We start from the raw sequence: 144179 nt of genomic DNA, 5'->3' as shown, positions 1-144179 counted from the left end.
GACCATCTGGAGAAGGTTCGACAGGTCATCGTTTTTCATCAGAAAATTTATTTTTTTGACTGTAGAAAAATTGACTCAAAATGTCATTTGGATTGTGCCTCATGTTGAATAACTTCGTTTTAAAGCCTCAATGTGACCAAAATTGCCATTTTTGCAGGCTTTTTCTCCTACTCAGAAGCTTCTATTTCGACCAATTTCAGGCATTAAAATGACTCTAAACGCACTTATTTTTGTTCCAAAAGTGATAATTCACATGCAATAGTCATTCACAGTCAAAAAATTTAAAATGAAACAATTACCATTTCTGACCATCTGGAGAAGGTTCTACAGGTCATCGTTTTTCATCAGAAAATTTATTTTTTTGACTGTAGAAAAATTGACTCAAAATGTCATTTGGATTGTGCCTCATGTTGAATAACTACTTTTTAAAGCCTCAATGTGACCAAAATTGCCATTTTTACAGACTTTTTACTCCTACTCAGAAGGTTCTATTTCGACCAATTTCAGGCATTAAAATGACTTTAAACACACTTATTTTAGTTCCAAAAGTGATAATTCACATGCAAAAGTCATTTACAGTCAAAAAATTCAACATTAAAAAATTACCATTTCTGACAATCTGGAGAAAGTTCAACAGGTCACGGGTCATCGTTTTTCATCAGAAAATTTATTTTTTGGACTGTAGAAAAATTGACTCAAAATGTCATTTGGATTGTGCTTCATGTTGAATAACTACTTTTTAAAGCCTCAATGTGAACAAAATTGCCATTTTTACAGACTTTTTCTCCTACTCAGAAGCTTCTATTTTGACCAATATCAGGCATTAAAATGACTCTAAACACACTTATTTTAGTTCCAAAGGTGATAATTCACATGCAATATTCATTTACAGTCAAAAAACTGCAACATTAAAAAATTACCATTTCTGACAATCTGGAGAAAGTTCGACAGGTTACGGGTCATCGATTTTCATCAGAAAATTGATTTTTTTGGACTGTAGAAAAATTGACTCAAAATGTCATTTGGATTGTGCCTCATGTTGAATAACTACTTTTTAAAGCCTCAATGTGAACAAAATTGCCATTTTTACAGACTTTTTCTCCTACTCAGAAGCTTCTATTTCGACCAATTTCAGGCATTAAAATGACTCTAAACACACTTATTTTAGTTCCAAAAGTGATAATTCACATGCAATAGTAATTTACAGTAAAAAAATTCAACATTCAAAAATTACCATTTCTGACAATCTGGAGAAAGTTCGACAGGTCACGGGTCATCGTTTTTCATCAGAAAATTGATTTTTTGGACTGTAGAAAAATTGACTTAAAATGTCATTTGGATTGTGCCTCATGTTGAATAACTATTTTTTAAAGCCTCAATGTGAACAAAATTGCCATTTTTACAGACTTTTTCTCCTACTCAGAAGCTTCTATTTCTACCAATTTCAGGCATTAAAATGACTCTAAACACACTTATTTTTGTTCCAAAACTGATAATTCACAGGCAATAGCCATTTACAGTCAAAAAATTAAAAATTAAAAAATTACCATTTCTGACCATCTGGAGAAGGTTCGACAGGAAACGGGTCATCGTTTTTCATCAGAAAATTGATTTTTGGGACCGTAGAAAAATTGACTCAAAAAGTCATTTGGATTGTGCCTCATGTTGAATAACTACTTTTTAAAGCCTCAATGTGACCAAATTGCCATTTTTACAGACTTTTTCTCCTACTCAGAAGCTTCTATTTCAACCAATTTCAGACATTAAAATGACTCTAAACACACTTATTTTTGTTCCAAAAGTGATAATTCACATGCAATAGTCATTTACAGTCAAAAAAATAAAAAATACAAAATTACCATTTCTGACCATCTGGAGAAGGTTCGACAGGTCATCGTTTTTCATCAGAAAATTAATTTTTTTGACTGTAGAAAAATTGACTCAAAATGTCATTTGGATTGTGCCTCATGTTGAATAACTACTTTTTAAAGCCTCAATGTGACCAAAATTGCCATTTTTACAGACTTTTTCTCCTACTCAAAAGCTTCTATTTCGACCAATTTCAGGCATTAAAATGACTCTAAACACACTTATTTTTGTTCCAAAAGTGATAATTCACATGCAACAGTCATTTACAGTCAAAAAATTAAAAATTAAAAAATTAACATTTCTGACCATCTGGAGAAGGTTCGACAGGTCCCGGGTCATCGTTTTTCATCAGAAAATTGATTTTTTTGACTGTAGAAAAATTGATTCAAAATGTCACTTGGATTGTGCCTCATGTTGAATAACTACTTTTTAAAGCCTCGATGTGACCAAAATTGCCATTTTTACAGACTTTTTCTCCTACTCAGAAGCTTCTATTTCGACCAATTTCATGCATTAAAATGACTTTCAACACACTTATTTTTGTTCCAAAAGTGATAATTCACATGCAATATTCATTTACAGTCAAAAAATTAAAAATTAAAAAAATACCATTTCTGACCATCTGGAGAAAGTTCAACAGGTCCCGGGTCATCGTTTTTCATCAGAAAATTGATTTTTTTGACTGTAGAAAAATTGATTCAAAATGTCACTTGGATTGTGCCTCATGTTGAATAACTACTTTTTAAAGCCTCAATGTGACCAAAATTGCAATTTTCACAGACTTTTTCTCCTACTCAGAAGTTTCTATTTTGACCAATTTCAGGCTAAAATGACTTTAAACACACTTATTTTTGTTCCAAACGTGATAATTCACATGCAATAGTCATTTACAGTCAAAAAATTAAACATTAAAAAACCTACCATTTCTGAACATCTGGAGAAGGTTCGACAGGTCACGGGTCATCGTTTTTCATCAGAAAATTGATTTTTTGGACTGTAGAAAAATTGATTCAAAATTTCATTTGGATTGTGACTCATGTTAAATAACTACTTTTTAAAGCCTCAATGTGACCAAAATTGCCATTTTTGCAGACTTTTTCTCCTACTCAGAAGCTTCTATTTCGACCAATTTCAGGCATTAAAATGACTCTAAACGCACTTATTTTTGTTCCAAAAGTGATAATTCACATGCAATAGTCATTCACAGTCAAAAAATTTAAAATGAAACAATTACCATTTCTGACCATCTGGAGAAGGTTCTACAGGTCATCGTTTTTCATCAGAAAATTTATTTTTTTGACTGTAGAAAAATTGACTCAAAATGTCATTTGGATTGTGCCTCATGTTGAATAACTACTTTTTAAAGCCTCAATGTGACCAAAATTGCCATTTTTACAGACTTTTTACTCCTACTCAGAAGGTTCTATTTCGACCAATTTCAGGCATTAAAATGACTTTAAACACACTTATTTTAGTTCCAAAAGTGATAATTCACATGCAAAAGTGATTTACAGTCAAAAAATTCAACATTAAAAAATTACCATTTCTGACAATCTGGAGAAAGTTCAACAGGTCACGGGTCATCGTTTTTCATCAGAAAATTTATTTTTTGGACTGTAGAAAAATTGACTCAAAATGTCATTTGGATTGTGCCTCATGTTGAATAACTTCGTTTTAAAGCCTCAATGTGACCAAAATTGCCATTTTTGCAGGCTTTTTCTCCTACTCAGAAGCTTCTATTTCGACCAATTTCAGGCATTAAAATGACTCTAAACGCACTTATTTTTGTTCCAAAAGTGATAATTCACATGCAATAGTCATTCACAGTCAAAAAATTTAAAATGAAACAATTACCATTTCTGACCATCTGGAGAAGGTTCTACAGGTCATCGTTTTTCATCAGAAAATTTATTTTTTTGACTAGAAAAATTGACTCAAAATGTCATTTGGATTGTGCCTCATGTTGAATAACTACTTTTTAAAGCCTCAATGTGACCAAAATTGCCATTTTTACAGACTTTTTACTCCTACTCAGAAGGTTCTATTTCGACCAATTTCAGGCATTAAAATGACTTTAAACACACTTATTTTAGTTCCAAAAGTGATAATTCACATGCAAAAGTCATTTACAGTCAAAAAATTCAACATTAAAAAATTACCATTTCTGACAATCTGGAGAAAGTTCAACAGGTCACGGGTCATCGTTTTTCATCAGAAAATTTATTTTTTGGACTGTAGAAAAATTGACTCAAAATGTCATTTGGATTGTGCTTCATGTTGAATAACTACTTTTTAAAGCCTCAATGTGAACAAAATTGCCATTTTTACAGACTTTTTCTCCTACTCAGAAGCTTCTATTTTGACCAATATCAGGCATTAAAATGACTCTAAACACACTTATTTTAGTTCCAAAGGTGATAATTCACATGCAATATTCATTTACAGTCAAAAAACTGCAACATTAAAAAATTACCATTTCTGACAATCTGGAGAAAGTTCGACAGGTTACGGGTCATCGATTTTCATCAGAAAATTGATTTTTTTGGACTGTAGAAAAATTGACTCAAAATGTCATTTGGATTGTGCCTCATGTTGAATAACTACTTTTTAAAGCCTCAATGTGAACAAAATTGCCATTTTTACAGACTTTTTCTCCTACTCAGAAGCTTCTATTTCGACCAATTTCAGGCATTAAAATGACTCTAAACACACTTATTTTAGTTCCAAAAGTGATAATTCACATGCAATAGTAATTTACAGTAAAAAAATTCAACATTCAAAAATTACCATTTCTGACAATCTGGAGAAAGTTCGACAGGTCACGGGTCATCGTTTTTCATCAGAAAATTGATTTTTTGGACTGTAGAAAAATTGACTTAAAATGTCATTTGGATTGTGCCTCATGTTGAATAACTATTTTTTAAAGCCTCAATGTGAACAAAATTGCCATTTTTACAGACTTTTTCTCCTACTCAGAAGCTTCTATTTCTACCAATTTCAGGCATTAAAATGACTCTAAACACACTTATTTTTGTTCCAAAACTGATAATTCACAGGCAATAGCCATTTACAGTCAAAAAATTAAAAATTAAAAAATTACCATTTCTGACCATCTGGAGAAGGTTCGACAGGAAACGGGTCATCGTTTTTCATCAGAAAATTGATTTTTGGGACCGTAGAAAAATTGACTCAAAAAGTCATTTGGATTGTGCCTCATGTTGAATAACTACTTTTTAAAGCCTCAATGTGACCAAATTGCCATTTTTACAGACTTTTTCTCCTACTCAGAAGCTTCTATTTCAACCAATTTCAGACATTAAAATGACTCTAAACACACTTATTTTTGTTCCAAAAGTGATAATTCACATGCAATAGTCATTTACAGTCAAAAAAATAAAAAATACAAAATTACCATTTCTGACCACCTGGAGAAGGTTCGACAGGTCATCGTTTTTCATCAGAAAATTAATTTTTTTGACTGTAGAAAAATTGACTCAAAATGTCATTTGGATTGTGCCTCATGTTGAATAACTACTTTTTAAAGCCTCAATGTGACCAAAATTGCCATTTTTACAGACTTTTTCTCCTACTCAAAAGCTTCTATTTCGACCAATTTCAGGCATTAAAATGACTCTAAACACACTTATTTTTGTTCCAAAAGTGATAATTCACATGCAACAGTCATTTACAGTCAAAAAATTAAAAATTAAAAAATTAACATTTCTGACCATCTGGAGAAGGTTCGACAGGTCCCGGGTCATCGTTTTTCATCAGAAAATTGATTTTTTTGACTGTAGAAAAATTGATTCAAAATGTCACTTGGATTGTGCCTCATGTTGAATAACTACTTTTTAAAGCCTCGATGTGACCAAAATTGCCATTTTTACAGACTTTTTCTCCTACTCAGAAGCTTCTATTTCGACCAATTTCATGCATTAAAATGACTTTCAACACACTTATTTTTGTTCCAAAAGTGATAATTCACATGCAATATTCATTTACAGTCAAAAAATTAAAAATTAAAAAAATACCATTTCTGACCATCTGGAGAAAGTTCAACAGGTCCCGGGTCATCGTTTTTCATCAGAAAATTGATTTTTTTGACTGTAGAAAAATTGATTCAAAATGTCACTTGGATTGTGCCTCATGTTGAATAACTACTTTTTAAAGCCTCAATGTGACCAAAATTGCAATTTTCACAGACTTTTTCTCCTACTCAGAAGTTTCTATTTTGACCAATTTCAGGCTAAAATGACTTTAAACACACTTATTTTTGTTCCAAACGTGATAATTCACATGCAATAGTCATTTACAGTCAAAAAATTAAACATTAAAAAACCTACCATTTCTGAACATCTGGAGAAGGTTCGACAGGTCACGGGTCATCGTTTTTCATCAGAAAATTGATTTTTTGGACTGTAGAAAAATTGATTCAAAATTTCATTTGGATTGTGACTCATGTTAAATAACTACTTTTTAAAGCCTCAATGTGACCAAAATTGCCATTTTTGCAGACTTTTTCTCCTACTCAGAAGCTTCTATTTCGACCAATTTCAGGCATTAAAATGACTCTAAACGCACTTATTTTTGTTCCAAAAGTGATAATTCACATGCAATAGTCATTCACAGTCAAAAAATTTAAAATGAAACAATTACCATTTCTGACCATCTGGAGAAGGTTCTACAGGTCATCGTTTTTCATCAGAAAATTTATTTTTTTGACTGTAGAAAAATTGACTCAAAATGTCATTTGGATTGTGCCTCATGTTGAATAACTACTTTTTAAAGCCTCAATGTGACCAAAATTGCCATTTTTACAGACTTTTTACTCCTACTCAGAAGGTTCTATTTCGACCAATTTCAGGCATTAAAATGACTTTAAACACACCTATTTTAGTTCCAAAAGTGATAATTCACATGCAAAAGTGATTTACAGTCAAAAAATTCAACATTAAAAAATTACCATTTCTGACAATCTGGAGAAAGTTCAACAGGTCACGGGTCATCGTTTTTCATCAGAAAATTTATTTTTTGGACTGTAGAAAAATTGACTCAAAATGTCATTTGGATTGTGCTTCATGTTGAATAACTACTTTTTAAAGCCTCAATGTGAACAAAATTGCCATTTTTACAGACTTTTTCTCCTACTCAGAAGCTTCTATTTTGACCAATATCAGGCATTAAAATGACTCTAAACACACTTATTTTAGTTCCAAAGGTGATAATTCACATGCAATATTCATTTACAGTCAAAAAACTGCAACATTAAAAAATTACCATTTCTGACAATCTGGAGAAAGTTCGACAGGTTACGGGTCATCGATTTTCATCAGAAAATTGATTTTTTTGGACTGTAGAAAAATTGACTCAAAATGTCATTTGGATTGTGCCTCATGTTGAATAACTACTTTTTAAAGCCTCAATGTGAACAAAATTGCCATTTTTACAGACTTTTTCTCCTACTCAGAAGCTTCTATTTCGACCAATTTCAGGCATTAAAATGACTCTAAACACACTTATTTTAGTTCCAAAAGTGATAATTCACATGCAATAGTAATTTACAGTAAAAAAATTCAACATTCAAAAATTACCATTTCTGACAATCTGGAGAAAGTTCGACAGGTCACGGGTCATCGTTTTTCATCAGAAAATAGATTTTTTGGACTGTAGAAAAATTGACTTAAAATGTCATTTGGATTGTGCCTCATGTTGAATAACTATTTTTTAAAGCCTCAATGTGAACAAAATTGCCATTTTTACAGACTTTTTCTCCTACTCAGAAGCTTCTATTTCTACCAATTTCAGGCATTAAAATGACTCTAAACACACTTATTTTTGTTCCAAAACTGATAATTCACAGGCAATAGCCATTTACAGTCAAAAAATTAAAAATTAAAAAATTACCATTTCTGACCATCTGGAGAAGGTTCGACAGGAAACGGGTCATCGTTTTTCATCAGAAAATTGATTTTTGGGACCGTAGAAAAATTGACTCAAAAAGTCATTTGGATTGTGCCTCATGTTGAATAACTACTTTTTAAAGCCTCAATGTGACCAAATTGCCATTTTTACAGACTTTTTCTCCTACTCAGAAGCTTCTATTTCAACCAATTTCAGACATTAAAATGACTCTAAACACACTTATTTTTGTTCCAAAAGTGATAATTCACATGCAATAGTCATTTACAGTCAAAAAAATAAAAAATACAAAATTACCATTTCTGACCATCTGGAGAAGGTTCGACAGGTCATCGTTTTTCATCAGAAAATTAATTTTTTTGACTGTAGAAAAATTGACTCAAAATGTCATTTGGATTGTGCCTCATGTTGAATAACTACTTTTTAAAGCCTCAATGTGACCAAAATTGCCATTTTTGCAGGCTTTTTCTCCTACTCAGAAGCTTCTATTTCGACCAATTTCAGGCATTAAAATGACTCTAAACGCACTTATTTTTGTTCCAAAAGTGATAATTCACATGCAATAGTCATTCACAGTCAAAAAATTTTAAATGAAACAATTACCATTTCTGACCATCTGGAGAAGGTTCGACAGGTCATCGTTTTTCATCAGAAAATTTATTTTTTTGACTGTAGAAAAATTGACTCAAAATGTCATTTGGATTGTGCCTCATGTTGAATAACTACTTTTTAAAGCCTCAATGTGACCAAAATTGCCATTTTTACAGACTTTTTACTCCTACTCAGAAGATTCTATTTCGACCAATTTCAGGCATTAAAATGACTCTAAACACACTTATTTTAGTTCCAAAGGTGATAATTCACATGCAATATTCATTTACAGTCAAAAAACTGCAACATTAAAAAATTACCATTTCTGACAATCTGGAGAAAGTTCGACAGGTTACGGGTCATCGTTTTTCATCAGAAAATTGATTTTTTGGACTGTAGAAAAATTGACTCAAAATGTCATTTGGATTGTGCCTCATGTTGAATAACTACTTTTTAAAGCCTCAATGTGAACAAAATTGCCATTTTTACAGACTTTTTCTCCTACTCAGAAGCTTCTATTTCGACCAATTTCAGGCATTAAAATGACTCTAAACACACTTATTTTAGTTCCAAAAGTGATAATTCACATGCAATAGTAATTTACAGTAAAAAAATTCAACATTAAAAAATTACCATTTCTGACAATCTGGAGAAAGTTCGACAGGTCACGGGTCATCGTTTTTCATAGGAAAATTGATTTTTTGGACTGTAGAAAAATTGACTTAAAATGTCATTTGGATTGTGCCTCATGTTGAATAACTATTTTTTAAAGCCTCAATGTGAACAAAATTGCCATTTTTACAGACTTTTTCTCCTACTCAGAAGCTTCTATTTCTACCAATTTCAGGCATTAAAATGACTCTAAACACACTTATTTTTGTTCCAAAAGTGATAATTCACAGGCAATAGTCATTTACAGTCAAAAAATTAAAAATTAAAAAATTACCATTTCTGACCATCTGGACAAGGTTCGACAGGAAACGGGTCATCGTTTTTTCATCAGAAAATTGATTTTTGGGACCGTAGAAAAATTGACTCAAAAAGTCATTTGGATTGTGCCTCATGTTGAATAACTACTTTTTAAAGCCTCAATGTGACCAAATTGCCATTTTTACAGACTTTTTCTCCTACTCATAAGCTTCTATTTTGTCCAATTTCAGGCATTAAAATGACTTTAAACACACTTATTTTTATTCCAAAAGTGATAATTCACATGCAATAGTCATTTACAGTCAAAAAATTAAAAATTAAAAAAATACCAATTCTGACCATCTGGAGAAAGTTCAACAGGTCCCGGGTCATCGTTTTTCATCAGAAAATTTATTTTTTTGACTGTAGAAAAATTGATTCAAAATGTCACTTGGATTGTGCCTCATGTTGAATATCTACTTTTTAAAGCCTCAATGTGACCAAAATTGCCATTTTTGCAGACTTTTTCTCCCACTCAGAAGCTTCTATTGCGACCAATTTCAGCCATTAAAATGACTCTAAACACACTTATTTTTGTTCCAAAAGTGATAATTCACATGCAATAGTCATTTACAGTCAAAAACATTAAACATTCAAAAATTACCATTTCTGACCATCTGGAGAAAGTTCGACAGGTCCCGGGTCATCGTTTTTCATCAGAAAATTGATTTTTTTGACTGTAGAAAAATTGATTCAAAATGTCACTTGGATTGTGCCTCATGTTGAATAACTACTTTTTAAAGCCTCAATGTGACCAAAATTGCCATTTTTACAGACTTTTCCTCCTACTCAGAAGCTTCTATTTCGACCAATTTCAGGCATTAAAATGACTTTAAACACACTTATTTTTGTTCCAAAAGTGATAATTCACATGCAACAGTCATTTACAGTCAAAAAATTAAAAATTAAAAAATTAACATTTCTGACCATCTGGAGAAGGTTCGACAGGTCCCGGGTCATTGTTTTTCATCAGAAAATTGATTTTTTTGACTGTAGAAAAATTGATTCAAAATGTCACTTGGATTGTGCCTCATGTTGAATAACTACTTTTTAAAGCCTCGATGTGACCAAAATTGCCATTTTTACAGACTTTTTCTCCTACTCAGAAGCTTCTATTTCGACCAATTTCATGCATTAAAATGACTTTAAACACACTTATTTTTGTTCCAAAAGTGATAATTCACATGCAATATTCATTTACAGTCAAAAAATTAAAAATTAAAAAAATACCATTTCTGACCATCTGGAGAAAGTTCAACAGGTCCCGGGTCATCGTTTTTCATCAGAAAATTGATTTTTTTGACTGTAGAAAAATTGATTCAAAATGTCACTTGGATTGTGCCTCATGTTGAATAACTACTTTTTAAAGCCTCAATGTGACCAAAATTGCCATTTTTACAGACTTTTTCGCCTACTCAGAAGCTTCTATTTCAACCAATTTCAGGCATTAAAACGACTCTAAACACACTTATTTTAGTTCCAAAAGTGATAATTCACATACAATAGTCATTTAAAGTCAAAAAACTTAAACATTAAAAAATTACCATTTCTGACCATCTGGAGAAGGTTCGACAGGTCCCAGGTCATCGTTTTTCATCAGAAAATTGATTTTTTTGACTGTAGAAAAATTGATTCAAAATGTCACGTGGATTGTGCCTCATGTTGAATAACTACTTTTTAAAGCCTCAATGTGACCAAAATTGCAATTTTTACAGACTTTTTCTCCTACTCAGAAGTTTCTATTTTGACCAATTTCAGGCTAAAATGACTTTAAACACACTTATTTTTGTTCCAAACGTGATAATTCACATGCAATAGTCATTTACAGTCAAAAAATTAAACATTAAAAAACCTACCATTTCTGAACATCTGGAGAAGGTTCGACAGGTCCCAGGTCATCGTTTTTCATCAGAAAATTGATTTTTTGGACTGTAGAAAAATTGATTCAAAATTTCATTTGGATTGTGACTCATGTTAAATAACTACTTTTTAAAGCCTCAATGTGACCAAAATTGCCATTTTTGCAGACTTTTTCTCCTACTCAGAAGCTTCTATTTCAACCAATTTCAGACATTAAAATGACTCTAAACACACTTATTTTTGTTCCAAAAGTGATAATTCACATGCAATAGTCATTTACAGTCAAAAAAATAAAAAATACAAAATTACCATTTCTGACCATCTGGAGAAGGTTCGACAGGTCATCGTTTTTCATCAGAAAATTTATTTTTTTGACTGTAGAAAAATTGACTCAAAATGTCATTTGGATTGTGCCTCATGTTGAAGAACTTCGTTTTAAAGCCTCAATGTGACAAAAATTGCCATTTTTGCAGGCTTTTTCTCCTACTCAGAAGCTTCTATTTCGACCAATTTCAGGCATTAAAATGACTCTAAACGCAATTATTTTTGTTCCAAAAGTGATAATTCACATGCAATAGTCATTCACAGTCAAAAAATTTAAAATGAAACAATTACCATTTCTGACCATCTGGAGAAGGTTCTACAGGTCATCGTTTTTCATCAGAAAATTTATTTTTTTGACTGTAGAAAAATTGACTCAAAATGTCATTTGGATTGTGCCTCATGTTGAATAACTACTTTTTAAAGCCTCAATGTGACCAAAATTGCCATTTTTACAGACTTTTTACTCCTACTCAGAAGGTTCTAGTTCGACCAATTTCAGGCATTAAAATGACTTTAAACACACTTATTTTAGTTCCAAAAGTGATAATTCACATGCAAAAGTCATTTACAGTCAAAAAATTCAACATTAAAAAATTACCATTTCTGACAATCTGGAGAAAGTTCAACAGGTCACGGGTCATCGTTTTTCATCAGAAAATTTATTTTTTGGACTGTAGAAAAATTGACTCAAAATGTCATTTGGATTGTGCTTCATGTTGAATAACTACTTTTTAAAGCCTCAATGTGAACAAAATTGCCATTTTTACAGACTTTTTCTCCTACTCAGAAGCTTCTATTTTGACCAATATCAGGCATTAAAATGACTCTAAACACACTTATTTTAGTTGAAAAGGTGATAATTCACATGCAATATTCATTTACAGTCAAAAAACTGCAACATTAAAAAATTACCATTTCTGACAATCTGGAGAAAGTTCGACAGATTACGGGTCATCGATTTTCATCAGAAAATTGATTTTTTTGGACTGTAGAAAAATTGACTCAAAATGTCATTTGGATTGTGCCTCATGTTGAATAACTACTTTTTAAAGCCTCAATGTGAACAAAATTGCCATTTTTACAGACTTTTTCTCCTACTCAGAAGCTTCTATTTCGACCAATTTCAGGCATTAAAATGACTCTAAACACACTTATTTTAGTTCCAAAAGTGATAATTCACATGCAATAGTAATTTACAGAAAAAAATTCAACATTCAAAAATTACCATTTCTGACAATCTGGAGAAAGTTCGACAGGTCACGGGTCATCGTTTTTCATCAGAAAATTGATTTTTTGGACTGTAGAAAAATTGACTTAAAATGTCATTTGGATTGTGCCTCATGTTGAATAACTATTTTTTAAAGCCTCAATGTGAACAAAATTGCCATTTTTACAGACTTTTTCTCCTACTCAGAAGCTTCTATTTCTACCAATTTCAGGCATTAAAATGACTCTAAACACACTTATTTTTGTTCCAAAAGTGATAATTCACAGGCAATAGCCATTTACAGTCAAAAAATTAAAAATTAAAAAATTACCATTTCTGACCATCTGGAGAAGGTTCAACAGGAAACGGGTCATCGTTTTTCATCAGAAAATTGATTTTTGGGACCGTAGAAAAATTGACTCAAAAAGTCATTTGGATTGTGCCTCATGTTGAATAACTACTTTTTAAAGCCTCAATGTGACCAAATTGCCATTTTTACAGACTTTTTCTCCTACTCAGAAGCTTCTATTTCGACCAATTTCAGGCATTAAAATGACTCTAAACGCACTTATTTTTGTTCCAAAAGTGATAATTCACATGCAATAGTCATTCACAGTCAAAAAATTTAAAATGAAACAATTACCATTTCTGACCATCTGGAGAAGGTTCGACAGGTCATCGTTTTTCATCAGAAAATTTATTTTTTTGACTGTAGAAAAATTGACTCAAAATGTCATTTGGATTGTGCCTCATGTTGAATAACTACTTTTTAAAGCCTCAATGTGACCAAAATTGCCATTTTTACAGACTTTTTACTCCTACTCAGAAGATTCTATTTCGACCAATTTCAGGCATTAAAATGACTTTAAACACACTTATTTTAGTTCCAAAAGTGATAATTCACATGCAAAAGTCATTTACAGTCAACAAATTCAACATTAAAAAATTACCATATCTGACAATCTGGAGAAAGTTCAACAGGTCACGGGTCATCGTTTTTCATCAGAAAATTGATTTTTTGGACTGTAGAAAAATTGACTCAAAATGTCATTTGGATTGTGCTTCATGTTGAATAACTACTTTTTAAAGCCTCAATGTGACCAAAATTGCCATTTTTACAGACTTTTTCTACTACTCAGAAGCTTCTATTTCGACCAATATCAGGCATTAAAATGACTCTAAACACACTTATTTTAGTTCCAAAGGTGATAATTCACATGCAATATTCATTTACAGTCAAAAAACTGCAACATTAAAAAATTACCATTTCTGACAATCTGGAGAAAGTTCGACAGGTTACGGGTCATCGTTTTTCATCAGAAAATTGATTTTTTGGACTGTAGAAAAATTGACTCAAAATGTCATTTGGATTGTGCCTCATGTTGAATAACTACTTTTTAAAGCCTCAATGTGAACAAAATTGCCATTTTTACAGACTTTTTCTCCTACTCAGAAGCTTCTATTTCGACCAATTTCAGGCATTAAAATGACTCTAAACACACTTATTTTAGTTCCAAAAGTGATAATTCACATGCAATAGTAATTTACAGTAAAAAAATTCAACATTAAAAAATTACTATTTCTGACAATCTGGAGAAAGTTCGACAGGTCACGGGTCATCGTTTTTCATAGGAAAATAGATTTTTTGGACTGTAGAAAAATTGACTTAAAATGTCATTTGGATTGTGCCTCATGCTGAATAACTATTTTTTAAAGCCTCAATGTGAACAAAATTGCCATTTTTACAGACTTTTTCTCCTACTCAGAAGCTTCTATTTCTACCAATTTCAGGCATTAAAATGACTCTAAACACACTTATTTTTGTTCCAAAAGTGATAATTCACAGGCAATAGTCATTTACAGTCAAAAAATTAAAAATTAAAAAATTACCATTTCTGACCATCTGGACAAGGTTCGACAGGAAACGGGTCATCGTTTTTTCATCAGAAAATTGATTTTTGGGACCGTAGAAAAATTGACTCAAAAAGTCATTTGGATTGTGCCTCATGTTGAATAACTACTTTTTAAAGCCTCAATGTGACCAAATTGCCATTTTTACAGACTTTTTCTCCTACTCATAAGCTTCTATTTTGTCCAATTTCAGGCATTAAAATGACTTTAAACACACTTATTTGTATTCCAAAAGTGATAATTCACATGCAATAGTCATTTACAGTCAAAAAATTAAAAATTAAAAAAATACCAATTCTGACCATCTGGAGAAAGTTCAACAGGTCCCGGGTCATCGTTTTTCATCAGAAAATTTATTTTTTTGACTGTAGAAAAGTTGATCCAAAATGTCACTTGGATTGTGCCTCATGTTGAATATCTACTTTTTAAAGCCTCAATGTGACCAAAATTGCCATTTTTGCAGACTTTTTCTCCCACTCAGAAGCTTCTATTGCGACCAATTTCAGCCATTAAAATGACTCTAAACACACTTATTTTTGTTCCAAAAGTGATAATTCACATGCAATAGTCATTTACAGTCAAAAACATTAAACATTCAAAAATTACCATTTCTGACCATCTGGAGAAAGTTCGACAGGTCCCGGGTCATCGTTTTTCATCAGAAAATTGATTTTTTTGACTGTAGAAAAATTGATTCAAAATGTCACTTGGATTGTGCCTCATGTTGAATAACTACTTTTTAAAGCCTCAATGTGACCAAAATTGCCATTTTTACAGACTTTTCCTCCTACTCAGAAGCTTCTATTTCGACCAATTTCAGGCATTAAAATTACTTTAAACACACTTATTTTTGTTCCAAAAGTGATAATTCACATGCAAGTCATTTACAGTCAAAAAATTAAAAATTAAAAAATTAACATTTCTGACCATCTGGAGAAGGTTCGACAGGTCCCGGGTCATCGTTTTTCATCAGAAAATTGATTTTTTTGACTGTAGAAAAATTGATTCAAAATGTCACTTGGATTGTGCCTCATGTTGAATAACTACTTTTTAGAGCCTCAATGTGACCAAAATTGCCATTTTTACAGACTTTTTCTCCTACTCAGAAGCTTCTATTTGGACCAATTTCAGGCATTAAAATGACTCTAAACACACGTATTTTTGTTCCAAAAGTGATAATTCACATGCAATAATCATTTACAGTCAAAAAATTAAACTCAGAAAAATTACCATTTCTGACAATCTGGAGAAGGTTCGACAGGTCCCGGGTCATCGTTTTTCATCAGAAAATTGATTTTTTTGACTGTAGAAAAATTGATTCAAAATGTCACTTGGATTGTGCCTCATGTTGAATAACTACTTTTTAAAGACTCAATGTGACCAAAATTGCCATTTTTACAGACTTTTTCTCCTACTCAGAAGCTTCTATTTCAGGCATTAAAATGACTTTAAACACACTTATTTGTGTTCCAAAAGTGATAATTCACATGCAATAGTCATTTACAGTCAAAAAATCAAAAATAAAAAAAAATAAAAATTCTGACAATGCGGAGACAGTTCAACAGGTCCCGGGTCATCGTTTTTCATCAGAAAATTGATTTTTTGGACTGTAGAAAAATTGATTCAAAATTTCACTTGGATTGTGCCTCAAGTGAATAACTACTTTTTAAAGACTCAATGTGACCAAAATTGCCATTTTTACAGACTTTTTCTCCTACTCAAGCTTCTATTTCAGGCATTAAAATGACTCTAAACACACCTATTTTTGTTCCAAAAGTGATAATTCACATGCAATAGTCATTTACAGTCAAAAAATAAACAATTACAAAATGTACATTTCTGACCATCTGGAGAAGGTTCGACAGGTCCCGGGTCATCGTTTTTCATTAGAAAATTGATTTTTTTGACTGTAGAAAAATTGATTCAAAATGTCACTTGGATTGTGCCTCATGTTAATTAACTACTTTTTAAAGCCTCAATGTGACCAAAATTGCCATTTTTACAGACTTTTTCTCCTACTCAGAGGCTTCTATTTTGACCAATTTCTGGCATTAAGATGACTCTAAACACACTTATTTTTGTTCCAAAAGTGATAATTCACATGCAATAGTCATTTACAGTCAAAAAATTAAAAATTAAAAAATTACCATTTCTGACCATCTGGAGAAGGTTCGACAGGTCCCGGGTCATCGTTTTTCATCAGAAAATTGATTTTTTTGACTGTAGAAAAATTGATTCAAAATGTCATTTGGATTGTGCCTCATGTTGAATAACTACTTTTTAAAGCCTCAATGTGACCAAAATTGCCATTTTTACAGACTTTTTCTCCTACTCAGAAGCTTCTATTTCGACCAATTTCATGCATTAAAATGACTTTAAACACACTTATTTTTGTTCCAAAAGTGATAATTGACATGCAATAATCATTTACAATAAAAAAATTAAACTTAAAATAATGACCATTTCTGACCATCTGGAGAAAGTTCAACAGGTCCCGGGTCATCGTTTTTCATCAGAAAATTGATTTTTTTGACTGTAGAAAAATTGATTCAAAATGTCACTTGGATTGTGCCTCATGTTGAATAACTACTTTTTAAAGCCTCAATGTGACCAAAATTGCCATTTTTACAGACATTTTCTCCTACTCAGAAGCTTCTATTTCGACCTTTTTCAGGCATTAAAATGACTCTAAACACACTTATTTTAGTTCCAAGAGTTCTAATTCACATGCAATAGTCATTTACAGTCCAAAAATTTAACTTTAAAAAATTACCATTTTTGACCATCTGGAAAAAGTTCGACAGGTCACGGGTCATTGTTTTTCATCAGAAAATTGATTTTTTTGACTGTAAAAAACTTGATTCAAAATGTCACTTGGATTGTGCCTCATGTTGAATAACTACTTTTTAAAGCCTCAATGTGACCAAAATTGCCATTTTTACAGACTTTTTCTCCTACTAAGAAGCTTCTATTTCGACCAATTTCAGGCATTAAAATGACTTTAAACACACTTATTTTTGTTCCAAAAGTGATAATTCACATGCAATAGTCATTTACAGTCAAAAAATAAAAATTTAAAAATTAACATTTCTGACCATCTGGAGAAGGTTCGACAGGTCCCGGGTCATCGTTTTTCATCAGAAAATTGATTTTTTTGACTGTAGAAAAATTGATTCAAAATGTCACTTGGATTGTGCCTCATGTTGAATAACTACTTTTTAAATCCTCAATGTGACCAAAATTGCCATTTTTACAGACTTTTTCTGCTACTCAGAGGCTTCTATTTTGACCAATTTCTGGCATTAAAATGACTCTAAACACACTCATTTTTGTTCCAAAAGTGATAATTCACATGCAATAGTCATTTACAGTCAAAAAACTTAAACTTAAAAGAAATACCATTTCTGACCATCTGGAGAAAATTCAACAGGTCCCGGGTCATCGTTTTTCATCAGAAAATTGATTTTTTTGACTGTATAAAAATTGATTCAAAATGTCACTTAGATTGTGCCTCATGTTGAATAACTACTTATTAAAGCCTCAATGTGACCAAAATTGCCATTTTTACAGACTTTTTCTCCTACTCAGAGGCTTCTATTTTGACCAATTTCTGGCATTAAAATGACTCTAAACACACTTATTTTTGTTCCAAAAGTGATAATTCACATGCAATAATCATTTACAATAAAAAAATTAAACTTAAAATAATTACCATTTCTGACCATCTGGAGAAAGTTCGACAGGTCCCGGGTCATCGTTTTTCATCAGGAAATTGATTTTTTTGACTGTAGAAAAATTGATTCAAAATGTCACTTGGATTGTGCCTCATGTTGAATAACTACTTTGTAAAGCCTCAATGTGACTAAAATTGCCATTTTTACAGACTTTTCCTCCTACTCAGAAGCTTCTATTTCTACCAATTTCAGGCATTTAAATGACTCTAAACACACTTATTTTTGTTCCAAAACTGATAATTCACAGGCAATAGCCATTTACAGTCAAAAAATTAAAAATTAAAAAATTACCATTTCTGACCATCTGGAGAAGGTTCGACAGGAAACGGGTCATCGTTTTTCATCAGAAAATTGATTTTTGGGACCGTAGAAAAATTGACTCAAAAAGTCATTTGGATTGTGCCTCATGTTGAATAACTACTTTTTAAAGCCTCAATGAGACCAAATTGCCATTTTTACAGACTTTTTCTCCTACTCAGAAGCTTCTATTTCAACCAATTTCAGACATTAAAATGACTCTAAACACACTTATTTTTGTTCCAAAAGTGATAATTCACATGCAATAGTCATTTACAGTCAAAAAATATAAAAAATACAAAATTACCATTTCTGACCATCTGGAGAAGGTTCGACAGGTCATCGTTTTTCATCAGAAAATTTATTTTTTTGACTGTAGAAAAATTGACTCAAAATGTCATTTGGATTGTGCCTCATGTTGAATAACTACTTTTTAAAGCCTCAATGTGACCAAAATTGCCATTTTTGCAGGCTTTTTCTCCTACTCAGAAGCTTCTATTTCGACCAATTTCAGGCATTAAAATGACTCTAAACGCACTTATTTTTGTTCCAAAAGTGATAATTCACATGCAATAGTCATTCACAGTCAAAAAATTTAAAATGAAACAATTACCATTTCTGACCATCTGGAGAAGGTTCGACAGGTCATCGTTTTTCATCAGAAAATTTATTTTTTTGACTGTAGAAAAATTGACTCAAAATGTCATTTGGATTGTGCCTCATGTTGAATAACTACTTTTTAAAGCCTCAATGTGACCAAAATTGTCATTTTTACAGACTTTTTACTCCTACTCAGAAGATTCTATTTCGACCAATTTCAGGCATTAAAATGACTTTAAACACACTTATTTTAGTCCCAAAAGTGATAATTCACATGCAAAAGTTATTTACAGTCAACAAATTCAACATTAAAAAATTACCATATCTGACAATCTGGAGAAAGTTCAACAGGTCAAGGGTCATCGTTTTTCATCAGAAAATTGATTTTTTGGACTGTAGAAAAATTGACTCAAAATGTCATTTGGATTGTGCTTCATGTTGAATAACTACTTTTTAAAGCCTCAATGTGACCAAAATTGCCATTTTTACAGACTTTTTCTACTACTCAGAAGCTTCTATTTTGACCAATATCAGGCATTAAAATGACTCTAAACACACTTATTTTAGTTCCAAAGGTGATAATTCACATGCAATATTCATTTACAGTCAAAAAACTGCAACATTAAAAAATTACCATTTCTGACAATCTGGAGAAAGTTCGACAGGTTACGGGTCATCGATTTTCATCAGAAAATTGATTTTTTTGGACTGTAGAAAAATTGACTCAAAATGTCATTTGGATTGTGCCTCATGTTGAATAACTACTTTTTAAAGCCTCAATGTGAACAAAATTGCCATTTTTACAGACTTTTTCTCCTACTCAGAAGCTTCTATTTCGACCAATTTCAGGCATTAAAATGACTCTAAACACACTTATTTTAGTTCCAAAAGTGATAATTCACATGCAATAGTAATTTACAGTAAAAAAATTCAACATTCAAAAATTACCATTTCTGACAATCTGGAGAAAGTTCGACAGGTCACGGGTCATCGTTTTTCATCAGAAAATTGATTTTTTGGACTGTAGAAAAATTTACTTAAAATGTCATTTGGATTGTGCCTCATGTTGAATAACTATTTTTTAAAGCCTCAATGTGAACAAAATTGCCATTTTTACAGACTTTTTCTCCTACTCAGAAGCTTCTATTTCTACCAATTTCAGGCATTAAAATGACTCTAAACACACTTATTTTTGTTCCAAAAGTGATAATTCACAGGCAATAGCCATTTACAGTCAAAAAATTAAAAATTAAAAAATTACCATTTCTGACCATCTGGAGAAGGTTCGACAGGAAACGGGTCATCGTTTTTCATCAGAAAATTGATTTTTGGGACCGTAGAAAAATTGACTCAAAAAGTCATTTGGATTGTGCCTCATGTTGAATAACTACTTTTTAAAGCCTCAATGTGACCAAATTGCCATTTTTACAGACTTTTTCTCCTACTCAGAAGCTTCTATTTCGACCAATTTCAGGCATTAAAATGACTCTAAACGCACTTATTTTTGTTCCAAAAGTGATAATTCACATGCAATAGTCATTCACAGTCAAAAAATTTAAAATGAAACAATTACCATTTCTGACCATCTGGAGAAGGTTCAACAGGTCATCGTTTTTCATCAGAAAATTTATTTTTTTGACTGTAGAAAAATTGACTCAAAATGTCATTTGGATTGTGCCTCATGTTGAATAACTACTTTTTAAAGCCTCAATGTGACCAAAATTGCCATTTTTACAGACTTTTTACTCCTACTCAGAAGATTCTATTTCGACCAATTTCAGGCATTAAAATGACTTTAAACACACTTATTTTAGTTCCAAAAGTGATAATTCACATGCAAAAGTCATTTACAGTCAACAAATTCAACATTAAAAAATTACCATATCTGACAATCTGGAGAAAGTTCAACAGGTCACGGGTCATCGTTTTTCATCAGAAAATTGATTTTTTGGACTGTAGAAAAATTGACTCAAAATGTCATTTGGATTGTGCTTCATGTTGAATAACTACTTTTTAAAGCCTCAATGTGACCAAAATTGCCATTTTTACAGACTTTTTCTACTACTCAGAAGCTTCTATTTTGACCAATATCAGGCATTAAAATGACTCTAAACACACTTATTTTAGTTCCAAAGGTGATAATTCACATGCAATATTCATTTACAGTCAAAAAACTGCAACATTAAAAAATTACCATTTCTGACAATCTGGAGAAAGTTCGACAGGTTACGGGTCATCGTTTTTCATCAGAAAATTGATTTTTTGTACTGAAGAAAAATTGACTCAAAATGTCATTTGGATTGTGCCTCATGTTGAATAACTACTTTTTAAAGCCTCAATGTGAACAAAATTGCCATTTTTACAGACTTTTTCTCCTACTCAGAAGCTTCTATTTCGACCAATTTCAGGCATTAAAATGACTCTAAACACACTTATTTTAGTTCCAAAAGTGATAATTCACATGCAATAGTAATTTACAGTAAAAAAATTCAACATTAAAAAATTACCATTTCTGACAATCTGGAGAAAGTTCGACAGGTCACGGGTCATCGTTTTTCATAGGAAAATAGATTTTTTGGACTGTAGAAAAATTGACTTAAAATGTCATTTGGATTGTGCCTCATGCTGAATAACTATTTTTTAAAGCCTCAATGTGAACAAAATTGCCATTTTTACAGACTTTTTCTCCTACTCAGAAGCTTCTATTTCTACCAATGTCAGGCATTAAAATGACTCTAAACACACTTATTTTTGTTCCAAAAGTGATAATTCACAGGCAATAGTCATTTACAGTCAAAAAATTAAAAATTAAAAAATTACCATTTCTGACCATCTGGACAAGGTTCGACAGGAAACGGGTCATCGTTTTTTCATCAGAAAATTGATTTTTGGGACCGTAGAAAAATTGACTCAAAAAGTCATTTGGATTGTGCCTCATGTTGAATAACTACTTTTTAAAGCCTCAATGTGACCAAATTGCCATTTTTACAGACTTTTTCTCCTACTCATAAGCTTCTATTTTGTCCAATTTCAGGCATTAAAATGACTTTAAACACACTTATTTTTATTCCAAAAGTGATAATTCACATGCAATAGTCATTTACAGTCAAAAAATTAAAAATTAAAAAAATACCAATTCTGACCATCTGGAGAAAGTTCAACAGGTCCCGGGTCATCGTTTTTCATCAGAAAATTTATTTTTTTGACTGTAGAAAAGTTGATTCAAAATGTCACTTGGATTGTGCCTCATGTTGAATATCTACTTTTTAAAGCCTCAATGTGACCAAAATTGCCATTTTTGCAGACTTTTTCTCCCACTCAGAAGCTTCTATTGCGACCAATTTCAGCCATTAAAATGACTCTAAACACACTTATTTTTGTTCCAAAAGTGATAATTCACATGCAATAGTCATTTACAGTCAAAAACATTAAACATTCAAAAATTACCATTTCTGACCATCTGGAGAAAGTTCGACAGGTCCCGGGTCATCGTTTTTCATCAGAAAATTGATTTTTTTGACTGTAGAAAAATTGATTCAAAATGTCACTTGGATTGTGCCTCATGTTGAATAACTACTTTTTAAAGCCTCAATGTGACCAAAATTGCCATTTTTACAGACTTTTCCTCCTACTCAGAAGCTTCTATTTCGACCAATTTCAGGCATTAAAATTACTTTAAACACACTTATTTTTGTTCCAAAAGTGATAATTCACATGCAACAGTCATTTACAGTCAAAAAATTAAAAATTAAAAAATTAACATTTCTGACCATCTGGAGAAGGTTCGACAGGTCCCGGGTCATCGTTTTTCATCAGAAAATTGATTTTTTTGACTGTAGAAAAATTGATTCAAAATGTCACTTGGATTGTGCCTCATGTTGAATAACTACTTTTTAGAGCCTCAATGTGACCAAAATTGCCATTTTTACAGACTTTTTCTCCTACTCAGAAGCTTCTATTTGGACCAATTTCAGGCATTAAAATGAGTCTAAACACACGTATTTTTGTTCCAAAAGTGATAATTCACATGCAATAATCATTTACAGTCAAAAAATTAAACTCAGAAAAATTACCATTTCTGACAATCTGGAGAAGGTTCGACAGGTCCCGGGTCATCGTTTTTCATCAGAAAATTGATTTTTTTGACTGTAGAAAAATTGATTCAAAATGTCACTTGGATTGTGCCTCATGTTGAATAACTACTTTTTAAAGACTCAATGTGACCAAAATTGCCATTTTTACAGACTTTTTCTCCTACTCAGAAGCTTCTATTTCAGGCATTAAAATGACTTTAAACACACTTATTTGTGTTCCAAAAGTGATAATTCACATGCAATAGTCATTTACAGTCAAAAAATCAAAAATAATAAAAAAAAAAAATTCTGACAATGCGGAGACAGTTCAACAGGTCCCGGGTCATCGTTTTTCATCAGAAAATTGATTTTTTGGACTGTAGAAAAATTGATTCAAAATTTCACTTGGATTGTGCCTCAAGTGAATAACTACTTTTTAAAGACTCAATGTGACCAAAATTGCCATTTTTACAGACTTTTTCTCCTACTCAGAAGCTTCTATTTCAGGCATTAAAATGACTCTAAACACACCTATTTTTGTTCCAAAAGTGATAATTCACATGCAATAGTCATTTACAGTCAAAAAATAAACAATTACAAAATGTACATTTCTGACCATCTGGAGAAGGTTCGACAGGTCCCGGGTCATCGTTTTTCATTAGAAAATTGATTTTTTTGACTGTAGAAAAATTGATTCAAAATGTCACTTGGATTGTGCCTCATGTTGAATAACTACTTTTTAAAGCCTCAATGTGACCAAAATTGCCATTTTTACAGACTTTTTCTCCTACTCAGAGGCTTCTATTTTGACCAATTTCTGGCATTAAGATGACTCTAAACACACTTATTTTTGTTCCAAAAGTGATAATTCACATGCAATAGTCATTTACAGTCAAAAAATTAAAAATTAAAAAATTACCATTTCTGACCATCTGGAGAAGGTTCGACAGGTCCCGGGTCATCGTTTTTCATCAGAAAATTGATTTTTTTGACTGTAGAAAAATTGATTCAAAATGTCATTTGGATTGTGCCTCATGTTGAATAACTACTTTTTAAAGCCTCAATGTGACCAAAATTGCCATTTTTACAGACTTTTTCTCCTACTCAGAAGCTTCTATTTCGACCAATTTCATGCATTAAAATGACTTTAAACACACTTATTTTTGTTCCAAAAGTGATAATTGACATGCAATAATCATTTACAATAAAAAAATTAAATTTAAAATAATGACCATTTCTGACCATCTGGAGAAAGTTCAACAGGTCCCGGGTCATCGTTTTTCATCAGAAAATTGATTTTTTTGACTGTAGAAAAATTGATTCAAAATGTCACTTGGATTGTGCCGCATGTTGAATAACTACTTTTTAAAGCCTCAATGTGACCAAAATTGCCATTTTTACAGACTTTTTCGCCTACTCAGAAGCTTCTATTTCAATCAATTTCAGGCATTAAAACGACTCTAAACACACTTATTTTAGTTCCAAAAGTGATAATTCACTTACAATAGTCATTTACAGTCAAAAAACGTAAACATTAAAAAATTACCATTTCTGACCATCTGGAGAAGGTTCGACAGGTCACGGGTCATCGTTTTTCATCAGAAATTTTTTTTTTGCCTGTAGAAAAATTGATTCAAAATGTCACTTGGATTGTGCCTCATGTTGAATAACTACTTTTTAAAGCCTCAATGTGACCAAAATTGCCATTTTTACAGACTTTTCTCCTACTCAGAAGCTTCTATTTCGACCAATTTCAGGCATTAAAATGACTCTAAACACACTTATTTTTGTTCCAAAAGTGATAATTCACATGCAATAGTCATTTACAGTCCAAAAATTAAACATTAAAAATTACCATTTCTGACCATCTGGAGAAAGTTCAACAGGTCCCGGGTCATTGTTTTTCATCAGAAAATTGATTTTTTTGACTGTAAAAAACTTGATTCAAAATGTCACTTGGATTGTGCCTCATGTTGAATAACTACTTTTTAAAGCCTCAATGTGACCAAAATTGCCATTTTTACAGACTTTTTCTCCTACTAAGAAGCTTCTATTTCGACTAATTTCAGGCATTAAAATGACTTTAAACACACTTATTTTTGTTCCAAAAGTGATAATTCACATGCAATAGTCATTTACAGTCAAAAAATAAAAATTTAAAAATTAACATTTCTGACCATCTGGAGAAGGTTCGACAGGTCCCGGGTCATCGTTTTTCATCAGAAAATTGATTTTTTTGACTGTAGAAAAATTGATTCAAAATGTCACTTGGATTGTGCCTCATGTTGAATAACTACTTTTTAAATCCTCAATGTGACCAAAATTGCCATTTTTACAGACTTTTTCTCCTACTCGGAGGCTTCTATTTTGACCAATTTCTGGCATTAAAATGACTCTAAACACACTCATTTTTGTTCCAAAAGTGATAATTCACATGCAATAGTCATTTACAGTCAAAAAACTTAAACTTAAAAGAAATACCATTTCTGACCATCTGGAGAAAGTTCAACAGGTCCCGGGTCATCGTTTTTCATCAGAAAATTGATTTTTTTGACTGTATAAAAATTGATTCAAAATGTCACTTAGATTGTGCCTCATGTTGAATAACTACTTATTAAAGCCTCAATGTGACCAAAATTGCCATTTTTACAGACTTTTTCTCCTACTCAGAGGCTTCTATTTTGACCAATTTCTGGCATTAAAATGACTCTAAACACACTTATTTTTGTTCCAAAAGTGATAATTCACATGCAATAATCATTTACAATAAAAAAATTAAACTTAAAATAATTACCATTTCTGACCATCTGGAGAAAGTTCGACAGGTCCCGGGTCATCGTTTTTCATCAGGAAATTGATTTTTTTGACTGTAGAAAAATTGATTCAAAATGTCACTTGGATTGTGCCTCATGTTGAATAACTACTTTGTAAAGCCTCAATGTGACTAAAATTGCCATTTTTACAGACTTTTCCTCCTACTCAGAAGCTTCTATTTCGACCAATTTCAGGCATTAAAATGACTTTAAACACACTTATTTTTGTTCCAAAAGTGATAATTCACATGCAACAGTCATTTACAGTCAAAAAATTAAAAATTTAAAAATTAACATTTCTGACCATCTGGAGAAGGTTCGACAGGTCCCGGGTCATCGTTTTTCATCAGAAAATTGATTTTTTTGACTGTAGAAAAATTGATTCAAAATGTCACTTGGATTGTGCCTCATGTTGAATAACTACTTTTTAGAGCCTCAATGTGACCAAAATTGCCATTTTTACAGACTTTTTCTCCTACTCAGAAGCTTCTATTTCTACCAATTTCAGGCATTAAAATGACTCTAAACACACTTATTTTTGTTCCAAAAGTGATAATTCACAGGCAATAGTCATTTACAGTCAAAAAATTAAAAATTAAAAAATTACCATTTCTGACCATCTGGACAAGGTTCGACAGGAAACGGGTCATCGTTTTTTCATCAGAAAATTGATTTTTGGGACCGTAGAAAAATTGACTCAAAAAGTCATTTGGATTGTGCCTCATGTTGAATAACTACTTTTTAAAGCCTCAATGTGACCAAATTGCCATTTTTACAGACTTTTTCTCCTACTCATAAGCTTCTATTTTGTCCAATTTCAGGCATTAAAATGACTTTAAACACACTTATTTTTATTCCAAAAGTGATAATTCACATGCAATAGTCATTTACAGTCAAAAAATTAAAAATTAAAAAAATACCAATTCTGACCATCTGGAGAAAGTTCAACAGGTCCCGGGTCATCGTTTTTCATCAGAAAATTTATTTTTTTGACTGTAGAAAAATTGATTCAAAATGTCACTTGGATTGTGCCTCATGTTGAATATCTACTTTTTAAAGCCTCAATGTGACCAAAATTGCCATTTTTGCAGACTTTTTCTCCCACTCAGAAGCTTCTATTGCGACCAATTTCAGCCATTAAAATGACTCTAAACACACTTATTTTTGTTCCAAAAGTGATAATTCACATGCAATAGTCATTTACAGTCAAAAACATTAAACATTCAAAAATTACCATTTCTGACCATCTGGAGAAAGTTCGACAGGTCCCGGGTCATCGTTTTTCATCAGAAAATTGATTTTTTTGACTGTAGAAAAATTGATTCAAAATGTCACTTGGATTGTGCCTCATGTTGAATAACTACTTTTTAAAGCCTCAATGTGACCAAAATTGCCATTTTTACAGACTTTTCCTCCTACTCAGAAGCTTCTATTTCGACCAATTTCAGGCATTAAAATGACTTTAAACACACTTATTTTTGTTCCAAAAGTGATAATTCACATGCAACAGTCATTTACAGTCAAAAAATTAAAAATTAAAAAATTAACATTTCTGACCATCTGGAGAAGGTTCGACAGGTCCCGGGTCATCGTTTTTCATCAGAAAATTGATTTTTTTGACTGTAGAAAAATTGATTCAAAATGTCACTTGGATTGTGCCTCATGTTGAATAACTACTTTTTAAAGCCTCGATATGACCAAAATTGCCATTTTTACAGACTTTTTCTCCTACTCATAAGCTTCTATTTTGTCCAATTTCAGGCATTAAAATGACTTTAAACACACTTATTTTTATTCCAAAAGTGATAATTCACATGCAATAGTCATTTACAGTCAAAAAATTAAAAATTAAAAAAATACCAATTCTGACCATCTGGAGAAAGTTCAACAGGTCCCGGGTCATCGTTTTTCATCAGAAAATTTATTTTTTTGACTGTAGAAAAATTGATTCAAAATGTCACTTGGATTGTGCCTCATGTTCAATATCTACTTTTTAAAGCCTCAATGTGACCAAAATTGCCATTTTTGCAGACTTTTTCTCCCACTCAGAAGCTTCTATTGCGACCAATTTCAGCCATTAAAATGACTCTAAACACACTTATTTTTGTTCCAAAAGTGATAATTCACATGCAATAGTCATTTACAGTCAAAAACATTAAACATTCAAAAATTACCATTTCTGACCATCTGGAGAAAGTTCGACAGGTCCCGGGTCATCGTTTTTCATCAGAAAATTGATTTTTTTGACTGTAGAAAAATTGATTCAAAATGTCACTTGGATTGTGCCTCATGTTGAATAACTACTTTTTAAAGCCTCAATGTGACCAAAATTGCCATTTTTACAGACTTTTCCTCCTACTCAGAAGCTTCTATTTCGACCAATTTCAGGCATTAAAATGACTTTAAACACACTTATTTTTGTTCCAAAAGTGATAATTCACATGCAACAGTCATTTACAGTCAAAAAATTAAAAATTAAAAAATTAACATTTCTGACCATCTGGAGAAGGTTCGACAGGTCCCGGGTCATCGTTTTTCATCAGAAAATTGATTTTTTTGACTGTAGAAAAATTGATTCAAAATGTCACTTGGATTGTGCCTCATGTTGAATAACTACTTTTTAAAGCCTCGATATGACCAAAATTGCCATTTTTACAGACTTTTTCTCCTACTCAGAAGCTTCTATTTCGACCAATTTCATGCATTAAAATGACTTTCAACACACTTATTTTTGTTCCAAAAGTGATAATTCACATGCAATATTCATTTACAGTCAAAAAATTAAAAATTAAAAAAATACCATTTCTGACCATCTGGAGAAAGTTCAACAGGTCCCGGGTCATCGTTTTTCATCAGAAAATTGATTTTTTTGACTGTAGAAAAATTGATTCAAAATGTCACTTGGATTGTGCCTCATGTTGAATAACTACTTTTTAAAGCCTCAATGTGACCAAAATTGCCATTTTTACAGACTTTTTCGCCACTCAGAAGCTTCTATTTCAACCAATTTCAGGCATTAAAACGACTCTAAACACACTTATTTTAGTTCCAAAAGTGATAATTCACATACAATAGTCATTTAAAGTCACAAAACTTAAACATTAAAAAATTACCATTTCTGACCATCTGGAGAAGGTTCGACAGGTCCCAGGTCATCGTTTTTCATCAGAAAATTGATTTTTTTGACTGTAGAAAAATTGATTCAAAATGTCACGTGGATTGTGCCTCATGTTGAATAACTACTTTTTAAAGCCTCAATGTGACCAAAATTGCAATTTTTACAGACTTTTTCTCCTACTCAGAAGTTTCTATTTTGACCAATTTCAGGCTAAAATGACTTTAAACACACTTATTTTTGTTCCAAACGTGATAATTCACATGCAATAGTCATTTACAGTCAAAAAATTAAACATTAAAAAACCTACCATTTCTGAACATCTGGAGAAGGTTCGACAGGTCACGGGTCATCGTTTTTCATCAGAAAATTGATTTTTTGGACTGTAGAAAAATTGATTCAAAATTTCATTTGGATTGTGACTCATGTTAAATAACTACTTTTTAAAGCCTCAATGTGACCAAAATTGCCATTTTTGCAGACTTTTTCTCCTACTCAGAAGCTTCTATTTCAACCAATTTCAGACATTAAAATGACTCTAAACACACTTATTTTTGTTCCAAAAGTGATAATTCACATGCAATAGTCATTTACAGTCAAAAAAATAAAAAATACAAAATTACCATTTCTGACCATCTGGAGAAGGTTCGACAGGTCATCGTTTTTCATCAGAAAATTTATTTTTTTGACTGTAGAAAAATTGACTCAAAATGTCATTTGGATTGTGCCTCATGTTGAATAACTTCGTTTTAAAGCCTCAATGTGACCAAAATTGCCATTTTTGCAGGCTTTTTCTCCTACTCAGAAGCTTCTATTTCGACCAATTTCAGGCATTAAAATGACTCTAAACGCAATTATTTTTGTTCCAAAAGTGATAATTCACATGCAATAGTCATTCACAGTCAAAAAATTTTAAATGAAACAATTACCATTTCTGACCATCTGGAGAAGGTTCTACAGGTCATCGTTTTTCATCAGAAAATTTATTTTTTTGACTGTAGAAAAATTGACTCAAAATGTCATTTGGATTGTGCCTCATGTTGAATAACTACTTTTTAAAGCCTCAATGTGACCAAAATTGCCATTTTTACAGACTTTTTACTCCTACTCAGAAGGTTCTATTTCGACCAATTTCAGGCATTAAAATGACTTTAAACACACTTATTTTAGTTCCAAAAGTGATAATTCACATGCAAAAGTCATTTACAGTCAAAAAATTCAACATTAAAAAATTACCATTTCTGACAATCTGGAGAAAGTTCAACAGGTCACGGGTCATCGTTTTTCATCAGAAAATTTATTTTTTGGACTGTAGAAAAATTGACTCAAAATGTCATTTGGATTGTGCTTCATGTTGAATAACTACTTTTTAAAGCCTCAATGTGAACAAAATTGCCATTTTTACAGACTTTTTCTCCTACTCAGAAGCTTCTATTTTGACCAATATCAGGCATTAAAATGACTCTAAACACACTTATTTTAGTTCCAAAGGTGATAATTCACATGCAATATTCATTTACAGTCAAAAAACTGCAACATTAAAAAATTACCATTTCTGACAATCTGGAGAAAGTTCGACAGGTTACGGGTCATCGATTTTCATCAGAAAATTGATTTTTTTGGACTGTAGAAAAATTGACTCAAAATGTCATTTGGATTGTGCCTCATGTTGAATAACTACTTTTTAAAGCCTCAATGTGAACAAAATTGCCATTTTTACAGACTTTTTCTCCTACTCAGAAGCTTCTATTTCGACCAATTTCAGGCATTAAAATGACTCTAAACACACTTATTTTAGTTCCAAAAGTGATAATTCACATGTGTTGGAAACGCCCACTCCCACACTAGAAGGGGTGGTGGTGGACTCCCCGAACACACTGTGGTAGCTTGGCTCGAGTGGTCAGGAAACAGGCGCAGTGCTAAGCATACAATATACCCATACAATAACCATGCGTGCATCCGTTCCAAAAACGACTCTACACCGTAAAAATTATGAAAATATTCTTTCTTTATCTTTTTCTCTTAGTTGCTGATTGGAAAAATAAATAGGTCAATCACAATATACAAGTTTCAATTAGTGCAGGTCAAATAAATATTGGCTGTTTGATGAAATAAATAGGGGTGATCATAAATAACAGGGCATAAATACAAGTGCAATATATACAGACAATTAAATACTTTGAGGCAATAAATACTGTACCAATAAATATTGTACACCATCAAGTCCTGTGGACCTATAAATATAGTGCAGCAATAAATAGGTAAAAATTCAATAAATACCGTACCCCCAATAAATAATTAAAAGTATACAGCAACACTCATGTAATCAGATGACACTTCAATTCTTAAGGGCTGATTTGGCCCAGGCACAGCTTGTAGGGTGGTGGAAGGCTTGAGGGGGGCTACTCCCTGGCTGGGACAAGGCTGAGGCCTAAACTGAGGTAGATCAAAGGGGGGAATACCAGTGCCCTGGCTTTCTCTCTCCACACAACCTCTCTAGGTTAGTCCCAGTTCACCCCAGGCACAGTCAGGTTGGTTTCAGCACCTCCCTAGCCCCTTAGAGCAGTCTCTCAGGTCTCCACAGGGCCTTAGGCGCCCTCTACTCCACTTACTGCCCTTTTTCTGATGTTCCGACGCCGCTGGAGTCATGTCGACGCCGTGAGGCGGTTCCGGTTCGGTCTCGGCGGCCTCGGCACAATGTCAGTTCTTTGACGACGCCGGTAGGCGGTTCCGGTCCGATGTCGGTGGCCTCGGTTCGATCTCGACCTCCGATTCGACGGCGTCGGGCAGTCTCTTCACGATGTCGACTTCGGGCGGCTCCGGTCCGATGGCGCTCTCGGCTCCGATGACGTCAGCCGGCCTGGCCTCGATGTCGACTTCCGGCGACTCCGGGGTGCGATCCTCACCCCCGACCTCCGGTGCTCCTCCACACAGGTTCCGGGCGACTCCGGAGTGCGATCCTCACTCCCGACCTCCGGTGCTCCTCTACCTCGGTCTCCGACGACTCCGGAGGGCGGACTTCACTCCTCTGATGACGCCGCTCGCTCGACCTCGGTTCACTTCCTCCTCGACCTCTGGTATTCCTCACGACCTCCGTCGGCGCCCTCTCACGACCTCAGGCGGCTCCGGGTACGACGTCTGCTACTTCAGTCAGCGCCGCTTCTCCACCTCGGGCTCCAGGTCTTCAGGCTACTCGACGCCGGACTCCAGGGAAACCAGTTTCCAGGTCAGGATCTTGCTGCTTTCTGCTTCTAAGGCCTGTTCCTGCTGTTCAGGTCCTTAGGATGAGTTTTTCTGTCTTCTTCCCACACAGGGCTATAGGCTGGGATCCATCAGTAGGGACAAGTATCAAGGGTGGGTTTATGGACCCCACTCCAGGCACAAGTTTCCACCCCTGCTGCTTCACTCCTTCCTCCTTCACTGTTGTGCTCCTCTCTCTTCACCAGTCAGGTGCCAACTGCCAGCTCCAACTGCCAACTGCCTCTCTTATCCTCCCAACATTCTAAACGGTCTCCAACTGTCACAGAGTTCTGGAATCTCCTGGAATGTTCTGGAAGGTGCTGGTAGGTTCCAGTGGATGCTGGTGATGTCACAGGTGGCCACCATTTTGTGCTCCAGGCCCTCAGACAGAAGTTTCAGGGGTAGCTAAAATGGCTCCCTGAATCTGCAGCAACACTAAAAAACTCTGGTGGTTCCCAAAAAGGAAAAATTCAAACTGGGTTTGAGGCAAAAGTGGGACAAAATAAATAATGATGAGGAGGGACCACCCAAAGGGCTGACAGGTCTAACACGCGTCCCCCCCAGCTGAAAGTGGGGAGAGCTACCCAACCCCTTGGGAGTTCTCATCACTAAGGCGGAAATACCTTGAGAGACCGTCTGCATTGGCGTGGTCCACTCCAGGCCGATGTTCCACCTGAAAGTCCATCCCCTGTAGGGAAATAGACCACCTCAACAACTTGGGATTCTCCCCCTTCATCTGCATCAGCCAGCGAAGGGGTCTGTGGTCGGTCTGAACCAGGAAGTGCGAGCCAAACAGGTATGGCCGCAACTTCTTCAGAGCCCATACCACTGCAAAGGCTTCACGCTCTATTGCACTCCACTTCTGTTCCCTGGGAAGTAGTCTCCGGGATAGGAAGACCACGGGTTGATCCAGACCCTCTTCGTTGAGTTGCGATAACACTGCCCCAATGCCATGTTCTGATGCATCTGTCTGGACAATGAACTTCTTGGAAAAGTCTGGGGCCCTTAAGACCGGGGCCTCGCACATGGCTTTCTTCAATTTCTCAAAGGCTTGCTGACAAGCCTCCGTCCAGACTACCCGTCGAGGTTGTTTCTTGGACGTGAGCTCTGTGAGAGGGGCTACGATGGTACCGTACCCCTTCACGAAGCGGCGATAGTATCCCGTGAGGCCCAAAAATGCTCGGACCTCAGTCTGTGTCTTGGGGGGTTCCCAGACCATGATGGCCTCGATCTTCGCCTGGAGGGGTTGCACCGTTCCCCTACCCACCAAGTGTCCAAGGTACACTACCGACCCCTGCCCGATCTGGCACTTGCTGGCCTTGATCGTCAATCCAGCTTGTCTCAGGGCCTGGAGAACAGCTTGCAGGTGACGCAAGTGATCCTCCCAGCTGCTACTGAAGACGGCTATGTCATCCAGATAAGCAGCAGAGAAACTCTCCATCCCGGTGAGGATCTGGTTTACCAGGCGCTGAAACGTGGCAGGTGCGTTCTTGAGCCCAAAGGGCATCACACAGAACTGGTAGTGGCCATTGGGCGTGGAGAAGGCTGACCTTTCCCTTGCTCCATCAGTCAAAGAGATCTGCCAGTACCCAGAGGTAAGGTCAAAGGTACTTAGATATTGGGCAGCTCCCAGCCGGTCAATTAATTCATCCGCCCTAGGGATCGGATGTGCATCAGTCTTTGTCACTGAATTCAGTCCCCGGTAGTCCACACAGAACCTCAGTTCTGGTTGGGCACCCGGTGGTGCAGCTTTCGGTACTAACACCACCGGACTGGACCAGGGGCTGCTAGAAGGTTCAATCACTCCTAGCTCCAGCATCTTAGTGACTTCACTATGAATGCTGGCCTTCACCTTGTCTGACATCCGGTAGATCTTGGACTTCACAGGTGGGCTGTCTCCTGTGTCCACGTCATGGACGCACAGGTGAGTCCTACCCGGGACAAGGGAGAACAACGAAGAGTACTGCCCCAGGACCTGGCGACAGTCCTCCTGCTGTTCAGGAGTTAGAGATGGGGAGAGAATCACTCCCTCCACCGACCCATCCTTTTCCTGAGACGCAAACAGATCAGGGAGAGGCTCGCTTTCCACGTCCTCTCCTCCGTCAGTCACCATCATCAAGATGACTTCGGGCCTCTCGTGGTGGGGTTTGAGGCGGTTGGCATGCAGCACCCGCAGGGGCTGACGAGGGGTCTTCAGGTCCACCAAGTAGGTAGCCTTACCCTTCTTCTCCAACACCTCAAAGGGTCCTGACCAGCGATCCTGAAGGGCACTAAGCTCTCCTGGTTCGATCACCCACACCTTCTGGCCAGGCTCCAACTCCACCGGGTGAGCGTTGTGGTCATACCACGCCTTCATCACTGCTTGGCTGGCTTCCAAGTTGTCAGAAGCTTGCTTCCACAACTTAGCCATTTGACTCCGGAAGGCCAGCATGTAGCTCACCACATCCTGGGGGAGCTTTCTGGGAGTTCTTTCCCATCCGTCTCTCACCAGGTTAAGAGGTCCACGTACAGGGTGCCCATACAGAAGCTCGAAGGGGCTGAAGCCCACTCCCTTCTGTGGCACTTCCCTGTATGAAAAAAGTAAACAGGGTAGGAGGACGTCCCATTTCCTCCGCAGGCTTTCAGGCAGACTTCTGATCATGCCTTTCAAGGTTTTATTAAACCTCTCCACCAGACCATTGGTCTGGGGGTGGTAAGGAGTCGTGAACCGGTAGGTCACTCCACACTCCTTCCACATTGCCCGCATATACGCTGACATGAAGTTGGTCCCCCTGTCGGACACAACTTCCTTGGGAAAACCCACTCGGGTAAAGATTCCCATCAGGGCCCTTGCCACAACAGGTGCTGTTATGGTCCTCAGAGGTATTGCCTCTGGGTACCGTGTGGCATGATCCACCAGAACCAGGATAAACCTGTGACCAGCTGTAGTCGGTGGATCTAATGGACCCACAATGTCGATGCCCACCCTTTCAAAGGGGGTGCTAACGACAGGAAGTGGTTCCAGGGGAGCTTTCAGCTTCACCCCTGTTTTCCCACTGGCTTGGCAAGACACACATGTCCGGCAGTAGGTATCGGACGTCACTTTCATCTGAGGCCAATAAAAGTGTGGGACAAGACGGGCGAAGGTCTTGTCTTGCCCCAGGTGTCCTGCCAATGGTATCTCGTGAGCCAACTCCAAAAGGAAGGCTCGATAACGTTGAGGAACTACCAAGGCTCGTGACGATCCATGTAGGGGTGCCTTGGGTTCACTGTAGAGGAGGCCATCCTCCCAGTAAACACTGTAGTTCCCTTCAACGTTCCCTGCTGCCTGGGCTTCGGCCTGTCGCCTCAGCCCCTCAAGGGTAGGGCACTCCCTCTGGCCCTGGCAGAATTCCTCCCTGGACGGGCCTCCCTCCACGTGCCACTCGGCCGGGATGGGTAGGTCCTCCAGGTTGGTAACGTCCCCCTCCGCAGACTCCTGGCCCACCACCTCCGGTGGCCTATCCGTCCTACGGGGTGGAGACGCCGAGGCAGGCTCCTCCTGTCCTCGGTTCTTCCCTTGACTGGCAGCTGGCTGGGCCTTTGTTCCAGGCTCCAGCCGGAATGAACTCCCTCTTCGGGTAGTCGCGGACCTTGTGCTAACACAGGCCCAGTCAGGTGTACCCAGCATCTCGGTGTGAGTCCGGTATTCCACCTCCTTCCAAGCGTTGTGCTCCATGTCATTCCCCAGCAGACAATCGACTGGCACGGCAGGGCTTACGGCAACTCGAAGTGAACCTGCAACCCCCCCCCATTCAAAGGGAACCTCGGCCACGGGATAGTGACCTGTTCTGCCGTCAGCCATCGCGGCTGGGTGGAGTACATCGGGAACTACCTGCTCTGGAGACACCAGCTGGCTACGCACCATAGTCATACTGGCTCCTGTGTCTCTCAGAGCCTCCCCTCTTTGGCCGTTGATGGTGATCCACTGCCCATACTTTGCGGTATTTGCGGGCACCTGGATCTTAGGAACCATCTCCCGTTCTCCCAGGGACACTAAAGTGACACCCGCCCACTCCCTTCCCTTAGTTAAGGGCATCTCCTCCCCGAGCACTACACTAGCTACTCCGGGGGGCTTTCCTCCAGTGGGAGGGGGTGATCGTTTCTGACACTTCGGATCTCCTTTATAGTGTCCAACGCCACCGCACTCGTAGCAATGGACAACCCTTGGCTGCTGACTCTGGCCAGGATTAGGGTTTCTGGGTGGGTTAGCCTTAGAGGTGAATCCTGTTCCCTTCCCTTGGAAGTTATTTTGGGGGCCTTCGGAGAACTCCTTTTTCTTTTCCCCTCCCTCTTTCTTCTGGGGGGCGCCCTGTCCGGCCTTTTGAGTATCCCCTCCAGTCCCCCTTGTGGACACCCGGGTACTGGCCCAAATGTCCGCCTCCTCAGCAAGCTTCCGGGGGCTGGTCAGCTTGCTATCCACCAGGTGTTGCCGCAGTTCAGGGAAACATTTCTCGAGTAGGTGTTCCTTCAGTACTAGGTCAAACAGCTCCTCGTAGTTCCTTACTTCACTGCCCTGAATCCAACCTTCCAGTGCCTTCTTTGCATAGTCCAGGAAGTCCACCCAATTCTGTGTGCCCAGTTTGTGACTACCCCTGAACTTCTGTCTGTACTTTTCAGGTGTTAGTCCAAACTTTCTGATGAGCGCCAGTTTCATGGTGGGGTAGTGGGTCTGCTCATCCTCTTCGAGGGCCAATAAAGCATCCCTACCAGCTGGAGGCATGTACTTATACAATCCCCCTCCCCAGTACTTCACTGGAACCCCATGGGCCCTCAACGAGACCTCATAGGCTGCTAGCCACTTGGCGATGTCGTCACCCGCCCCATAGCTAGCTACTATGTCCTTTGGCAGGTAAGGTTTGGGTTCCCTGGTGGACTCTTGGATTTGGCTGCCACCATTAGGAACAGTTGGTGCTCCAATTCTTAGGATCTGAAGCTCTATCTCTTTCAGTCTTATCTCATGAGCCATCCTCTCTTTCTCCGTCTCATGAGCCAACCTCTGTTCCTCCTTCTCCTTCTCCAGCTTTGCTAAATCCCATGTGAGCTGTCTTTTCTCTCTCCGATCTGCTAACTCCACGCTGGATAAGCCCCCGCTAGAGACAGTGCTGCCCTTCCTTGAAAGTGTCCTGGGCCCTGCTGACAGGTTCCCCACCTCAGGTTGGTACATCTCAGCCCCCTCGGGGTCAGGCTCTCCATCCCTGTCTTCCTCCTCAGCCTTGCTTTCTCGGCGTGCCTCCCCCCAAGCCCTTAAGCTGGTTTGGAGTGCACCCTTCTTTGCTCCTGGGGGACAGTACACCCCCTCCCGCTGGCAAAACTCCCTGAGTTGGGCCACAGTGTACGTTTCTAGATTTTCTAGTACAAACTCCATCTTGCCCACTCAGGTTAGAGGACAGGTTTTGTGCAGTAACAATGCAGGGTGGTACCTTTAGTAATACCTCCTCCCACCACCAGAGTAAATTTGGAAAAAACAAAAACCCACAATTAGGAAGGCCGCTGTGAGAAAACTCCCGGTGTAGGCCTATGGACTACCCACAGTTATTGTTGAGTATATGTAGGCACAGCTCTATCCCACCACTGAACACCAATTTATGTTGGAAACGCCCACTCCCACACTAGAAGGGGTGGTGGTGGACTCCCCGAACACACTGTGGTAGCTTGGCTCGAGTGGTCAGGAAACAGGCGCAGTGCTAAGCATACAATATACCCATACAATAACCATGCGTGCATCCGTTCCAAAAACGACTCTACACCGTAAAAATTATGAAAATATTCTTTCTTTATCTTTTTCTCTTAGTTGCTGATTGGAAAAATAAATAGGTCAATCACAATATACAAGTTTCAATTAGTGCAGGTCAAATAAATATTGGCTGTTTGATGAAATAAATAGGGGTGATCATAAATAACAGGGCATAAATACAAGTGCAATATATACAGACAATTAAATACTTTGAGGCAATAAATACTGTACCAATAAATATTGTACACCATCAAGTCCTGTGGACCTATAAATATAGTGCAGCAATAAATAGGTAAAAATTCAATAAATACCGTACCCCCAATAAATAATTAAAAGTATACAGCAACACTCATGTAATCAGATGACACTTCAATTCTTAAGGGCTGATTTGGCCCAGGCACAGCTTGTAGGGTGGTGGAAGGCTTGAGGGGGGCTACTCCCTGGCTGGGACAAGGCTGAGGCCTAAACTGAGGTAGATCAAAGGGGGGAATACCAGTGCCCTGGCTTTCTCTCTCCACACAACCTCTCTAGGTTAGTCCCAGTTCACCCCAGGCACAGTCAGGTTGGTTTCAGCACCTCCCTAGCCCCTTAGAGCAGTCTCTCAGGTCTCCACAGGGCCTTAGGCGCCCTCTACTCCACTTACTGCCCTTTTTCTGATGTTCCGACGCCGCTGGAGTCGTGTCGACGCCGTGAGGCGGTTCCGGTTCGGTCTCGGCGGCCTCGGCACAATGTCAGTTCTTTGACGACGCCGGTAGGCGGTTCCGGTCCGATGTCGGTGGCCTCGGTTCGATCTCGACCTCCGATTCGACGGCGTCGGGCAGTCTCTTCACGATGTCGACTTCGGGCGGCTCCGGTCCGATGGCGCTCTCGGCTCCGATGACGTCAGCCGGCCTGGCCTCGATGTCGACTTCCGGCGACTCCGGGGTGCGATCCTCACCCCCGACCTCCGGTGCTCCTCCACACAGGTTCCGGGCGACTCCGGAGTGCGATCCTCACTCCCGACCTCCGGTGCTCCTCTACCTCGGTCTCCGACGACTCCGGAGGGCGGACTTCACTCCTCTGATGACGCCGCTCGCTCGACCTCGGTTCACTTCCTCCTCGACCTCTGGTATTCCTCACGACCTCCGTCGGCGCCCTCTCACGACCTCAGGCGGCTCCGGGTACGACGTCTGCTACTTCAGTCAGCGCCGCTTCTCCACCTCGGGCTCCAGGTCTTCAGGCTACTCGACGCCGGACTCCAGGGAAACCAGTTTCCAGGTCAGGATCTTGCTGCTTTCTGCTTCTAAGGCCTGTTCCTGCTGTTCAGGTCCTTAGGATGAGTTTTTCTGTCTTCTTCTCACACAGGGCTATAGGCTGGGATCCATCAGTAGGGACAAGTATCAAGGGTGGGTTTATGGACCCCACTCCAGGCACAAGTTTCCACCCCTGCTGCTTCACTCCTTCCTCCTTCACTGTTGTGCTCCTCTCTCTTCACCAGTCAGGTGCCAACTGCCAGCTCCAACTGCCAACTGCCTCTCTTATCCTCCCAACATTCTAAACGGTCTCCAACTGTCACAGAGTTCTGGAATCTCCTGGAATGTTCTGGAAGGTGCTGGTAGGTTCCAGTGGATGCTGGTGATGTCACAGGTGGCCACCATTTTGTGCTCCAGGCCCTCAGACAGAAGTTTCAGGGGTAGCTAAAATGGCTCCCTGAATCTGCAGCAACACTAAAAAACTCTGGTGGTTCCCAAAAAGGAAAAATTCAAACTGGGTTTGAGGCAAAAGTGGGACAAAATAAATAATGATGAGGAGGGACCACCCAAAGGGCTGACAGGTCTAACAACATGCAATAGTAATTTACAGTAAAAAAATTCAACATTCAAAAATTACCATTTCTGACAATCTGGAGAAAGTTCGACAGGTCACGGGTCATCGTTTTTCATCAGAAAATTGATTTTTTGGACTGTAGAAAAATTGACTTAAAATGTCATTTGGATTGTGCCTCATGTTGAATAACTATTTTTTAAAGCCTCAATGTGAACAAAATTGCCATTTTTACAGACTTTTTCTCCTACTCAGAAGCTTCTATTTCTACCAATTTCAGGCATTAAAATGACTCTAAACACACTTATTTTTGTTCCAAAAGTGATAATTCACAGGCAATAGCCATTTACAGTCAAAAAATTAAAAATTAAAAAATTACCATTTCTGACCATCTGGAGAAGGTTCGACAGGAAACGGGTCATCGTTTTTCATCAGAAAATTGATTTTTGGGACCGTAGAAAAATTGACTCAAAAAGTCATTTGGATTGTGCCTCATGTTGAATAACTACTTTTTAAAGCCTCAATGTGACCAAATTGCCATTTTTACAGACTTTTTCTCCTACTCAGAAGCTTCTATTTCAACCAATTTCAGACATTAAAATGACTCTAAACACACTTATTTTTGTTCCAAAAGTGATAATTCACATGCAATAGTCATTTACAGTCAAAAAAATAAAAAATACAAAATTACCATTTCTGACCATCTGGAGAAGGTTCCACAGGTCATCGTTTTTCATCAGAAAATTTATTTTTTTGACTGTAGAAAAATTGACTCAAAATGTCATTTGGATTGTGCCTCATGTTGAATAACTACTTTTTAAAGCCTCAATGTGACCAAAATTGCCATTTTTGCAGGCTTTTTCTCCTACTCAGAAGCTTCTATTTCGACCAATTTCAGGCATTAAAATGACTCTAAACGCAATTATTTTTGTTCCAAAAGTGATAATTCACATGCAATAGTCATTCACAGTCAAAAAATTTTAAATGAAACAATTACCATTTCTGACCATCTGGAGAAGGTTCTACAGGTCATCGTTTTTCATCAGAAAATTTATTTTTTTGACTGTAGAAAAATTGACTCAAAATGTCATTTGGATTGTGCCTCATGTTGAATAACTACTTTTTAAAGCCTCAATGTGACCAAAATTGCCATTTTTACAGACTTTTTACTCCTACTCAGAAGGTTCTATTTCGACCAATTTCAGGCATTAAAATGACTTTAAACACACTTATTTTAGTTCCAAAAGTGATAATTCACATGCAAAAGTCATTTACAGTCAAAAAATTCAACATTAAAAAATTACCATTTCTGACAATCTGGAGAAAGTTCAACAGGTCACGGGTCATCGTTTTTCATCAGAAAATTTATTTTTTGGACTGTAGAAAAATTGACTCAAAATGTCATTTGGATTGTGCTTCATGTTGAATAACTACTTTTTAAAGCCTCAATGTGAACAAAATTGCCATTTTTACAGACTTTTTCTCCTACTCAGAAGCTTCTATTTTGACCAATATCAGGCATTAAAATGACTCTAAACACACTTATTTTAGTTCCAAAGGTGATAATTCACATGCAATATTCATTTACAGTCAAAAAACTGCAACATTAAAAAATTACCATTTCTGACAATCTGGAGAAAGTTCGACAGGTTACGGGTCATCGATTTTCATCAGAAAATTGATTTTTTTGGACTGTAGAAAAATTGACTCAAAATGTCATTTGGATTGTGCCTCATGTTGAATAACTACTTTTTAAAGCCTCAATGTGAACAAAATTGCCATTTTTACATACTTTTTCTCCTACTCAGAAGCTTCTATTTCGACCAATTTCAGGCATTAAAATGACTTTAAACACACTTATTTTAGTTCCAAAAGTGATAATTCACATGCAAAAGTCATTTACAGTCAACAAATTCAACATTAAAAAATTACCATATCTGACAATCTGGAGAAAGTTCGACAGGTCACGGGTCATCGTTTTTCATCAGAAAATTGATTTTTTGGACTGTAGAAAAATTGACTTAAAATGTCATTTGGATTGTGCCTCATGTTGAATAACTATTTTTTAAAGCCTCAATGTGACCAAAATTGCCATTTTTACAGACTTTTTCTACTACTCAGAAGCTTCTATTTTGACCAATATCAGGCATTAAAATAACTCTAAACACACTTATTTTTGTTCCAAAAGTGATAATTCACAGGCAATAGCCATTTACAGTCAAAAAATTAAAAATTAAAAAATTACCATTTCTGACCATCTGGAGAAGGTTCGACAGGAAACGGGTCATCGTTTTTCATCAGAAAATTGATTTTTGGGACCGTAGAAAAATTGACTCAAAAAGTCATTTGGATTGTGCCTCATGTTGAATAACTACTTTTTAAAGCCTCAATGTGACCAAATTGCCATTTTTACAGACTTTTTCTCCTACTCAGAAGCTTCTATTTCAACCAATTTCAGACATTAAAATGACTCTAAACACACTTATTTTTGTTCCAAAAGTGATAATTCACATGCAATAGTCATTTACAGTCAAAAAAATAAAAAATACAAAATTACCATTTCTGACCATCTGGAGAAGGTTCGACAGGTCATCGTTTTTCATCAGAAAATTTATTTTTTTGACTGTAGAAAAATTGACTCAAAATGTCATTTGGATTGTGCCTCATGTTGAATAACTACTTTTTAAAGCCTCAATGTGACCAAAATTGCCATTTTTGCAGGCTTTTTCTCCTACTCAGAGGCTTCTATTTCGACCAATTTCAGGCATTAAAATGACTCTAAACGCACTTATTTTTGTTCCAAAAGTGATAATTCACATGCAATAGTCATTCACAGTCAAAAAATTTAAAATGAAACAATTACCATTTCTGACCATCTGGAGAAGGTTCGACAGGTCATCGTTTTTCATCAGAAAATTTATTTTTTTGACTGTAGAAAAATTGACTCAAAATGTCATTTGGATTGTGCCTCATGTTGAATAACTACTTTTTAAAGCCTCAATGTGACCAAAATTGCCATTTTTACAGACTTTTTACTCCTACTCAGAAGATTCTATTTCGACCAATTTCAGGCATTAAAATGACTTTAAACACACTTATTTTAGATCCAAAAGTGATAATTCACATGCAAAAGTCATTTACAGTCAACAAATTCAACATTAAAAAATTACCATTTCTGACAATCTGGAGAAAGTTCAACAGGTCACGGGTCATCGTTTTTCATCAGAAAATTGATTTTTTGGACTGTAGAAAAATTGACTCAAAATGTAATTTGGATTGTGCTTCATGTTGAATAACTACTTTTTAAAGCCTCAATGTGACCAAAATTGCCATTTTTACAGACTTTTTCTACTACTCAGAAGCTTCTATTTTGACCAATATCAGGCATTAAAATGACTCTAAACACACTTATTTTAGTTCCAAAGGTGATAATTCACATGCAATATTCATTTACAGTCAAAAAACTGCAACATTAAAAAATTACCATTTCTGACAATCTGGAGAAAGTTCGACAGGTTACGGGTCATCGTTTTTCATCAGAAAATTGATTTTTTGGACTGTAGAAAAATTGACTCAAAATGTCATTTGGATTGTGCCTCATGTTGAATAACTACTTTTTAAAGCCTCAATGTGAACAAAATTGCCATTTTTACAGACTTTTTCTCCTACTCAGAAGCTTCTATTTCGACCAATTTCAGGCATTAAAATGACTCTAAACACACTTATTTTAGTTCCAAAAGTGATAATTCACATGCAATAGTAATTTACAGTAAAAAAATTCAACATTAAAAAATTACCATTTCTGACAATCTGGAGAAAGTTCGACAGGTCACGGGTCATCGTTTTTCATAGGAAAATTGATTTTTTGGACTGTAGAAAAATTGACTTAAAATGTCATTTGGATTGTGCCTCATGTTGAATAACTATTTTTTAAAGCCTCAATGTGAACAAAATTGCCATTTTTACAGACTTTTTCTCCTACTCAGAAGCTTCTATTTCTACCAATTTCAGGCATTAAAATGACTCTAAACACACTTATTTTTGTTCCAAAAGTGATAATTCACAGGCAATAGTCATTTACAGTCAAAAAATTAAAAATTAAAAAATTACCATTTCTGACCATCTGGACAAGGTTCGACAGGAAACGGGTCATCGTTTTTTCATCAGAAAATTGATTTTTGGGACCGTAGAAAAATTGACTCAAAAAGTCATTTGGATTGTGCCTCATGTTGAATAACTACTTTTTAAAGCCTCAATGTGACCAAATTGCCATTTTTACAGACTTTTTCTCCTACTCATAAGCTTCTATTTTGTCCAATTTCAGGCATTAAAATGACTTTAAACACACTTATTTTTATTCCAAAAGTGATAATTCACATGCAATAGTCATTTACAGTCAAAAAATTAAAAATTAAAAAAATACCAATTCTGACCATCTGGAGAAAGTTCAACAGGTCCCGGGTCATCGTTTTTCATCAGAAAATTTATTTTTTTGACTGTAGAAAAATTGATTCAAAATGTCACTTGGATTGTGCCTCATGTTGAATATCTACTTTTTAAAGCCTCAATGTGACCAAAATTGCCATTTTTGCAGACTTTTTCTCCCACTCAGAAGCTTCTATTGCGACCAATTTCAGCCATTAAAATGACTCTAAACACACTTATTTTTGTTCCAAAAGTGATAATTCACATGCAATAGTCATTTACAGTCAAAAACATTAAACATTCAAAAATTACCATTTCTGACCATCTGGAGAAAGTTCGACAGGTCCCGGGTCATCGTTTTTCATCAGAAAATTGATTTTTTTGACTGTAGAAAAATTGATTCAAAATGTCACTTGGATTGTGCCTCATGTTGAATAACTACTTTTTAAAGCCTCGATATGACCAAAATTGCCATTTTTACAGACTTTTTCTCCTACTCAGAAGCTTCTATTTCGACCAATTTCATGCATTAAAATGACTTTCAACACACTTATTTTTGTTCCTAAAGTGATAATTCACATGCAATATTCATTTACAGTCAAAAAATTAAAAATTAAAAAAATACCATTTCTGACCATCTGGAGAAAGTTCAACAGGTCCCGGGTCATCGTTTTTCATCAGAAAATTGATTTTTTTGACTGTAGAAAAATTGATTCAAAATGTCACTTGGATTGTGCCTCATGTTGAATAACTACTTTTTAAAGCCTCAATGTGACCAAAATTGCCATTTTTACAGACTTTTTCGCCTACTCAGAAGCTTCTATTTCAACCAATTTCAGGCATTAAAACGACTCTAAACACACTTATTTTAGTTCCAAAAGTGATAATTCACATACAATAGTCATTTAAAGTCAAAAAACTTAAACATTAAAAAATTACCATTTCTGACCATCTGGAGAAGGTTCGACAGGTCCCAGGTCATCGTTTTTCATCAGAAAATTGATTTTTTTGACTGTAGAAAAATTGATTCAAAATGTCACGTGGATTGTGCCTCATGTTGAATAACTACTTTTTAAAGCCTCAATGTGACCAAAATTGCAATTTTTACAGACTTTTTCTCCTACTCAGAAGTTTCTATTTTGACCAATTTCAGGCTAAAATGACTTTAAACACACTTATTTTTGTTCCAAACGTGATAATTCACATGCAATAGTCATTTACAGTCAAAAAATTAAACATTAAAAAACCTACCATTTCTGAACATCTGGAGAAGGTTCGACAGGTCACGGGTCATCGTTTTTCATCAGAAAATTGATTTTTTGGACTGTAGAAAAATTGATTCAAAATTTCATTTGGATTGTGACTCATGTTAAATAACTACTTTTTAAAGCCTCAATGTGACCAAAATTGCCATTTTTGCAGACTTTTTCTCCTACTCAGAAGCTTCTATTTCAACCAATTTCAGACATTAAAATGACTCTAAACACACTTATTTTTGTTCCAAAAGTGATAATTCACATGCAATAGTCATTTACAGTCAAAAAAATAAAAAATACAAAATTACCATTTCTGACCATCTGGAGAAGGTTCGACAGGTCATCGTTTTTCATCAGAAAATTTATTTTTTTGACTGTAGAAAAATTGACTCAAAATGTCATTTGGATTGTGCCTCATGTTGAATAACTTCGTTTTAAAGCCTCAATGTGACCAAAATTGCCATTTTTGCAGGCTTTTTCTCCTACTCAGAAGCTTCTATTTCGACCAATTTCAGGCATTAAAATGACTCTAAACGCAATTATTTTTGTTCCAAAAGTGATAATTCACATGCAATAGTCATTCACAGTCAAAATTTTTTAAATGAAACAATTACCATTTCTGACCATCTGGAGAAGGTTCTACAGGTCATCGTTTTTCATCAGAAAATTTATTTTTTTGACTGTAGAAAAATTGACTCAAAATGTCATTTGGATTGTGCCTCATGTTGAATAACTACTTTTTAAAGCCTCAATGTGACCAAAATTGCCATTTTTACAGACTTTTTACTCCTACTCAGAAGGTTCTATTTCGACCAATTTCAGGCATTAAAATGACTTTAAACACACTTATTTTAGTTCCAAAAGTGATAATTCACATGCAAAAGTCATTTACAGTCAAAAAATTCAACATTAAAAAATTACCATTTCTGACAATCTGGAGAAAGTTCAACAGGTCACGGGTCATCGTTTTTCATCAGAAAATTTATTTTTTGGACTGTAGAAAAATTGACTCAAAATGTCATTTGGATTGTGCTTCATGTTGAATAACTACTTTTTAAAGCCTCAATGTGAACAAAATTGCCATTTTTACAGACTTTTTCTCCTACTCAGAAGCTTCTATTTTGACCAATATCAGGCATTAAAATGACTCTAAACACACTTATTTTAGTTCCAAAGGTGATAATTCACATGCAATATTCATTTACAGTCAAAAAACTGCAACATTAAAAAATTACCATTTCTGACAATCTGGAGAAAGTTCGACAGGTTACGGGTCATCGATTTTCATCAGAAAATTGATTTTTTTGGACTGTAGAAAAATTGACTCAAAATGTCATTTGGATTGTGCCTCATGTTGAATAACTACTTTTTAAAGCCTCAATGTGAACAAAATTGCCATTTTTACAGACTTTTTCTCCTACTCAGAAGCTTCTATTTCGACCAATTTCAGGCATTAAAATGACTCTAAACACACTTATTTTAGTTCCAAAAGTGATAATTCACATGCAATAGTAATTTACAGTAAAAAAATTCAACATTCAAAAATTACCATTTCTGACAATCTGGAGAAAGTTCGACAGGTCACGGGTCATCGTTTTTCATCAGAAAATTGATTTTTTGGACTGTAGAAAAATTGACTTAAAATGTCATTTGGATTGTGCCTCATGTTGAATAACTATTTTTTAAAGCCTCAATGTGAACAAAATTGCCATTTTTACAGACTTTTTCTCCTACTCAGAAGCTTCTATTTCTACCAATTTCAGGCATTAAAATGACTCTAAACACACTTATTTTTGTTCCAAAAGTGATAATTCACAGGCAATAGCCATTTACAGTCAAAAAATTAAAAATTAAAAAATTACCATTTCTGACCATCTGGAGAAGGTTCGACAGGAAACGGGTCATCGTTTTTCATCAGAAAATTGATTTTTGGGACCGTAGAAAAATTGACTCAAAAAGTCATTTGGATTGTGCCTCATGTTGAATAACTACTTTTTAAAGCCTCAATGTGACCAAATTGCCATTTTTACAGACTTTTTCTCCTACTCACAAGCTTCTATTTCAACCAATTTCAGACATTAAAATGACTCTAAACACACTTATTTTTATTCCAAAAGTGATAATTCACATGCAATAGTCATTTACAGTCAAAAAAATAAAAAATACAAAATTACCATTTCTGACCATCTGGAGAAGGTTCGACAGGTCATCGTTTTTCATCAGAAAATTTATTTTTTTGACTGTAGAAAAATTGACTCAAAATGTCATTTGGATTGTGCCTCATGTTGAATAACTACTTTTTAAAGCCTCAATGTGACCAAAATTGCCATTTTTGCAGGCTTTTTCTCCTACTCAGAAGCTTCTATTTCGACCAATTTCAGGCATTAAAATGACTCTAAACGCAATTATTTTTGTTCCAAAAGTGATAATTCACATGCAATAGTCATTCACAGTCAAAAAATTTTAAATGAAACAATTACCATTTCTGACCATCTGGAGAAGGTTCTACAGGTCATCGTTTTTCATCAGAAAATTTATTTTTTTGACTGTAGAAAAATTGACTCAAAATGTCATTTGGATTGTGCCTCATGTTGAATAACTACTTTTTAAAGCCTCAATGTGACCAAAATTGCCATTTTTACAGACTTTTTACTCCTACTCAGAAGGTTCTATTTCGACCAATTTCAGGCATTAAAATGACTTTAAACACACTTATTTTAGTTCCAAAAGTGATAATTCACATGCAAAAGTCATTTACAGTCAAAAAATTCAACATTAAAAAATTACCATTTCTGACAATCTGGAGAAAGTTCAACAGGTCACGGGTCATCGTTTTTCATCAGAAAATTTATTTTTTGGACTGTAGAAAAATTGACTCAAAATGTCATTTGGATTGTGCTTCATGTTGAATAACTACTTTTTAAAGCCTCAATGTGAACAAAATTGCCATTTTTACAGACTTTTTCTCCTACTCAGAAGCTTCTATTTTGACCAATATCAGGCATTAAAATGACTCTAAACACACTTATTTTAGTTCCAAAGGTGATAATTCACATGCAATATTCATTTACAGTCAAAAAACTGCAACATTAAAAAATTACCATTTCTGACAATCTGGAGAAAGTTCGACAGGTTACGGGTCATCGATTTTCATCAGAAAATTGATTTTTTTGGACTGTAGAAAAATTGACTCAAAATGTCATTTGGATTGTGCCTCATGTTGAATAACTACTTTTTAAAGCCTCAATGTGAACAAAATTGCCATTTTTACAGACTTTTTCTCCTACTCAGAAGCTTCTATTTCGACCAATTTCAGGCATTAAAATGACTCTAAACACACTTATTTTAGTTCCAAAAGTGATAATTCACATGCAATAGTAATTTACAGTAAAAAAATTCAACATTCAAAAATTACCATTTCTGACAATCTGGAGAAAGTTCGACAGGTCACGGGTCATCGTTTTTCATCAGAAAATTGATTTTTTGGACTGTAGAAAAATTGACTTAAAATGTCATTTGGATTGTGCCTCATGTTGAATAACTATTTTTTAAAGCCTCAATGTGAACAAAATTGCCATTTTTACAGACTTTTTCTCCTACTCAGAAGCTTCTATTTCTACCAATTTCAGGCATTAAAATGACTCTAAACACACTTATTTTTGTTCCAAAAGTGATAATTCACAGGCAATAGCCATTTACAGTCAAAAAATTAAAAATTAAAAAATTACCATTTCTGACCATCTGGAGAAGGTTCGACAGGAAACGGGTCATCGTTTTTCATCAGAAAATTGATTTTTGGGACCGTAGAAAAATTGACTCAAAAAGTCATTTGGATTGTGCCTCATGTTGAATAACTACTTTTTAAAGCCTCAATGTGACCAAATTGCCATTTTTACAGACTTTTTCTCCTACTCAGAAGCTTCTATTTCAACCAATTTCAGACATTAAAATGACTCTAAACACACTTATTTTTGTTCCAAAAGTGATAATTCACATGCAATAGTCATTTACAGTCAAAAAAATAAAAAATACAAAATTACCATTTCTGACCATCTGGAGAAGGTTCGACAGGTCATCGTTTTTCATCAGAAAATTTATTTTTTTGACTGTAGAAAAATTGACTCAAAATGTCATTTGGATTGTGCCTCATGTTGAATAACTACTTTTTAAAGCCTCAATGTGACCAAAATTGCCATTTTTGCAGGCTTTTTCTCCTACTCAGAAGCTTCTATTTCGACCAATTTCAGGCATTAAAATGACTCTAAACGCACTTATTTTTGTTCCAAAAGTGATAATTCACATGCAATAGTCATTCACAGTCAAAAAATTTAAAATGAAACAATTACCATTTCTGACCATCTGGAGAAGGTTCGACAGGTCATCGTTTTTCATCAGAAAATTTATTTTTTTGACTGTAGAAAAATTGACTCAAAATGTCATTTGGATTGTGCCTCATGTTGAATAACTACTTTTTAAAGCCTCAATGTGACCAAAATTGCCATTTTTACAGACTTTTTACTCCTACTCAGAAGATTCTATTTCGACCAATTTCAGGCATTAAAATGACTTTAAACACACTTATTTTAGTTCCAAAAGTGATAATTCACATGCAAAAGTCATTTACAGTCAACAAATTCAACATTAAAAAATTACCATATCTGACAATCTGGAGAAAGTTCAACAGGTCACGGGTCATCGTTTTTCATCAGAAAATTGATTTTTTGGACTGTAGAAAAATTGACTCAAAATGTCATTTGGATTGTGCTTCATGTTGAATAACTACTTTTTAAAGCCTCAATGTGACCAAAATTGCCATTTTTACAGACTTTTTCTACTACTCAGAAGCTTCTATTTTGACCAATATCAGGCATTAAAATGACTCTAAACACACTTATTTTAGTTCCAAAGGTGATAATTCACATGCAATATTCATTTACAGTCAAAAAACTGCAACATTAAAAAATTACCATTTCTGACAATCTGGAGAAAGTTCGACAGGTTGCGGGTCATCGTTTTTCATCAGAAAATTGATTTTTTGGACTGTAGAAAAATTGACTCAAAATGTCATTTGGATTGTGCCTCATGTTGAATAACTACTTTTTAAAGCCTCAATGTGAACAAAATTGCCATTTTTACAGACTTTTTCTCCTAATCAGAAGCTTCTATTTCGACCAATTTCAGGCATTAAAATGACTCTAAACACACTTATTTTAGTTCCAAAAGTGATAATTCACATGCAATAGTAATTTACAGTAAAAAAATTCAACATTAAAAAATTACCATTTCTGACAATCTGGAGAAAGTTCGACAGGTCCCGGGTCATCGTTTTTCATCAGAAAATTTATTTTTTTGACTGTAGAAAAATTGATTCAAAATGTCACTTGGATTGTGCCTCATGTTGAATATCTACTTTTTAAAGCCTCAATGTGACCAAAATTGCCATTTTTGCAGACTTTTTCTCCCACTCAGAAGCTTCTATTGCGACCAATTTCAGCCATTAAAATGACTCTAAACACACTTATTTTTGTTCCAAAAGTGATAATTCACATGCAATAGTCATTTACAGTCAAAAACATTAAACATTAAAAAACCTACCATTTCTGAACATCTGGAGAAGGTTCGACAGGTCACGGGTCATCGTTTTTCATCAGAAAATTGATTTTTTTGACTGTAGAAAAATTGATTCAAAATGTCACTTGGATTGTGCTTCATGTTGAATAACTACTTTTTAAAGCCTCAATGTGACCAAAATTGCTATTTTTACAGACTTTTTCTCCTACTCAGAAGCTTCTATTTCGACCAATTCCAGGCATTAAAATGACTTTAAACACACTTATTTTTCCTCCAAAAGCGATAATTCACATGCAATAATCATTTACAGTCAAAAAATTAAACTTAAAAGAAATACCATTTCTGACCATCTGGAGAAAGTTCAACAGGTCCCGGGTCATCGATTTTCATCAGAAAATTGATTTTTTTGACTGTATAAAAATTGATTCAAAATGTCACATAGATTGTGCCTCATGTTGAATAACTACTTATTAAAGCCTCAATGTGACCAAAATTGCCATTTTTACAGACTTTTTCTCCTACTCAGAGGCTTCTATTTTGACCAATTTCTGGCATTAAAATGACTCTAAACACACTTATTTTTGTTCCAAAAGTGATAATTCACATGCAATAGTCATTTACAGTCAAAAAATAAAAAAATAAAAAATTTACATTTCTGACCATCTGCAGAAGGTTCGACAGGTCCCGGGTCATCGTTTTTCATCAGAAAATTGATTTTTTTGACTGTAGAAAAATTGATTCAAAATGTCACTTGGATTGTGCCTCATGTTGAATAACTACTTTTTAAAGCCTCAATGTGACCAAAATTGCCATTTTTACAGACTTTTTCTCCTTCTCAGAAGCTTCTATTTCGACCAATTTCAGGCATTAAAATGACTTTAAACACACTTATTTTTGTTCCAAAAGTGATAATTCACATGCAATAGTCATTTACAGTCAAAAAATTAAAAATTAAAAAATTAACATTTCTGACCATCTGGAGAAGGTTCGACAGGTCCCGGGTCATCGTTTTTCATCAGAAAATTGATTTTTTTGACTGTAGAAAAATTGATTCAAAATTTCACTTGGATTGTGCCTCATAGTGAATAACTACTTTTTAAAGACTCAATGTGACCAAAATTGCCATTTTTACAGACTTTTTCTCCTACTCAGAAGCTTCTATTTCAGGCATTAAAATGACTCTAAACACACCTATTTTTGTTCCAAAAGTGATAATTCACATGCAATAGTCATTTACAGTCAAAAAATAAACAATTAAAAAATTTACATTTCTGACCATCTGGAGAAGGTTCGACAGGTCCCGGGTCATCGTTTTTCATCAGAAAATTGATTTTTTGGACTGTAGAAAAATTGATTCAAAATGTCACTTGGATTGTGCCTCATGTTGAATAACTACTTTTTAAAGCCTCAATGTGACCAAAATTGCCATTTTTACAGACTTTTTCTCCTACTCAGAAGCTTCTATTTCGACCAATTTCAGGCATTAAAATGACTTTAAACACACTTATTTTTGTTCCAAAAGTGATAATTCACATGCAATAGTCATTTACAGTCAAAAAATTTAAACATTCAAACATTACCATTTCTGACCATCTGGAGAAGGTTCGACAGGTTGCGGGTCATCGTTTTTCATCAGAAAATTGATTTTTTGGACTGTAGAAAAATTGATTCAAAATGTCACTTGGATTGTGCCTCATGTTGAATAACTACTTTTTAAAGCCTCAATGTGACCAAAATTGCCATTTTTACAGACTTTTTCGCCTACTCAGAAGCTTCTATTACAACCAATTTCAGGCATTAAAACGACTCTAAACACACTTATTTTAGTTCCAAAAGTGATAATTCACATACAATAGTCATTTAAAGTCAAAAAACTTAAACATTAAAAAATTTCCATTTCTGACCATCTGGAGAAGGTTCGACGGGTCCCGGGTCATCGTTTTTCATCAGAAAATTGATTTTTTTGACTGTAGAAAAATTGATTCAAAATGTCACTTGGATTGTGCCTCATGTTGAATAACTACTTTTTAAAGCCTCAATGTGACCAAAATTGCAATTTTTACAGACTTTTTCTCCTACTCAGAAGCTTCTATTTCGACCAATTTCAGGCATTAAAATGACTTTAAACACACTTATTTGTGTTCCAAAAGTGATAATTCACATGCAATAGTCATTTACAGCCAAAAAATAAAAAATAAAAAAAAAGAACATTTCTGACCATCTGGAGAAAGTTCAACAGGTCCTGGGTCATCGTTTTTCATCAGAAAATTGATTTTTTGGACTGTAGAAAAATTGATTCAAAATGTCACTTGGATTGTGCCTCATGTTGAATAACTACTTTTTAAAGACTCAATGTGACCAAAATTGCCATTTTTACAGACTTTTTCTCCTACTCAGAAGCTTCTATTTCAGGCATTAAAATGACTCTAAACACACTTATTTTTGTTCCAAAAGTGATAATTCACAGGCAATAGTCATTTACAGTCAAAAAATTAAAAATTAAAAAATTACCATTTCTGACCATCTGGACAAGGTTCGACAGGAAACGGGTCATCGTTTTTTCATCAGAAAATTGATTTTTGGGACCGTAGAAAAATTGACTCAAAAAGTCATTTGGATTGTGCCTCATGTTGAATAACTACTTTTTAAAGCCTCAATGTGACCAAATTGCCATTTTTACAGACTTTTTCTCCTACTCATAAGCTTCTATTTTGTCCAATTTCAGGCATTAAAATGACTTTAAACACACTTATTTTTATTCCAAAAGTGATAATTCACATGCAATAGTCATTTACAGTCAAAAAATTAAAAATTAAAAAAATACCAATTCTGACCATCTGGAGAAAGTTCAACAGGTCCCGGGTCATCGTTTTTCATCAGAAAATTTATTTTTTTGACTGTAGAAAAGTTGATTCAAAATGTCACTTGGATTGTGCCTCATGTTGAATATCTACTTTTTAAAGCCTCAATGTGACCAAAATTGCCATTTTTGCAGACTTTTTCTCCCACTCAGAAGCTTCTATTGCGACCAATTTCAGCCATTAAAATGACTCTAAACACACTTATTTTTGTTCCAAAAGTGATAATTCACATGCAATAGTCATTTACAGTCAAAAACATTAAACATTCAAAAATTACCATTTCTGACCATCTGGAGAAAGTTCGACAGGTCCCGGGTCATCGTTTTTCATCAGAAAATTGATTTTTTTGACTGTAGAAAAATTGATTCAAAATGTCACTTGGATTGTGCCTCATGTTGAATAACTACTTTTTAAAGCCTCAATGTGACCAAAATTGCCATTTTTACAGACTTTTCCTCCTACTCAGAAGCTTCTATTTCGACCAATTTCAGGCATTAAAATTACTTTAAACACACTTATTTTTGTTCCAAAAGTGATAATTCACATGCAACAGTCATTTACAGTCAAAAAATTAAAAATTAAAAAATTAACATTTCTGACCATCTGGAGAAGGTTCGACAGGTCCCGGGTCATCGTTTTTCATCAGAAAATTGATTTTTTTGACTGTAGAAAAATTGATTCAAAATGTCACTTGGATTGTGCCTCATGTTGAATAACTACTTTTTAGAGCCTCAATGTGACCAAAATTGCCATTTTTACAGACTTTTTCTCCTACTCAGAAGCTTCTATTTGGACCAATTTCAGGCATTAAAATGACTCTAAACACACGTATTTTTGTTCCAAAAGTGATAATTCACATGCAATAATCATTTACAGTCAAAAAATTAAACTCAGAAAAATTACCATTTCTGACAATCTGGAGAAGGTTCGACAGGTCCCGGGTCATCGTTTTTCATCAGAAAATTGATTTTTTTGACTGTAGAAAAATTGATTCAAAATGTCACTTGGATTGTGCCTCATGTTGAATAACTACTTTTTAAAGACTCAATGTGACCAAAATTGCCATTTTTACAGACTTTTTCTCCTACTCAGAAGCTTCTATTTCAGGCATTAAAATGACTTTAAACACACCTATTTTTGTTCCAAAAGTGATAATTCACATGCAATAGTCATTTACAGTCAAAAAATAAACAATTACAAAATGTACATTTCTGACCATCTGGAGAAGGTTCGACAGGTCCCGGGTCATCGTTTTTCATTAGAAAATTGATTTTTTTGACTGTAGAAAAATTGATTCAAAATTTCACTTGGATTGTGCCTCAAGTGAATAACTACTTTTTAAAGACTCAATGTGACCAAAATTGCCATTTTTACAGACTTTTTCTCCTACTCAGAAGCTTCTATTTCAGGCATTAAAATGACTCTAAACACACCTATTTTTGTTCCAAAAGTGATAATTCACATGCAATAGTCATTTACAGTCAAAAAATAAAAAATTAAAAAATGTACATTTCTGACCATCTGGAGAAGGTTCGACAGGTCCCGGGTCATCGTTTTTCATTAGAAAATTGATTTTTTTGACTGTAGAAAAATTGATTCAAAATGTCACTTGGATTGTGCCTCATGTTGAATAACTACTTTTTAAAGCCTCAATGTGACCAAAATTGCCATTTTTACAGACTTTTTCTCCTACTCAGAGGCTTCTATTTTGACCAATTTCTGGCATTAAGATGACTCTAAACACACTTATTTTTGTTCCAAAAGTGATAATTCACATGCAATAGTCATTTACAGTCAAAAAATTAAAAATTAAAAAATTACCATTTCTGACCATCTGGAGAAGGTTCGACAGGTCCCGGGTCATCGTTTTTCATCAGAAAATTGATTTTTTTGACTGTAGAAAAATTGATTCAAAATGTCATTTGGATTGTGCCTCATGTTGAATAACTACTTTTTAAAGCCTCAATGTGACCAAAATTGCCATTTTTACAGACTTTTTCTCCTACTCAGAAGCTTCTATTTCGACCAATTTCATGCATTAAAATGACTTTAAACACACTTTTTTTTGTTCCAAAAGTGATAATTGACATGCAATAATCATTTACAATAAAAAAATTAAACTTAAAATAATGACCATTTCTGACCATCTGGAGAAAGTTCAACAGGTCCCGGGTCATCGTTTTTCATCAGAAAATTGATTTTTTTGACTGTAGAAAAATTGATTCAAAATGTCACTTGGATTGTGCCGCATGTTGAATAACTACTTTTTAAAGCCTCAATGTGACCAAAATTGCCATTTTTACAGACTTTTTCGCCTACTCAGAAGCTTCTATTTCAATCAATTTCAGGCATTAAAACGACTCTAAACACACTTATTTTAGTTCCAAAAGTGATAATTCACTCACAATAGTCATTTACAGTCAAAAAACGTAAACATTAAAAAATTACCATTTCTGACCATCTGGAGAAGGTTCGACAGGTCACGGGTCATCGTTTTTCATCAGAAATTTTTTTTTTGACTGTAGAAAAATTGATTCAAAATGTCACTTGGATTGTGCCTCATGTTGAATAACTACTTTTTAAAGCCTCAATGTGACCAAAATTGCCATTTTTACAGACTTTTCTCCTACTCAGAAGCTTCTATTTCGACCAATTTCAGGCATTAAAATGACTCTAAACACACTTATTTTTGTTCCAAAAGTGATAATTCACATGCAATAGTCATTTACAGTCCAAAAATTAAACATTAAAAATTACCATTTCTGACCATTTGGAGAAAGTTCAACAGGTCCCGGGTCATTGTTTTTCATCAGAAAATTGATTTTTTTGACTGTAAAAAACTTGATTCAAAATGTCACTTGGATTGTGCCTCATGTTGAATAACTACTTTTTAAAGCCTCAATGTGACCAAAATTGCCATTTTAACAGACTTTTTCTCCTACTAAGAAGCTTCTATTTCGACCAATTTCAGGCATTAAAATGACTTTAAACACACTTATTTTTGTTCCAAAAGTGATAATTCACATGCAATAGTCATTTACAGTCAAAAAATAAAAATTTAAAAATTAACATTTCTGACCATCTGGAGAAGGTTCGACAGGTCCCGGGTCATCGTTTTTCATCAGAAAATTGATTTTTTTGACTGTAGAAAAATTGATTCAAAATGTCACTTGGATTGTGCCTCATGTTGAATAACTACTTTTTAAATCCTCAATGTGACCAAAATTGCCATTTTTACAGACTTTTTCTCCTACTCAGAGGCTTCTATTTTGACCAATTTCTGGCATTAAAATGACTCTAAACACACTCATTTTTGTTCCAAAAGTGATAATTCACATGCAATAGTCATTTACAGTCAAAAAACTTAAACTTAAAAGAAATACCATTTCTGACCATCTGGAGAAAGTTCAACAGGTCCCGGGTCATCGTTTTTCATCAGAAAATTGATTTTTTTGACTGTATAAAAATTGATTCAAAATGTCACTTAGATTGTGCCTCATGTTGAATAACTACTTATTAAAGCCTCAATGTGACCAAAATTGCCATTTTTACAGACTTTTTCTCCTACTCAGAGGCTTCTATTTTGACCAATTTCTGGCATTAAAATGACTCTAAACACACTTATTTTTGTTCCAAAAGTGATAATTCACATGCAATAATCATTTACAATAAAAAAATTAAACTTAAAATAATTACCATTTCTGACCATCTGGAGAAAGTTCGACAGGTCCCGGGTCATCGTTTTTCATCAGGAAATTGATTTTTTTGACTGTAGAAAAATTGATTCAAAATGTCACTTGGATTGTGCCTCATGTTGAATAACTACTTTGTAAAGCCTCAATGTGACTAAAATTGCCATTTTTACAGACTTTTCCTCCTACTCAGAAGCTTCTATTTCGACCAATTTCAGGCATTAAAATGACTTTAAACACACTTATTTTTGTTCCAAAAGTGATAATTCACATGCAACAGTCATTTACAGTCAAAAAATTAAAAATTTAAAAATTAACATTTCTGACCATCTGGAGAAGGTTCGACAGGTCCCGGGTCATCGTTTTTCATCAGAAAATTGATTTTTTTGACTGTAGAAAAATTGATTCAAAATGTCACTTGGATTGTGCCTCATGTTGAATAACTACTTTTTAGAGCCTCAATGTGACCAAAATTGCCATTTTTACAGACTTTTTCTCCTACTCAGAAGCTTCTATTTCTACCAATTTCAGGCATTTAAATGACTCTAAACACACTTATTTTTGTTCCAATACTGATAATTCACAGGCAATAGCCATTTACAGTCAAAAAATTAAAAATTAAAAAATTACCATTTCTGACCATCTGGAGAAGGTTCGACAGGAAACGGGTCATCGTTTTTCATCAGAAAATTGATTTTTGGGACCGTAGAAAAATTGACTCAAAAAGTCATTTGGATTGTGCCTCATGTTGAATAACTACTTTTTAAAGCCTCAATGTGACCAAATTGCCATTTTTACAGACTTTTTCTCCTACTCAGAAGCTTCTATTTCAACCAATTTCAGACATTAAAATGACTCTAAACACACTTATTTTTGTTCCAAAAGTGATAATTCACATGCAATAGTCATTTACAGTCAAAAAAATAAAAAATACAAAATTACCATTTCTGACCATCTGGAGAAGGTTCGACAGGTCATCGTTTTTCATCAGAAAATTTATTTTTTTGACTGTAGAAAAATTGACTCAAAATGTCATTTGGATTGTGCCTCATGTTGAATAACTACTTTTTAAAGCCTCAATGTGACCAAAATTGCCATTTTTGCAGGCTTTTTCTCCTACTCAGAAGCTTCTATTTCGACCAATTTCAGGCATTAAAATGACTCTAAACGCACTTATTTTTGTTCCAAAAGTGATAATTCACATGCAATAGTCATTCACAGTCAAAAAATTTAAAATGAAACAATTACCATTTCTGACCATCTGGAGAAGGTTCGACAGGTCATCGTTTTTCATCAGAAAATTTATTTTTTTGACTGTAGAAAAATTGACTCAAAATGTCATTTGGATTGTGCCTCATGTTGAATAACTACTTTTTAAAGCCTCAATGTGACCAAAATTGCCATTTTTACAGACTTTTTACTCCTACTCAGAAGATTCTATTTCGACCAATTTCAGGCATTAAAATGACTTTAAACACACTTATTTTAGATCCAAAAGTGATAATTCACATGCAAAAGTCATTTACAGTCAACAAATTCAACATTAAAAAATTACCATTTCTGACAATCTGGAGAAAGTTCAACAGGTCACGGGTCATCGTTTTTCATCAGAAAATTGATTTTTTGGACTGTAGAAAAATTGACTCAAAATGTAATTTGGATTGTGCTTCATGTTGAATAACTACTTTTTAAAGCCTCAATGTGACCAAAATTGCCATTTTTACAGACTTTTTCTACTACTCAGAAGCTTCTATTTTGACCAATATCAGGCATTAAAATGACTCTAAACACACTTATTTTAGTTCCAAAGGTGATAATTCACATGCAATATTCATTTACAGTCAAAAAACTGCAACATTAAAAAATTACCATTTCTGACAATCTGGAGAAAGTTCGACAGGTTACGGGTCATCGTTTTTCATCAGAAAATTGATTTTTTGGACTGTAGAAAAATTGACTCAAAATGTCATTTGGATTGTGCCTCATGTTGAATAACTACTTTTTAAAGCCTCAATGTGAACAAAATTGCCATTTTTACAGACTTTTTCTCCTACTCAGAAGCTTCTATTTCGACCAATTTCAGGCATTAAAATGACTCTAAACACACTTATTTTAGTTCCAAAAGTGATAATTCACATGCAATAGTAATTTACAGTAAAAAAATTCAACATTAAAAAATTACCATTTCTGACAATCTGGAGAAAGTTCGACAGGTCACGGGTCATTTTTTTTCATAGGAAAATTGATTTTTTGGACTGTAGAAAAATTGACTTAAAATGTCATTTGGATTGTGCCTCATGTTGAATAACTATTTTTTAAAGCCTCAATGTGAACAAAATTGCCATTTTTACAGACTTTTTCTCCTACTCAGAAGCTTCTATTTCTACCAATTTCAGGCATTAAAATGACTCTAAACACACTTATTTTTGTTCCAAAAGTGATAATTCACAGGCAATAGTCATTTACAGTCAAAAAATTAAAAATTAAAAAATTACCATTTCTGACCATCTGGACAAGGTTCGACAGGAAACGGGTCATCGTTTTTTCATCAGAAAATTGATTTTTGGGACCGTAGAAAAATTGACTCAAAAAGTCATTTGGATTGTGCCTCATGTTGAATAACTACTTTTTAAAGCCTCAATGTGACCAAATTGCCATTTTTACAGACTTTTTCTCCTACTCATAAGCTTCTATTTTGTCCAATTTCAGGCATTAAAATGACTTTAAACACACTTATTTTTATTCCAAAAGTGATAATTCACGTGCAATAGTCATTTACAGTCAAAAAATTAAAAATTAAAAAAATACCAATTCTGACCATCTGGAGAAAGTTCAACAGGTCCCGGGTCATCGTTTTTCATCAGAAAATTTATTTTTTTGACTGTAGAAAAATTGATTCAAAATGTCACTTGGATTGTGCCTCATGTTGAATATCTACTTTTTAAAGCCTCAATGTGACCAAAATTGCCATTTTTGCAGACTTTTTCTCCCACTCAGAAGCTTCTATTGCGACCAATTTCAGCCATTAAAATGACTCTAAACACACTTATTTTTGTTCCAAAAGTGATAATTCACATGCAATAGTCATTTACAGTCAAAAACATTAAACATTCAAAAATTACCATTTCTGACCATCTGGAGAAAGTTCGACAGGTCCCGGGTCATCGTTTTTCATCAGAAAATTGATTTTTTTGACTGTAGAAAAATTGATTCAAAATGTCACTTGGATTGTGCCTCATGTTGAATAACTACTTTTTAAAGCCTCAATGTGACCAAAATTGCCATTTTTACAGACTTTTCCTCCTACTCAGAAGCTTCTATTTCGACCAATTTCAGGCATTAAAATGACTTTAAACACACTTATTTTTGTTCCAAAAGTGATAATTCACATGCAACAGTCATTTACAGTCAAAAAATTAAAAATTAAAAAATTAACATTTCTGACCATCTGGAGAAGGTTCGACAGGTCCCGGGTCATCGTTTTTCATCAGAAAATTGATTTTTTTGACTGTAGAAAAATTGATTCAAAATGTCACTTGGATTGTGCCTCATGTTGAATAACTACTTTTTAAAGCCTCGATATGACCAAAATTGCCATTTTTACAGACTTTTTCTCCTACTCAGAAGCTTCTATTTCGACCAATTTCATGCATTAAAATGACTTTCAACACACTTATTTTTGTTCCAAAAGTGATAATTCACATGCAATATTCATTTACAGTCAAAAAATTAAAAATTAAAAAAATACCATTTCTGACCATCTGGAGAAAGTTCAACAGGTCCCGGGTCATCGTTTTTCATCAGAAAATTGATTTTTTTGACTGTAGAAAAATTGATTCAAAATGTCACTTGGATTGTGCCTCATGTTGAATAACTACTTTTTAAAGCCTCAATGTGACCAAAATTGCCATTTTTACAGACTTTTTCGCCTACTCAGAAGCTTCTATTTCAACCAATTTCAGGCATTAAAACGACTCTAAACACACTTATTTTAGTTCCAAAAGTGATAATTCACATACAATAGTCATTTAAAGTCAAAAAACTTAAACATTAAAAAATTACCATTTCTGACCATCTGGAGAAGGTTCGACAGGTCCCAGGTCATCGTTTTTCATCAGAAAATTGATTTTTTTGACTGTAGAAAAATGGATTCAAAATGTCACGTGGATTGTGCCTCATGTTGAATAACTACTTTTTAAAGCCTCAATGTGACCAAAATTGCAATTTTTACAGACTTTTTCTCCTACTCAGAAGTTTCTATTTTTACCAATTTCAGGCTAAAATGACTTTAAACACACTTATTTTTGTTCCAAACGTGATAATTCACATGCAATAGTCATTTACAGTCCAAAAATTAAACATTAAAAATTACCATTTCTGACCATTTGGAGAAAGTTCAACAGGTCCCGGGTCATTGTTTTTCATCAGAAAATTGATTTTTTTGACTGTAGAAAAATTGATTCAAAATGTCACTTGGATTGTGCCTCATGTTGAATAACTACTTTTTAAATCCTCAATGTGACCAAAATTGCCATTTTTACAGACTTTTTCTCCTACTAAGAAGCTTCTATTTCGACCAATTTCAGGCATTAAAATGACTTTAAACACACTTATTTTTGTTCCAAAAGTGATAATTCACATGCAATAGTCATTTACAGTCAAAAAATAAAAATTTAAAAATTAACATTTCTGACCATCTGGAGAAGGTTCGACAGGTCCCGGGTCATCGTTTTTCATCAGAAAATTGATTTTTTTGACTGTAGAAAAATTGATTCAAAATGTCACTTGGATTGTGCCTCATGTTGAATAACTACTTTTTAAATCCTCAATGTGACCAAAATTGCCATTTTTACAGACTTTTTCTCCTACTCAGAGGCTTCTATTTTGACCAATTTCTGGCATTAAAATGACTCTAAACACACTCATTTTTGTTCCAAAAGTGATAATTCACATGCAATAGTCATTTACAGTCAAAAAACTTAAACTTAAAAGAAATACCATTTCTGACCATCTGGAGAAAGTTCAACAGGTCCCGGGTCATCGTTTTTCATCAGAAAATTGATTTTTTTGACTGTATAAAAATTGATTCAAAATGTCACTTAGATTGTGCCTCATGTTGAATAACTACTTATTAAAGCCTCAATGTGACCAAAATTGCCATTTTTACAGACTTTTTCTCCTACTCAGAGGCTTCTATTTTGACTAATTTCTGGCATTAAAATGACTCTAAACACACTTATTTTTGTTCCAAAAGTGATAATTCACATGCAATAATCATTTACAATAAAAAAATTAAACTTAAAATAATTACCATTTCTGACCATCTGGAGAAAGTTCGACAGGTCCCGGGTCATCGTTTTTCATCAGGAAATTGATTTTTTTGACTGTAGAAAAATTGATTCAAAATGTCACTTGGATTGTGCCTCATGTTGAATAACTACTTTGTAAAGCCTCAATGTGACTAAAATTGCCATTTTTACAGACTTTTCCTCCTACTCAGAAGCTTCTATTTCGACCAATTTCAGGCATTAAAATGACTTTAAACACACTTATTTTTGTTCCAAAAGTGATAATTCACATGCAACAGTCATTTACAGTCAAAAAATTAAAAATTTAAAAATTAACATTTCTGACCATCTGGAGAAGGTTCGACAGGTCCCGGGTCATCGTTTTTCATCAGAAAATTGATTTTTTTGACTGTAGAAAAATTGATTCAAAATGTCACTTGGATTGTGCCTCATGTTGAATAACTACTTTTTAGAGCCTCAATGTGACCAAAATTGCCATTTTTACAGACTTTTTCTCCTACTCAGAAGCTTCTATTTCTACCAATTTCAGGCATTTAAATGACTCTAAACACACTTATTTTTGTTCCAATACTGATAATTCACAGGCAATAGCCATTTACAGTCAAAAAATTAAAAATTAAAAAATTACCATTTCTGACCATCTGGAGAAGGTTCGACAGGAAACGGGTCATCGTTTTTCATCAGAAAATTGATTTTTGGGACCGTAGAAAAATTGACTCAAAAAGTCATTTGGATTGTGCCTCATGTTGAATAACTACTTTTTAAAGCCTCAATGTGACCAAATTGCCATTTTTACAGACTTTTTCTCCTACTCAGAAGCTTCTATTTCAACCAATTTCAGACATTAAAATGACTCTAAACGCACTTATTTTTGTTCCAAAAGTGATAATTCACATGCAATAGTCATTCACAGTCAAAAAATTTAAAATGAAACAATTACCATTTCTGACCATCTGGAGAAGGTTCGACAGGTCATCGTTTTTCATCAGAAAATTTATTTTTTTGACTGTAGAAAAATTGACTCAAAATGTCATTTGGATTGTGCCTCATGTTGAATAACTACTTTTTAAAGCCTCAATGTGACCAAAATTGCCATTTTTACAAACTTTTTACTCCTACTCAGAAGATTCTATTTCGACCAATTTCAGGCATTAAAATGACTTTAAACACACTTATTTTAGATCCAAAAGTGATAATTCACATGCAAAAGTCATTTACAGTCAACAAATTCAACATTAAAAAATTACCATTTCTGACAATCTGGAGAAAGTTCAACAGGTCACGGGTCATCGTTTTTCATCAGAAAATTGATTTTTTGGACTGTAGAAAAATTGACTCAAAATGTAATTTGGATTGTGCTTCATGTTGAATAACTACTTTTTAAAGCCTCAATGTGACCAAAATTGCCATTTTTACAGACTTTTTCTACTACTCAGAAGCTTCTATTTTGACCAATATCAGGCATTAAAATGACTCTAAACACACTTATTTTAGTTCCAAAGGTGATAATTCACATGCAATATTCATTTACAGTCAAAAAACTGCAACATTAAAAAATTACCATTTCTGACAATCTGGAGAAAGTTCGACAGGTTACGGGTCATCGTTTTTCATCAGAAAATTGATTTTTTGGACTGTAGAAAAATTGACTCAAAATGTCATTTGGATTGTGCCTCATGTTGAATAACTACTTTTTAAAGCCTCAATGTGAACAAAATTGCCATTTTTACAGACTTTTTCTCCTACTCAGAAGCTTCTATTTCGACCAATTTCAGGCATTAAAATGACTCTAAACACACTTATTTTAGTTCCAAAAGTGATAATTCACATGCAATAGTAATTTACAGTAAAAAAATTCAACATTAAAAAATTACCATTTCTGACAATCTGGAGAAAGTTCGACAGGTCACGGGTCATCGTTTTTCATAGGAAAATTGATTTTTTGGACTGTAGAAAAATTGACTTAAAATGTCATTTGGATTGTGCCTCATGTTGAATAACTATTTTTTAAAGCCTCAATGTGAACAAAATTGCCATTTTTACAGACTTTTTCTCCTACTCAGAAGCTTCTATTTCTACCAATTTCAGGCATTAAAATGACTCTAAACACACTTATTTTTGTTCCAAAAGTGATAATTCACAGGCAATAGTCATTTACAGTCAAAAAATTAAAAATTAAAAAATTACCATTTCTGACCATCTGGACAAGGTTCGACAGGAAACGGGTCATCGTTTTTTCATCAGAAAATTGATTTTTGGGACCGTAGAAAAATTGACTCAAAAAGTCATTTGGATTGTGCCTCATGTTGAATAACTACTTTTTAAAGCCTCAATGTGACCAAATTGCCATTTTTACAGACTTTTTCTCCTACTCATAAGCTTCTATTTTGTCCAATTTCAGGCATTAAAATGACTTTAAACACACTTATTTTTATTCCAAAAGTGATAATTCACGTGCAATAGTCATTTACAGTCAAAAAATTAAAAATTAAAAAAATACCAATTCTGACCATCTGGAGAAAGTTCAACAGGTCCCGGGTCATCGTTTTTCATCAGAAAATTTATTTTTTTGACTGTAGAAAAATTGATTCAAAATGTCACTTGGATTGTGCCTCATGTTGAATATCTACTTTTTAAAGCCTCAATGTGACCAAAATTGCCATTTTTGCAGACTTTTTCTCCCACTCAGAAGCTTCTATTGCGACCAATTTCAGCCATTAAAATGACTCTAAACACACTTATTTTTGTTCCAAAAGTGATAATTCACATGCAATAGTCATTTACAGTCAAAAACATTAAACATTCAAAAATTACCATTTCTGACCATCTGGAGAAAGTTCGACAGGTCCCGGGTCATCGTTTTTCATCAGAAAATTGATTTTTTTGACTGTAGAAAAATTGATTCAAAATGTCACTTGGATTGTGCCTCATGTTGAATAACTACTTTTTAAAGCCTCAATGTGACCAAAATTGCCATTTTTACAGACTTTTCCTCCTACTCAGAAGCTTCTATTTCGACCAATTTCAGGCATTAAAATGACTTTAAACACACTTATTTTTGTTCCAAAAGTGATAATTCACATGCAACAGTCATTTACAGTCAAAAAATTAAAAATTAAAAAATTAACATTTCTGACCATCTGGAGAAGGTTCGACAGGTCCCGGGTCATCGTTTTTCATCAGAAAATTGATTTTTTTGACTGTAGAAAAATTGATTCAAAATGTCACTTGGATTGTGCCTCATGTTGAATAACTACTTTTTAAAGCCTCGATATGACCAAAATTGCCATTTTTACAGACTTTTTCTCCTACTCAGAAGCTTCTATTTCGACCAATTTCATGCATTAAAATGACTTTCAACACACTTATTTTTGTTCCAAAAGTGATAATTCACATGCAATATTCATTTACAGTCAAAAAATTAAAAATTAAAAAAATACCATTTCTGACCATCTGGAGAAAGTTCAACAGGTCCCGGGTCATCGTTTTTCATCAGAAAATTGATTTTTTTGACTGTAGAAAAATTGATTCAAAATGTCACTTGGATTGTGCCTCATGTTGAATAACTACTTTTTAAAGCCTCAATGTGACCAAAATTGCCATTTTTACAGACTTTTTCGCCTACTCAGAAGCTTCTATTTCAACCAATTTCAGGCATTAAAACGACTCTAAACACACTTATTTTAGTTCCAAAAGTGATAATTCACATACAATAGTCATTTAAAGTCAAAAAACTTAAACATTAAAAAATTACCATTTCTGACCATCTGGAGAAGGTTCGACAGGTCCCAGGTCATCGTTTTTCATCAGAAAATTGATTTTTTTGACTGTAGAAAAATGGATTCAAAATGTCACGTGGATTGTGCCTCATGTTGAATAACTACTTTTTAAAGCCTCAATGTGACCAAAATTGCAATTTTTACAGACTTTTTCTCCTACTCAGAAGTTTCTATTTTTACCAATTTCAGGCTAAAATGACTTTAAACACACTTATTTTTGTTCCAAACGTGATAATTCACATGCAATAGTCATTTACAGTCAAAAAATTAAACATTAAAAAACCTACCATTTCTGAACATCTGGAGAAGGTTCGACAGGTCACGGGTCATCGTTTTTCATCAGAAAATTGATTTTTTGGGCTGTAGAAAAATTGATTCAAAATTTCATTTGGATTGTGACTCATGTTAAATAACTACTTTTTAAAGCCTCAATGTGACCAAAATTGCCATTTTTGCAGACTTTTTCTCCTACTCAGAAGCTTCTATTTCAACCAATTTCAGACATTAAAATGACTCTAAACACACTTATTTTTGTTCCAAAAGTGATAATTCACATGCAATAGTCATTTACAGTCAAAAAAATAAAAAATACAAAATTACCATTTCTGACCATCTGGAGAAGGTTCGACAGGTCATCGTTTTTCATCAGAAAATTTATTTTTTTGACTGTAGAAAAATTGACTCAAAATGTCATTTGGATTGTGCCTCATGTTGAATAACTTCGTTTTAAAGCCTCAATGTGACCAAAATTGCCATTTTTGCAGGCTTTTTCTCCTACTCAGAAGCTTCTATTTCGACCAATTTCAGGCATGACTCTAAACGCAATTATTTTTGTTCCAAAAGTGATAATTCACATGCAATAGTCATTCACAGTCAAAAAATTTTAAATGAAACAATTACCATTTCTGACCATCTGGAGAAGGTTCTACAGGTCATCGTTTTTCATCAGAAAATTTATTTTTTTGACTGTAGAAAAATTGACTCAAAATGTCATTTGGATTGTGCCTCATGTTGAATAACTACTTTTTAAAGCCTCAATGTGACCAAAATTGCCATTTTTACAGACTTTTTACTCCTACTCAGAAGGTTCTATTTCGACCAATTTCAGGCATTAAAATGACTTTAAACACACTTATTTTAGTTCCAAAAGTGATAATTCACATGCAAAAGTCATTTACAGTCAAAAAATTCAACATTAAAAAATTACCATTTCTGACAATCTGGAGAAAGTTCAACAGGTCACGGGTCATCGTTTTTCATCAGAAAATTTATTTTTTGGACTGTAGAAAAATTGACTCAAAATGTCATTTGGATTGTGCTTCATGTTGAATAACTACTTTTTAAAGCCTCAATGTGACCAAAATTGCCATTTTTACAGACTTTTTCTCCTACTCAGAAGCTTCTATTTTGACCAATATCAGGCATTAAAATGACTCTAAACACACTTATTTTAGTTCCAAAGGTGATAATTCACATGCAATATTCATTTACAGTCAAAAAACTGCAACATTAAAAAATTACCATTTCTGACAATCTGGAGAAAGTTCGACAGGTTACGGGTCATCGATTTTCATCAGAAAATTGATTTTTTTGGACTGTAGAAAAATTGACTCAAAATGTCATTTGGATTGTGCCTCATGTTGAATAACTACTTTTTAAAGCCTCAATGTGAACAAAATTGCCATTTTTACAGACTTTTTCTCCTACTCAGAAGCTTCTATTTCGACCAATTTCAGGCATTAAAATGACTCTAAACACACTTATTTTAGTTCCAAAAGTGATAATTCACATGCAATAGTAATTTACAGTAAAAAAATTCAACATTCAAAAATTACCATTTCTGACAATCTGGAGAAAGTTCGACAGGTCACGGGTCATCGTTTTTCATCAGAAAATTGATTTTTTGGACTGTAGAAAAATTGACTTAAAATGTCATTTGGATTGTGCCTCATGTTGAATAACTATTTTTTAAAGCCTCAATGTGAACAAAATTGCCATTTTTACAGACTTTTTCTCCTACTCAGAAGCTTCTATTTCTACCAATTTCAGGCATTAAAATGACTCTAAACACACTTATTTTTGTTCCAAAACTGATAATTCACAGGCAATAGCCATTTACAGTCAAAAAATTAAAAATTAAAAAATTACCATTTCTGACCATCTGGAGAAGGTTCGACAGGAAACGGGTCATCGTTTTTCATCAGAAAATTGATTTTTGGGACCGTAGAAAAATTGACTCAAAAAGTCATTTGGATTGTGCCTCATGTTGAATAACTACTTTTTAAAGCCTCAATGTGACCAAATTGCCATTTTTACAGACTTTTTCTCCTACTCAGAAGCTTCTATTTCAACCAATTTCAGACATTAAAATTACTCTAAACACACTTATTTTTGTTCCAAAAGTGATAATTCACATGCAATAGTCATTTACAGTCAAAAAAATAAAAAATACAAAATTACCATTTCTGACCATCTGGAGAAGGTTCGACAGGTCATCGTTTTTCATCAGAAAATTTATTTTTTTGACTGTAGAAAAATTGACTCAAAATGTCATTTGGATTGTGCCTCATGTTGAATAACTACTTTTTAAAGCCTCAATGTGACCAAAATTGCCATTTTTGCAGGCTTTTTCTCCTACTCAGAAGCTTCTATTTCGACCAATTTCAGGCATTAAAACGACTCTAAACGCACTTATTTTTGTTCCAAAAGTGATAATTCACATGCAATAGTCATTCACAGTCAAAAAATTTAAAATGAAACAATTACCATTTCTGACCATCTGGAGAAGGTTCGACAGGTCATCGTTTTTCATCAGAAAATTTATTTTTTTGACTGTAGAAAAATTGACTCAAAATGTCATTTGGATTGTGCCTCATGTTGAATAACTACTTTTTAAAGCCTCACTGTGACCAAAATTGCCATTTTTACAGACTTTTTACTCCTACTCAGAAGATTCTATTTCGACCAATTTCAGGCATTAAAATGACTTTAAACACACTTATTTTAGTTCCAAAAGTGATAATTCACATGCAAAAGTCATTTACAGTCAACAAATTCAACATTAAAAAATTACCATATCTGACAATCTGGAGAAAGTTCAACAGGTCACGGGTCATCGTTTTTCATCAGAAAATTGATTTTTTGGACTGTAGAAAAATTGACTCAAAATGTCATTTGGATTGTGCTTCATGTTGAATAACTACTTTTTAAAGCCTCAATGTGACCAAAATTGCCATTTTTACAGACTTTTTCTACTTCTCAGAAGCTTCTATTTTGACCAATATCAGGCATTAAAATGACTCTAAACACACTTATTTTAGTTCCAAAGGTGATAATTCACATGCAATATTCATTTACAGTCAAAAAACTGCAACATTAAAAAATTACCATTTCTGACAATCTGGAGAAAGTTCGACAGGTTACGGGTCATCGTTTTTCATCAGAAAATTGATTTTTTGGACTGTAGAAAAATTGACTCAAAATGTCATTTGGATTGTGCCTCATGTTGAATAACTACTTTTTAAAGCCTCAATGTGAACAAAATTGCCATTTTTACAGACTTTTTCTCCTAATCAGAAGCTTCTATTTCGACCAATTTCAGGCATTAAAATGACTCTAAACACACTTATTTTAGTTCCAAAAGTGATAATTCACATGCAATAGTAATTTACAGTAAAAAAATTCAACATTAAAAAATTACCATTTCTGACAATCTGGAGAAAGTTCGACAGGTCACGGGTCATCGTTTTTCATAGGAAAATTGATTTTTTGGACTGTAGAAAAATTGACTTAAAATGTCATTTGGATTGTGCCTCATGCTGAATAACTATTTTTTAAAGCCTCAATGTGAACAAAATTGCCATTTTTACAGACTTTTTCTCCTACTCAGAAGCTTCTATTTCTACCAATTTCAGGCATTAAAATGACTCTAAACACACTTATTTTTGTTCCAAACGTGATAATTCACAGGCAATAGTCATTTACAGTCAAAAAATTAAAAATTAAAAAATTACCATTTCTGACCATCTGGACAAGGTTCGACAGGAAACGGGTCATCGTTTTTTCATCAGAAAATTGATTTTTGGGACCGTAGAAAAATTGACTCAAAAAGTCATTTGGATTGTGCCTCATGTTGAATAACTACTTTTTAAAGCCTCAATGTGACCAAATTGCCATTTTTACAGACTTTTTCTCCTACTCATAAGCTTCTATTTTGTCCAATTTCAGGCATTAAAATGACGTTAAACACACTTATTTTTATTCCAAAAGTGATAATTCACATGCAATAGTCATTTACAGTCAAAAAATTAAAAATTAAAAAAATACCAATTCTGACCATCTGGAGAAAGTTCAACAGGTCCCGGGTCATCGTTTTTCATCAGAAAATTTATTTTTTTGACTGTAGAAAAATTGATTCAAAATGTCACTTGGATTGTGCCTCATGTTGAATATCTACTTTTTAAAGCCTCAATGTGACCAAAATTGCCATTTTTGCAGACTTTTTCTCCCACTCAGAAGCTTCTATTGCGACCAATTCCAGGCATTAAAATGACTTTAAACACACTTATTTTTCCTCCAAAAGCGATAATTCACATGCAATAATCATTTACTGTCAAAAAATTAAACTTAAAAGAAATACCATTTCTGACCATCTGGAGAAAGTTCAACAGGTCCCGGGTCATCGATTTTCATCAGAAAATTGATTTTTTTGACTGTATAAAAATTGATTCAAAATGTCACATAGATTGTGCCTCATGTTGAATAACTACTTATTAAAGCCTCAATGTGACCAAAATTGCCATTTTTACAGACTTTTTCTCCTACTCAGAGGCTTCTATTTTGACCAATTTCTGGCATTAAAATGACTCTAAACACACTTATTTTTGTTCCAAAAGTGATAATTCACATGCAATAGTCATTTACAGTCAAAAAATAAAAAAATAAAAAATTTACATTTCTGACCATCTGCAGAAGGTTCGACAGGTCCCGGGTCATCGTTTTTCATCAGAAAATTGATTTTTTTGACTGTAGAAAAATTGATTCAAAATGTCACTTGGATTGTGCCTCATGTTGAATAACTACTTTTTAAAGCCTCAATGTGACCAAAATTGCCATTTTTACAGACTTTTTCTCCTTCTCAGAAGCTTCTATTTCGACCAATTTCAGGCATTAAAATGACTTTAAACACACTTATTTTTGTTCCAAAAGTGATAATTCACATGCAATAGTCATTTACAGTCAAAAAATTAAAAATTAAAAAATTAACATTTCTGACCATCTGGAGAAGGTTCGACAGGTCCCGGGTCATCGTTTTTCATCAGAAAATTGATTTTTTTGACTGTAGAAAAATTGATTCAAAATTTCACTTGGATTGTGCCTCATAGTGAATAACTACTTTTTAAAGACTCAATGTGACCAAAATTGCCATTTTTACAGACTTTTTCTCCTACTCAGAAGCTTCTATTTCAGGCATTAAAATGACTCTAAACACACCTATTTTTGTTCCAAAAGTGATAATTCACATGCAATAGTCATTTACAGTCAAAAAATAAACAATTAAAAAATTTACATTTCTGACCATCTGGAGAAGGTTCGACAGGTCCCGGGTCATCGTTTTTCATCAGAAAATTGATTTTTTGGACTGTAGAAAAATTGATTCAAAATGTCACTTGGATTGTGCCTCATGTTGAATAACTACTTTTTAAAGCCTCAATGTGACCAAAATTGCCATTTTTACAGACTTTTTCTCCTACTCAGAAGCTTCTATTTCGACCAATTTCAGGCATTAAAATGACTTTAAACACACTTATTTTTGTTCCAAAAGTGATAATTCACATGCAATAGTCATTTACAGTCAAAAAATTTAAACATTCAAACATTACCATTTCTGACCATCTGGAGAAGGTTCGACAGGTTGCGGGTCATCGTTTTTCATCAGAAAATTGATTTTTTGGACTGTAGAAAAATTGATTCAAAATGTCACTTGGATTGTGCCTCATGTTGAATAACTACTTTTTAAAGCCTCAATGTGACCAAAATTGCCATTTTTACAGACTTTTTCTCCTACTCAGAAGCTTCTATTTCGACCAATTTCAGGCATTAAAATGACTTTAAACACACTTATTTGTGTTCCAAAAGTGATAATTCACATGCAATAGTCATTTACAGCCAAAAAATAAAAAATAAAAAAAAAGAACATTTCTGACCATCTGGAGAAAGTTCAACAGGTCCTGGGTCATCGTTTTTCATCAGAAAATTGATTTTTTGGACTGTAGAAAAATTGATTCAAAATGTCACTTGGATTGTGCCTCATGTTGAATAACTACTTTTTAAAGACTCAATGTGACCAAAATTGCCATTTTTACAGACTTTTTCTCCTACTCAGAAGCTTCTATTTCAGGCAATAAAATGACTCTAAACACACTTATTTTTGTTCCAAAAGTGATAATTCACATGCAATAGTCATTTACAGTCAAAAAATAAAAAATTAAAAAATGTACATTTCTGACCATCTGGAGAAGGTTCGACAGGTCCCGGGTCATCGTTTTTCATCAGAAAATTGATTTTTTTGACTGCAGAAAAATTGATTCAAAATGTCACTTGGATTGTGCCTCATGTTGAATAACTACTTTTTAAAGCCTCAATGTGACCAAAATTGCCATTTTTACAGACTTTTTCTCCTACTCAGAAGCTTCTATTTCGACCAATTTCAGGCATTAAAATGACTTTAAACACACTTATTTTTGTTCCAAAAGCGAGAATTCACATGCAATAATCATTTACAGTCAAAAAATTAAACTTAAAAGAAATACCATTTCTGACCATCTGGAGAAAGTTCAACAGGTCCCGGGTCATCGATTTTCATCAGAAAATTGATTTTTTTGACTGTATAAAAATTGATTCAAAATGTCACTTAGATTTTGCCTCATGTTGAATAACTACTTATTAAAGCCTCAATGTGACCAAAATTGCCATTTTTACAGACTTTTTCTCCTACTCAGAGGCTTCTATTTTGACCAATTTCTGGCATTAAAATGACTCTAAACACACTTATTTTTGTTCCAAAAGTGATAATTGACATGCAATAATCATTTACAATAAAAAATTAAACTTAAAATAATTACCATTTCTGACCATCTGGAGAAAGTTCAACAGGTCCCGGGTCATCGTTTTTCATCAGAAAATTGATTGTTTTGACTGTAGAAAAATTGATTCAAAATGTCACTTGGATTGTGCCTCATGTTGAATAACTACTTTTTAAAGCCTCAATGTGACCAAAATTGCCATTTTTACAGACTTTTTCGCCTACTCAGAAGCTTCTATTTTGACCAATTTCAGGCTAAAATGACTTTAAACACACTTATTTTTGTTCCAAACGTGATAATTCACATGCAATAGTCATTTACAGTCAAAAAATTAAACATTAAAAAACCTACCATTTCTGACCATCTGGAGAAGGTTCGACAGGTCACGGGTCATCGTTTTTCATCAGAAAATTGATTTTTTGGACTGTAGAAAAATTGATTCAAAATTTCATTTGGATTGTGCCTCATGTTAAATAACTACTTTTTAAAGCCTCAATGTGACCAAAATTGCCATTTTTGCAGACTTTTTCTCCTACTCAGAAGCTTCTATTTCAACCGATTTCAGACATTAAAATGACTCTAAACACACTTATTTTTGTTCCAAAAGTGATAATTCACATGCAATAGTCATTTACAGTCAAATAAATAAAAAATACAAAATTACCATTTCTGACCATCTGGAGAAGGTTCTACTGGTCATCGTTTTTCATCAGAAAATGTATTTTTTTGACTGTAGAAAAATTGACTCAAAATGTCATTTGGATTGTGCTTCATGTTGAATAACTACTTTTTAAAGCCTCAATGTGACCAAAATTGCCATTTTTACAGACTTTTTCTCCTACTCAGAAGCTTCTATTTTGACCAATATCAGGCATCAAAATGACTCTAAACACACTTATTTTAGTTCCAAAGGTGATAATTCACATGCAATATTCATTTACAGTCAAAAAACTGCAACATTAAAAAATTACCATTTCTGACAATCTGGAGAAAGTTCGACAGGTTACGGGTCATCGTTTTTCATCAGAAAATTGATTTTTTGGACTGTAGAAAAATTGACTCAAAATGTCATTTGGATTGTGCCTCATGTTGAATCACTACTTTTTAAAGCCTGAATGTGAACAAAATTGCCATTTTTACAGACTTTTTCTCCTACTCAGAAGCTTCTATTTCGACCAATTTCAGGCATTAAAATGACTCTAAACACACTTATTTTAGTTCCAAAAGTGATAATTCACATGCAATAGTAATTTACAGTAAAAAAATTCAACATTAAAAAATTACCATTTCTGACAATCTGGAGAAAGTTCGACAGGTCATCGTTTTTCATCAGAAAATTTTTTTTTTTGACTGTAGAAAAATTGACTCAAAATGTCATTTGGATTGTGCCTCATGTTGAATAACTACTTTTTAAAGCCTCAATGTGACCAAAATTGCCATTTTTACAGACTTTTTCTCCTACTCAGAAGCTTCTATTTCGACCAATTTCAGGCATTAAAATGACTTTAAACACACGTATTTGTGTTCCAAAAGTGATAATTCACATGCAATAGTCATTTACAGTCAAAAAATAAAAAATAAAAAAAAAGAACATTTCTGACCACCCGGAGAAAGTTCAACAGGTCCCGGGTCATCGTTTTTCATCAGAAAATTGATTTTTTGGACTGTAGAAAAATTGATTCAAAATTTCACTTGGATTGTGCCTCATAGTGAATAACTACTTTTTAAAGACTCAATGTGACCAAAATTGCCATTTTTACAGACTTTTTCTCCTACTCAGAAGCTTCTATTTCAGGCATTAAAATGACTCTAAACACACTTATTTTTGTTCCAAAAGTGATAATTCACATGCAATAGTCATTTACAGTCAAAAAATAAAAAATTTACATTTCTGACCATCTGGAGAAGGTTCGACAGGTCCCGGGTCATCGTTTTTCATCAGAAAATTGATTTTTTTGACTGTAGAAAAATTGATTCAAAATGTCACTTGGATTGTGCCTCATGTTGAATAACTACTTTTTAAAGCCTCAATGTGACCAAAATTGCCATTTTTACAGACTTTTTCTCCTACTCAGAGGCTTCTATTTTGACCAATTTCTGGCATTAAAATGACTCTAAACACACTCATTTTTGTTCCAAAAGTGATAATTCACATGCAATAGTCATTTACAGTCAAAAAATTAAAAATTAAAAAATTTACATTTCTGACCATCTGGAGAAGGTTCGACAGGTCCCGGGTCATCGTTTTTCATCAGAAAATTGATTTTTTTGACTGTAGAAAAATTGATTCAAGATGTCACTTGGATTGTGCCTCATGTTGAATAACTACTTTTTAAAGCCTCAATGTGACCAAAATTGCCATTTTTACAGACTTTTTCTCCTACTCAGAAGCTTCTATTTTGACCAATATCAGGCATCAAAATGACTCTAAACACACTTATTTTAGTTCCAAAGGTGATAATTCACATGCAATATTCATTTACAGTCAAAAAACTGCAACATTAAAAAATTACCATTTCTGACAATCTGGAGAAAGTTCGACAGGTTACGGGTCATCGTTTTTCATCAGAAAATTGATTTTTTGGACTGTAGAAAAATTGACTCAAAATGTCATTTGGATTGTGCCTCATGTTGAATCACTACTTTTTAAAGCCTCAATGTGAACAAAATTGCCATTTTTACAGACTTTTTCTCCTACTCAGAAGCTTCTATTTCGACCAATTTCAGGCATTAAAATGACTCTAAACACACTTATTTTAGTTCCAAAAGTGATAATTCACATGCAATAGTAATTTACAGTAAAAAAATTCAACATTAAAAAATTACCATTTCTGACAATCTGGAGAAAGTTCGACAGGTCATCGTTTTTCATCAGAAAATTTTTTTTTTTGACTGTAGAAAAATTGACTCAAAATGTCATTTGGATTGTGCCTCATGTTGAATGACTACTTTTTAAAGCCTCAATGTGACCAAAATTGCCATTTTTGCAGGCTTTTTCTCCTACTTAGAAGCTTCTATTTCGACCAATTTCAGGCATTAAAATGACTCTAAACGCACTTATTTTTGTTCCAAAAGTGATAATTCACATGCAATAGTCATTCACAGTCAAAAAATTTAAAATGAAACAATTACCATTTCTGACCATCTGGAGAAGGTTCGACAGGTCATCGTTTTTCATCAGAAAATTTATTTTTTTGACTGTAGAAAAATTGACTCAAAATGTCATTTGGATTGTGCCTCATGTTGAATAACTACTTTTTAAAGCCTCAATGTGACCAAAATTGCCATTTTTACAGACTTTTTCTCCTACTCAGAAGCTTCTATTTCGACCAATTTCAGGCATTAAAATGACTTTAAACACACGTATTTGTGTTCCAAAAGTGATAATTCACATGCAATAGTCATTTACAGTCAAAAAATAAAAAATAAAAAAAAAGAACATTTCTGACCACCCGGAGAAAGTTCAACAGGTCCCGGGTCATCGTTTTTCATCAGAAAATTGATTTTTTGGACTGTAGAAAAATTGATTCAAAATTTCACTTGGATTGTGCCTCATAGTGAATAACTACTTTTTAAAGACTCAATGTGACCAAAATTGCCATTTTTACAGACTTTTTCTCCTACTCAGAAGCTTCTATTTCAGGCATTAAAATGACTCTAAACACACTTATTTTTGTTCCAAAAGTGATAATTCACATGCAATAGTCATTTACAGTCAAAAAATAAAAAATTTACATTTCTGACCATCTGGAGAAGGTTCGACAGGTCCCGGGTCATCGTTTTTCATCAGAAAATTGATTTTTTTGACTGTAGAAAAATTGATTCAAAATGTCACTTGGATTGTGCCTCATGTTGAATAACTACTTTTTAAAGCCTCAATGTGACCAAAATTGCCATTTTTACAGACTTTTTCTCCTACTCAGAGGCTTCTATTTTGACCAATTTCTGGCATTAAAATGACTCTAAACACACTCATTTTTGTTCCAAAAGTGATAATTCACATGCAATAGTCATTTACAGTCAAAAAATTAAAAATTAAAAAATTTACATTTCTGACCATCTGGAGAAGGTTCGACAGGTCCCGGGTCATCGTTTTTCATCAGAAAATTGATTTTTTTGACTGTAGAAAAATTGATTCAAGATGTCACTTGGATTGTGCCTCATGTTGAATAACTACTTTTTAAAGCCTCAATGTGACCAAAATTGCCATTTTTACAGACTTTTTCTCCTACTCAGAAGCTTCTATTTCTACCAATTTCAGGCATTAAAATGACTCTAAACACACTTATTTTTGTTCCAAAAGTGATAATTCACAGGCAATAGTCATTTACAGTCAAAAAATTAAAAATTAAAAAATTACCATTTCTGACCATCTGGAGAAGGTTCGACATGTCATCGTCTTTCATGAAAAAATTTTTTTTTTTGACTGTAGAAAAATTGACTCAAAATGTCATTTGGATTGTGCCTCATGTTGAATAACTACTTTTTAAAGCCTCAATGTGACCAAAATTGCCATTTTTGCAGGCTTTTTCTCCTACTCAGAAGCTTCTATTTCGACCAATTTCAGGCATTAAAATGACTCTAAACGCACTTATTTTTGTTCCAAAAGTGATAATTCACATGCAATAGTCATTCACAGTCAAAAAATTTAAAATGAAACAATTACCATTTCTGACCATCTGGAGAAGGTTCGACAGGTCATCATTTTTCATCAGAAAATTTATTTTTTTGACTGTAGAAAAATTGACTCAAAATGTCATTTGGATTGTGCCTCATGTTGAATAACTACTTTTTAAAGCCTCAATGTGACCAAAATTGCCATTTTTACAGACTTTTTCTCCTACTCAGAAGCTTCTATTTCGACCAATTTCAGGCATTAAAATGACTTTAAACACACTTATTTGTGTTCCAAAAGTGATAATTCACATGCAATAGTCATTTACAGTCAAAAAATAAAAAATAAAAAAAAGAACATTTCTGACCACCCGGAGAAAGTTCAACAGGTCCCGGGTCATCTTTTTTCATCAGAAAATTGATTTTTTGGACTGTAGAAAAATTGATTCAAAATTTCACTTGGATTGTGCCTCATAGTGAATAACTACTTTTTAAAGACTCAATGTGACCAAAATTGCCATTTTTACAGACTTTTTCTCCTACTCAGAAGCTTCTATTTCAGGCATTAAAATTACTCTTAACACACTTATTTTTGTTCCAAAAGTGATAATTCACATGCAATAGTCATTTACAGTCAAAAAATAAAAAATTTACATTTCTGACCATCTGGAGAAGGTTCGACAGGTCACGGGTCATCGTTTTTCATAAGAAAATTGATTTTTTGGACTGTAGAAAAATTGACTTAAAATGTCATTCGGATTGTGCCTCATGTTGAATAACTATTTTTTAAAGCCTCAATGTGAACAAAATTGCCATTTTTACAGACTTTTTCTCCTACTCAGAAGCTTCTATTTCTACCAATTTCAGGCATTAAAATGACTCTAAACACACTTATTTTTGTTCCAAAAGTGATAATTCACAGGCAATAGTCATTTACAGTCAAAAAATTAAAAACTAAAAAATTACCATTTCTGACCATCTGGAGAAGGTTCGACAGGAAACGGGTCATCGTTTTTCATCAGAAAATTGATTTTTGGGACCGTAGAAAAATTGACTCAAAAAGTCATTTGGATTGTGCCTCATGTTGAATAACTACTTTTTAAAGCCTCAATGTGACCAAATTGCCATTTTTACAGACTTTTTCTCCTACTCATAAGCTTTTATTTTGTCCAATTTCAGGCATTAAAATGACTTTAAACACACTTATTTTTATTCCAAAAGTGATAATTCACATGCAATAGTCATTTACAGTCAAAAAATTAAAAATTAAAAAAATACCAATTCTGACCATCTTGAGAAAGTTCAACAGGTCCCGGGTCATCGTTTTTCATCAGAAAATTTATTTTTTTGACTGTAGAAAAATTGATTCAAAATGTCACTTGGATTGTGCCTCATGTTGAATATCTACTTTTTAAAGCCTCAATGTGACCAAAATTGCCATTTTTGCAGACTTTTTCTCCTACTCAGAAGCTTCTATTGCGACCAATTTCAGCCATTAAAATGACTCTAAACACACTTATTTTTGTTCCAAAAGTGATAATTCACATGCAATAGTCATTTACAGTCAAAAACATTAAACATTCAAAAATTACCATTTCTGACCATCTGGAGAAAGTTCGACAGGGCCCGGGTCATCGTTTTTCATCAGAAAATTGATTTTTTTGACTGTAGAAAAATTGATTCAAAATTTCACTTGGATTGTGCCTCATGTTGAATAACTACTTTTTAAAGCCTCAATGTGACCAAAATTGCCATTTTTACAGACTTTTTCTCCTACTCAGAAGCTTCTATTTCGACCAATTTCAGGCATTAAAATGACTTTAAACACACTTATTTTTGTTCCAAAAGTGATAATTCACATGCAATAGTCATTTACAGTCAAAAAACTTAAACATTCAAACATTACCATTTCTGACCATCTGGAGAAGGTTCGACAGGTCGCGGGTCATCGTTTTTCATCAGAAAATTGATTTTTTGGACTGTAGAAAAATTGATTCAAAATGTCACTTGGATTGTGCCTCATGTTGAATAACTACTTTTTAAAGCCTCAATGTGACCAAAATTGCCATTTTTACAGACTTTTTCTCCTACTCAGAAGCTTCTATTTCGACCAATTTCAGGCATTAAAATGACTTTAAACACACTTATTTTTGTTCCAAAAGTGATAATTCACATGCAATAATCATTTACAGTCAAAAAATTAAACTCAGAAAAATTACCATTTCTGACCATCTGGAGAAGGTTCGACAGGTCGCGGGTCATCGTTTTTCATCAGAAAATTGATTTTTTGGACTGTAGAAAAATTGATTCAAAATGTCACTTGGATTGTGCCTCATGTTGAATAACTACTTTTTAAAGCCTCAATGTGACCAAAATTGCCATTTTTACAGACTTTTCTCCTACTCAGAAGCTTCTATTTCGACCAATTTCATGCATTAAAATGACTTTAAACACACTTATTTTTGTTCCAAAAGTGATAATTCACATGCAATAGTCATTTACAGTCAAAAAATTAAAAATTAAAAAAATACCATTTCTGACCATCTGGAGAAAGTTCAACAGGTCCCGGGTCATCGTTTTTCATCAGAAAATTGATTTTTTTGACTGTAGAAAAATTGATTCAAAATGTCACTTGGATTGTGCCTCATGTTGAATAACTACTTTTTAAAGCCTCAATGTGACCAAAATTGCCATTTTTACAGACTTTTTCGCCTACTCAGAAGCTTCTATTACAACCAATTTCAGGCATTAAAACGACTCTAAACACACTTATTTTAGTTCCAAAAGTGATAATTCACATACAATAGTCATTTAAAGTCAAAAAACTTAAACATTAAAAAATTACCATTTCTGACCATCTGGAGAAGGTTCGACGGGTCCCGGGTCATCGTTTTTCATCAGAAAATTGATTTTTTTGACTGTAGAAAAATTGATTCAAAATGTCACTTGGATTGTGCCTCATGTTGAATAACTACTTTTTAAAGCCTCAATGTGACCAAAATTGCCATTTTTACAGACTTTTTCTCCTACTCAGAAGCTTCTATTTCGACCAATTTCAGGCATTAAAATGACTTTAAACACACTTATTTGTGTTCCAAAAGTGATAATTCACATGCAATAGTCATTTACAGTCAAAAAATCAAAAATAAAAAAAAAGAACATTTCTGACCATCTGGAGAAAGTTCAACAGGTCCTGGGTCATCGTTTTTCATCAGAAAATTGATTTTTGGGACTGTAGAAAAATTGATTCAAAATGTCACTTGGATTGTGCCTCATGTTGAATAACTACTTTTTAAAGACTCAATGTGACCAAAATTGCCATTTTTACAGACTTTTTCTCCTACTCAGAAGCTTCTATTTCAGGCATTAAAATGACTCTAAACACACTTATTTTTGTTCCAAAAGTGATAATTCACATGCAATAGTCATTTACAGTCAAAAAATAAAAAAATAAAAAATGTACATTTCTGACCATCTGGAGAAGGTTCGACAGGTCCCGGGTCATCGTTTTTCATCGGAAAATTGATTTTTTTGACTGTAGAAAAATTGATTCAAAATGTCACTTGGATTGTGCCTCATGTTGAATAACTACTTTTTAAAGCCTCAATGTGACCAAAATTGCCATTTTTACAGACTTTTTCTCCTACTCAGAAGCTTCTATTTCGACCAATTTCAGGCATTAAAATGACTTTTAACACACTTATTTTTGTTCCAAAAGCGAGAATTCACATGCAATAATCATTTACAGTCAAAAAATTAAACTTAAAAGAAATACCATTTCTGACCATCTGGAGAAAGTTTAACAGGTCCCGGGTCATCGATTTTCATCAGAAAATTGATTTTTTTGACTGTATAAAAATTGATTCAAAATGTCACTTAGATTGTGCCTCATGTTGAATAACTACTTATTAAAGCCTCAATGTGACCAAAATTGCCATTTTTACAGACTTTTTCTCCTACTCAGAGGCTTCTATTTTGACCAATTTCTGGCATTAAAATGACTCTAAACACACTTATTTTTGTTCCAAAAGTGATAATTGACATGCAATAATCATTTACAATAAAAAAATTAAACTTAAAATAATTACCATTTCTGACCATCTGGAGAAAGTTCAACAGGTCCCGGGACATCGTTTTTCATCAGAAAATTGATTGTTTTGACTGTAGAAAAATTGATTCAAAATGTCACTTGGATTGTGCTTCATGTTGAATAACTACTTTTTAAAACCTCAATGTGATCAAAATTTCCATTTTTACAGACTTTTCTCCTACTCAGAAGCTTCTATTTCGACCAATTTCAGGCATTAAAATGACTCTAAACACACTTATTTTTGTTCCAAAAGTGATAATTCACATGCAATAGTCATTTACAGTCCAAAAATTAAACATTAAAAATTACCATTTCTGACCATCTGGAGAAAGTTCAACAGGTCCCGGGTCATTGTTTTTCATCAGAAAATTGATTTTTTTGACTGTAGAAAACTTGATTCAAAATGTCAGTTGGATTGTGCCTCATGTTGAATAACTACTTTTTAAAGCCTCAATGTGACCAAAATTACCATTTTTACAGACTTTTTCTCCTACTAAGAAGCTTCTATTTCGACCAATTTCAGGCATTAAAATGACTCTAAACACACTTATTTTTGTTCCAAAAGTGATAATTCACATGCAATAATCATTTACAGTCAAAAAATTAAACTTAGAAAAATTACCATTTCTGACCATCTGGAGAAGGTTCGACAGGTCCCGAGTCATCGTTTTTCATCAGAAAATTGATTTTTTTGACTGTAGAAAAATTGATTCAAAATGTCACTTGGATTGTGCCTCATGTTGAATAACTACTTTTTAAAGCCTCAATGTGACCAAAATTGCCATTTTTACAGACTTTTTCTCCTACTCAGAAGCTTCCATTTCGACCAATTTCAGGCATTAAAATGACTTTAAAAACACTTATTTTTGTTCCAAAAGTGATAATTCACATGCAATAGTCATTTACAGTCAAAAAATTAAAAATTAAAAAATTAACATTTCTGACCATCTGGAGAAGGTTCGACAGGTCCCGGGTCATCGTTTTTCATCAGAAAATTGATTTTTTTGACTGTAGAAAAATTGATTCAAAATGTCACTTGGATTGTGCCTCATGTTGAATAACTACTTTTTAAAGCCTCAATGTGACCAAAATTGCCATTTTTACAGACTTTTTCTCCTACTCAGAGGCTTCTATTTTGACCAATTTCTGGCATTAAAATGACTCTAAACACACTCATGTTTGTTCCAAAAGTGATAATTCACATGCAATAGTCATTTACAGTCAAAAAATTAAAAATTAAAAAATTTACATTTCTGACCATCTGGAGAAGGTTCGACAGGTCCCGGGTCATCGTTTTTCATCAGAAAAGTGATTTTTTTGACTGTAGAAAAATTGATTCAAAATGTCACTTGGATTGTGCCTCATGTTGAATAACTACTTTTTAAAGCCTCAATGTGACCAAAATTGCCATTTTTACAGACTTTTTCTCCTACTCAGAAGCTTCTATTTCGACCAATTTCAGGCATTAAAATGACTTTAAACACACTTATTTGTGTTCCAAAAGTGATAATTCACATGCAATAGTCATTTACAGTCAAAAAATCAAAAATAAAAAAAAAGAACATTTCTGACCATCTGGAGAAAGTTCAACAGGTCCTGGGTCATCGTTTTTCATCAGAAAATTGATTTTTGGGACTGTAGAAAAATTGATTCAAAATGTCACTTGGATTGTGCCTCATGTTGAATAACTACTTTTTAAAGACTCAATGTGACCAAAATTGCCATTTTTACAGACTTTTTCTCCTACTCAGAAGCTTCTATTTCAGGCATTAAAATGACTCTAAACACACTTATTTTTGTTCCAAAAGTGATAATTCACATGCAATAGTCATTTACAGTCAAAAAATAAAAAAATAAAAAATGTACATTTCTGACCATCTGGAGAAGGTTCGACAGGTCCCGGGTCATCGTTTTTCATCGGAAAATTGATTTTTTTGACTGTAGAAAAATTGATTCAAAATGTCACGTGGATTGTGCCTCATGTTGAATAACTACTTTTTAAATCCTCAATGTGACCAAAATTGCCATTTTTACAGACTTTTTCTCCTACTCAGAAGCTTCTATTTCGACCAATTTCAGGCATTAAAATGACTTTAAACACACTTATTTTTGTTCCAAAAGTGATAATTCACATGCAATAGTCATTTACAGTCAAAAAACTTAAACATTCAAACATTACCATTTCTGACCATCTGGAGAAGGTTCGACAGGTCGCGGGTCATCGTTTTTCATCAGAAAATTGATTTTTTTGAATGTAGAAAAATTGATTCAAAATGTCACTTGGATTGTGCCTCATGTTGAATAACTACTTTTTAAAGCCTCAATGTGACCAAAATTGCCATTTTTACAGACTTTTTCGCCTACTCAGAAGCTTCTATTACAACCAATTTCAGGCATTAAAACGACTCTAAACACACTTATTTTAGTTCCAAAAGTGATAATTCACATACAATAGTCATTTAAAGTCAAAAAACTTAAACATTAAAAAATTACCATTTCTGACCATCTGGAGAAGGTTCGACGGGTCCCGGGTCATCGTTTTTCATCAGAAAATTGATTTTTTTGACTGTAGAAAAATTGATTCAAAATGTCACTTGGATTGTGCCTCATGTTGAATAACTACTTTTTAAAGCCTCAATGTGACCAAAATTGCCATTTTTACAGACTTTTTCTCCTACTCAGAAGCTTCTATTTCGACCAATTTCAGGCATTAAAATGACTTTAAACACACTTATTTGTGTTCCAAAAGTGATAATTCACATGCAATAGTCATTTACAGTCAAAAAACTTAAACATTCAAACATTACCATTTCTGACCATCTGGAGAAGGTTCGACAGGTCGCGGGTCATCGTTTTTCATCAGAAAATTGATTTTTTGGACTGTAGAACAATTGATTCAAAATGTCACTTGGATTGTGCCTCATGTTGAATAACTACTTTTTAAAGCCTCAATGTGACCAAAATTGCCATTTTTACAGACTTTTTCGCCTACTCAGAAGCTTCTATTACAACCAATTTCAGGCATTAAAACGACTCTAAACACACTTATTTTAGTTCCAAAAGTGATAATTCACATACAATAGTCATTTAAAGTCAAAAAACTTAAAAATTAAAAAATTACCATTTCTGACCATCTGGAGAAGGTTCGACGGGTCCCGGGTCATCGTTTTTCATCAGAAAATTGATTTTTTTGACTGTAGAAAAATTGATTCAAAATGTCACTTGGATTGTGCCTCATGTTGAATAACTACTTTTTAAAGCCTCAATGTGACCAAAATTGCCATTTTTACAGACTTTTTCTCCTACTCAGAAGCTTCTATTTCGACCAATTTCAGGCATTAAAATGACTTTAAACACACTTATTTGTGTTCCAAAAGTGATAATTCACATGCAATAGTCATTTACAGTCAAAAAATCAAAAATAAAAAAAAAGAACATTTCTGACCATCTGGAGAAAGTTCAACAGGTCCTGGGTCATCGTTTTTCATCAGAAAATTGATTTTTGGGACTGTAGAAAAATTGATTCAAAATGTCACTTGGATTGTGCCTCATGTTGAATAACTACTTTTTAAAGACTCAATGTGACCAAAATTGCCATTTTTACAGACTTTTTCTCCTACTCAGAAGCTTCTATTTCAGGCATTAAAATGACTCTAAACACACTTATTTTTGTTCCAAAAGTGATAATTCACATGCAATAGTCATTTACAGTCAAAAAATAAAAAAATAAAAAATGTACATTTCTGACCATCTGGAGAAGGTTCGACAGGTCCCGGGTCATCGTTTTTCATCGGAAAATTGATTTTTTTGACTGTAGAAAAATTGATTCAAAATGTCACTTGGATTGTGCCTCATGTTGAATAACTACTTTTTAAAGACTCAATGTGACCAAAATTGCCATTTTTACAGACTTTTTCTCCTACTCAGAAGCTTCTATTTCAGGCATTAAAATGACTCTAAACACACTTATTTTTGTTCCAAAAGTGATAATTCACATGCAATAGTCATTTACAGTCAAAAAATAAAAAAATAAAAAATGTACATTTCTGACCATCTGGAGAAGGTTCGACAGGTCCCGGGTCATCGTTTTTCATCGGAAAATTGATTTTTTTGACTGTAGAAAAATTGATTCAAAATGTCACTTGGATTGTGCCTCATGTTGAATAACTACTTTTTAAAGCCTCAATGTGACCAAAATTGCCATTTTTACAGACTTTTTCTCCTACTCAGAAGCTTCTATTTCGACCAATTTCAGGCATTAAAATGACTTTAAACACACTTATTTTTGTTCCAAAAGTGATAATTCACATGCAATAGTCATTTACAGTCAAAAAACTTAAACATTCAAACATTACCATTTCTGACCATCTGGAGAAGGTTCGACAGGTCGCGGGTCATCGTTTTTCATCAGAAAATTGATTTTTTGGACTGTAGAAAAATTGATTCAAAATGTCACTTGGATTGTACCTCATGTTGAATAACTACTTTTTAAAGCCTCAATGTGACCAAAATTGCCATTTTTACAGACTTTTTCGCCTACTCAGAAGCTTCTATTACAACCAATTTCAGGCATTAAAACGACTCTAAACACACTTATTTTAGTTCCAAAAGTGATAATTCACATACAATAGTCATTTAAAGTCAAAAAACTTAAACATTAAAAAATTACCATTTCTGACCATCTGGAGAAGGTTCGACGGGTCCCGGGTCATCGTTTTTCATCAGAAAATTGATTTTTTTGACTGTAGAAAAATTGATTCAAAATGTCACTTGGATTGTGCCTCATGTTGAATAACTACTTTTTAAAGCCTCAATGTGACCAAAATTGCCATTTTTACAGACTTTTTCTCCTACTCAGAAGCTTCTATTTCGACCAATTTCAGGCATTAAAATGACTTTAAACACACTTATTTGTGTTCCAAAAGTGATAATTCACATGCAATAGTCATTTACAGTCAAAAAATCAAAAATAAAAAAAAAGAACATTTCTGACCATCTGGAGAAAGTTCAACAGGTCCTGGGTCATCGTTTTTCATCAGAAAATTGATTTTTGGGACTGTAGAAAAATTGATTCAAAATGTCACTTGGATTGTGCCTCATGTTGAATAACTACTTTTTAAAGACTCAATGTGACCAAAATTGCCATTTTTACAGACTTTTTCTCCTACTCAGAAGCTTCTATTTCGACCAATTTCAGGCATTAAAATGACTTTAAACACACTTATTTGTGTTCCAAAAGTGATAATTCACATGCAATAGTCATTTACAGTCAAAAAACTTAAACATTCAAACATTACCATTTCTGACCATCTGGAGAAGGTTCGACAGGTCGCGGGTCATCGTTTTTCATCAGAAAATTGATTTTTTGGACTGTAGAACAATTGATTCAAAATGTCACTTGGATTGTGCCTCATGTTGAATAACTACTTTTTAAAGCCTCAATGTGACCAAAATTGCCATTTTTACAGACTTTTTCGCCTACTCAGAAGCTTCTATTACAACCAATTTCAGGCATTAAAACGACTCTAAACACACTTATTTTAGTTCCAAAAGTGATAATTCACATACAATAGTCATTTAAAGTCAAAAAACTTAAAAATTAAAAAATTACCATTTCTGACCATCTGGAGAAGGTTCGACGGGTCCCGGGTCATCGTTTTTCATCAGAAAATTGATTTTTTTGACTGTAGAAAAATTGATTCAAAATGTCACTTGGATTGTGCCTCATGTTGAATAACTACTTTTTAAAGCCTCAATGTGACCAAAATTGCCATTTTTACAGACTTTTTCTCCTACTCAGAGGCTTCTATTTTGACCAATTTCTGGCATTAAAATGACTCTAAACACACTCATGTTTGTTCCAAAAGTGATAATTCACATGCAATAGTCATTTACAGTCAAAAAATTAAAAATTAAAAAATTTACATTTCTGACCATCTGGAGAAGGTTCGACAGGTCCCGGGTCATCGTTTTTCATCAGAAAAGTGATTTTTTTGACTGTAGAAAAATTGATTCAAAATGTCACTTGGATTGTGCCTCATGTTGAATAACTACTTTTTAAAGCCTCAATGTGACCAAAATTGCCATTTTTACAGACTTTTTCTCCTACTCAGAAGCTTCTATTTCGACCAATTTCAGGCATTAAAATGACTTTAAAAACACTTATTTTTGTTCCAAAAGTGATAATTCACATGCAATAGTCATTTACAGTCAAAAAATTAAAAATTAAAAAATTAACATTTCTGACCATCTGGAGAAGGTTCGACAGGTCCCGGGTCATCGTTTTTCATCAGAAAATTGATTTTTTTGACTGTAGAAAAATTGATTCAAAATGTCACTTGGATTGTGCCTCATGTTGAATAACTACTTTTTAAAGCCTCAATGTGACCAAAATTGCCATTTTTACAGACTTTTTCTCCTACTCAGAAGCTTCTATTTCGACCAATTTCAGGCATTAAAATGACTTTAAACACACTTATTTTTGTTCCAAAAGTGATAATTCACATGCAATAGTCATTTACAGTCAAAAAACTTAAACATTCAAACATTACCATTTCTGACCATCTGGAGAAGGTTCGACAGGTCGCGGGTCATCGTTTTTCATCAGAAAATTGATTTTTTGGACTGTAGAAAAATTGATTCAAAATGTCACTTGGATTGTACCTCATGTTGAATAACTACTTTTTAAAGCCTCAATGTGACCAAAATTGCCATTTTTACAGACTTTTTCGCCTACTCAGAAGCTTCTATTACAACCAATTTCAGGCATTAAAACGACTCTAAACACACTTATTTTAGTTCCAAAAGTGATAATTCACATACAATAGTCATTTAAAGTCAAAAAACTTAAACATTAAAAAATTACCATTTCTGACCATCTGGAGAAGGTTCGACGGGTCCCGGGTCATCGTTTTTCATCAGAAAATTGATTTTTTTGACTGTAGAAAAATTGATTCAAAATGTCACTTGGATTGTGCCTCATGTTGAATAACTACTTTTTAAAGCCTCAATGTGACCAAAATTGCCATTTTTACAGACTTTTTCTCCTACTCAGAAGCTTCTATTTCGACCAATTTCAGGCATTAAAATGACTTTAAACACACTTATTTGTGTTCCAAAAGTGATAATTCACATGCAATAGTCATTTACAGTCAAAAAATCAAAAATAAAAAAAAAGAACATTTCTGACCATCTGGAGAAAGTTCAACAGGTCCTGGGTCATCGTTTTTCATCAGAAAATTGATTTTTGGGACTGTAGAAAAATTGATTCAAAATGTCACTTGGATTGTGCCTCATGTTGAATAACTACTTTTTAAAGACTCAATGTGACCAAAATTGCCATTTTTACAGACTTTTTCTCCTACTCAGAAGCTTCTATTTCAGGCATTAAAATGACTCTAAACACACTTATTTTTGTTCCAAAAGTGATAATTCACATGCAATAGTCATTTACAGTCAAAAAATAAAAAAATAAAAAATGTACATTTCTGACCATCTGGAGAAGGTTCGACAGGTCCCGGGTCATCGTTTTTCATCGGAAAATTGATTTTTTTGACTGTAGAAAAATTGATTCAAAATGTCACTTGGATTGTGCCTCATGTTGAATAACTACTTTTTAAAGCCTCAATGTGACCAAAATTGCCATTTTTACAGACTTTTTCTCCTACTCAGAAGCTTCTATTTCGACCAATTTCAGGCATTAAAATGACTTTTAACACACTTATTTTTGTTCCAAAAGCGAGAATTCACATGCAATAATCATTTACAGTCAAAAAATTAAACTTAAAAGAAATACCATTTCTGACCATCTGGAGAAAGTTTAACAGGTCCCGGGTCATCGATTTTCATCAGAAAATTGATTTTTTTGACTGTATAAAAATTGATTCAAAATGTCACTTAGATTGTGCCTCATGTTGAATAACTACTTATTAAAGCCTCAATGTGACCAAAATTGCCATTTTTACAGACTTTTTCTCCTACTCAGAGGCTTCTATTTTGACCAATTTCTGGCATTAAAATGACTCTAAACACACTTATTTTTGTTCCAAAAGTGATAATTGACATGCAATAATCATTTACAATAAAAAAATTAAACTTAAAATAATTACCATTTCTGACCATCTGGAGAAAGTTCAACAGGTCCCGGGACATCGTTTTTCATCAGAAAATTGATTGTTTTGACTGTAGAAAAATTGATTCAAAATGTCACTTGGATTGTGCTTCATGTTGAATAACTACTTTTTAAAACCTCAATGTGATCAAAATTTCCATTTTTACAGACTTTTCTCCTACTCAGAAGCTTCTATTTCGACCAATTTCAGGCATTAAAATGACTCTAAACACACTTATTTTTGTTCCAAAAGTGATAATTCACATGCAATAGTCATTTACAGTCCAAAAATTAAACATTAAAAATTACCATTTCTGACCATCTGGAGAAAGTTCAACAGGTCCCGGGTCATTGTTTTTCATCAGAAAATTGATTTTTTTGACTGTAGAAAACTTGATTCAAAATGTCAGTTGGATTGTGCCTCATGTTGAATAACTACTTTTTAAAGCCTCAATGTGACCAAAATTACCATTTTTACAGACTTTTTCTCCTACTAAGAAGCTTCTATTTCGACCAATTTCAGGCATTAAAATGACTCTAAACACACTTATTTTTGTTCCAAAAGTGATAATTCACATGCAATAATCATTTACAGTCAAAAAATTAAACTTAGAAAAATTACCATTTCTGACCATCTGGAGAAGGTTCGACAGGTCCCGAGTCATCGTTTTTCATCAGAAAATTGATTTTTTTGACTGTAGAAAAATTGATTCAAAATGTCACTTGGATTGTGGCTCATGTTGAATAACTACTTTTTAAAGCCTCAATGTGACCAAAATTGCCATTTTTACAGACTTTTTCTCCTACTCAGAAGCTTCCATTTCGACCAATTTCAGGCATTAAAATGACTTTAAAAACACTTATTTTTGTTCCAAAAGTGATAATTCACATGCAATAGTCATTTACAGTCAAAAAATTAAAAATTAAAAAATTAACATTTCTGACCATCTGGAGAAGGTTCGACAGGTCCCGGGTCATCGTTTTTCATCAGAAAATTGATTTTTTTGACTGTAGAAAAATTGATTCAAAATGTCACTTGGATTGTGCCTCATGTTGAATAACTACTTTTTAAAGCCTCAATGTGACCAAAATTGCCATTTTTACAGACTTTTTCTCCTACTCAGAGGCTTCTATTTTGACCAATTTCTGGCATTAAAATGACTCTAAACACACTCATTTTTGTTCCAAAAGTGATAATTCACATGCAATAGTCATTTACAGTCAAAAAATTAAAAATTAAAAAATTTACATTTCTGACCATCTGGAGAAGGTTCGACAGGTCCCGGGTCATCGTTTTTCATCAGAAAAGTGATTTTTTTGACTGTAGAAAAATTGATTCAAAATGTCACTTGGATTGTGCCTCATGTTGAATAACTACTTTTTAAAGCCTCAATGTGACCAAAATTGCCATTTTTACAGACTTTTTCTCCTACTCAGAAGCTTCTATTTCGACCAATTTCAGGCATTAAAATGACTTTAAACACACTTATTTGTGTTCCAAAAGTGATAATTCACATGCAATAGTCATTTACAGTCAAAAAATCAAAAATAAAAAAAAAGAACATTTCTGACCATCTGGAGAAAGTTCAACAGGTCCTGGGTCATCGTTTTTCATCAGAAAATTGATTTTTGGGACTGTAGAAAAATTGATTCAAAATGTCACTTGGATTGTGCCTCATGTTGAATAACTACTTTTTAAAGACTCAATGTGACCAAAATTGCCATTTTTACAGACTTTTTCTCCTACTCAGAAGCTTCTATTTCAGGCATTAAAATGACTCTAAACACACTTATTTTTGTTCCAAAAGTGATAATTCACATGCAATAGTCATTTACAGTCAAAAAATAAAAAAATAAAAAATGTACATTTCTGACCATCTGGAGAAGGTTCGACAGGTCCCGGGTCATCGTTTTTCATCGGAAAATTGATTTTTTTGACTGTAGAAAAATTGATTCAAAATGTCACGTGGATTGTGCCTCATGTTGAATAACTACTTTTTAAAGCCTCAATGTGACCAAAATTGCCATTTTTACAGACTTTTTCTCCTACTCAGAAGCTTCTATTTCGACCAATTTCAGGCATTAAAATGACTTTAAACACACTTATTTTTGTTCCAAAAGTGATAATTCACATGCAATAGTCATTTACAGTCAAAAAACTTAAACATTCAAACATTACCATTTCTGACCATCTGGAGAAGGTTCGACAGGTCGCGGGTCATCGTTTTTCATCAGAAAATTGATTTTTTTGACTGTAGAAAAATTGATTCAAAATGTCACTTGGATTGTGCCTCATGTTGAATAACTACTTTTTAAAGCCTCAATGTGACCAAAATTGCCATTTTTACAGACTTTTCTCCTACTCAGAAGCTTCTATTTCGACCAATTTCATGCATTAAAATGACTTTAAACACACTTATTTTTGTTCCAAAAGTGATAATTCACATGCAATAGTCATTTACAGTCAAAAAATTAAAAATTAAAAAAATACCATTTCTGACCATCTGGAGAAAGTTCAACAGGTCCCGGGTCATCGTTTTTCATCAGAAAATTGATTTTTTTGACTGTAGAAAAATTGATTCAAAATGTCACTTGGATTGTGCCTCATGTTGAATAACTACTTTTTAAAGCCTCAATGTGACCAAAATTGCCATTTTTACAGACTTTTTCGCCTACTCAGAAGCTTCTATTACAACCAATTTCAGGCATTAAAACGACTCTAAACACACTTATTTTAGTTCCAAAAGTGATAATTCACATACAATAGTCATTTAAAGTCAAAAAACTTAAACATTAAAAAATTACCATTTCTGACCATCTGGAGAAGGTTCGACGGGTCCCGGGTCATCGTTTTTCATCAGAAAATTGATTTTTTTGACTGTAGAAAAATTGATTCAAAATGTCACTTGGATTGTGCCTCATGTTGAATAACTACTTTTTAAAGCCTCAATGTGACCAAAATTGCCATTTTTACAGACTTTTTCTCCTACTCAGAAGCTTCTATTTCGACCAATTTCAGGCATTAAAATGACTTTAAACACACTTATTTGTGTTCCAAAAGTGATAATTCACATGCAATAGTCATTTACAGTCAAAAAACTTAAACATTCAAACATTACCATTTCTGACCATCTGGAGAAGGTTCGACAGGTCGCGGGTCATCGTTTTTCATCAGAAAATTGATTTTTTGGACTGTAGAACAATTGATTCAAAATGTCACTTGGATTGTGCCTCATGTTGAATAACTACTTTTTAAAGCCTCAATGTGACCAAAATTGCCATTTTTACAGACTTTTCTCCTACTCAGAAGCTTCTATTTCGACCAATTTCATGCATTAAAATGACTTTAAACACACTTATTTTTGTTCCAAAAGTGATAATTCACATGCAATAGTCATTTACAGTCAAAAAATTAAAAATTAAAAAAATACCATTTCTGACCATCTGGAGAAAGTTCAACAGGTCCCGGGTCATCGTTTTTCATCAGAAAATTGATTTTTTTGACTGTAGAAAAATTGATTCAAAATGTCACTTGGATTGTGCCTCATGTTGAATAACTACTTTTTAAAGCCTCAATGTGACCAAAATTGCCATTTTTACAGACTTTTTCGCCTACTCAGAAGCTTCTATTACAACCAATTTCAGGCATTAAAACGACTCTAAACACACTTATTTTAGTTCCAAAAGTGATAATTCACATACAATAGTCATTTAAAGTCAAAAAACTTAAAAATTAAAAAATTACCATTTCTGACCATCTGGAGAAGGTTCGACGGGTCCCGGGTCATCGTTTTTCATCAGAAAATTGATTTTTTTGACTGTAGAAAAATTGATTCAAAATGTCACTTGGATTGTGCCTCATGTTGAATAACTACTTTTTAAAGCCTCAATGTGACCAAAATTGCCATTTTTACAGACTTTTTCTCCTACTCAGAAGCTTCTATTTCGACCAATTTCAAGCATTAAAATGACTTTAAACACACTTATTTGTGTTCCAAAAGTGATAATTCACATGCAATAGTCATTTACAGTCAAAAAATCAAAAATAAAAAAAAAGAACATTTCTGACCATCTGGAGAAAGTTCAACAGGTCCTGGGTCATCGTTTTTCATCAGAAAATTGATTTTTGGGACTGTAGAAAAATTGATTCAAAATGTCACTTGGATTGTGCCTCATGTTGAATAACTACTTTTTAAAGACTCAATGTGACCAAAATTGCCATTTTTACAGACTTTTTCTCCTACTCAGAAGCTTCTATTTCAGGCATTAAAATGACTCTAAACACACTTATTTTTGTTCCAAAAGTGATAATTCACATGCAATAGTCATTTACAGTCAAAAAATAAAAAAATAAAAAATGTACATTTCTGACCATCTGGAGAAGGTTCGACAGGTCCCGGGTCATCGTTTTTCATCGGAAAATTGATTTTTTTGACTGTAGAAAAATTGATTCAAAATGTCACTTGGATTGTGCCTCATGTTGAATAACTACTTTTTAAAGACTCAATGTGACCAAAATTGCCATTTTTACAGACTTTTTCTCCTACTCAGAAGCTTCTATTTCAGGCATTAAAATGACTCTAAACACACTCATTTTTGTTCCAAAAGTGATAATTCACATGCAATAGTCATTTACAGTCAAAAAATAAAAAAATAAAAAATGTACATTTCTGACCATCTGGAGAAGGTTCGACAGGTCCCGGGTCATCGTTTTTCATCGGAAAATTGATTTTTTTGACTGTAGAAAAATTGATTCAAAATGTCACTTGGATTGTGCCTCATGTTGAATAACTACTTTTTAAAGCCTCAATGTGACCAAAATTGCCATTTTTACAGACTTTTTCTCCTACTCAGAAGCTTCTATTTCGACCAATTTCAGGCATTAAAATGACTTTAAACACACTTATTTTTGTTCCAAAAGTGATAATTCACATGCAATAGTCATTTACAGTCAAAAAACTTAAACATTCAAACATTACCATTTCTGACCATCTGGAGAAGGTTCGACAGGTCGCGGGTCATCGTTTTTCATCAGAAAATTGATTTTTTGGACTGTAGAAAAATTGATTCAAAATGTCACTTGGATTGTACCTCATGTTGAATAACTACTTTTTAAAGCCTCAATGTGACCAAAATTGCCATTTTTACAGACTTTTTCTCCTACTCAGAAGCTTCTATTTCGACCAATTTCAGGCATTAAAATGACTTTAAACACACTTATTTTTGTTCCAAAAGTGATAATTCACATGCAATAATCATTTACAGTCAAAAAATTAAACTCAGAAAAATTACCATTTCTGACCATCTGGAGAAGGTTCGACAGGTCGCGGGTCATCGTTTTTCATCAGAAAATTGATTTTTTGGACTGTAGAAAAATTGATTCAAAATGTCACTTGGATTGTGCCTCATGTTGAATAACTACTTTTTAAAGCCTCAATGTGACCAAAATTGCCATTTTTACAGACTTTTTCTCCTACTCAGAAGCTTCTATTTCGACCAATTTCAGGCATTAAAATGACTTTAAACACACTTATTTTTGTTCCAAAAGTGATAATTCACATGCAATAGTCATTTACAGTCAAAAAACTTAAACATTCAAACATTACCATTTCTGACCATCTGGAGAAGGTTCGACAGGTCGCGGGTCATCGTTTTTCATCAGAAAATTGATTTTTTGGACTGTAGAAAAATTGATTCAAAATGTCACTTGGATTGTACCTCATGTTGAATAACTACTTTTTAAAGCCTCAATGTGACCAAAATTGCCATTTTTACAGACTTTTTCTCCTACTCAGAAGCTTCTATTTCGACCAATTTCAGGCATTAAAATGACTTTAAACACACTTATTTTTGTTCCAAAAGTGATAATTCACATGCAATAATCATTTACAGTCAAAAAATTAAACTCAGAAAAATTACCATTTCTGACCATCTGGAGAAGGTTCGACAGGTCGCGGGTCATCGTTTTTCATCAGAAAATTGATTTTTTGGACTGTAGAAAAATTGATTCAAAATGTCACTTGGATTGTGCCTCATGTTGAATAACTACTTTTTAAAGCCTCAATGTGACCAAAATTGCCATTTTTACAGACTTTTCTCCTACTCAGAAGCTTCTATTTTGACCAATTTCATGCATTAAAATGACTTTAAACACACTTATTTTTGTTCCAAAAGTGATAATTCACATGCAATAGTCATTTACAGTCAAAAAATTAAAAATTAAAAAAATACCATTTCTGACCATCTGGAGAAAGTTCAACAGGTCCCGGGTCATCGTTTTTCATCAGAAAATTGATTTTTTTGACTGTAGAAAAATTGATTCAAAATGTCACTTGGATTGTGCCTCATGTTGAATAACTACTTTTTAAAGCCTCAATGTGACCAAAATTGCCATTTTTACAGACTTTTTCGCCTACTCAGAAGCTTCAATTACAACCAATTTCAGGCATTAAAACGACTCTAAACACACTTATTTTAGTTCCAAAAGTGATAATTCACATACAATAGTCATTTAAAGTCAAAAAACTTAAACATTAAAAAATTACCATTTCTGACCATCTGGAGAAGGTTCGACGGGTCCCGGGTCATCGTTTTTCATCAGAAAATTGATTTTTTTGACTGTAGAAAAATTGATTCAAAATGTCACTTGGATTGTGCCTCATGTTGAATAACTACTTTTTAAAGCCTCAATGTGACCAAAATTGCCATTTTTACAGACTTTTTCTCCTACTCAGAAGCTTCTATTTCGACCAATTTCAGGCATTAAAATGACTTTAAACACACTTATTTGTGTTCCAAAAGTGATAATTCACATGCAATAGTCATTTACAGTCAAAAAACTTAAACATTCAAACATTACCATTTCTGACCATCTGGAGAAGGTTCGACAGGTCGCGGGTCATCGTTTTTCATCAGAAAATTGATTTTTTGGACTGTAGAACAATTGATTCAAAATGTCACTTGGATTGTGCCTCATGTTGAATAACTACTTTTTAAAGCCTCAATGTGACCAAAATTGCCATTTTTACAGACTTTTCTCCTACTCAGAAGCTTCTATTTCGACCAATTTCATGCATTAAAATGACTTTAAACACACTTATTTTTGTTCCAAAAGTGATAATTCACATGCAATAGTCATTTACAGTCAAAAAATTAAAAATTAAAAAAATACCATTTCTGACCATCTGGAGAAAGTTCAACAGGTCCCGGGTCATCGTTTTTCATCAGAAAATTGATTTTTTTGACTGTAGAAAAATTGATTCAAAATGTCACTTGGATTGTGCCTCATGTTGAATAACTACTTTTTAAAGCCTCAATGTGACCAAAATTGCCATTTTTACAGACTTTTTCGCCTACTCAGAAGCTTCTATTACAACCAATTTCAGGCATTAAAACAACTCTAAACACACTTATTTTAGTTCCAAAAGTGATAATTCACATACAATAGTCATTTAAAGTCAAAAAACTTAAAAATTAAAAAATTACCATTTCTGACCATCTGGAGAAGGTTCGACGGGTCCCGGGTCATCGTTTTTCATCAGAAAATTGATTTTTTTGACTGTAGAAAAATTGATTCAAAATGTCACTTGGATTGTGCCTCATGTTGAATAACTACTTTTTAAAGCCTCAATGTGACCAAAATTGCCATTTTTACAGACTTTTTCTCCTACTCAGAAGCTTCTATTTCGACCAATTTCAGGCATTAAAATGACTTTAAACACACTTATTTGTGTTCCAAAAGTGATAATTCACATGCAATAGTCATTTACAGTCAAAAAATCAGAAATAAAAAAAAAGAACATTTCTGACCATCTGGAGAAAGTTCAACAGGTCCTGGGTCATCGTTTTTCATCAGAAAATTGATTTTTGGGACTGTAGAAAAATTGATTCAAAATGTCACTTGGATTGTGCCTCATGTTGAATAACTACTTTTTAAAGACTCAATGTGACCAAAATTGCCATTTTTACAGACTTTTTCTCCTACTCAGAAGCTTCTATTTCAGGCATTAAAATGACTCTAAACACACTTATTTTTGTTCCAAAAGTGATAATTCACATGCAATAGTCATTTACAGTCAAAAAATAAAAAAATAAAAAATGTACATTTCTGACCATCTGGAGAAGGTTCGACAGGTCCCGAGTCATCGTTTTTCATCGGAAAATTGATTTTTTTGACTGTAGAAAAATTGATTCAAAATGTCACTTGGATTGTGCCTCATGTTGAATAACTACTTTTTAAAGCCTCAATGTGACCAAAATTGCCATTTTTACAGACTTTTTCTCCTACTCAGAAGCTTCTATTTCGACCAATTTCAGGCATTAAAATGACTTTTAACACACTTATTTTTGTTCCAAAAGCGAGAATTCACATGCAATAATCATTTACAGTCAAAAAATTAAACTTAAAAGAAATACCATTTCTGACCATCTGGAGAAAGTTTAACAGGTCCCGGGTCATTGATTTTCATCAGAAAATTGATTTTTTTGACTGTATGAAAATTGATTCAAAATGTCACTTAGATTGTGCCTCATGTTGAATAACTACTTATTAAAGCCTCAATGTGACCAAAATTGCCATTTTTACAGACTTTTTCTCCTACTCAGAGGCTTCTATTTTGACCAATTTCTGGCATTAAAATGACTCTAAACACACTTATTTTTGTTCCAAAAGTGATAATTGACATGCAATAATCATTTACAATAAAAAAATTAAACTTAAAATAATTACCATTTCTGACCATCTGGAGAAAGTTCAACAGGTCCCGGGACATCGCTTTTCATCAGAAAATTGATTGTTTTGACTGTAGAAAAATTGATTCAAAATGTCACTTGGATTGTGCCTCATGTTGAATAACTACTTTTTAAAGCCTCAATGTGACCAAAATTGCCATTTTTACAGACTTTTCTCCTACTCAGAAGCTTCTATTTCGACCAATTTCAGGCATTAAAATGACTCTAAACACACTTATTTTTGTTCCAAAAGTGATAATTCACATGCAATAGTCATTTACAGTCCAAAAATTAAACATTAAAAATTACCATTTCTGACCATCTGGAGAAAGTTCAACAGGTCCCGGGTCATTGTTTTTCATCAGAAAATTGATTTTTTTGACTGTAGAAAAATTGATTCAAAATGTCACTTGGATTGTACCTCATGTTGAATAACTACTTTTTAAAGCCTCAATGTGACCAAAATTGCCATTTTTACAGACTTTTTCTCCTACTCAGAAGCTTCTATTTCGACCAATTTCAGGCATTAAAATGACTTTAAACACACTTATTTGTGTTCCAAAAGTGATAATTCACATGCAATAGTCATTTACAGTCAAAAAATAAAAAATAAAAAAAGAACATTTCTGACCATTTGGAGAAAGTTCAACAGGTCCCGGGTCATCGTTTTTCATCAGAAAATTGATTTTTTGGACTGTAGAAAAATTGATTCAAAATGTCACTTGGATTGTGCCTCATGTTGAATAACTACTTTTTAAAGACTCAATGTGACCAAAATTGCCATTTTTACATACTTTTTCTCTTACTCAGAAGCTTCTATTTCAGGCATTAAAATGACTAAACACACTTATTTTTGTTCCAAAAGTGATAATTCACATGCAATAGTCATTTACAGTCAAAAAATAAAAAATTAAAAAATGTACATTTCTGACCATCTGGAGAAGGTTCGACAGGTCCCGGGTCATCGTTTTTCATCAGAAAATTGATTTTTTTGACTGTAGAAAAATTGATTCAAAATGTCACTTGGATTGTGCCTCATGTTGAATAACTACTTTTTAAAGCCTCAATGTGACCAAAATTGCTATTTTTACAGACTTTTTCTCCTACTCAGAAGCTTCTATTTCGACCAATTCCAGGCATTAAAATGACTTTAAACACACTTATTTTTCCTCCAAAAGCGATAATTCACATGCAATAATCATTTACAGTCAAAAAATTAAACTTAAAAGAAATACCATTTCTGACCATCTGGAGAAAGTTCAACAGGTCCCGGGTCATCGATTTTCATCAGAAAATTGATTTTTTTGACTGTATAAAAATTGATTCAAAATGTCACTTAGATTGTGCCTCATGTTGAATAACTACTTATTAAAGCCTCAATGTGACCAAAATTGCCATTTTTACAGACTTTTTCTCCTACTCAGAGGCTTCTATTTTGACCAATTTCTGGCATTAAAATGACTCTAAACACACTTATTTTTGTTCCAAAAGTGATAATTCACATGCAATAGTCATTTACAGTCAAAAAAAAAAAAAAACAATTTACATTTCTGACCATCTGGAGAAGGTTCGACAGGTCCCGGGTCATCGTTTTTCATCAGAAAATTGATTTTTTTGACTGTAGAAAAATTGATTCAAAATTTCACTTGGATTGTGCCTCATAGTGAATAACTACTTTTTAAAGACTCAATGTGACCAAAATTGCCATTTTTACAGACTTTTTCTCCTACTCAGAAGCTTCTATTTCAGGCATTAAAATGACTCTAAACACACCTATTTTTGTTCCAAAAGTGATAATTCACATGCAATAGTCATTTACAGTCAAAAAATAAAAATTAAAAAATTAACATTTCTGACCATCTGGAGAAGGTTCGACAGGTCCCGGGTCATCGTTTTTCATCAGAAAATTGATTTTTTTGACTGTAGAAAAATTGATTCAAAATTTCACTTGGATTGTGCCTCATAGTGAATAACTACTTTTTAAAGACTCAATGTGACCAAAATTGCCATTTTTACAGACTTTTTCTCCTACTCAGAAGCTTCTATTTCAGGCATTAAAATGACTCTAAACACACCTATTTTTGTTCCAAAAGTGATAATTCACATGCAATAGTCATTTACAGACAAAAAATAAACAATTAAAAAATTTACATTTCTGACCATCTGGAGAAGGTTCGACAGGTCCCGGGTCATCGTTTTTCATCAGAAAATTGATTTTTTGGACTGTAGAAAAATTGATTCAAAATGTCACTTGGATTGTGCCTCATGTTGAATAACTACTTTTTAAAGCCTCAATGTGACCAAAATTGCCATTTTTACAGACTTTTTCTCCTACTCAGAAGCTTCTATTTCGACCAATTTCAGGCATTAAAATGACTTTAAACACACTTATTTTTGTTCCAAAAGTGATAATTCACATGCAATAGTCATTTACAGTCAAAAAACTTAAACATTCAAACATTACCATTTCTGACCATCTGGAGAAGGTTCGACAGGTCGCGGGTCATCGTTTTTCATCAGAAAATTGATGTTTTGGACTGTAGAAAAATTGATTCAAAATGTCACTTGGATTGTGCCTCATGTTGAATAACTACTTTTTAAAGCCTCAATGTGACCAAAATTGCCATTTTTACAGACTTTTTCTCCTACTCAGAAGCTTCTATTTCGACCAATTTCAGGCATTAAAATGACTTTAAACACACTTATTTGTGTTCCAAAAGTGATAATTCACATGCAATAGTCATTTACAGTCAAAAAATCAAAAATAAAAAAAAAGAACATTTCTGACCATCTGGAGAAAGTTCAACAGGTCCTGGGTCATCGTTTTTCATCAGAAAATTGATTTTTTGGACTGTAGAAAAATTGATTCAAAATGTCACTTGGATTGTGCCTCATGTTGAATAACTACTTTTTAAAGACTCAATGTGACCAAAATTGCCATTTTTACAGACTTTTTCTCCTACTCAGAAGCTTCTATTTCAGGCATTAAAATGACTCTAAACACACTTATTTTTGTTCCAAAAGTGATAATTCACATGCAATAGTCATTTACAGTCAAAAAATAAAAAATTTAAAAATGTACATTTCTGACCATTTGGAGAAGGTTCGACAGGTCCCGGGTCATCGTTTTTCATCAGAAAATTGATTTTTTTGACTGTAGAAAAATTGATTCAAAATGTCACTTGGATTGTGCCTCATGTTGACTAACTACTTTTTAAAGCCTCAATGTGACCAAAATTGCCATTTTTACAGACTTTTTCTCCTACTCAGAAGCTTCTATTTCGACCAATTTCAGGCATTAAAATGACTTTAAACACACTTATTTTTGTTCCAAAAGCGAGAATTCACATGCAATAATCATTTACAGTCAAAAAATTAAACTTAAAAGAAATACCATTTCTGACCATCTGGAGAAAGTTCAACAGGTCCCGGGTCATCGATTTTCATCAGAAAATTGATTTTTTTGACTGTATAAAAATTGATTCAAAATGTCACTTAGATTGTGCCTCATGTTGAATAACTACTTATTAAAGCCTCAATGTGACCAAAATTGCCATTTTTACAGACTTTTTCTCCCACTCAGAGGCTTCTATTTTGACCAATTTCTGGCATTAAAATGACTCTAAACACACTTATTTTTGTTCCAAAAGTGATAATTGACATGCAATAATCATTTACAATAAAAAAATTAAACTTAAAATAATTACCATTTCTGACCATCTGGAGAAAGTTCAACAGGTCCCGGGTCATCGTTTTTCATCAGAAAATTGATTGTTTTGACTGTAGAAAAATTGATTCAAAATGTCACTTGGATTGTGCCTCATATTGAATAACTACTTTTTAAAGCCTCAATGTGACCAAAATTGCCATTTTTACAGACTTTTCTCCTACTCAGAAGCTTCTATTTCGACCAATTTCAGGCATTAAAATGACTCTAAACACACTTATTTTTGTTCCAAAAGTGATAATTCACATGCAATAGTCATTTACAGTCCAAAAATTAAACATTAAAAATTACCATTTCTGACCATCTGGAGAAAGTTCAACAGGTCCCGGGTCATTGTTTTTCATCAGAAAATTGATTTTTTTGACTGTAGAAAACTTGATTCAAAATGTCACTTGGATTGTGCCTCATGTTGAATAACTACTTTTTAAAGCCTCAATGTGACCAAAATTACCATTTTTACAGACTTTTTCTCCTACTAAGAAGCTTCTATTTCGACCAATTTCAGGCATTAAAATGACTCTAAACACACTTATTTGTGTTCCAAAAGTGATAATTCACATGCAATATTCATTTACAGTCAAAAAATTAAACTTAGAAAAATTACCATTTCTGACCATCTGGAGAAGGTTCGACAGGTCCCGGGTCATCGTTTTTCATCAGAAAATTGATTTTTTTGACTGTAGAAAAATTGATTCAAAATGTCACTTGGATTGTGCCTCATGTTGAATAACTACTTTTTAAAGCCTCAATGTGACCAAAATTGCCATTTTTACAGACTTTTTCTCCGACTCAGAAGCTTCTATTTCGACCAATTTCAGGCATTAAAATGACTTTAAACACACTTATTTTTGTTCCAAAAGTGATAATTCACATGCAATAGTCATTTACAGTCAAAAAACTTAAACATTCAAACATTACCATTTCTGACCATCTGGAGAAGGTTCGACAGGTCGCGGGTCATCGTTTTTCATCAGAAAATTGATTTTTTGGACTGTAGAAAAATTGATTCAAAATGTCACTTGGATTGTACCTCATGTTGAATAACTACTTTTTAAAGCCTCAATGTGACCAAAATTGCCATTTTTACAGACTTTTTCTCCTACTCAGAAGCTTCTATTTCGACCAATTTCAGGCATTAAAATGACTTTAAACACACTTATTTTTGTTCCAAAAGTGATAATTCACATGCAATAATCATTTACAGTCAAAAAATTAAACTCAGAAAAATTACCATTTCTGACCATCTGGAGAAGGTTCGACAGGTCGCGGGTCATCGTTTTTCATCAGAAAATTGATTTTTTGGACTGTAGAAAAATTGATTCAAAATGTCACTTGGATTGTGCCTCATGTTGAATAACTACTTTTTAAAGCCTCAATGTGACCAAAATTGCCATTTTTACAGACTTTTCTCCTACTCAGAAGCTTCTATTTCGACCAATTTCATGCATTAAAATGACTTTAAACACACTTATTTTTGTTCCAAAAGTGATAATTCACATGCAATAGTCATTTACAGTCAAAAAATTAAAAATTAAAAAAATACCATTTCTGACCATCTGGAGAAAGTTCAACAGGTCCCGGGTCATCGTTTTTCATCAGAAAATTGATTTTTTTGACTGTAGAAAAATTGATTCAAAATGTCACTTGGATTGTGCCTCATGTTGAATAACTACTTTTTAAAGCCTCAATGTGACCAAAATTGCCATTTTTACAGACTTTTTCGCCTACTCAGAAGCTTCTATTACAACCAATTTCAGGCATTAAAACGACTCTAAACACACTTATTTTAGTTCCAAAAGTGATAATTCACATACAATAGTCATTTAAAGTCAAAAAACTTAAACATTAAAAAATTACCATTTCTGACCATCTGGAGAAGGTTCGACGGGTCCCGGGTCATCGTTTTTCATCAGAAAATTGATTTTTTTGACTGTAGAAAAATTGATTCAAAATGTCACTTGGATTGTGCCTCATGTTGAATAACTACTTTTTAAAGCCTCAATGTGACCAAAATTGCCATTTTTACAGACTTTTTCTCCTACTCAGAAGCTTCTATTTCGACCAATTTCAGGCATTAAAATGACTTTAAACACACTTATTTGTGTTCCAAAAGTGATAATTCACATGCAATAGTCATTTACAGTCAAAAAACTTAAACATTCAAACATTACCATTTCTGACCATCTGGAGAAGGTTCGACAGGTCGCGGGTCATCGTTTTTCATCAGAAAATTGATTTTTTGGACTGTAGAACAATTGATTCAAAATGTCACTTGGATTGTGCCTCATGTTGAATAACTACTTTTTAAAGCCTCAATGTGACCAAAATTGCCATTTTTACAGACTTTTCTCCTACTCAGAAGCTTCTATTTCGACCAATTTCATGCATTAAAATGACTTTAAACACACTTATTTTTGTTCCAAAAGTGATAATTCACATGCAATAGTCATTTACAGTCAAAAAATTAAAAATTAAAAAAATACCATTTCTGACCATCTGGAGAAAGTTCAACAGGTCCCGGGTCATCGTTTTTCATCAGAAAATTGATTTTTTTGACTGTAGAAAAATTGATTCAAAATGTCACTTGGATTGTGCCTCATGTTGAATAACTACTTTTTAAAGCCTCAATGTGACCAAAATTGCCATTTTTACAGACTTTTTCGCCTACTCAGAAGCTTCTATTACAACCAATTTCAGGCATTAAAACGACTCTAAACACACTTATTTTAGTTCCAAAAGTGATAATTCACATACAATAGTCATTTAAAGTCAAAAAACTTAAAAATTAAAAAATTACCATTTCTGACCATCTGGAGAAGGTTCGACGGGTCCCGGGTCATCGTTTTTCATCAGAAAATTGATTTTTTTGACTGTAGAAAAATTGATTCAAAATGTCACTTGGATTGTGCCTCATGTTGAATAACTACTTTTTAAAGCCTCAATGTGACCAAAATTGCCATTTTTACAGACTTTTTCTCCTACTCAGAAGCTTCTATTTCGACCAATTTCAGGCATTAAAATGACTTTAAACACACTTATTTGTGTTCCAAAAGTGATAATTCACATGCAATAGTCATTTACAGTCAAAAAATCAAAAATAAAAAAAAAGAACATTTCTGACCATCTGGAGAAAGTTCAACAGGTCCTGGGTCATCGTTTTTCATCAGAAAATTGATTTTTGGGACTGTAGAAAAATTGATTCAAAATGTCACTTGGATTGTGCCTCATGTTGAATAACTACTTTTTAAAGACTCAATGTGACCAAAATTGCCATTTTTACAGACTTTTTCTCCTACTCAGAAGCTTCTATTTCAGGCATTAAAATGACTCTAAACACACTTATTTTTGTTCCAAAAGTGATAATTCACATGCAATAGTCATTTACAGTCAAAAAATAAAAAAATAAAAAATGTACATTTCTGACCATCTGGAGAAGGTTCGACAGGTCCCGGGTCATCGTTTTTCATCGGAAAATTGATTTTTTTGACTGTAGAAAAATTGATTCAAAATGTCACTTGGATTGTGCCTCATGTTGAATAACTACTTTTTAAAGCCTCAATGTGACCAAAATTGCCATTTTTACAGACTTTTTCTCCTACTCAGAAGCTTCTATTTCGACCAATTTCAGGCATTAAAATGACTTTTAACACACTTATTTTTGTTCCAAAAGCGAGAATTCACATGCAATAATCATTTACAGTCAAAAAATTAAACTTAAAAGAAATACCATTTCTGACCATCTGGAGAAAGTTTAACAGGTCCCGGGTCATCGATTTTCATCAGAAAATTGATTTTTTTGACTGTATAAAAATTGATTCAAAATGTCACTTAGATTGTGCCTCATGTTGAATAACTACTTATTATGCCTCAATGTGACCAAAATTGCCATTTTTACAGACTTTTTCTCCTACTCAGAGGCTTCTATTTTGACCAATTTCTGGCATTAAAATGACTCTAAACACACTTATTTTTGTTCCAAAAGTGATAATTGACATGCAATAATCATTTACAATAAAAAAAATTAAACTTAAAATAATTACCATTTCTGACCATCTGGAGAAAGTTCAACAGGTCCCGGGACATCGTTTTTCATCAGAAAATTGATTGTTTTGACTGTAGAAAAATTGATTCAAAATGTCACTTGGATTGTGCCTCATGTTGAATAACTACTTTTTAAAACCTCAATGTGATCAAAATTGCCATTTTTACAGACTTTTCTCCTACTCAGAAGCTTCTATTTCGACCAATTTCAGGCATTAAAATGACTCTAAACACACTTATTTTTGTTCCAAAAGTGATAATTCACATGCAATAGTCATTTACAGTCCAAAAATTAAACATTAAAAATTACCATTTCTGACCATCTGGAGAAAGTTCAACAGGTCCCGGGTCATTGTTTTTCATCAGAAAATTGATTTTTTTGACTGTAGAAAACTTGATTCAAAATGTCAGTTGGATTGTGCCTCATGTTGAATAACTACTTTTTAAAGCCTCAATGTGACCAAAATTACCATTTTTACAGACTTTTTCTCCTATTAAGAAGCTTCTATTTCGACCAATTTCAGGCATTAAAATGACTCTAAACACACTTATTTTTGTTCCAAAAGTGATAATTCACATGCAATAATCATTTACAGTCAAAAAATTAAACTTAGAAAAATTACCATTTCTGACCATCTGGAGAAGGTTCGACAGGTCCCGAGTCATCGTTTTTCATCAGAAAATTGATTTTTTTGACTGTAGAAAAATTGATTCAAAATGTCACTTGGATTGTGGCTCATGTTGAATAACTACTTTTTAAAGCCTCAATGTGACCAAAATTGCCATTTTTACAGACTTTTTCTCCTACTCAGAAGCTTCCATTTCGACCAATTTCAGGCATTAAAATGACTTTAAAAACACTTATTTTTGTTCCAAAAGTGATAATTCACATGCAATAGTCATTTACAGTCAAAAAATTAAAAATTAAAAAATTAACATTTCTGACCATCTGGAGAAGGTTCGACAGGTCCCGGGTCATCGTTTTTCATCAGAAAATTGATTTTTTTGACTGTAGAAAAATTGATTCAAAATGTCACTTGGATTGTGCCTCATGTTGAATAACTACTTTTTAAAGCCTCAATGTGACCAAAATTGCCATTTTTACAGACTTTTTCTCCTACTCAGAGGCTTCTATTTTGACCAATTTCTGGCATTAAAATGACTCTAAACACACTCATTTTTGTTCCAAAAGTGATAATTCACATGCAATAGTCATTTACAGTCAAAAAATTAAAAATTAAAAAATTTACATTTCTGACCATCTGGAGAAGGTTCGACAGGTCCCGGGTCATCGTTTTTCATCAGAAAAGTGATTTTTTTGACTGTAGAAAAATTGATTCAAAATGTCACTTGGATTGTGCCTCATGTTGAATAACTACTTTTTAAAGCCTCAATGTGACCAAAATTGCCATTTTTACAGACTTTTTCTCCTACTCAGAAGCTTCTATTTCGACCAATTTCAGGCATTAAAATGACTTTAAACACACTTATTTGTGTTCCAAAAGTGATAATTCACATGCAATAGTCATTTACAGTCAAAAAATCAAAAATAAAAAAAAAGAACATTTCTGACCATCTGGAGAAAGTTCAACAGGTCCTGGGTCATCGTTTTTCATCAGAAAATTGATTTTTGGGACTGTAGAAAAATTGATTCAAAATGTCACTTGGATTGTGCCTCATGTTGAATAACTACTTTTTAAAGACTCAATGTGACCAAAATTGCCATTTTTACAGACTTTTTCTCCTACTCAGAAGCTTCTATTTCAGGCATTAAAATGACTCTAAACACACTTATTTTTGTTCCAAAAGTGATAATTCACATGCAATAGTCATTTACAGTCAAAAAATCAAAAAATAAAAAATGTACATTTCTGATCATCTGGAGAAGGTTCGACAGGTCCCGGGTCATCGTTTTTCATCGGAAAATTGATTTTTTTGACTGTAGAAAAATTGATTCAAAATGTCACTTGGATTGTGCCTCATGTTGAATAACTACTTTTTAAAGCCTCAATGTGACCAAAATTGCCATTTTTACAGACTTTTTCTCCTACTCAGAAGCTTCTATTTCGACCAATTTCAGGCATTAAAATGACTTTTAACACACTTATTTTTGTTCCAAAAGCGAGAATTCACATGCAATAATCATTTACAGTCAAAAAATTAAACTTAAAAGAAATACCATTTCTGACCATCTGGAGAAAGTTTAACAGGTCCCGGGTCATCGATTTTCATCAGAAAATTGATTTTTTTGACTGTATAAAAATTGATTCAAAATGTCACTTAGATTGTGCCTCATGTTGAATAACTACTTATTAAAGCCTCAATGTGACCAAAATTGCCATTTTTACAGACTTTTTCTCCTACTCAGAGGCTTATATTTTGACCAATTTCTGGCATTAAAATGACTTTAAACACACTTATTTTTGTTCCAAAAGCGAGAATTCACATGCAATAATCATTTACAGTCAAAAAATTAAACTTAAAAGAAATACCATTTCTGACCATCTGGAGAAAGTTTAACAGGTCCCGGGTCATTGATTTTCATCAGAAAATTGATTTTTTTGACTGTATAAAAATTGATTCAAAATGTCACTTAGATTGTGCCTCATGTTGAATAACTACTTATTAAAGCCTCAATGTGACCAAAATTGCCATTTTTACAGACTTTTTCTCCTACTCAGAGGCTTCTATTTTGACCAATTTCTGGCATTAAAATGACTCTAAACACACTTATTTTTGTTCCAAAAGTGATAATTGACATGCAATAATCATTTACAATAAAAAAATTAAACTTAAAATAATTACCATTTCTGACCATCTGGAGAAAGTTCAACAGGTCCCGGGACATCGTTTTTCATCAGAAAATTGATTGTTTTGACTGTAGAAAAATTGATTCAAAATGTCACTTGGATTGTGCCTCATGTTGAATAACTACTTTTTAAAGCCTCAATGTGACCAAAATTGCCATTTTTACAGACTTTTCTCCTACTCAGAAGCTTCTATTTCGACCAATTTCAGGCATTAAAATGACTCTAAACACACTTATTTTTGTTCCAAAAGTGATAATTCACATGCAATAGTCATTTACAGTCCAAAAATTAAACATTAAAAATTACCATTTCTGACCATCTGGAGAAAGTTCAACAGGTCCCGGGTCATTGTTTTTCATCAGAAAATTGATTTTTTTGACTGTAGAAAAATTGATTCAAAATGTCACTTGGATTGTGCCTCATGTTGAATAACTACTTTTTAAAGCCTCAATGTGACCAAAATTGCCATTTTTACAGACTTTTTCTCCTACTCAGAAGCTTCTATTTCGACCAATTTCAGGCATTAAAATGACTTTAAACACACTTATTTGTGTTCCAAAAGTGATAATTCACATGCAATAGTCATTTACAGTCAAAAAATAAAAAATAAAAAAAGAACATTTCTGACCATTTGGAGAAAGTTCAACAGGTCCCGGGTCATCGTTTTTCATCAGAAAATTGATTTTTTGGACTGTAGAAAAATTGATTCAAAATGTCACTTGGATTGTGCCTCATGTTGAATAACTACTTTTTAAAGACTCAATGTGACCAAAATTGCCATTTTTACATACTTTTTCTCTTACTCAGAAGCTTCTATTTCAGGCATTAAAATGACTAAACACACTTATTTTTGTTCCAAAAGTGATAATTCACATGCAATAGTCATTTACAGTCAAAAAATAAAAAATTAAAAAATGTACATTTCTGACCATCTGGAGAAGGTTCGACAGGTCCCGGGTCATCGTTTTTCATCAGAAAATTGATTTTTTTGACTGTAGAAAAATTGATTCAAAATGTCACTTGGATTGTGCCTCATGTTGAATAACTACTTTTTAAAGCCTCAATGTGACCAAAATTGCTATTTTTACAGACTTTTTCTCCTACTCAGAAGCTTCTATTTCGACCAATTCCAGGCATTAAAATGACTTTAAACACACTTATTTTTCCTCCAAAAGCGATAATTCACATGCAATAATCATTTACAGTCAAAAAATTAAACTTAAAAGAAATACCATTTCTGACCATCTGGAGAAAGTTCAACAGGTCCCGGGTCATCGATTTTCATCAGAAAATTGATTTTTTTGACTGTATAAAAATTGATTCAAAATGTCACTTAGATTGTGCCTCATGTTGAATAACTACTTATTAAAGCCTCAATGTGACCAAAATTGCCATTTTTACAGACTTTTTCTCCTACTCAGAGGCTTCTATTTTGACCAATTTCTGGCATTAAAATGACTCTAAACACACTTATTTTTGTTCCAAAAGTGATAATTCACATGCAATAGTCATTTACAGTCAAAAAAAAAAAAAAAAAATTTACATTTCTGACCATCTGGAGAAGGTTCGACAGGTCCCGGGTCATCGTTTTTCATCAGAAAATTGATTTTTTTGACTGTAGAAAAATTGATTCAAAATTTCACTTGGATTGTGCCTCATAGTGAATAACTACTTTTTAAAGACTCAATGTGACCAAAATTGCCATTTTTACAGACTTTTTCTCCTACTCAGAAGCTTCTATTTCAGGCATTAAAATGACTCTAAACACACCTATTTTTGTTCCAAAAGTGATAATTCACATGCAATAGTCATTTACAGTCAAAAAATAAAAATTAAAAAATTAACATTTCTGACCATCTGGAGAAGGTTCGACAGGTCCCGGGTCATCGTTTTTCATCAGAAAATTGATTTTTTTGACTGTAGAAAAATTGATTCAAAATTTCACTTGGATTGTGCCTCATAGTGAATAACTACTTTTTAAAGACTCAATGTGACCAAAATTGCCATTTTTACAGACTTTTTCTCCTACTCAGAAGCTTCTATTTCAGGCATTAAAATGACTCTAAACACACCTATTTTTGTTCCAAAAGTGATAATTCACATGCAATAGTCATTTACAGTCAAAAAAATAAAAAATACAAAATTACCATTTCTGACCATCTGGAGAAGGTTCGACAGGTCATCGTTTTTCATCACAAAATTTATTTTTTTGACTGTAGAAAAATTGACTCAAAATGTCATTTGGATTGTGCCTCATGTTGAATAACTACTTTTTAAAGCCTCAATGTGACCAAAATTGCCATTTTTGCAGGCTTTTTCTCCTACTGAGAAGCTTCTATTTCGACCAATTTCAGGCATTAAAATGACTCTAAACGCACTTATTTTTGTTCCAAAAGTGATAATTCACATGCAATAGTCATTTACAGTCAAAAAATTTAAAATGAAACAATTACCATTTCTGACCATCTGGAGAAGGTTCGACAGGTCATCGTTTTTCATCAGAAAATTGATGTTTTGGACTGTAGAAAAATTGATTCAAAATGTCACTTGGATTGTGCCTCATGTTGAATAACTACTTTTTAAAGCCTCAATGTGACCAAAATTGCCATTTTTACAGACTTTTTCTCCTACTCAGAAGCTTCTATTTCGACCAATTTCATGCATTAAAATGACTTTAAACACACTTATTTTTGTTCCAAAAGTGATAATTCACATGCAATAGTCATTTACAGTCAAAAAATTAAAAATTAAAAAAATACCATTTCTGACCATCTGGAGAAAGTTCAACAGGTCCCGGGTCATCGTTTTTCATCAGAAAATTGATTTTTTTGACTGTAGAAAAATTTATTCAAAATGTCACTTGGATTGTGCCTCATGTTGAATAACTACTTTTTAAAGCCTCAATGTGACCAAAATTGCCATTTTTACAGACTTTTTCGCCTACTCAGAAGCTTCTATTACAACCAATTTCAGGCATTAAAACGACTCTAAACACACTTATTTTAGTTCCAAAAGTGATAATTCACATACAATAGTCATTTAAAGTCAAAAAACTTAAACATTAAAAAATTACCATTTCTGACCATCTGGAGAAGGTTCGACGGGTCCCGGGTCATCGTTTTTCATCAGAAAATTGATTTTTTTGACTGTAGAAAAATTGATTCAAAATGTCACTTGGATTGTGCCTCATGTTGAATAACTACTTTTTAAAGCCTCAATGTGACCAAAATTGCCATTTTTACAGACTTTTTCTCCTACTCAGAAGCTTCTATTTCGACCAATTTCAGGCATTAAAATGACTTTAAACACACTTATTTGTGTTCCAAAAGTGATAATTCACATGCAATAGTCATTTACAGTCAAAAAATCAAAAATAAAAAAAAGAACATTTCTGACCATCTGGAGAAAGTTCAACAGGTCCTGGGTCATCGTTTTTCATCAGAAAATTGATTTTTTGGACTGTAGAAAAATTGATTCAAAATGTCACTTGGATTGTGCCTCATGTTGAATAACTACTTTTTAAAGACTCAATGTGACCAAAATTGCCATTTTTACAGACTTTTTCTCCTACTCAGAAGCTTCTATTTCAGGCATTAAAATGACTCTAAACACACTTATTTTTGTTCCAAAAGTGATAATTCACATGCAATAGTCATTTACAGTCAAAAAATAAAAAATTAAAAAATGTACATTTCTGACCATCTGGAGAAGGTTCGACAGGTCCCGGGTCATCGTTTTTCATCAGAAAATTGATTTTTTTGACTGTAGAAAAATTGATTCAAAATGTCACTTGGATTGTGCCTCATGTTGACTAACTACTTTTTAAAGCCTCAATGTGACCAAAATTGCCATTTTTACAGACTTTTTCTCCTACTCAGAAGCTTCTATTTCGACCAATTTCAGGCATTAAAATGACTTTAAACACACTTATTTTTGTTCCAAAAGCGAGAATTCACATGCAATAATCATTTACAGTCAAAAAATTAAACTTAAAAGAAATACCATTTCTGACCATCTGGAGAAAGTTCAACAGGTCCCGGGTCATCGATTTTCATCAGAAAATTGATTTTTTTGACTGTATAAAAATTGATTCAAAATGTCACTTAGATTGTGCCTCATGTTGAATAACTACTTATTAAAGCCTCAATGTGACCAAAATTGCCATTTTTACAGACTTTTTCTCCCACTCAGAGGCTTCTATTTTGACCAATTTCTGGCATTAAAATGACTCTAAACACACTTATTTTTGTTCCAAAAGTGATAATTGACATGCAATAATCATTTACAATAAAAAAATTAAACTTAAAATAATTACCATTTCTGACCATCTGGAGAAAGTTCAACAGGTCCCGGGTCATCGTTTTTCATCAGAAAATTGATTGTTTTGACTGTAGAAAAATTGATTCAAAATGTCACTTGGATTGTGCCTCATATTGAATAACTACTTTTTAAAGCCTCAATGTGACCAAAATTGCCATTTTTACAGACTTTTCTCCTACTCAGAAGCTTCTATTTCGACCAATTTCAGGCATTAAAATGACTCTAAACACACTTATTTTTGTTCCAAAAGTGATAATTCACATGCAATAGTCATTTACAGTCCAAAAATTAAACATTAAAAATTACCATTTCTGACCATCTGGAGAAAGTTCAACAGGTCCCGGGTCATTGTTTTTCATCAGAAAATTGATTTTTTTGACTGTAGAAAACTTGATTCAAAATGTCACTTGGATTGTGCCTCATGTTGAATAACTACTTTTTAAAGCCTCAATGTGACCAAAATTACCATTTTTACAGACTTTTTCTCCTACTAAGAAGCTTCTATTTCGACCAATTTCAGGCATTAAAATGACTCTAAACACACTTATTTGTGTTCCAAAAGTGATAATTCACATGCAATAATCATTTACAGTCAAAAAATTAAACTTAGAAAAATTACCATTTCTGACCATCTGGAGAAGGTTCGACAGGTCCCGAGTCATCGTTTTTCATCAGAAAATTGATTTTTTTGACTGTAGAAAAATTGATTCAAAATGTCACTTGTATTGTGGCTCATGTTGAATAACTACTTTTTAAAGCCTCAATGTGACCAAAATTGCCATTTTTACAGACTTTTTCTCCTACTCAGAAGCTTCTATTTCGACCAATTTCAGGCATTAAAATGACTCTAAACACACTTATTTTTGTTCCAAAAGTGATAATTCACATGCAATAGTCATTTACAGTCAAAAAATTAAAAATTAAAAAAATACCAATTCTGACCATCTGGAGAAAGTTCAACAGGTCCCGGGTCATCGTTTTTCATCAGAAAATTGATTTTTTTGACTGTAGAAAAATTGATTCAAAATGTCACTTGGATTGTGCCTCATGTTGAATATCTACTTTTTAAAGCCTCAATGTGACCAAAATTGCCATTTTTGCAGCCTTTTTCTCCTACTCAGAAGCTTCTATTTCGACCAATTTCAGCCATTAAAATGACTCTAAACACACTTATTTTTGTTCCAAAAGTGATAATTCACATGCAATAATCATTTACAGTCAAAAAATTAAACTTAGAAAAATTACTATTTCTGACCATCTGGAGAAGGTTCGACAGGTCCCGGGTCATCGTTTTTCATCAGAAAATTGATTTTTTTGACTGTAGAAAAATTGATTCAAAATGTCACTTGGATTGTGGCTCATGTTGAATAACTACTTTTTAAAGCCTCAATGTGACCAAAATTGCCATTTTTACAGACTTTTTCTCCTACTCAGAAGCTTCTATTGCGACCAATTTCAGCCATTAAAATGACTCTAAACACACTTATTTTTGTTCCAAAAGTGATAATTCACATGCAATAGTCATTTACAGTCAAAAACATTAAACATTCAAAAATTACCATTTCTGACCATCTGGAGAAAGTCCGACAGGTCCCGGGTCATCGTTTTTCATCAGAAAATTGATTTTTTTGACTGTAGAAAAATTGATTCAAAATGTCACTTGGATTGTGCCTCATGTTGAATAACTACTTTTTAAAGCCTCAATGTGACCAAAATTGCCATTTTTACAGACTTTTTCTCCTACTCAGAAGCTTCTATTTCGACCAATTTCAGGCATTAAAATGACTTTAAACACACTTATTTTTGTTCCAAAAGTGATAATTCACATGCAATAATCATTTACAGTCAAAAAATTAAACTCAGAAAAATTACCATTTCTGACCATCTGGAGAAGGTTCGACAGGTCGCGGGTCATCGTTTTTCATCAGAAAATTGATTTTTTGGACTGTAGAAAAATTGATTCAAAATGTCACTTGGATTGTGCCTCATGTTGAATAACTACTTTTTAAAGCCTCAATGTGACCAAAATTGCCATTTTTACAGACTTTTCTCCTACTCAGAAGCTTCTATTTCGACCAATTTCATGCATTAAAATGACTTTAAACACACTTATTTTTGTTCCAAAAGTGATAATTCACATGCAATAGTCATTTACAGTCAAAAAATTAAAAATTAAAAAAATACCATTTCTGACCATCTGGAGAAAGTTCAACAGGTCCCGGGTCATCGTTTTTCATCAGAAAATTGATTTTTTTGACTGTAGAAAAATTGATTCAAAATGTCACTTGGATTGTGCCTCATGTTGAATAACTACTTTTTAAAGCCTCAATGTGACCAAAATTGCCATTTTTACAGACTTTTTCGCCTACTCAGAAGCTTCTATTACAACCAATTTCAGGCATTAAAACGACTCTAAACACACTTATTTTAGTTCCAAAAGTGATAATTCACATACAATAGTCATTTAAAGTCAAAAAACTTAAACATTAAAAAATTACCATTTCTGACCATCTGGAGAAGGTTCGACGGGTCCCGGGTCATCGTTTTTCATCAGAAAATTGATTTTTTTGACTGTAGAAAAATTGATTCAAAATGTCACTTGGATTGTGCCTCATGTTGAATAACTACTTTTTAAAGCCTCAATGTGACCAAAATTGCCATTTTTACAGACTTTTTCTCCTACTCAGAAGCTTCTATTTCGACCAATTTCAGGCATTAAAATGACTCTAAACACACTTATTTTTGTTCCAAAAGTGATAATTCACATGCAATAATCATTTACAGTCAAAAAATTAAACTTAGAAAAATTACTATTTCTGACCATCTGGAGAAGGTTCGACAGGTCCCGGGTCATCGTTTTTCATCAGAAAATTGATTTTTTTGACTGTAGAAAAATTGATTCAAAATGTCACTTGGATTGTGGCTCATGTTGAATAACTACTTTTTAAAGCCTCAATGTGACCTAAATTGCCATTTTTACAGACTTTTTCTCCTACTCAGAAGCTTCTATTTCGACCAATTTCAGGCATTAAAATGACTCTAAACACACTTATTTTTGTTCCAAAAGTGATAATTCACATGCAATAATCATTTACAGTCAAAAAATTAAACTTAGAAAAATTACTATTTCTGACCATCTGGAGAAGGTTCGACAGGTCCCGGGTCATCGTTTTTCATCAGAAAATTGATTTTTTTGACTGTAGAAAAATTGATTCAAAATGTCACTTGGATTGTGGCTCATGTTGAATAACTACTTTTTAAAGCCTCAATGTGACCAAAATTGCCATTTTTACAGACTTTTTCTCCTACTCAGAAGCTTCTATTGCGACCAATTTCAGCCATTAAAATGACTCTAAACACACTTATTTTTGTTCCAAAAGTGATAATTCACATGCAATAGTCATTTACAGTCAAAAACATTAAACATTCAAAAATTACCATTTCTGACCATCTGGAGAAAGTCCGACAGGTCCCGGGTCATCGTTTTTCATCAGAAAATTGATTTTTTTGACTGTAGAAAAATTGATTCAAAATGTCACTTGGATTGTGCCTCATGTTGAATAACTACTTTTTAAAGCCTCAATGTGACCAAAATTGCCATTTTTACAGACTTTTTCTCCTACTCAGAAGCTTCTATTTCGACCAATTTCAGGCATTAAAATGACTTTAAACACACTTATTTTTGTTCCAAAAGTGATAATTCACATGCAATAATCATTTACAGTCAAAAAATTAAACTCAGAAAAATTACCATTTCTGACCATCTGGAGAAGGTTCGACAGGTCGCGGGTCATCGTTTTTCATCAGAAAATTGATTTTTTGGACTGTAGAAAAATTGATTCAAAATGTCACTTGGATTGTGCCTCATGTTGAATAACTACTTTTTAAAGCCTCAATGTGACCAAAATTGCCATTTTTACAGACTTTTCTCCTACTCAGAAGCTTCTATTTCGACCAATTTCAGGCATTAAAATGACTCTAAACACACTTATTTTTGTTCCAAAAGTGATAATTCACATGCAATAATCATTTACAGTCAAAAAATTAAACTTAGAAAAATTACCATTTCTGGCCATCTGGAGAAGGTTCGACAGGTCCCGAGTCATCGTTTTTCATCAGAAAATTGATTTTTTTGACTGTAGAAAAATTGATTCAAAATGTCACTTGTATTGTGGCTCATGTTGAATAACTACTTTTTAAAGCCTCAATGTGACCAAAATTGCCATTTTTACAGACTTTTTCTCCTACTCAGAAGCTTCTATTTCGACCAATTTCAGGCATTAAAATGACTCTAAACACACTTATTTTTGTTCCAAAAGTGATAATTCACATGCAATAGTCATTTACAGTCAAAAAATTAAAAATTAAAAAAATACCAATTCTGACCATCTGGAGAAAGTTCAACAGGTCCCGGGTCATCGTTTTTCATCAGAAAATTGATTTTTTTGACTGTAGAAAAATTGATTCAAAATGTCACTTGGATTGTGCCTCATGTTGAATATCTACTTTTTAAAGCCTCAATGTGACCAAAATTGCCATTTTTGCAGCCTTTTTCTCCTACTCAGAAGCTTCTATTTCGACCAATTTCAGCCATTAAAATGACTCTAAACACACGTATTTTTGTTCCAAAAGTGATAATTCACATGCAATAATCATTTACAGTCAAAAAATTAAACTTAGAAAAATTACTATTTCTGACCATCTGGAGAAGGTTCGACAGGTCCCGGGTCATCGTTTTTCATCAGAAAATTGATTTTTTTGACTGTAGAAAAATTGATTCAAAATGTCACTTGGATTGTGCCTCATGTTGAATAACTACTTTTTAAAGCCTCAATGTGACCAAAATTGCCATTTTTACAGACTTTTTCGCCTACTCAGAAGCTTCTATTACAACCAATTTCAGGCATTAAAACGACTCTAAACACACTTATTTTAGTTCCAAAAGTGATAATTCACATACAATAGTCATTTAAAGTCAAAAAACTTAAACATTAAAAAATTACCATTTCTGACCATCTGGAGAAGGTTCGACGGGTCCCGGGTCATCGTTTTTCATCAGAAAATTGATTTTTTTGACTGTAGAAAAATTGATTCAAAATGTCACTTGGATTGTGCCTCATGTTGAATAACTACTTTTTAAAGCCTCAATGTGACCAAAATTGCCATTTTTACAGACTTTTTCTCCTACTCAGAAGCTTCTATTTCGACCAATTTCAGGCATTAAAATGACTCTAAACACACTTATTTTTGTTCCAAAAGTGATAATTCACATGCAATAATCATTTACAGTCAAAAAATTAAACTTAGAAAAATTACTATTTCTGACCATCTGGAGAAGGTTCGACAGGTCCCGGGTCATCGTTTTTCATCAGAAAATTGATTTTTTTGACTGTAGAAAAATTGATTCAAAATGTCACTTGGATTGTGGCTCATGTTGAATAACTACTTTTTAAAGCCTCAATGTGACCAAAATTGCCATTTTTACAGACTTTTTCTCCTACTCAGAAGCTTCTATTTCGACCAATTTCAGGCATTAAAATGACTCTAAACACACTTATTTTTGTTCCAAAAGTGATAATTCACATGCAATAATCATTTACAGTCAAAAAATTAAACTTAGAAAAATTACTATTTCTGACCATCTGGAGAAGGTTCGACAGGTCCCGGGTCATCGTTTTTCATCAGAAAATTGATTTTTTTGACTGTAGAAAAATTGATTCAAAATGTCACTTGGATTGTGGCTCATGTTGAATAACTACTTTTTAAAGCCTCAATGTGACCAAAATTGCCATTTTTACAGACTTTTTCTCCTACTCAGAAGCTTCTATTGCGACCAATTTCAGCCATTAAAATGACTCTAAACACACTTATTTTTGTTCCAAAAGTGATAATTCACATGCAATAGTCATTTACAGTCAAAAACATTAAACATTCAAAAATTACCATTTCTGACCATCTGGAGAAAGTCCGACAGGTCCCGGGTCATCGTTTTTCATCAGAAAATTGATTTTTTTGACTGTAGAAAAATTGATTCAAAATGTCACTTGGATTGTGCCTCATGTTGAATAACTACTTTTTAAAGCCTCAATGTGACCAAAATTGCCATTTTTACAGACTTTTTCTCCTACTCAGAAGCTTCTATTTCGACCAATTTCAGGCATTAAAATGACTTTAAACACACTTATTTTTGTTCCAAAAGTGATAATTCACATGCAATAATCATTTACAGTCAAAAAATTAAACTCAGAAAAATTACCATTTCTGACCATCTGGAGAAGGTTCGACAGGTCGCGGGTCATCGTTTTTCATCAGAAAATTGATTTTTTGGACTGTAGAAAAATTGATTCAAAATGTCACTTGGATTGTGCCTCATGTTGAATAACTACTTTTTAAAGCCTCAATGTGACCAAAATTGCCATTTTTACAGACTTTTCTCCTACTCAGAAGCTTCTATTTCGACCAATTTCAGGCATTAAAATGACTCTAAACACACTTATTTTTGTTCCAAAAGTGATAATTCACATGCAATAATCATTTACAGTCAAAAAATTAAACTTAGAAAAATTACCATTTCTGACCATCTGGAGAAGGTTCGACAGGTCCCGAGTCATCGTTTTTCATCAGAAAATTGATTTTTTTGACTGTAGAAAAATTGATTCAAAATGTCACTTGTATTGTGGCTCATGTTGAATAACTACTTTTTAAAGCCTCAATGTGACCAAAATTGCCATTTTTACAGACTTTTTCTCCTACTCAGAAGCTTCTATTTCGACCAATTTCAGGCATTAAAATGACTCTAAACACACTTATTTTTGTTCCAAAAGTGATAATTCACATGCAATAGTCATTTACAGTCAAAAAATTAAAAATTAAAAAAATACCAATTCTGACCATCTGGAGAAAGTTCAACAGGTCCCGGGTCATCGTTTTTCATCAGAAAATTGATTTTTTTGACTGTAGAAAAATTGATTCAAAATGTCACTTGGATTGTGCCTCATGTTGAATATCTACTTTTTAAAGCCTCAATGTGACCAAAATTGCCATTTTTGCAGCCTTTTTCTCCTACTCAGAAGCTTCTATTTCGACCAATTTCAGCCATTAAAATGACTCTAAACACACTTATTTTTGTTCCAAAAGTGATAATTCACATGCAATAATCATTTACAGTCAAAAAATTAAACTTAGAAAAATTACTATTTCTGACCATCTGGAGAAGGTTCGACAGGTCCCGGGTCATCGTTTTTCATCAGAAAATTGATTTTTTTGACTGTAGAAAAATTGATTCAAAATGTCACTTGGATTGTGGCTCATGTTGAATAACTACTTTTTAAAGCCTCAATGTGACCAAAATTGCCATTTTTACAGACTTTTTCTCCTACTCAGAAGCTTCTATTGCGACCAATTTCAGCCATTAAAATGACTCTAAACACACTTATTTTTGTTCCAAAAGTGATAATTCACATGCAATAGTCATTTACAGTCAAAAACATTAAACATTCAAAAATTACCATTTCTGACCATCTGGAGAAAGTCCGACAGGTCCCGGGTCATCGTTTTTCATCAGAAAATTGAGTTTTTTGACTGTAGAAAAATTGATTCAAAATGTCACTTGGATTGTGCCTCATGTTGAATAACTACTTTTTAAAGCCTCAATGTGACCAAAATTGCCATTTTTACAGACTTTTTCTCCTACTCAGAAGCTTCTATTTCGACCAATTTCAGGCATTAAAATGACTCTAAACACACTTATTTTTGTTCCAAAAGTGATAATTCACATGCAATAGTCATTTACAGTCAAAAAATTAAAAATTAAAAAAATACCAATTCTGACCATCTGGAGAAAGTTCAACAGGTCCCGGGTCATCGTTTTTCATCAGAAAATTGATTTTTTTGACTGTAGAAAAATTGATTCAAAATGTCACTTGGATTGTGCCTCATGTTGAATATCTACTTTTTAAAGCCTCAATGTGACCAAAATTGCCATTTTTGCAGCCTTTTTCTCCTACTCAGAAGCTTCTATTTCGACCAATTTCAGCCATTAAAATGACTCTAAACACACTTATTTTTGTTCCAAAAGTGATAATTCACATGCAATAATCATTTACAGTCAAAAAATTAAACTTAGAAAAATTACTATTTCTGACCATCTGGAGAAGGTTCGACAGGTCCCGGGTCATCGTTTTTCATCAGAAAATTGATTTTTTTGACTGTAGAAAAATTGATTCAAAATGTCACTTGGATTGTGGCTCATGTTGAATAACTACTTTTTAAAGCCTCAATGTGACCAAAATTGCCATTTTTACAGACTTTTTCTCCTACTCAGAAGCTTCTATTGCGACCAATTTCAGCCATTAAAATGACTCTAAACACACTTATTTTTGTTCCAAAAGTGATAATTCACATGCAATAGTCATTTACAGTCAAAAACATTAAACATTCAAAAATTACCATTTCTGACCATCTGGAGAAAGTCCGACAGGTCCCGGGTCATCGTTTTTCATCAGAAAATTGAGTTTTTTGACTGTAGAAAAATTGATTCAAAATGTCACTTGGATTGTGCCTCATGTTGAATAACTACTTTTTAAAGCCTCAATGTGACCAAAATTGCCATTTTTACAGACTTTTTCTCCTACTCAGAAGCTTCTATTTCGACCAATTTCAGGCATTAAAATGACTTTAAACACACTTATTTTTGTTCCAAAAGTGATAATTCACATGCAATAATCATTTACAGTCAAAAAATTAAACTCAGAAAAATTACCATTTCTGACCATCTGGAGAAGGTTCGACAGGTCGCGGGTCATCGTTTTTCATCAGAAAATTGATTTTTTGGACTGTAGAAAAATTGATTCAAAATGTCACTTGGATTGTGCCTCATGTTGAATAACTACTTTTTAAAGCCTCAATGTGACCAAAATTGCCATTTTTACAGACTTTTCTCCTACTCAGAAGCTTCTATTTCGACCAATTTCATGCATTAAAATGACTTTAAACACACTTATTTGTGTTCCAAAAGTGATAATTCACATGCAATAGTCATTTACAGTCAAAAAATTAAAAATTAAAAAAATACCATTTCTGACCATCTGGAGAAAGTTCAACAGGTCCCGGGTCATCGTTTTTCATCAGAAAATTGATTTTTTTGACTGTAGAAAAATTGATTCAAAATGTCACTTGGATTGTGCCTCATGTTGAATAACTACTTTTTAAAGCCTCAATGTGACCAAAATTGCCATTTTTACAGACTTTTTCGCCTACTCAGAAGCTTCTATTACAACCAATTTCAGGCATTAAAACGACTCTAAACACACTTATTTTAGTTCCAAAAGTGATAATTCACATACAATAGTCATTTAAAGTCAAAAAACTTAAACATTAAAAAATTACCATTTCTGACCATCTGGAGAAGGTTCGACGGGTCCCGGGTCATCGTTTTTCATCAGAAAATTGATTTTTTTGACTGTAGAAAAATTGATTCAAAATGTCACTTGGATTGTGCCTCATGTTGAATAACTACTTTTTAAAGCCTCAATGTGACCAAAATTGCCATTTTTACAGACTTTTTCTCCTACTCAGAAGCTTCTATTTCGACCAATTTCAGGCATTAAAATGACTTTAAACACACTTATTTGTGTTCCAAAAGTGATAATTCACATGCAATAGTCATTTACAGTCAAAAAATCAAAAATAAAAAAAAAGAACATTTCTGACCATCTGGAGAAAGTTCAACAGGTCCTGGGTCATCGTTTTTCATCAGAAAATTGATTTTTGGGACTGTAGAAAAATTGATTCAAAATGTCACTTGGATTGTGCCTCATGTTGAATAACTACTTTTTAAAGACTCAATGTGACCAAAATTGCCATTTTTACAGACTTTTTCTCCTACTCAGAAGCTTCTATTTCAGGCATTAAAATGACTCTAAACACACTTATTTTTGTTCCAAAAGTGATAATTCACATGCAATAGTCATTTACAGTCAAAAAATAAAAAATTAAAAAATGTACATTTCTGACCATCTGGAGAAGGTTCGACAGGTCCCGGGTCATCGTTTTTCATCAGAAAATTGATTTTTTTGACTGTAGAAAAATTGATTCAAAATGTCACTTGGATTGTGCCTCATGTTGAATAACTACTTTTTAAAGACTCAATGTGACCAAAATTGCCATTTTTACAGACTTTTTCTCCTACTCAGAAGCTTCTATTTCGACCAATTTCAGGCATTAAAATGACTTTAAACACACTTATTTTTGTTCCAAAAGTGATAATTCACATGCAATAATCATTTACAGTCAAAAAATTAAACTCAGAAAAATTACCATTTCTGACCATCTGGAGAAGGTTCGACAGGTCGCGGGTCATCGTTTTTCATCAGAAAATTGATTTTTTGGACTGTAGAAAAATTGATTCAAAATGTCACTTGGATTGTGCCTCATGTTGAATAACTACTTTTTAAAGCCTCAATGTGACCAAAATTGCCATTTTTACAGACTTTTCTCCTACTCAGAAGCTTCTATTTCGACCAATTTCATGCATTAAAATGACTTTAAACACACTTATTTTTGTTCCAAAAGTGATAATTCACATGCAATAGTCATTTACAGTCAAAAAATTAAAAATTAAAAAAATACCATTTCTGACCATCTGGAGAAAGTTCAACAGGTCCCGGGTCATCGTTTTTCATCAGAAAATTGATTTTTTTGACTGTAGAAAAATTGATTCAAAATGTCACTTGGATTGTGCCTCATGTTGAATAACTACTTTTTAAAGCCTCAATGTGACCAAAATTGCCATTTTTACAGACTTTTTCGCCTACTCAGAAGCTTCTATTACAACCAATTTCAGGCATTAAAACGACTCTAAACACACTTATTTTAGTTCCAAAAGTGATAATTCACATACAATAGTCATTTAAAGTCAAAAAACTTAAACATTAAAAAATTACCATTTCTGACCATCTGGAGAAGGTTCGACGGGTCCCGGGTCATCGTTTTTCATCAGAAAATTGATTTTTTTGACTGTAGAAAAATTGATTCAAAATGTCACTTGGATTGTGCCTCATGTTGAATAACTACTTTTTAAAGCCTCAATGTGACCAAAATTGCCATTTTTACAGACTTTTTCTCCTACTCAGAAGCTTCTATTTCGACCAATTTCAGGCATTAAAATGACTCTAAACACACTTATTTTTGTTCCAAAAGTGATAATTCACATGCAATAATCATTTACAGTCAAAAAATTAAACTTAGAAAAATTACTATTTCTGACCATCTGGAGAAGGTTCGACAGGTCCCGGGTCATCGTTTTTCATCAGAAAATTGATTTTTTTGACTGTAGAAAAATTGATTCAAAATGTCACTTGGATTGTGGCTCATGTTGAATAACTACTTTTTAAAGCCTCAATGTGACCAAAATTGCCATTTTTACAGACTTTTTCTCCTACTCAGAAGCTTCTATTTCGACCAATTTCAGGCATTAAAATGACTCTAAACACACTTATTTTTGTTCCAAAAGTGATAATTCACATGCAATAATCATTTACAGTCAAAAAATTAAACTTAGAAAAATTACTATTTCTGACCATCTGGAGAAGGTTCGACAGGTCCCGGGTCATCGTTTTTCATCAGAAAATTGATTTTTTTGACTGTAGAAAAATTGATTCAAAATGTCACTTGGATTGTGGCTCATGTTGAATAACTACTTTTTAAAGCCTCAATGTGACCAAAATTGCCATTTTTACAGACTTTTTCTCCTACTCAGAAGCTTCTATTGCGACCAATTTCAGCCATTAAAATGACTCTAAACACACTTATTTTTGTTCCAAAAGTGATAATTCACATGCAATAGTCATTTACAGTCAAAAACATTAAACATTCAAAAATTACCATTTCTGACCATCTGGAGAAAGTCCGACAGGTCCCGGGTCATCGTTTTTCATCAGAAAATTGATTTTTTTGACTGTAGAAAAATTGATTCAAAATGTCACTTGGATTGTGCCTCATGTTGAATAACTACTTTTTAAAGCCTCAATGTGACCAAAATTGCCATTTTTACAGACTTTTTCTCCTACTCAGAAGCTTCTATTTCGACCAATTTCAGGCATTAAAATGACTTTAAACACACTTATTTTTGTTCCAAAAGTGATAATTCACATGCAATAATCATTTACAGTCAAAAAATTAAACTCAGAAAAATTACCATTTCTGACCATCTGGAGAAGGTTCGACAGGTCGCGGGTCATCGTTTTTCATCAGAAAATTGATTTTTTGGACTGTAGAAAAATTGATTCAAAATGTCACTTGGATTGTGCCTCATGTTGAATAACTACTTTTTAAAGCCTCAATGTGACCAAAATTGCCATTTTTACAGACTTTTCTCCTACTCAGAAGCTTCTATTTCGACCAATTTCAGGCATTAAAATGACTCTAAACACACTTATTTTTGTTCCAAAAGTGATAATTCACATGCAATAATCATTTACAGTCAAAAAATTAAACTTAGAAAAATTACCATTTCTGACCATCTGGAGAAGGTTCGACAGGTCCCGAGTCATCGTTTTTCATCAGAAAATTGATTTTTTTGACTGTAGAAAAATTGATTCAAAATGTCACTTGTATTGTGGCTCATGTTGAATAACTACTTTTTAAAGCCTCAATGTGACCAAAATTGCCATTTTTACAGACTTTTTCTCCTACTCAGAAGCTTCTATTTCGACCAATTTCAGGCATTAAAATGACTCTAAACACACTTATTTTTGTTCCAAAAGTGATAATTCACATGCAATAGTCATTTACAGTCAAAAAATTAAAAATTAAAAAAATACCAATTCTGACCATCTGGAGAAAGTTCAACAGGTCCCGGGTCATCGTTTTTCATCAGAAAATTGATTTTTTTGACTGTAGAAAAATTGATTCAAAATGTCACTTGGATTGTGCCTCATGTTGAATATCTACTTTTTAAAGCCTCAATGTGACCAAAATTGCCATTTTTGCAGCCTTTTTCTCCTACTCAGAAGCTTCTATTTCGACCAATTTCAGCCATTAAAATGACTCTAAACACACTTATTTTTGTTCCAAAAGTGATAATTCACATGCAATAATCATTTACAGTCAAAAAATTAAACTTAGAAAAATTACTATTTCTGACCATCTGGAGAAGGTTCGACAGGTCCCGGGTCATCGTTTTTCATCAGAAAATTGATTTTTTTGACTGTAGAAAAATTGATTCAAAATGTCACTTGGATTGTGGCTCATGTTGAATAACTACTTTTTAAAGCCTCAATGTGACCAAAATTGCCATTTTTACAGACTTTTTCTCCTACTCAGAAGCTTCTATTGCGACCAATTTCAGCCATTAAAATGACTCTAAACACACTTATTTTTGTTCCAAAAGTGATAATTCACATGCAATAGTCATTTACAGTCAAAAACATTAAACATTCAAAAATTACCATTTCTGACCATCTGGAGAAAGTCCGACAGGTCCCGGGTCATCGTTTTTCATCAGAAAATTGAGTTTTTTGACTGTAGAAAAATTGATTCAAAATGTCACTTGGATTGTGCCTCATGTTGAATAACTACTTTTTAAAGCCTCAATGTGACCAAAATTGCCATTTTTACAGACTTTTTCTCCTACTCAGAAGCTTCTATTTCGACCAATTTCAGGCAGTAAAATGACTTTAAACACACTTATTTTTGTTCCAAAAGTGATAATTCACATGCAATAATCATTTACAGTCAAAAAATTAAACTCAGAAAAATTACCATTTCTGACCATCTGGAGAAGGTTCGACAGGTCGCGGGTCATCGTTTTTCATCAGAAAATTGATTTTTTGGACTGTAGAAAAATTGATTCAAAATGTCACTTGGATTGTGCCTCATGTTGAATAACTACTTTTTAAAGCCTCAATGTGACCAAAATTGCCATTTTTACAGACTTTTCTCCTACTCAGAAGCTTCTATTTCGACCAATTTCATGCATTAAAATGACTTTAAACACACTTATTTTTGTTCCAAAAGTGATAATTCACATGCAATAGTCATTTACAGTCAAAAAATTAAAAATTAAAAAAATACCATTTCTGACCATCTGGAGAAAGTTCAACAGGTCACGGGTCATCGTTTTTCATCAGAAAATTGATTTTTTTGACTGTAGAAAAATTGATTCAAAATGTCACTTGGATTGTGCCTCATGTTGAATAACTACTTTTTAAAGCCTCAATGTGACCAAAATTGCCATTTTTACAGACTTTTTCTCCTACTCAGAAGCTTCTATTTCGACCAATTTCAGGCATTAAAATGACTTTAAACACACTTATTTTTGTTCCAAAAGTGATAATTCACATGCAATAGTCATTTACAGTCAAAAAATTTAAACATTCAAACATTACCATTTCTGACCATCTGGAGAAGGTTCGACAGGTTGCGGGTCATCGTTTTTCATCAGAAAATTGATTTTTTGGACTGTAGAAAAATTGATTCAAAATGTCACTTGGATTGTGCCTCATGTTGAATAACTACTTTTTAAAGCCTCAATGTGACCAAAATTGCCATTTTTACAGACTTTTTCGCCTACTCAGAAGCTTCTATTACAACCAATTTCAGGCATTAAAACGACTCTAAACACACTTATTTTAGTTCCAAAAGTGATAATTCACATACAATAGTCATTTAAAGTCAAAAAACTTAAACATTAAAAAATTTCCATTTCTGACCATCTGGAGAAGGTTCGACGGGTCCCGGGTCATCGTTTTTCATCAGAAAATTGATTTTTTTGACTGTAGAAAAATTGATTCAAAATGTCACTTGGATTGTGCCTCATGTTGAATAACTACTTTTTAAAGCCTCAATGTGACCAAAATTGCAATTTTTACAGACTTTTTCTCCTACTCAGAAGCTTCTATTTCGACCAATTTCAGGCATTAAAATGACTTTAAACACACTTATTTGTGTTCCAAAAGTGATAATTCACATGCAATAGTCATTTACAGTCAAAAAATCAAAAATAAAAAAAAAGAACATTTCTGACCATCTGGAGAAAGTTCAACAGGTCCTGGGTCATCGTTTTTCATCAGAAAATTGATTTTTGGGACTGTAGAAAAATTGATTCAAAATGTCACTTGGATTGTGCCTCATGTTGAATAACTACTTTTTAAAGACTCAATGTGACCAAAATTGCCATTTTTACAGACTTTTTCTCCTACTCAGAAGCTTCTATTTCAGGCATTAAAATGACTCTAAACACACTTATTTTTGTTCCAAAAGTGATAATTCACATGCAATAGTCATTTACAGTCAAAAAATAAAAAATTAAAAAATGTACATTTCTGACCATCTGGAGAAGGTTCGACAGGTCCCGGGTCATCGTTTTTCATCAGAAAATTGATTTTTTTGACTGTAGAAAAATTGATTCAAAATGTCACTTGGATTGTGCCTCATGTTGAATAACTACTTTTTAAAGCCTCAATGTGACCAAAATTGCCATTTTTACAGACTTTTTCTCCTACTCAGAAGCTTCTATTTCGACCAATTTCAGGCATTAAAATGACTTTAAACACACTTATTTTTGTTCCAAAAGTGATAATTCACATGCAATAATCATTTACAGTCAAAAAATTAAACTCAGAAAAATTACCATTTCTGACCATCTGGAGAAGGTTCGACAGGTCGCGGGTCATCGTTTTTCATCAGAAAATTGATTTTTTGGACTGTAGAAAAATTGATTCAAAATGTCACTTGGATTGTGCCTCATGTTGAATAACTACTTTTTAAAGCCTCAATGTGACCAAAATTGCCATTTTTACAGACTTTTCTCCTACTCAGAAGCTTCTATTTCGACCAATTTCATGCATTAAAATGACTTTAAACACACTTATTTTTGTTCCAAAAGTGATAATTCACATGCAATAGTCATTTACAGTCAAAAAATTAAAAATTAAAAAAATACCAATTCTGACCATCTGGAGAAAGTTCAACAGGTCCCGGGTCATCGTTTTTCATCAGAAAATTGATTTTTTTGACTGTAGAAAAATTGATTCAAAATGTCACTTGGATTGTGCCTCATGTTGAATATCTACTTTTTAAAGCCTCAATGTGACCAAAATTGCCATTTTTGCAGCCTTTTTCTCCTACTCAGAAGCTTCTATTTCGACCAATTTCAGCCATTAAAATGACTCTAAACACACTTATTTTTGTTCCAAAAGTGATAATTCACATGCAATAATCATTTACAGTCAAAAAATTAAACTTAGAAAAATTACTATTTCTGACCATCTGGAGAAGGTTCGACAGGTCCCGGGTCATCGTTTTTCATCAGAAAATTGATTTTTTTGACTGTAGAAAAATTGATTCAAAATGTCACTTGGATTGTGGCTCATGTTGAATAACTACTTTTTAAAGCCTCAATGTGACCAAAATTGCCATTTTTACAGACTTTTTCTCCTACTCAGAAGCTTCTATTGCGACCAATTTCAGCCATTAAAATGACTCTAAACACACTTATTTTTGTTCCAAAAGTGATAATTCACATGCAATAGTCATTTACAGTCAAAAACATTAAACATTCAAAAATTACCATTTCTGACCATCTGGAGAAAGTCCGACAGGTCCCGGGTCATCGTTTTTCATCAGAAAATTGATTTTTTTGACTGTAGAAAAATTGATTCAAAATGTCACTTGGATTGTGCCTCATGTTGAATAACTACTTTTTAAAGCCTCAATGTGACCAAAATTGCCATTTTTACAGACTTTTTCTCCTACTCAGAAGCTTCTATTTCGACCAATTTCAGGCATTAAAATGACTTTAAACACACTTATTTTTGTTCCAAAAGTGATAATTCACATGCAATAATCATTTACAGTCAAAAAATTAAACTCAGAAAAATTACCATTTCTGACCATCTGGAGAAGGTTCGACAGGTCGCGGGTCATCGTTTTTCATCAGAAAATTGATTTTTTGGACTGTAGAAAAATTGATTCAAAATGTCACTTGGATTGTGCCTCATGTTGAATAACTACTTTTTAAAGCCTCAATGTGACCAAAATTGCCATTTTTACAGACTTTTCTCCTACTCAGAAGCTTCTATTTCGACCAATTTCAGGCATTAAAATGACTCTAAACACACTTATTTTTGTTCCAAAAGTGATAATTCACATGCAATAATCATTTACAGTCAAAAAATTAAACTTAGAAAAATTACCATTTCTGACCATCTGGAGAAGGTTCGACAGGTCCCGAGTCATCGTTTTTCATCAGAAAATTGATTTTTTTGACTGTAGAAAAATTGATTCAAAATGTCACTTGTATTGTGGCTCATGTTGAATAACTACTTTTTAAAGCCTCAATGTGACCAAAATTGCCATTTTTACAGACTTTTTCTCCTACTCAGAAGCTTCTATTTCGACCAATTTCAGGCATTAAAATGACTCTAAACACACTTATTTTTGTTCCAAAAGTGATAATTCACATGCAATAGTCATTTACAGTCAAAAAATTAAAAATTAAAAAAATACCAATTCTGACCATCTGGAGAAAGTTCAACAGGTCCCGGGTCATCGTTTTTCATCAGAAAATTGATTTTTTTGACTGTAGAAAAATTGATTCAAAATGTCACTTGGATTGTGCCTCATGTTGAATATCTACTTTTTAAAGCCTCAATGTGACCAAAATTGCCATTTTTGCAGCCTTTTTCTCCTACTCAGAAGCTTCTATTTCGACCAATTTCAGCCATTAAAATGACTCTAAACACACTTATTTTTGTTCCAAAAGTGATAATTCACATGCAATAATCATTTACAGTCAAAAAATTAAACTTAGAAAAATTACTATTTCTGACCATCTGGAGAAGGTTCGACAGGTCCCGGGTCATCGTTTTTCATCAGAAAATTGATTTTTTTGACTGTAGAAAAATTGATTCAAAATGTCACTTGGATTGTGGCTCATGTTGAATAACTACTTTTTAAAGCCTCAATGTGACCAAAATTGCCATTTTTACAGACTTTTTCTCCTACTCAGAAGCTTCTATTGCGACCAATTTCAGCCATTAAAATGACTCTAAACACACTTATTTTTGTTCCAAAAGTGATAATTCACATGCAATAGTCATTTACAGTCAAAAACATTAAACATTCAAAAATTACCATTTCTGACCATCTGGAGAAAGTCCGACAGGTCCCGGGTCATCGTTTTTCATCAGAAAATTGAGTTTTTTGACTGTAGAAAAATTGATTCAAAATGTCACTTGGATTGTGCCTCATGTTGAATAACTACTTTTTAAAGCCTCAATGTGACCAAAATTGCCATTTTTACAGACTTTTTCTCCTACTCAGAAGCTTCTATTTCGACCAATTTCAGGCATTAAAATGACTTTAAACACACTTATTTTTGTTCCAAAAGTGATAATTCACATGCAATAATCATTTACAGTCAAAAAATTAAACTCAGAAAAATTACCATTTCTGACCATCTGGAGAAGGTTCGACAGGTCGCGGGTCATCGTTTTTCATCAGAAAATTGATTTTTTGGACTGTAGAAAAATTGATTCAAAATGTCACTTGGATTGTGCCTCATGTTGAATAACTACTTTTTAAAGCCTCAATGTGACCAAAATTGCCATTTTTACAGACTTTTCTCCTACTCAGAAGCTTCTATTTCGACCAATTTCATGCATTAAAATGACTTTAAACACACTTATTTGTGTTCCAAAAGTGATAATTCACATGCAATAGTCATTTACAGTCAAAAAATTAAAAATTAAAAAAATACCATTTCTGACCATCTGGAGAAAGTTCAACAGGTCCCGGGTCATCGTTTTTCATCAGAAAATTGATTTTTTTGACTGTAGAAAAATTGATTCAAAATGTCACTTGGATTGTGCCTCATGTTGAATAACTACTTTTTAAAGCCTCAATGTGACCAAAATTGCCATTTTTACAGACTTTTTCGCCTACTCAGAAGCTTCTATTACAACCAATTTCAGGCATTAAAACGACTCTAAACACACTTATTTTAGTTCCAAAAGTGATAATTCACATACAATAGTCATTTAAAGTCAAAAAACTTAAACATTAAAAAATTACCATTTCTGACCATCTGGAGAAGGTTCGACGGGTCCCGGGTCATCGTTTTTCATCAGAAAATTGATTTTTTTGACTGTAGAAAAATTGATTCAAAATGTCACTTGGATTGTGCCTCATGTTGAATAACTACTTTTTAAAGCCTCAATGTGACCAAAATTGCCATTTTTACAGACTTTTTCTCCTACTCAGAAGCTTCTATTTCGACCAATTTCAGGCATTAAAATGACTTTAAACACACTTATTTGTGTTCCAAAAGTGATAATTCACATGCAATAGTCATTTACAGTCAAAAAATCAAAAATAAAAAAAAAGAACATTTCTGACCATCTGGAGAAAGTTCAACAGGTCCTGGGTCATCGTTTTTCATCAGAAAATTGATTTTTGGGACTGTAGAAAAATTGATTCAAAATGTCACTTGGATTGTGCCTCATGTTGAATAACTACTTTTTAAAGACTCAATGTGACCAAAATTGCCATTTTTACAGACTTTTTCTCCTACTCAGAAGCTTCTATTTCAGGCATTAAAATGACTCTAAACACACTTATTTTTGTTCCAAAAGTGATAATTCACATGCAATAGTCATTTACAGTCAAAAAATAAAAAATTAAAAAATGTACATTTCTGACCATCTGGAGAAGGTTCGACAGGTCCCGGGTCATCGTTTTTCATCAGAAAATTGATTTTTTTGACTGTAGAAAAATTGATTCAAAATGTCACTTGGATTGTGCCTCATGTTGAATAACTACTTTTTAAAGCCTCAATGTGACCAAAATTGCCATTTTTACAGACTTTTTCTCCTACTCAGAAGCTTCTATTTCGACCAATTTCAGGCATTAAAATGACTTTAAACACACTTATTTTTGTTCCAAAAGTGATAATTCACATGCAATAATCATTTACAGTCAAAAAATTAAACTCAGAAAAATTACCATTTCTGACCATCTGGAGAAGGTTCGACAGGTCGCGGGTCATCGTTTTTCATCAGAAAATTGATTTTTTGGACTGTAGAAAAATTGATTCAAAATGTCACTTGGATTGTGCCTCATGTTGAATAACTACTTTTTAAAGCCTCAATGTGACCAAAATTGCCATTTTTACAGACTTTTCTCCTACTCAGAAGCTTCTATTTCGACCAATTTCATGCATTAAAATGACTTTAAACACACTTATTTTTGTTCCAAAAGTGATAATTCACATGCAATAGTCATTTACAGTCAAAAAATTAAAAATTAAAAAAATACCATTTCTGACCATCTGGAGAAAGTTCAACAGGTCCCGGGTCATCGTTTTTCATCAGAAAATTGATTTTTTTGACTGTAGAAAAATTGATTCAAAATGTCACTTGGATTGTGCCTCATGTTGAATAACTACTTTTTAAAGCCTCAATGTGACCAAAATTGCCATTTTTACAGACTTTTTCGCCTACTCAGAAGCTTCTATTACAACCAATTTCAGGCATTAAAACGACTCTAAACACACTTATTTTAGTTCCAAAAGTGATAATTCACATACAATAGTCATTTAAAGTCAAAAAACTTAAACATTAAAAAATTACCATTTCTGACCATCTGGAGAAGGTTCGACGGGTCCCGGGTCATCGTTTTTCATCAGAAAATTGATTTTTTTGACTGTAGAAAAATTGATTCAAAATGTCACTTGGATTGTGCCTCATGTTGAATAACTACTTTTTAAAGCCTCAATGTGACCAAAATTGCCATTTTTACAGACTTTTTCTCCTACTCAGAAGCTTCTATTTCGACCAATTTCAGGCATTAAAATGACTCTAAACACACTTATTTTTGTTCCAAAAGTGATAATTCACATGCAATAATCATTTACAGTCAAAAAATTAAACTTAGAAAAATTACTATTTCTGACCATCTGGAGAAGGTTCGACAGGTCCCGGGTCATCGTTTTTCATCAGAAAATTGATTTTTTTGACTGTAGAAAAATTGATTCAAAATGTCACTTGGATTGTGGCTCATGTTGAATAACTACTTTTTAAAGCCTCAATGTGACCAAAATTGCCATTTTTACAGACTTTTTCTCCTACTCAGAAGCTTCTATTTCGACCAATTTCAGGCATTAAAATGACTCTAAACACACTTATTTTTGTTCCAAAAGTGATAATTCACATGCAATAATCATTTACAGTCAAAAAATTAAACTTAGAAAAATTACTATTTCTGACCATCTGGAGAAGGTTCGACAGGTCCCGGGTCATCGTTTTTCATCAGAAAATTGATTTTTTTGACTGTAGAAAAATTGATTCAAAATGTCACTTGGATTGTGGCTCATGTTGAATAACTACTTTTTAAAGCCTCAATGTGACCAAAATTGCCATTTTTACAGACTTTTTCTCCTACTCAGAAGCTTCTATTGCGACCAATTTCAGCCATTAAAACGACTCTAAACACACTTATTTTTGTTCCAAAAGTGATAATTCACATGCAATAGTCATTTACAGTCAAAAACATTAAACATTCAAAAATTACCATTTCTGACCATCTGGAGAAAGTCCGACAGGTCCCGGGTCATCGTTTTTCATCAGAAAATTGATTTTTTTGACTGTAGAAAAATTGATTCAAAATGTCACTTGGATTGTGCCTCATGTTGAATAACTACTTTTTAAAGCCTCAATGTGACCAAAATTGCAATTTTTACAGACTTTTTCTCCTACTCAGAAGCTTCTATTTCGACCAATTTCAGGCATTAAAATGACTTTAAACACACTTATTTGTGTTCCAAAAGTGATAATTCACATGCAATAGTCATTTACAGTCAAAAAATCAAAAATAAAAAAAAAGAACATTTCTGACCATCTGGAGAAAGTTCAACAGGTCCTGGGTCATCGTTTTTCATCAGAAAATTGATTTTTGGGACTGTAGAAAAATTGATTCAAAATGTCACTTGGATTGTGCCTCATGTTGAATAACTACTTTTTAAAGACTCAATGTGACCAAAATTGCCATTTTTACAGACTTTTTCTCCTACTCAGAAGCTTCTATTTCAGGCATTAAAATGACTCTAAACACACTTATTTTTGTTCCAAAAGTGATAATTCACATGCAATAGTCATTTACAGTCAAAAAATAAAAAATTAAAAAATGTACATTTCTGACCATCTGGAGAAGGTTCGACAGGTCCCGGGTCATCGTTTTTCATCAGAAAATTGATTTTTTTGACTGTAGAAAAATTGATTCAAAATGTCACTTGGATTGTGCCTCATGTTGAATAACTACTTTTTAAAGCCTCAATGTGACCAAAATTGCCATTTTTACAGACTTTTTCTCCTACTCAGAAGCTTCTATTTCGACCAATTTCAGGCATTAAAATGACTTTAAACACACTTATTTTTGTTCCAAAAGTGATAATTCACATGCAATAATCATTTACAGTCAAAAAATTAAACTCAGAAAAATTACCATTTCTGACCATCTGGAGAAGGTTCGACAGGTCGCGGGTCATCGTTTTTCATCAGAAAATTGATTTTTTGGACTGTAGAAAAATTGATTCAAAATGTCACTTGGATTGTGCCTCATGTTGAATAACTACTTTTTAAAGCCTCAATGTGACCAAAATTGCCATTTTTACAGACTTTTCTCCTACTCAGAAGCTTCTATTTCGACCAATTTCATGCATTAAAATGACTTTAAACACACTTATTTTTGTTCCAAAAGTGATAATTCACATGCAATAGTCATTTACAGTCAAAAAATTAAAAATTAAAAAAATACCAATTCTGACCATCTGGAGAAAGTTCAACAGGTCCCGGGTCATCGTTTTTCATCAGAAAATTGATTTTTTTGACTGTAGAAAAATTGATTCAAAATGTCACTTGGATTGTGCCTCATGTTGAATATCTACTTTTTAAAGCCTCAATGTGACCAAAATTGCCATTTTTGCAGCCTTTTTCTCCTACTCAGAAGCTTCTATTTCGACCAATTTCAGCCATTAAAATGACTCTAAACACACTTATTTTTGTTCCAAAAGTGATAATTCACATGCAATAATCATTTACAGTCAAAAAATTAAACTTAGAAAAATTACTATTTCTGACCATCTGGAGAAGGTTCGACAGGTCCCGGGTCATCGTTTTTCATCAGAAAATTGATTTTTTTGACTGTAGAAAAATTGATTCAAAATGTCACTTGGATTGTGGCTCATGTTGAATAACTACTTTTTAAAGCCTCAATGTGACCAAAATTGCCATTTTTACAGACTTTTTCTCCTACTCAGAAGCTTCTATTGCGACCAATTTCAGCCATTAAAATGACTCTAAACACACTTATTTTTGTTCCAAAAGTGATAATTCACATGCAATAGTCATTTACAGTCAAAAACATTAAACATTCAAAAATTACCATTTCTGACCATCTGGAGAAAGTCCGACAGGTCCCGGGTCATCGTTTTTCATCAGAAAATTGAGTTTTTTTACTGTAGAAAAATTGATTCAAAATGTCACTTGGATTGTGCCTCATGTTGAATAACTACTTTTTAAAGCCTCAATGTGACCAAAATTGCCATTTTTACAGACTTTTTCTCCTACTCAGAAGCTTCTATTTCGACCAATTTCAGGCATTAAAATGACTTTAAACACACTTATTTTTGTTCCAAAAGTGATAATTCACATGCAATAATCATTTACAGTCAAAAAATTAAACTCAGAAAAATTACCATTTCTGACCATCTGGAGAAGGTTCGACAGGTCGCGGGTCATCGTTTTTCATCAGAAAATTGATTTTTTGGACTGTAGAAAAATTGATTCAAAATGTCACTTGGATTGTGCCTCATGTTGAATAACTACTTTTTAAAGCCTCAATGTGACCAAAATTGCCATTTTTACAGACTTTTCTCCTACTCAGAAGCTTCTATTTCGACCAATTTCATGCATTAAAATGACTTTAAACACACTTATTTTTGTTCCAAAAGTGATAATTCACATGCAATAGTCATTTACAGTCAAAAAATTAAAAATTAAAAAAATACCATTTCTGACCATCTGGAGAAAGTTCAACAGGTCGCGGGTCATCGTTTTTCATCAGAAAATTGATTTTTTGGACTGTAGAAAAATTGATTCAAAATGTCACTTGGATTGTGCCTCATGTTGAATAACTACTTTTTAAAGCCTCAATGTGACCAAAATTGCCATTTTTACAGACTTTTCTCCTACTCAGAAGCTTCTATTTCGACCAATTTCATGCATTAAAATGACTTTAAACACACTTATTTTTGTTCCAAAAGTGATAATTCACATGCAATAGTCATTTACAGTCAAAAAATTAAAAATTAAAAAAATACCATTTCTGACCATCTGGAGAAAGTTCAACAGGTCCCGGGTCATCGTTTTTCATCAGAAAATTGATTTTTTTGACTGTAGAAAAATTGATTCAAAATGTCACTTGGATTGTGCCTCATGTTGAATAACTACTTTTTAAAGCCTCAATGTGACCAAAATTGCCATTTTTACAGACTTTTTCGCCTACTCAGAAGCTTCTATTACAACCAATTTCAGGCATTAAAACGACTCTAAACACACTTATTTTAGTTCCAAAAGTGATAATTCACATACAATAGTCATTTAAAGTCAAAAAACTTAAACATTAAAAAATTACCATTTCTGACCATCTGGAGAAGGTTCGACGGGTCCCGGGTCATCGTTTTTCATCAGAAAATTGATTTTTTTGACTGTAGAAAAATTGATTCAAAATGTCACTTGGATTGTGCCTCATGTTGAATAACTACTTTTTAAAGCCTCAATGTGACCAAAATTGCCATTTTTACAGACTTTTTCTCCTACTCAGAAGCTTCTATTTCGACCAATTTCAGGCATTAAAATGACTTTAAACACACTTATTTGTGTTCCAAAAGTGATAATTCACATGCAATAATCATTTACAGTCAAAAAATTAAACTTAGAAAAATTACTATTTCTGACCATCTGGAGAAGGTTCGACAGGTCCCGGGTCATCGTTTTTCATCAGAAAATTGATTTTTTTGACTGTAGAAAAATTGATTCAAAATGTCACTTGGATTGTGGCTCATGTTGAATAACTACTTTTTAGAGCCTCAATGTGACCAAAATTGCCATTTTTACAGACTTTTTCTCCTACTCAGAAGCTTCTATTTCGACCAATTTCAGGCATTAAAATGACTCTAAACACACTTATTTTTGTTCCAAAAGTGATAATTCACATGCAATAATCATTTACAGTCAAAAAATTAAACTTAGAAAAATTACTATTTCTGACCATCTGGAGAAGGTTCGACAGGTCCCGGGTCATCGTTTTTCATCAGAAAATTGATTTTTTTGACTGTAGAAAAATTGATTCAAAATGTCACTTGGATTGTGGCTCATGTTGAATAACTACTTTTTAAAGCCTCAATGTGACCAAAATTGCCATTTTTACAGACTTTTTCTCCTACTCAGAAGCTTCTATTGCGACCAATTTCAGCCATTAAAATGACTCTAAACACACTTATTTTTGTTCCAAAAGTGATAATTCACATGCAATAGTCATTTACAGTCAAAAACATTAAACATTCAAAAATTACCATTTCTGACCATCTGGAGAAAGTCCGACAGGTCCCGGGTCATCGTTTTTCATCAGAAAATTGATTTTTTTGACTGTAGAAAAATTGATTCAAAATGTCACTTGGATTGTGCCTCATGTTGAATAACTACTTTTTAAAGCCTCAATGTGACCAAAATTGCCATTTTTACAGACTTTTTCTCCTACTCAGAAGCTTCTATTTCGACCAATTTCAGGCATTAAAATGACTTTAAACACACTTATTTTTGTTCCAAAAGTGATAATTCACATGCAATAATCATTTACAGTCAAAAAATTAAACTCAGAAAAATTACCATTTCTGACCATCTGGAGAAGGTTCGACAGGTCGCGGGTCATCGTTTTTCATCAGAAAATTGATTTTTTGGACTGTAGAAAAATTGATTCAAAATGTCACTTGGATTGTGCCTCATGTTGAATAACTACTTTTTAAAGCCTCAATGTGACCAAAATTGCCATTTTTACAGACTTTTCTCCTACTCAGAAGCTTCTATTTCGACCAATTTCAGGCATTAAAATGACTCTAAACACACTTATTTTTGTTCCAAAAGTGATAATTCACATGCAATAATCATTTACAGTCAAAAAATTAAACTTAGAAAAATTACCATTTCTGACCATCTGGAGAAGGTTCGACAGGTCCCGAGTCATCGTTTTTCATCAGAAAATTGATTTTTTTGACTGTAGAAAAATTGATTCAAAATGTCACTTGTATTGTGGCTCATGTTGAATAACTACTTTTTAAAGCCTCAATGTGACCAAAATTGCCATTTTTACAGACTTTTTCTCCTACTCAGAAGCTTCTATTTCGACCAATTTCAGGCATTAAAATGACTCTAAACACACTTATTTTTGTTCCAAAAGTGATAATTCACATGCAATAGTCATTTACAGTCAAAAAATTAAAAATTAAAAAAATACCAATTCTGACCATCTGGAGAAAGTTCAACAGGTCCCGGGTCATCGTTTTTCATCAGAAAATTGATTTTTTTGACTGTAGAAAAATTGATTCAAAATGTCACTTGGATTGTGCCTCATGTTGAATATCTACTTTTTAAAGCCTCAATGTGACCAAAATTGCCATTTTTGCAGCCTTTTTCTCCTACTCAGAAGCTTCTATTTCGACCAATTTCAGCCATTAAAATGACTCTAAACACACTTATTTTTGTTCCAAAAGTGATAATTCACATGCAATAATCATTTACAGTCAAAAAATTAAACTTAGAAAAATTACTATTTCTGACCATCTGGAGAAGGTTCGACAGGTCCCGGGTCATCGTTTTTCATCAGAAAATTGATTTTTTTGACTGTAGAAAAATTGATTCAAAATGTCACTTGGATTGTGGCTCATGTTGAATAACTACTTTTTAAAGCCTCAATGTGACCAAAATTGCCATTTTTACAGACTTTTTCTCCTACTCAGAAGCTTCTATTGCGACCAATTTCAGCCATTAAAATGACTCTAAACACACTTATTTTTGTTCCAAAAGTGATAATTCACATGCAATAGTCATTTACAGTCAAAAACATTAAACATTCAAAAATTACCATTTCTGACCATCTGGAGAAAGTCCGACAGGTCCCGGGTCATCGTTTTTCATCAGAAAATTGAGTTTTTTGACTGTAGAAAAATTGATTCAAAATGTCACTTGGATTGTGCCTCATGTTGAATAACTACTTTTTAAAGCCTCAATGTGACCAAAATTGCCATTTTTACAGACTTTTTCTCCTACTCAGAAGCTTCTATTTCGACCAATTTCAGGCATTAAAATGACTTTAAACACACTTATTTTTGTTCCAAAAGTGATAATTCACATGCAATAATCATTTACAGTCAAAAAATTAAACTCAGAAAAATTACCATTTCTGACCATCTGGAGAAGGTTCGACAGGTCGCGGGTCATCGTTTTTCATCAGAAAATTGATTTTTTTGACTGTAGAAAAATTGATTCAAAATGTCACTTGGATTGTGCCTCATGTTGAATAACTACTTTTTAAAGCCTCAATGTGACCAAAATTGCCATTTTTACAGACTTTTTCGCCTACTCAGAAGCTTCTATTACAACCAATTTCAGGCATTAAAACGACTCTAAACACACTTATTTTAGTTCCAAAAGTGATAATTCACATACAATAGTCATTTAAAGTCAAAAAACTTAAACATTAAAAAATTACCATTTCTGAACATCTGGAGAAGGTTCGACGGGTCCCGGGTCATCGTTTTTCATCAGAAAATTGATTTTTTTGACTGTAGAAAAATTGATTCAAAATGTCACTTGGATTGTGCCTCATGTTGAATAACTACTTTTTAAAGCCTCAATGTGACCAAAATTGCCATTTTTACAGACTTTTTCTCCTACTCAGAAGCTTCTATTTCGACCAATTTCAGGCATTAAAATGACTCTAAACACACTTATTTTTGTTCCAAAAGTGATAATTCACATGCAATAATCATTTACAGTCAAAAAATTAAACTTAGAAAAATTACTATTTCTGACCATCTGGAGAAGGTTCGACAGGTCCCGGGTCATCGTTTTTCATCAGAAAATTGATTTTTTTGACTGTAGAAAAATTGATTCAAAATGTCACTTGGATTGTGGCTCATGTTGAATAACTACTTTTTAAAGCCTCAATGTGACCAAAATTGCCATTTTTACAGACTTTTTCTCCTACTCAGAAGCTTCTATTTCGACCAATTTCAGGCATTAAAATGACTCTAAACACACTTATTTTTGTTCCAAAAGTGATAATTCACATGCAATAATCATTTACAGTCAAAAAATTAAACTTAGAAAAATTACTATTTCTGACCATCTGGAGAAGGTTCGACAGGTCCCGGGTCATCGTTTTTCATCAGAAAATTGATTTTTTTGACTGTAGAAAAATTGATTCAAAATGTCACTTGGATTGTGGCTCATGTTGAATAACTACTTTTTAAAGCCTCAATGTGACCAAAATTGCCATTTTTACAGACTTTTTCTCCTACTCAGAAGCTTCTATTGCGACCAATTTCAGCCATTAAAATGACTCTAAACACACTTATTTTTGTTCCAAAAGTGATAATTCACATGCAATAGTCATTTACAGTCAAAAAATTAAAAATTAAAAAAATACCATTTCTGACCATCTGGAGAAAGTTCAACAGGTCCCGGGTCATCGTTTTTCATCAGAAAATTGATTTTTTTGACTGTAGAAAAATTGATTCAAAATGTCACTTGGATTGTGCCTCATGTTGAATAACTACTTTTTAAAGCCTCAATGTGACCAAAATTGCCATTTTTACAGACTTTTTCGCCTACTCAGAAGCTTCTATTACAACCAATTTCAGGCATTAAAACGACTCTAAACACACTTATTTTAGTTCCAAAAGTGATAATTCACATACAATAGTCATTTAAAGTCAAAAAACTTAAACATTAAAAAATTACCATTTCTGACCATCTGGAGAAGGTTCGACGGGTCCCGGGTCATCGTTTTTCATCAGAAAATTGATTTTTTTGACTGTAGAAAAATTGATTCAAAATGTCACTTGGATTGTGCCTCATGTTGAATAACTACTTTTTAAAGCCTCAATGTGACCAAAATTGCCATTTTTACAGACTTTTTCTCCTACTCAGAAGCTTCTATTTCGACCAATTTCAGGCATTAAAATGACTCTAAACACACTTATTTTTGTTCCAAAAGTGATAATTCACATGCAATAATCATTTACAGTCAAAAAATTAAACTTAGAAAAATTACTATTTCTGACCATCTGGAGAAGGTTCGACAGGTCCCGGGTCATCGTTTTTCATCAGAAAATTGATTTTTTTGACTGTAGAAAAATTGATTCAAAATGTCACTTGGATTGTGCCTCATGTTGAATAACTACTTTTTAAAGCCTCAATGTGACCAAAATTGCCATTTTTACAGACTTTTTCTCCTACTCAGAAGCTTCTATTTCGACCAATTTCAGGCATTAAAATGACTTTAAACACACTTATTTTTGTTCCAAAAGTGATAATTCACATGCAATAATCATTTACAGTCAAA

This window comes from Triturus cristatus, chromosome 11, assembly GCF_964204655.1.
Source record: "Triturus cristatus chromosome 11, aTriCri1.1, whole genome shotgun sequence".
NCBI lineage: Eukaryota > Metazoa > Chordata > Amphibia > Caudata > Salamandridae > Triturus > Triturus cristatus.
The sequence above is the reverse complement of the archived record's forward strand: the minus strand, read 5'-3'. Positions refer to the sequence as shown.